The sequence below is a fragment of the Cydia amplana genome, chromosome 9, assembly GCF_948474715.1.
Source record: "Cydia amplana chromosome 9, ilCydAmpl1.1, whole genome shotgun sequence".
Taxonomy (NCBI): domain Eukaryota; kingdom Metazoa; phylum Arthropoda; class Insecta; order Lepidoptera; family Tortricidae; genus Cydia; species Cydia amplana.
Genome location: NC_086077.1, coordinates 583,467 through 727,645, shown reverse-complemented (window position 1 = coordinate 727,645; position 144,179 = coordinate 583,467). Strand labels below are relative to the sequence as shown.

Below are 144,179 nucleotides of genomic sequence, written 5' to 3'. Positions count from 1 at the left end.
GATTTCACTAAGAGATTTATCTATGGTGCTCATCCAGTTCTGAATCTCTGATGTTGGGACCGGATCTAGGTCTTTTGCGCTCGTTGGTTGTGCATTTTCATTTCCGGTATTCGTTGGCACTGGTGTTGATGGCGGGGAACGCTGAATTTTGGAACTTCTGCCAAACGGGCTGTTATTAGCACTCATAATGAATAAAGTTGTTTAAACACTTTGACGTCATAACTACTTGCACTACACAAGCAAAGAACGTCGCATGACACAGTTTTTTAATATCGAGGTCAATGCATATTGCACACGTTTTTAATTTGTATATTATTTAATTAAAATTTCAACACGTCTGTTCGCATCGATAGTCGAATGTGCATTGCGTCTCATTCTCTCATCAAGCAAAATTTGAGACGCAAATACACATTGGAACAAGAAATTGGAAAGGGGAATACCAACCTAAGCTCCGACTTGAATAGAAAATAGTGTGGGAGTGTCATTATAAACGTCATATTTTTATGGAAATTTGACATTAAAGATGCTATTGTGGATGGAGAGTTAGGTACTAAAAACACTTATTCAATACTAATAGCTTCTTGCCGCGACTTCGATATGTATCTAAAAACTACCCCGGTCCTTCCCCGGGTCTCAAACTATATCTCCATACCAAAATCCATCTAAATCGGTTCACTGGTTTAAGCGTGAAAGTGTAAAGAGGTAACAGAAAAAATTAAAGCCTCAAGAATATATAATCACGCGCCATGCTGCGGAATTTCACTGTAACAAATTTTTTCACACTATACTGAACTGTCACCCTAATACGTGAGAATAACAGCGCCCTCTTGACAATGCTCATATATTACTGGTCAGGCTTTACTTTCGCATTTTGTAATATTAGTAGGTAGAGAGTAGAGATATTTGTTAGATAATATATTGCTCATTATTCTGCTTACCATAATTAAATAGACCACTTAGTCAAGTCCACTGGCAAGGCTACTCGCCGCACTAAACGCAGCACACCGCTGTATATAATTACTATCGCTCGGCATAATTAAAACATAGTTAGAGGCGACGGTGGATTGATGCCTTAATAGAAATGTATACCGAGTTATTGATGATGCCACAAACTTGTTTAGTTTCACGCCTTCATGAGGCTTACTTACTACGTCCGTGGCAAACAAGCAGACGTCCCGCGGTATGCCCGATTGCAAGCGGTCGTCTGGATGCCTGCAACTCTGGAGGTCCGCGGGTATTACATGCGCGTTGCCGACTCTTTAAAAAACTTACACACTCCTTTTTTGGACTCACACGCCTTTCGTTTAAATTTGCCTAATTTGCTTGTACAGTCGCTATCAGATAGGTACATCCAAGCGGCTAAGGCGCTCACAAATATCTGAACACGCCTCTATTGTCAGGGCGTTAGAGTGCGTGTTCAGATATTGTGAACACCTTGGCCGCTCCGATATATCTGATGGCGACTGTACGTTTGTATGTAATTATTTTACACTCATTACACAATCCGCCTTATACATACAACAATACTAGACTAAGTAAGTACCTTTTTTTTTTTTTTTTTATTGGGAGGAAAATCCGTTATGGATACCTCCGCACCGCAGGGACAGCGCGGAGGTTATGTCGGACTTTCACCGACTAAAAACCTCCCAGTTGTCCTCCTCGGCGCATTTCGGACGGCTCTGGGATCTCCAATGAACCCGCCAGTGCCGTCCTAGCGTTGTGCCCCTTTATGGGTCCCCTCTTTTTGCAGTCGCAGTCCCTAGCTGCGACCGTTTCCGACCCCAAGGACCCCTTTTAGTCGCCTTTTACGACAGGCAGGGGATGCCGTAGCCGTATTCTTACGCCCGGGCTACAGGGCGCACTAGACTAAGTACCTATCTATGCGTTATCCATTTATTAGCCATATAAATTCGTGTTAATTAAACCCACTTAGAATCCGCACTTAGCTACATTTCCTAAATTGACCTCACCGGAAATGAACCCCGGACCATTAGCACCGGAAGAGCTCCATCAACGTAATACAAATAAACTAGGTATATAAATATAAGAAGGTGTCAAGTCATCCTTGGCACCCTGATTCGTACTTGGGATGCCGAGGGTGCAAATGAGACGTAGTATAGTATAAGTAACGTACAATACAATACAAATACACTTTATTGCACACCTCAATAAAAGAAAACAATACAAAAAAAAAACAGTACGGCTACCATCAGTTTGTCACTGACATAAACGCCGTCGAGAACGTAATTTATTTTCTATACATCTCGCTCGTACTCGCATATTAGTGCAAACGAGATGTATAGAAAGTAAATTACGTTCTCGATAGCGTAAATGTCAGTTTTGACACTGTCAGTGACTCATGGTACGGGCTCAGAAACACAAGCAGAGGTAAACAACAGGCGGTCCTAGGCGCTAGGCGGTAAACTATAGCTGGTCAACCAAATCTTGTCAGTAAAAAAAGGCGGGAAATTCAAATTTTCTATAGGACGATATCCCTTCGCGCCTACATTTTTCAAATATGCCGCCTTTTTCTACTGACAAGATCTGGTTGACCAAGTATAAGTACCTATGTATGTAAGTTTAAATCAATATAATTGTATTGCATAATGTTACTTGACAGAAATGTCGTTTGGCAGGATTACCTTTCGCATAGTGGGGCATAGTATCATTTAGCATACAATCACTTCGCAGAGTTTTATAATCCAGAACCATATTTTGGCATACTGTTGATGATCATAATAGTATTTTAAACGAATATTGATTTCGCAGATAAATGTATTGCATACTATTTTGGTGGCATAAAGCTATCAAGTTTAATTAAAGGTGATGTTATAAATGGTTTTAATCTCTAACATCTGTTTTTATGGCAGTTGATGTTACTTTTCTGGTAGCCGTTCGTTTTTGTAGGAGGTCGCAGCTCTAACCTAACCTATTTTTCTGACAGCCATTCGTTTTTGTAGGAGAAAATTATAAAATTATAAAGAAATATTTTAACTTATTAACCATAGATATAATGTACCCATGTAACATGTTATGTTGAAATAAAGTGGTAATGTTATTGTGACGTAGGCAAGTGACACTCTGGGAAGAGAAGACCATGTTTTATTAGACCATGTATTTCTGACAAACAATATTATGCCAGATGAGGGGAACCCCAGTTCCACAGATAAGATATAAATGACACGCAATTTTCGAACAATTCAAACGTAGTGTTGCTAATCCGCAATTTTTCAAATTTTCCGCCTTTTTCTACTGACGAGATTTGCTTGACCAAGTATAGTTAACAATACAACTTAATATTATAACTATTATAAGTCAAACAGTTAATTACTAAGCCCAGTTCCTTGGGGCTCGCGGCATAGATGAGTTTATAATTACTTGACGCCTTCCAACACTACCGTGTCATTATATGCGCGGGCGCACGGCATCGGCATTGGAATAAACGTGTTTTTGACTACACCATTTCTCGCATAGGTGTAAAATAAAATAAAAAATAAAATAAAATAAAAATCATTTATTTCGGACCACAAAAAATCCATAATATGTTAGTCGAACATGTACATGCAGGAGCTTGTAAATTAGACTATGTTAGTGCTTAAAATTAACTTATTACCCTATCTACCTACTACATTTCATAGGGAGCTAAGGAATGGTGCAGGTTCGACCAGTGCTGCATATAGCTACTATCGAGCCTACCCGCTATCACACTCAGGATACTGTTGCTACTGTCCAGCACTCTGCGACGCGTCGCGGCGGCACGCTTTCTTATTGTAGCAGAGAAACTGTCTACCTGCGCGTCCGCGAACATGCCTGACGCGCTGCAGAAGCGTGGCAGACGCAACAGCACCCTGAAGGCGTTGTTATACTGAACCCGTAGGGCGCTGATCGATCTTTGCGAATAATTAGCCCACAGGCTGCAGCTATAAAGAGAGGTACAGTAGGCTCTAAAGAGTGTAATTTTGACCTGAGCCGTACAGCTTCTGAACCTATGTGCTATCATATTCGCTCTTATCGCCAGCGCCCTACGTTCCCTATCTATATCTGCGTCGTCACGCAAATTTTCATTGACTAAGTGGCCTAAATACTTGACACATGTCACTCGCTTAAGGGGTGTGCCATTTAGATATAGCGGTGGTACAAGAGATGGACTTTTCGTCCCAGACTTAAAAACCATAAGTTCACTTTTAAGAGCATTATATCTGAGGCCATGTTTACATGCATATTTCTCACATAGTTTTAACAATATTTCAAGTCCTCCCGGTGAGGGACTCAACAGCACCATGTCGTCCGCATAGCTAATATTATTCATACATACACCGCCAATATGACAGCCGACATGTATGCTGCTGAGTTCCTCGATGAGAGCATTTATGTACAGGTTGAAGAGTTTCGGAGACGTTCTCCCACCCTGTCTCACTCCGCACTCCAACCTGTATTCCTCTGACATGTCTTTTCCCCATCTGACAACATTAACTTGACACAAGTACCAACTCCTAAGTATATGCACAATATCCATAGGGACCCCCGCCTCTTCTAACTTGGCCCACAAGAGCTCATAGTTAACCAGATCGAACGCCTTGGAGAGATCCAGGAAACATGCATATATAGGAGTCTTCCTGTGTGTATAATATTCGACGGTGTGCTTGAGGCTCAGTATCGCGCTCTCAGTAGATAGTTTGGGTCGAAACCCAAACTGCGCATCACTGATTTGTATATATCTATCAAGCTGAGCATCAAGCACCGCGTCAAACACTTTAGCCACCACAGTTGCTAAAATAGGGCATTTTATAGTACAGGAATGGGAAGGAAGAGTTCAAGAGAAATAGGGTCTGAAAAATAGCGTAGTCTAGAACTCTAGAACATTATAACCATAATTATGTACTTACGTCACCTGCAATAATATGTTTTTGCGGCCTTCGTTGTATGGCCGCTAAAATATCTGACACGATCTTATTTGTAGAGACATAAAAGAGCGTGCCGCATATTTTTGCGGCCTTCGAAGAGTATTATACATTATACTGTACTTAGTGTTATGTACTTTCGTAGAATATCGGACATAGAGTCTGTGCGGAAAGAGAAAAGTCGTTGAATGTATGTGGCCCAATACATTCCACGACTCTTCTCTTTCCGCACAGACTCTATGTATAAATGAAAGCGGTCCTTCGAACCGGATACAGTGTTTTCGTTAAGACTAGAATTACTTGCGGCTGAGCCTCTAGTTTTTCACCTGACAGGTAAAAATAACGGTCTAACAAATGGTTTCCACTACAGACGTGTTAACTGACATCTTAACCAGATATTAGGTATCTTTTTATTTGGGTTATTCTACGTATAATATGGTATACCTCATTAAAATTAAATAATGTGTGTATTTTTCCCTTGGACCTAATACTTAATTGATGATCAAAACGGCAACGCCAATGAAAATTATATAACAACAATATAAAAACGAATAAAATTATCAAACAACATGCAACCCGAATTTAAATAATACGGACATTTGCTAACCACTTCAAAACTAAGATGGCCGCCACTTTATCCAGCCATTGTCATCAGTTACAACTTAAGAAAGTCAAAACAACTCACACACAAAAACCTGAGACAATATTATTCACAACACTAGCTGTCAAATCAATTTCATTCACGCGAGTAGGTCATTAAAGTTGAATTAAAGCTATCTGTGGCTCGTGAGAACGTTCATTCGTTCGTTCAGTCATTCACTCGCTCACGATTTGTTAAATAGGGTTCATAAAAATTTGTCAGTGCCAAGACGGCGGAGAAATTCTCGTTATTTTCACGCATATGTTAAGTTTACCGTTTACCTGATGGTTTTAATGAATATACTCTGATATATTCAGTTTTGTGTGATGATATAGGTGATTAGAATATGTTGATATGACATATCATTTGTATCTATCACTTTTTATACAGATGTACTCGTACACTAATTGAACATGTCGGATCTGACCATTTCATTTTAAGGTTTATAAAAGTGTATTTGTGCAACAGGAGAGCAGTTTGATATTACTAAAAGTCCTTTTTTTTAGTCTCCCCATTGACAAGCTGAAACATAATTAGGACCCTCTCCCGTCTGGTAAACCAATTTGTCAGTAAAAATATAAAGGTGAATGAACGAATGAATGACTTTATAATTAATAACTGTGAAAATTTACTTTTATGGAGTAGTGTCCCCTAGTTGCTTTAAAAAAATTGCTGACTTTTTCTATCGTCGAATTTGTTAACTAGAGTCTGTGCGGAAAGAGAAGAGTCGTGGTATGTATGGGGCCCAATACATTCCACGAGTCTTCTCTTTCCGCACAGACTCTAATAACTATATCCAGTACAACAAACCCATGGTCACACTACCAATCGATGTTCCCATATCAATCCACCGCTGACAGCTCTAATGGCCGCCATCATTCGCTGTCACCGTCGCTGAAAATGAGCTGCCATTCATGCCGCCATTTTGAATGTCTCATTGAGGACCGTTAGTCGCTTGAGTGTCAAATACGGGTGCAAGTGCAAGGTTGCCAAGGTTCGTCGGGACTACTTCCTGAGGGGCTACTGCGAAAACCTAAATTCGCGAATTGCGGGGAAATTTCTCTTTTACTCCAATGAAGGTGTAATTGGAGAGACAAAGACAGATGCCCGCAATTTCTACCCGATGTATTATTGCACATCTCATTACAGAAAACAATACAAATAGGGAAGTTAAACAACAGGCGGTCTTATCGCTAAAAAGCGATCTCTTTTAGACAACCTTTAGGTAGCGGCACTTTAATTTAATAGTTATAATATTGTCGTTGTATTAATCGAATAGGCGCAGTATGGATGGGTTACTTACCCCAGCTGACCAATATTACAGCAACTATGCCCCACAAGTTCAATACGTACCTAATTAAGTATGTTCCAAATTTCCAAATGTTCTTTTCGGTTTTACCAGGAAAAAACCGAGTTAATTTTGGAACATAATTGGAAGAATTTGGACTTTAAATGGGAGGTTTTACTACTCTTTTCTACCATCTACAATCTGTCCAGCAATTTTAATCTATCAATATCATTATTATCGTTGACATTAAAGCTAATCCAACGCTGATTTATCTTCAATAAAGCGCCGAACAGCGCTAATGCATTAGAGTAGGTGAGTAGGTAAGTACTTGACGCGTGTAAACAAACCATTTTACTATCGTGCATATCATGATCAAACGCGGCTTTCACGGCGGGCTATTACATGTATTGTTATTATTAAAAAATACGGATGTATAGTTGGTAAAACCAAATTGTCAGTAAATAAGAACAAAAAAAACTATACTCTTCCTTTAAGATATTAAAAAATTTCTTTTGGGTGCTAGTACTAGTATAAGACAAATATGATTCACTCTGATTTTTGAAAATGAGAGAGTCCTTTGACAAACTATACTTATAACAATAAAAAAACCAGTTAACCCATAGGTACACTTTAAACATTCAGAATATAACCATCTAAATAACAAAAATATATGGTGGAAATATTCGCTGTTAACGGGTAAGTATCGGTAGCTTGTTGGTAAAGCGGCGGGCTGGTATCAGAATCACGAGTTCGTGTCTCGCCCAGTGACAGTGAATTTCTCTACTTTTCCTTTTTTCTTAGCATTGTGGTATTTTACGGATTGCTGATTTTTTGCCCAATTAATTAATGTAGAACCATTTAAGTTAGGTAATTAAAATAGACGGTACCTATTATTATTCTGTCTAAACGATTTCAATTAAGAAACTATTCAAAATTATGACGAAGAATTTTATTTCAGACATTTAACTACAACCATAGATAAGTATTAAAGATAATCCGTGCTGACATGACCATAAATAAAAAGCTTAACCGTGTCTTTTGAAACTAAAACTAGCATATGAATTATAAAATAAGATATTCTTCCGTGAAATACTTAAGTAAATAACGTTTTACAAATCCATAGTATTTATTTCATTTTGTACAATAGAAGCTTTTTAAAATTAAAAAGATAAAACGCACTGATTGATTTTAACGCCCGACGCCATGAATTCGATTTTCGAACGCGGCCACACTCAAATAGCCGCGCCATTACAGGTTACCGAGCTCATTGGGGCTACCGAGCATTAAATGAAACTAATTTTAAAATTTAATGTTCGCCCATTTAAATTTGTTAATTTAGCTTATTATTGAAACACTAACGTGAATTTATAACTGGGAACGAGGTCTTTATCCAATTAACGCTGGTCGCGTATAATTAATTCATCTTGACGTTTAAAAATAAAATTATTAATAAAGGCAAATTAATAATTTATGAATAAAGCATTCGAGACACGTTGCACAATAAATTAAATAAATCGTGTAAGTATTCTTACACACTCGATTTATATCTTGACACTGACTGTGTGCTCGGCAGTGGCGTTCGCCTGGCGGCTACGGGAATGGGACATATTAATTTTAGTTACTGGACAGTTGACAAAATGTACTCGTAGTATGAAACTGTCGGGCCACAAAATTTTTATTTCTGTCACGACCACGACGCAACCTCTCAATTCTTTGTTTTTATATTCCAGAGGCTCTACCGCGAAAACCGAAATTCCGATCTTTCTCTTTTTCTTCATTGGAAAAATGTAAGCATTTGACCACAATCTCACCTAATGGTAAGTGCCAATCAAGGCATAATTAGAGTGACAGTCGATTTTCGCGGTAGACCCCTGTTCTTTAATACCATCTGTACCTACTCCCTAAGTTCACCCAAAATCAATTTACACCGCCCTTTCCGCGAAATAGGGCCCGAGAATCAGTGAAAAACGTTATGTAAGTACCAATACCAATTTATAACTGCACATTCCGATAATCCGCTAAAATTGTTTTATCTTATGTAAATAAGAGCAGGTTAAACAATAACTAAGTGCTAAATAGCTTTACCGCTAATTAATGCGAACAGATAATGCCGCGATAATAAACTAGTTTGCATTTCATGCGTTATCGACCATCGATTTACGTCGAGTGATATTGCGATAATCGTATCAAATACTTTTAATAAAATAACGTCTATGGCTAACGTAGGTACACTAGGTACTTACACTAAAAGTGATATATGTACTCGTACCTATAGCATTAGTGTTCCCTGAAACAAGTTTGGGAAAACAGGAAACAAAAGCTTCTTATTTGTAAAAGCTGGTTTATTTGCTGTACTTTCCCGCGTCTTTTAATTTTCCCCATTTTAATTTAGACAACCAGGCCAATATACCTTATTTACACGATAAATAATGATAGAAATAACACAAGACACTACTTTTATTACGGAATACATAATCAAGCTACGCTAAGTGCTCCAAAAACCTAAAAATCCTACGGAATCCAATATAAAAGCCCAGAAAACTAATCTTAGTTTAAAACGACAGTAAATTATGACACTGGCCGGCGGCTCATTCCGCGGCCACAAGCCTTAGAAAAAAAAACCGTTCGAAATTTAATTTATTCAAAATTGAAACGTCATGGCGCACAATAGCCGCTCGTATGTTAACACGAAAATTAAATGCTGATATCACAATTAATCAAGCCGGTATTAATAATTGGCTATTCAGGCCGTGAGGTGTCAAACTATATTGCTCAATTAACTTGTGAATAGAATAACATAGAAGAGGGCCGGGTTGTTTATAAATAAGGAATGTTTTGTGCGCTTGGGAAGTTTTTTTGGTACATACAATGGTTTTGGAGTTGTGATACAGTGTATCTTCATAGATAATAGAATATTCGTATTTAATTATGACGAAATAGCTGAGATAGATGGGATTTTAGTCTGACTTGACTTGAGGGTTCGATTCGGCATCCAGAATTTTGTATTAAATACTTACGTGTAATCAGCATGTCCACAACGTCAAATTTTTTATTAAAACTAGTACTAGACATCACACTGTGGTATCATTTAGCCATTTAGTGCTACTAGCTACCTACAGATGAAAAAGTTGCGGCAACTTTCAAAAACGTTGAAAAAAGTCGCGAAAATTTTAAGAACATTTCAAAGAAAATTTTATTATTTAGGTACCTCAAAAATATGACAAGTTTCTAGCATTTGACATACAGTCACCTGCAATAATATGTTACTCTTCGAAGGCCGCAAAAATATGTGAACGCTCTTACGGCTCTACAATTAAATAAGATCATATCAGATATTTTTGCGGCCTTCGTTGTGTAACATATTATTGGTGAATTTACCTATCTTAAAGTTGGAATCAGTCCGAATCATGTCACAGTATATTTCCAAACGTATTCCAAATACTTACCTGTAAGTATACTACAAGCATCGTTAGATTACAACAACCTCCACCAAATTATATCTTCACAAGTTCACATATTACAAAACTGTGAAACCGGGAGATATTCTCCATCTTCCAAAAATATCTCAAAACCATAGAAAAAACTACAGACTTGTGAAGTTTTAGAAAATAACAGAAAAAAAACTGGTAACATAAAACCGTTTAACGCCCGAGCGGGGAACTATAAAATAAACGTTTAATAACTGCTAATACATTATTAACCCGTATATATTTTAATCTACACAAATGTCTCACTGGGCCTGGTGGTTTCAAATTGGTTTGTAGTGATGGGAGTGTGTTATCGATAAAAGGAAGAAGTAGTTTGTCAAAGGACCGTCTCATTTCAAAAATAGACAGAGAGATTCATACTATCTTTGTATCACTAGTACTAGCACCCAAAAGAAAAAGATGAGTAAGTATCGTTTTTTTGTTCTTATTTACTGACAAATTTGGTTTGACCAACTATATTACTACTAAGGGCAATAATATGGGACGGCAAAAATGTAATGTATTCAACTCTAGATGTTTTTTTAGAATATGGCTGATTATTCTAAAATGGATTAGTTTTTGTTTTCCTTTTTTATTATAACTTACAAAATAAACCGTTTAATAGGTACTACGTATAAATATCAACGTATCCGATAATAACTTAGTACCTAACATAGTCAATCTACACTTTAGTACAGTGAGATCTAACTAGCTCTTATTGTACACACGAGTACCTATTTTGCATTAAATATATGACCCTCCTAGCATTGTCTATGTCTAATAGCTAGGCTTCTGCCATGGCTCTAAATAAATATTAGGTATGTTATATAATGATTACCAATAGCTACACCTAGTATCATCTTAACCATATAAAGGGGTTTCCCGGTATTTGAGAAAGTCTCAAAAAATATTTCTCCGGGTCACGGGGATAATGTCGTCCTCGAGACGTTGGAGATAATTAATTACGTATAAAGCTTAAATATACGCCCTTAAATATTAAAATATTAGTCCCGTTAAAATAATAACGTGTGATAATCGTGAAACTTTAAAATCAGTGTTATATCGATACGCAATGGTACCGATAAAAACCACATCACTATAATAGGATTTGGACAGCCGTACGAGCGATTATTTACGGTCGATATATTTTCGGGATTATCGACGAAATTATTTCATCTCAGTCCATAAGCCGGCTGGCAGGACGCATTATTAATTTTTTTAAATTCTTCGGCTACTGTGGGACTTGGCCATTAGATATGCAAATCGATTGAATGATGATATCGATGGTGATTATTAGGGATTTACAATGACAGCTTGTGTTAATGACCGTGACGAAAACGTCACCGTCATGTCCGTGTGAAGGTGTACTGGAAGATATCCCTTATAGGGATAAGTTCGCCTTTGTTGTATACTTTCTATTTAATCGTATCTTAACCTGTCTTATTACAATAAAGTGTTTACATACATACAAAATTATTGCATTTAGGAATCACACGAACCTAGCCGCCGCCATACAATCGAAAGTTACGCTCTCATTTTAAAACAACATTCTGAGATAACATGACATGAACATTCAAATAACATGTATGTAGGTATATCTAGTACTTGTTTACGTTGCTAGAAATTCAATTACAAAATGTCTGGGAAAACATATAAAGACTCATAAATGTGCCTTTTCCCAGAGATGAGACCTAGCTAGATCGATTTTTAGGCCCCGAAAACCTCCATATAGAAAATTTCATCGAACTCGTTAGAGCCGTTTCCGAGATCACCGAAATATATAAAACTTCAACTCGCTCTATTTTCTTTGTATTCATTAACCCTTTTAAACTTTATCTAAGCTCTAGCTTTTACTAGAGTTAGACCAAGAAAAGTCTGCAACAATTTTGATAGCACACACCGTGCAAGTATTATTTGGGGCATTATCTATGAAAAGGGACCTTATTGTCGATGGCGCTTACGCCGCACAGCGTCAGGCAGGAGGCACTGTATTTATATCGGAGCATCGTTAATAATGGCGTAAGCGCCATCGACAATAAGGTCCCTTTTCATAGATAACGTCACATTTATACGTCATAATTTCATAGAAGTTTGACGTTTAAAATAAACCTTGAACTGCGTGTGCTACCAAAATCATTGCAGACTTTTCTTTGTCTAAAGGGGTCCACTGATTACCAGTCAGCCGGACGATATCGGCCTGTCAGTTGTACGGAACTGTCACCTTTTGCGTTTAACTGACAGGCCGATATCGTCCGGCGGACTGGTAATCATATCAGTGGGCCCCTTAACTCTAACGATTCTCACAATTTCCTAGCACCCACTAACCCTTTTTCGGCCACTTATATAACCGGAAGTCCCTAGATTTACTGTTTAAAAGATTCCAGTTCAGTTTATGGCTGTTTTGCGTGTCTAATTATCATTAAGTACGTTTTAACGTATTCTTCATTCCTGGGCACGGTTAGGGTGGGGTTTCGTTCGGCCGATTTTAGCTTGCAATTTTTAATCGCATATTGCTAATATTAAAAATGAAAAATGAAAAAAAAAAAAAAAAGTTATAATCAAAGTTGATAAACATTGGTAACCGCACTAGGCACGCCATAACATATTATGTTAGAACTAATTTTGCTTTAGCCGGTTGACATCATTATATCGTTTGGTTTTGTCTACAACTAAGTACTTACATTTAAACATTAATTAAATTAATTAAAAATTAAAACAAAATATATTTTAACATAACCTGGATATTATGTTAACGATCTACGATACAGCGCAGTCTGGTTTTTAGTTCACGATTGAAACCGGATTTTTTAACGAAACCGAAGGTTCGGTTTTTCTCTAGTTTTTCGCCGAAACCCAACATTCGTCCGAACCATGATATTTAAGCCGAAACCTGCCGAAAACGACACTTCGGGCATTACCAAAAATACAGCTTCGACCGAAACTTGATTTTTATGCCGGAACCCGCCGTAAAAAACCGAAAATCCCGTCGGACACTACCTACTTATTTTATGTTTATCCGGTTTAAAGAGACCGCGCCTTAACGTAGTCCAGTTAATAGAAGGTGGCCATTTGATATTTTCAATTAAGCCATTATTGTGTGGTTCTATAACACGGTACTTTTAATTAACTTCTCTCTACGATTTATGTTAATTGGTTCGATTTTTTTTTCTTATAAGCATGTAGGTACCTACAATCTACATGTAGATATTTTGCTAGAGACCCCAGCTTCGCACGGGTTAACAAATTATACACCTACCTTCCTCAAGAAACTCTATTGATAGGTGAAAGCCGCATGAAAATGCGTTCAGTAGTTTTTGAGTTTATCGTGAACATACAAACACACAAACAGACAGACGCGGCGGGCGACTTGTTATAAGGTGTATTACTATTGATGTATAAGTTCCATTTCTAGAAACGGACCTAGCTAACCCTGTCCTGGTATGACTATGATTAATATACATCAAATTGCGATAAAATGTTTTCTATAATATCAATAAGTATCTAAAGAGGAAAATGAGGACTACGTTTGTATGGAGAAGCGATCTTCACTATCCTCTTAAGTAACAGGGATCGGATACCGGTATTTTTTGGTATGGGAACGAAAACGGTATTTTATAGGCTAATTATTTTATTTCTAATTGTGCAATTTAATAATACGAAGTCATTACGTACCTAAGCACACAACTGAGTACATACTACATTTTGAGTATAAAATAATTTGAAAAAAAAAACTGTTTTTTTCGAAGTTTTTGCAAAAAACGGGTTCCGAATTTCCGATAGCCACCCTAATGTTCGGTCTGGAGAAACCTTAATAGTTCCATTATCTTTAATGACGCTTTCCCGATCATACAATGTTTGTGCCGTAAATCATTGTTTAACAGCCAATGAGAGATTTCTACCGATTCCGTGTAGTTTTATAAAATGTATGGCTGCTTGGTGCTGCATGGTGTGAAATGCTGCATTTTGTGGCGATGAAATACCTAAGCTATAAGTATTGTCCGTGTGCGTGAAATTTCCGAAAATTTTGTTGCAACTTACTTATACGGTCACCTGTAAGTACCGTAAAACGGGGTGAGTAGGTTTCGCGGGGAGAGGTGGGTTATGAATGGGGAGAGAAGGTTTGAGAGGGGGGTGAGAAGGGATTTTAAGGCTACTGCTACAAAAATAATGTATTCCAATTTAAAATGGAGCTATAGTAATACGCATAATAAAAAAAATCGATCCAACAATCTTCCAAAATCACCTTTGTATGAAAACCCCTCTCACCCCAAATACGAGGCACTACGGGGTGAGGTGGGTTTTCCTCTTTATCCTCAAAGTTATGAAATGGAACTACCCAAAATAAAATAAAAACTAAAATACAAACGTCCGGAACACTTATTATATACACCATTCAGTTTTCATATGTAAAAATAAAATGTTATCGAGGTTTGAATTTCAGTTTTGACCCTACTCACCCCATTTTACGGTATGTTACTTTTCGAAGTTTTCAAAAATATGTCACACGCTTTTATGGCTCTACAAATACGATCGTGTCAGATATTTTTGCGGCCTTCGTTAATTGTGTAACATATATTATTATTGTAGGTGAATTTATGTATGTACATACATAAGGCAACTCTGGATGAAATTGGCTCAGGACCGGTATAAGTGGCGTACTCGAAGAGAGGCCTACGCTCAGCAGTGGGCGATAAAAGGCTGATTATGATGATGATAAAGCAACTACCTACCTACAAAGCCTTCATTTCTTGGTCATTTAATTTTGTTGACACGGACATGTGAGCACACCTTTACTTGTAATATTTCATGTCCCAATAATTCTCATTGTGTGTCGCGCCCACTTAACGCGTCGTGGCGATATAAATAATGTCTGTGATAAATGATAAACGATAATTGAAAAGGTAATAAGCGACGTTTGGCTTGTTAGTGTTTCTGTCCTTATTAATGAACTAGCATACGGAATATTTAAACGTGTAAATAACAGCTTGGTAAAGGTCACTCTGGAATCAATTTAAAGGACCTTGCCTATTATAAAAACTATACAGTCACTATCAGATATCCGAGCTGCTAAGGCGCTCACAAATATTTCAGATATAACGCCTTTATTGTCAAGGCGCTAGAGTGCGTGTTCAGATATTTTTGAGCACCTCGGCCGCTCTGATATATCTGATCGCGGCTGTACCTCACCTATCAACCTGGTATGTATGTAAAAATATTGTTCCAAAATGTCAATATCCAGAGAGGAAAATGGGGACTTCGTTTGTATGTAGAAGCGGGCGACCCCTTTCCTCTTAAGGGATACCGAGATGGATATAGTCAAATTATATAAAGGAATAAAGATCTGTAAGTACATGGCAGCAAGACTTCAAAGAAGTAAATGTAGAATAGAATAGAATAGAATAGAAAATATTTATTTGGCGTAAAAACATACATTATTTAGGTACAACAGAAAATTTATTAAAGAAAGGTACTCGTACACCAAATAGGATGCCGCTCAGCATAAGCAGTGTCTTTAAGACACTGCGCTGGTTTTCGGGGCACCCAAAATTAAAAGCTAAACCTTAAAACTAATACACAAACAGAACAGATAGAATCAGAACAAGACAGATTAGACATATCACGTGTAAGAAGGAAAGAGAGAGAGAGTCGACAGATATAGGTATCTTGTTGTTCACAAATGTTTACAATTTGTTAAAGATTTTTGAATATGTCCGCTAAGTTATAAATCTTGTTTAGTTGTGAGTAAATACTTTTTTAGGTTGTACTTAAAAGAGGTGACGGATTTGCAGTTTCTGATTGGTGGCGGTAAATTGTTCCAACACTTCGTTGCAGCATATCGGAAGCTGGCACGAAAAGCGGACGTACTGTGTTGCGTAACGTTAAGCTTGAGAGCACCTCGTACATGACCTTTCGGAAACTTGAGTTGAGTTGATGTATTGTGCATCATACATTAATTTAGCTACATTGCCACTATATAACTTTATATTTTTAACTTTTTATTTGAGTTTTTTATAAATTTTTATTAAAAATATATGTAGGTACATAACACATAACATAAACTTTCTCGATATTGTGGGTCACCATGATTCCCAGGGTTGAATTGTATTATTTTCAGATGTAAGTATAAAGCTGTCAATTCGCTCCCATCGGAGGCGGCAGATGGTGCGTAACTTTTAAAAAATATGGTCAAGCGTGAACAGGACGCGTTCTTGGATTCTTTGTATGTACAAATTAACATGTAGTGAAATTAATCTTTCGTATTGCAAGGAACAACTGTGAAGTTATATTTTTAGGTACCACTTGGTATATACCTACCTATACAGATAAGCTCCTTACAGATAAGTATTTTTGTATCTTCTACTTAAAAGAGAAAACAATAGCGTAAGTATTTTATTTAGATTTTTATATGATTCTTATAAGAGCAAAACTTAAACTCAATAATTGGAAATCACCCAGGGACCCCTAACTCGGGCCGGCGGTGCGAGAAAGGCCGCATTAAATTATTATGATTTATATGTTTTAGAGCAACGAGCCCCTCATTACAAAACGCCTTAACGAACTGCCTTGATTTCGTTTCAGGATCGACCGGTAGATGACGTTACTTATGTGGTTAATCTTGAAACTCACTCACTACTACACTACTATTTGCATTGAAAGTATTGAATCACTCACTCTTCACTTAACAACTTAATAATCATTTATTCGGAAACCATGCAAAACCGTAATAGCATAGCGACATCTAGCATGATATTGGGCAACTACAAAAACTATACATAGTGGGTTCTTGACCGTTATAGTCTACGAAAAGGGCAAAAAACCCTTTGTGAAACTAACAGAAATCTTAGAACCCTCGTAAAAAGCAACAAATAAACACACATCAATACATTGTAAAGCAAATTGTTTACCCGACGACAAGTCTAAACACCGCCATGATTGAGCCATCTCACACCTGACATCATTCACGACTCTATTGTGTTATAAATAAGTCCTACAATCAATTATCTGGGAGACAAAGGCTTGCTGTAAAGTGAGCGAGCATAACTCAAAAGTGCACTGAAATTTGTTGCGGTTACACAGTGTGGCAGGTAAATCTTGTTGGCTCCTATTGGGACGGGATTGGTGGGTCAATTTCTGAACACGATTTTTTTTCTGTCCGTGATGAAAATCGCGGGTTAGCATCAGACAATACTTACCAATTTTTTTTTACATAAAGAAGTCACACTTTCACACCGAGTTCCATATGAATTCACTGATTAGTTGGTTTTTAGAGTACACATAAAAATACCTAAAGGCTCAAATTACTACTCCCGTGCCCTGTCCGGAATCTACTTTTGAGCATAATGAAAAATCCTACGAAAAATTCTACATTAGTATCACTAATTTAGTGTCAAATACTTAAACTAGATGATATTTACTATCACTGAGCACATATACTATTAACTTCATTGTGGTAAATAACTCGTGATCGATGTTTAAATTTTGTCCGAGCGCGCGAGTAAAATTTCGTCGGCAAAACTCAAAGGGCTCTGACAGCCGACGTTTGTATTTGAACCGCCTCGTGTCCCGCCTCACCTGTACTGGCAGTATTCGGCTGTCTCTCAAAGCAAGCGGATGTAAGTCAAGCCGCGGCGTGTTCGAGCAAATCGCGTAAGTATTTCGGAATCCGGGTGGGCGAATTTTTTTCTAATTTCGATGCTCCTTATAAATTTTATTTTCCACATAGCTTTTCAATAGCAATTGTCTTATTTAGGAGCCCTTTATGTATCTTTATGTAAGCGATAACATAACAGTTTGGTCAAACACGATTTAAATTTTTGGCGATTTTTTTTATTACGAATTCTAATTTCCGTGCCCTAATTCCCATAACAAATTTACCTAAAACAGCTGATTAAGTGGCACGGGAATTAGAAAGTATTACATATATTGTCAACAAATCTTTTATTGGGGGCACTGTAAGTTAATTGGCAATGTTTACGTCATATTATTATTACTTATATATATTGGCATTGAATATATATTATATGTAATAATAATACGACGTATATCTTTCTATTTTACATTTAAGGAAATCTTAAAGAATGCACAAAAATCTGTGAATAGTTTTTTAGTATAAGTACTATAGTACTTACATACAGGATCGACCCGAATAACCCGGGCAATTTTAATACGTAAGGTAAGGTGGGGTAAGACGACACCGAGGTAAGACTATCACTTGTATGGAATCCTTGTACTGTTAGTCTTGCCCCACCTTACCTTATTCATTGATCATATTATAACATTAAAATATTATATAAACATAAAACTATTTCTGGAATTATTACATATTATACAGAGATGTGACTTATTTGAAATACTTGTATTTAAAATGCAAATACAAAATGCAAAATACCTATTTTGTATTTTGTATTTAAATACCTTTTGAAGAAAACTATTTTGTATTTTATTTGAAATAGTTTTTGAGACCTATTTTCTATTTTCAAAATACAAAATACTTTATAGTAGGTAATGTTGGTAGGAGTTACAATCTCTTCTGATGTTACAATCCTGGCAACTCTCTCATTCTTTTAACATGGAACTGTTGAATCTGTTTAGTAACGTCGCTCATCATTAAAAAAGTGGAATCTTAAGTGTTGCGAGGGTTTCAAGGTACGAGAGGAGAACAAACTTTTCTGCCCTGATGAAACACAAACGAGACGTTTTCATCACACTAACGAGAGGCATTATACTAGCTGTAAAACATTACAAATCTAAATTAATGCTTTTAAAAATTGTTCGTTATAAACCATCATCCATCCATCCTTCCGGTTAATATGAGCAAACAACTAGAAATTTGCACTTTAGATAGAGGACTGATTGACACACTGTTTTCAAAGAATAAAGAGAGTCTTTTCAATTCGGATATTCTGAGTAATACCTACTTTTTAATTCAGACTAGGTATTCACTATTCAGAGTAGACGTGTGCGCCGATTATAAAATGATCGGCGGCGGCGTTTGCCAAAAAATCGGTGGCGGCGGCGTGTTTTCGGCGTGAAATCGGCGTGACCTTGACTTTCAGTTTTCTTAAGAAAAATCATTAATTTGTTGTTTTTCTTGAAAATTTTATCAATCCAGGTTGCTGGTCAATAAACTACGTATTGTTTTGAATAGACGTGAGTAAAATAGGGGTTGTAAATGAATATAGCATAGCTATAATAACTTAAATTTCTCTAGTAACTGGCTTGCATTAAGGGGTTACCTGGTCCCAATGACCTTCGATCCGATCGGTAACTGTCAATTTTCTCATGATTTCATTGGCTTATCGTATTAAAAATGACGTAGGTACTTTAACAAAACAGAACTCCAAATATCCTTGAAGTTTGCTAGACATAGTGGACTGCTATGGCTTTGATTTATTGGTTTTCTTGTCGTACAAGCAGGAAGCACCAGGTTCACTGAGACGTATCTTCTTCCTCGTTTTCACATTGCTGAGGATTACGACCACATGTACTTTGTCCCCATTTCGCGAGGTCAGACTGCCGCAAGCTGACCTCTTCATAGCGTTCTCTACCATCTCACACATGCTCCAACACGAGCACGTTTTCCATTCATTCCTAAATTGTTCTTCACACTTTTCGAGGCTCCACGTTTCGGCACCATACTGGAATATTGAAAAGACGAGAGCTTGTACCAAGCGCACTTTAGTTGCACGTCGAATACCTCTGTTATTCCAGACCTTGTCGAGGTTAGCCTTAGCCATAGCACTCTTAGCCATGCCAGCTTTGCGGCGTATCACGGCTGTGCAACCACCGGCACTGGTTATCAACCCAAGATATAGACTAGCTCGCTTTTTCGTAATCGCCTTACTTTGGTTTTGGAATGGTTGAAAGACCTCTCTAGAACGTTCATCTTCAGTTTTCTTTAGAAGAGTCGCCATTTCGATGTAGTTCTTGTTGTTAATCCCGTCAGGAAGGCGACAATAGTAGCACAGTTTGTTACAAAAAATAGCATCGAGTGACATGATAATGTTGCTTTACCCATTTACAGCTTGAACATTTCCGCTGGGTAAGCATTTGCGCTGTTTGCCAGATTGACAGTGAATCTACAGTGTTGTCACTCTGTCTCTCTCTTTTCGACATTTTTGGCACACGACCTTTTTTTTGGAAAGTCAGGGTCTCGAGAATTTTCGCACACCAATGTTCTCAGATTTTTGCTTGACTCCACTACATGAGCCCTGTTTTCATTGCCTAGTTAATTGTAAGTCTTTTTATGATGGAGCATTCTGCCTTCGTATGTGAGGCAATGTGAATTCCCAATTAACAGGAACAAATCCTACTTCTTAATTATCGCTCACTCATCTTTCTTGAATACTTAAGATTACTCAGTTACTTTACTTGGTTAGTCAAATTGTTTATGCAACTTGGCTATTCTGTTTCATTTAATTAATAATTGATGTATATTTGACAACTGTAACATATATTTTACAGAAAATCGATATTGTAATCCAAATATCAACTCGGAATAGCTAATTAACAACATTCAAGGTCACGCCGATTTCACGCCGATCATTTATCGGCGGCGGCGGCGTGGCAAAAAAGGCCGGCGGCGGCGGCGCGCCGGCGCGGCGCACACGTCTAATTCAGAGTACCTTTTATCGCAAAGTATTTGTATTTTTAAAAAGTATTTTGAAAATACCTATTTCGTATTTTGTATTTTAAATACAAATTCAAAAACTATTTTGTATTTTGCATTTGAAATAGTATATCAAGAAAGTATTTGTATTTTGTATTTAAATACTTTTTATAAAGTATTTTTCACATCTCTGATATTATAATACCTGTACCTAAGGTTACATGAAACAAAATGAATCACATTTGCAATGTTTTGTTTTTGTAAATTTGACAGCTGACAGCGTATGCCGTATAAAGTTTAAATATCTGGGAGACCGAGCTTTGCTTGGAAAACATATAGGTACCTACCTACCTAAAAACTCAAAAATGCGCGTTTTTCCAGAGATAACACCTACCTAGATAGATTTTTCACCCCAGAAAACCCTCATATATGATAAAATTTCATCGAAATCGTTAGAGCCGTTTCCGAGATCCCCGAAATATATATTTCTAACAACTAATCTATTAAACGAGCAATTCTTGTATATACAAGAATTGCTCGTTTAATAGATTAGTTGTTATAAATTAGCTTTTCTAATACAAGAAAAAATAAATTTATCCTATTCTTACTATATTATAAATGCGAAAGTATCTCTGTCTGTCTGTCTGTTATCTCGTCACGCTTAAACCGCTGAACCAATATCATGTTGATGATATTTTGCATGGAGATAGTTTGAGGCCCGGGGAAGGACAAAGGATCTGGGGACACGGCAGTGCCGCCGCCAAGTCGAGCAAAACAAAGTGGCACGGTCAAAATAACATTTAATTTGAACATGTAATCTAAGAATTAATGCACTTTAAAATCCCTTAGTTTTGTCACTGACACAATCACTCACGATCATCATTATTCTAAGGTACTTCTAGCATACCCACAAGTTCCAAATTTGAAACGTAATTAGGTTTAAGCTTTTTAAGCCAATAAAAATCTAATAATACTGCAATATTAGTCACGTTCTAAAGATCTAATAACTGCATAAATAAGTTTGTAATCCTATAGAAATATATGCGATAACAAATTTACCTTTTAGTTCTTACAATTAGTAGGGAAAGTAAAGGTACACTACGATGTACGATGTGAGTATGAATAAAGATGTATATAGTTATGATATGTGTATACATAGTATCAGTATGGTATGGGTATGATTACCTGAAAAGAAGGACAGCCTACAAAAAGAGATGGGATCCTATCAAAAACATTACATGTAAAAAGATGCAAGTCTCGCAACGCAGTTCTTCTACTACAAAAAAAGTTTTGAGATGTAATGTGAAACCAAGTCGGTTATTTTAGACAATGCCGGGGGGGTATTAAAACCGTAATACTATTAGATACCTTATTAGGGTTCCGTAGCCAAATGGCAAAAAACGGAACCCTTATGGATTCGTCATGTCTGTCTGTCTGTGATAGTCTTACCCCGGTGATGGTCTTACCCCACCTTACCTCATATGTGGTTAAACAATTGTTTGTGTTATGAATTTATGAAGGCAGCATATTCGATTTCTTCAGATTAACTTACACAATAACTTCTTCTCTCTGTGCCCCTATTTATTTCTTAGTATCATTTCCTATACGGCCATAAAGCAGATCATACACCTTGTACCTATCTACATGCAGATACATAATGACACTTTTTAATGAATAGTTTTGTATGTAAGGCGGACATGTTTACGCAACTACTCAAAGTATTGTTTTGAAATATATATATTTTACTAAGAAAGAGAGATTAGTTGCCATTAAAATCAAGGAAACTATTAGTCAAATACGTAGTTTTTAGTGTATCATACTTTCGTAGATTTGTCGTCCGAAACTAAAATTAAAGTAGATAAATATGTTCGATGCCGCTTCAGTATGGTTGAAGTATATTATTGTAGATTAAAATATACATAAATAATAGTTTTAACTACCAAAATAAGCTAAGAAAACAATTCCTGTGCCCTGTTCTAATTTTCGTGCTAGTAAAATCTAATTCCCATGGACACACTAATTCCCGTGCCCTGACCAAAATTTTAAATTGAAATAACTTTTATAGTTTTATGAATATTTTTACCCCATAAGAAAATTAATGTTTATTATATTTTTTATCAAATTATCAGCATATTTTTTTTTGTGTAATGTTGGTATTTCAAAATTCCATGGGAATTAGACAAAAATGCTCGTTTGGTGAAATTGACCCTGGTTTGTGGCGACATGCAGGCAATGTGTTGAAATGGGTATTAGTGTTAAGGTGCAGTGAGTTAAGAGGTTAAGAGGGGCTACCGCAAAAACCGAAAGTTTTTCTTTTAGGTACTCCAATGAAGGCGTAATTAGAGTGACAGCGAAAAATGCCCGCAATTTGCGAAATTCGGTTCTTGCGGTAGCCCCTCAGGTCCTTCTCCAAATAAAACCACAGAATCACTATTAGCCACGTCTTGAAATCCAATAGTTTGTTGAAGGATACAATATCTAATGTTTTTTTTTTTAATATCGCGGCTTTTTCATTCAGCCAATCATCTCTTTTTTCCGTCTCTACTTCAATAATCATTGGCTTATTTTGCTCGTTGTTTCGGGTTCAATTTATGAAGCTAGTTGTGTTTGAAAAACTGGATTACATTTTCGATCTCCCAACCCATTGACGTACTCGTACCGCGAAAGTCGTAGTTCGCAAATTGCGGGCATTTTTCTCTGTCACTCTTATTACGACTTCATTGCAGTAAAAGAGAAAGATCCCTGCAATTTGCGAAATTCGGTTTTTGCGGTAGCCCCTCTGCTCTCACAGGCTTGAAAACTACGAACCTTGTTTGTGTTTGAACGACAGTTTATGTGTATGTCAGAAAATGGAATCCAACGTTGTTAATTTCATTCGCGCATCAGCACTACAATTACTGTGATGCGCAGACTCGCAGAGCAGCCTAAAATGCCTATTTACTAGGGTTACCACATGAAAAATTTAATAACCTGACAAAAGGCCGGATATTACCCTAAAAATCCTGACCTTTCTTGATCGGTCATTACCCCACCACCACCTCGAAGTTTCTTTGAAGTTTTTAAAAATACTTTAAGTTTAAGTCTGGACTCGTTTTTGCCAAGAATTTTTTGTCATTTAATTTAGAGCACAACTTTCCTTTTCCTTTAATAAAAATTCTTTATTTCAGACCAAAAGATCGATCCATATTTTGCTAGTAACATTTTAGACTTAACACTATGTTAGTAACCTATATCTACTTAGACCTACCGATGACTAGTTCAAGCCAAGCTCCAAGCTCCTTTGCCAAGCTCCAAACGTTTAGCTTCTACATAGTAGTTTGTTGAGGTTCCTAAAAACCCTGACATTCGCCAAGTCCCCCCGCAATCCTGACAAACAATCAAAAATCCTGACATATCAGGGGAAATCCTGACATATCAGGGGAAATCCTGACGTATGATGTATGACGTACGCTACCTAATTTTCCGATCGTTTAAGTAACTCCTCTTGATGTTCCTTGATCAAAAATTACATCCATTCTTAAACTGATCGAAGTAAATATATAATTCATCGACTCTATTGTTTATCTAATTAACTTAACACCTTTATTTATTAGAGAGTCGATTAAATCGATTCTCCACGCACCGCATAAAGCTATCATCCGATCACAAATCGATTGTGACAACTCCAATGAAGACATCAAATTGAAAATCACCATCGCCGGCCCGTAATAACCTCTTTTATTGCCTTGATATATTGCCCGTACTTCGTGATTACGTAGTGAAAATGACGTTTCAACAAAACATTGTATTAAAAAAATGAATAATGACTTCTTTACCGACAACGTCATTACGAAGCGCGGTCACCGCTCGGCGCGAGATTCTATCTAACGTCATTCTACTTACATTCTTTAAATTAGACTCTATTTCTGTGTTAAAAGGTTTATTTTTCTATAGAGGGAAAAGTTTTAAGGTTATATTGAAAAATGAGGTTTAACATACAGTTTTAAAGTTAGTTTTTGATTGTAAAACGTTTGGTTGTATTGAGAAGTTTCCTGTGATGGCGTGGAGAATCGGATTGACAGATAAGAAGGTTATTATTATCACATTTTACTTAGAGTACATGCATTTACATAAGATAATGCGGTGTAATTTGTACGAACGACAGTGAAAATAAACTATTGTAGGCGCGTTGATGGGAATGGTATGACATTTTTTTTCTTTTCCTGATTGTTTATGCGTAGTTAGATTCAGTGTTATTTTAAAAATAACGCATGTGTCAAAGTATAAACAGTTAAACACATGCCCATATGTATGTATGTAACTCTACAGTAGGTTTACCATAGTCCATAGTACATGCCTTCGTATGTTCTATCCGATCGGTATATACCTACATATCCAAATAAAAATTTCTATTCTAGACGATTTTCAGTATTTTTGATCGATTTACTGTCGAGCGAACTAGAGATGACCCAGTTTTGGAAAAAACCTTAGTTTTCGGAACAAAACAATATACTTATTAGTCAGTTCAGGAAAAGTCATAATTTTTTATCTGATGGCTAGACTTTTGTCAGGATATTTTTTTACATTATATTATGTTAACCCTAGTCATCTCCTATAAGAAATAAGAATACCGTAGGTACTGGACGTAGGACTTGGAATGAAAACTTAGCGTGGCCCGACTCTACCTTCCGTACGATTTGGCTACAATAAGGCGACCATTTCTTCGTACTTATATCGAAAAAACGTCAAATATAGAGCAATAGAGCGGTCTTAAAAAAAGAAAATGCATCTAACTAAAAGAGTTTTTTACCACAATTACTGCCACCTCATTAAACCATAACGGTCTTATATAAAAACGCCTCTTTAAAAAGTCCTATAACCGTTCTATCGTCCAATGTTAAATAACTAACTTTTCGTAAACCGTATTCCAAACACATAAGGTTCACCGATGTTCAGTTGAAGACTGTTTTTATAGTTAAGTCGAATTCACAAATATCTTTACAAGCCAACGTTCCAAAAATATATTTACACGCCTCTAAGACACTGACAGTAAGGTCGTGTAAACATATTTTTGGAACTTTGGCTTGTACAGATGTTCGTGAACTGGCCGCACAATAAAAATGGCGTTAGGCCGTTTTGAAACAAAATGGTGGACTAGCCATTTGTTCCTGTCTCTAGATTGACGGCGTCTGATTGATTACTATAGGCTAGATTGTCCGTAATAAAGATCATACTTTTAGGGTTCTGCTGTTATGAAAATGATTTTTAATTTAAAAAACCGGCCAAGTGCGAGTCGGACTCGCGCACGGAGGGTTCCGCAGCATCAACAAAAAATAGAGCAAAACAAGCAAAAAAACGGTCACCCAGGAAGCGCTGGTGGCCTAGCGGTAAGAGCGTGCGACTTTCAATCCGGAGTTCGCGGGTTCAAACCCCGGCTCGTACCAATGAGTTTTTCGGAACTTATGTACGAAATATCATTTGATATTTACCAGTCGCTTTTCGGTGAAGGAAAACATCGTGAGGAAACCGGACTAATCCCAATACGGGCCTAGTTTACCCTCTGGGTTGTAAGGTCAGATGGCAGTCGCTTTCATAAAAACTAGTGCCCACGCCAATTACTGGGATTAGTTGCCAAGCGGACCCCAGGCTCCCATGAGCCGTGGCAAATGCCGGGACAACGCGAGGAAGAAGATAGAATTAGATTTCTGTGGCAATTGTATCTTGCCACAGTGACGATAATATACCGAAGGTCCCTATATGGACATTTTCTGTTCGAATTTCAAAATGGCGAAGTAATTCTGGCAAATATTTTTTACAGTACATCTGGTGCTCCATTACGACACCCTGTATAATAAGCACATTACGTAACTACGTCGAAAATTTTAAGGGTCATATATCATATATGTACCTACTGTAAAACGTTGTACGAATTGTACGATACGATACACGTGCGAATAGGTATGTATTTTGCACTTGTACCTATCGTAAATAACTATTATGGAAGTAAGCAGCTAATAAATAAATGTGTTTAACCATATTATGCGCGTGCGATAAAGATAGGAATATGCGGGTCAATGTACGATATTGTTCGTGTTCGGCGTCCTTACTTTTCCGTTGTGATATAAAAAAGAAAGCAGATGGACCCAGAGACTTGCCAAGACCTCCTTCATGCGTCATGTCTGTCACGGTTAATTTACAATGACATAGGTACAGTCGACGTCAAAGATATGTTCACATTTTACGCCTTATTACAAAGGATAGTAAGGTGCAAAAGTGTAGGTAAACATATTTTTGACGTCGACTGTACTTGCGCTTTGATTTGATTTGAACCAAAATCTGGTTTTCATGTTTAGAAAAATTATGAAGTGCCGGTTAAATCATGTGAAGAACACTTTTGTGACGAAAATAGTACACTTTTAGTATGTTCAGAAATACCTACTAAAATGTCGCCTCCAGAATCTTGCGAACTAAATTAACATGAGATTGATTTTAACTTGACACTTTGACCTTAGATTTGAACTTGACACTTTATTCTCGCTATGTTCTTTTTATGTATGTCTATTGACCGTGTGTTTACGAATAAAAACATTATATTATATTCTAACTTTAACTTCTCCTCTGCAATTAACTACGTACCTAACTGACTGGTTAGATCATTTTCCCAAAATCATAATTTACCTGTAGCATAATTTCTATTCGCATTTTTTCCTATTCTTACATTAAACCAGACGCATTCATTCCTAACATGATTTTTCCATTCGCATATTTTCCCATTAGACAATTTAGCCACTCACAAATATTTCTTACGGCTTTTATTCTATAATCAAAAAATCGATTATTCCACCCTACTTTCTTTTCAAAAAACATTTAGTTCACAACTTAGCTAGACGGAGCCCCGCTTCGAGTACCTACCCATTTCAAATAGATATCTAACTATAGGTACATTTGTCGTAATAAACACTACATGTTTAATTAAAGTAATTCAATAGTACCTACGACACCTACGTAGCTTGTAACTATCGTAAAAATTATCAGTGCGGCGCGCGGTAACGTGCGTGCGTGAGCGCGTGTGGCAACCAACTGGCTTGCTTTTCTACCGTGAACGGGAACGGAATCGTAGGTATCATGGTCTAATAAAACATGGTCTTCTCTTCCCAGAGTGTCACTTGCCTACGTCACAATAACATTGCCACTTTATTTCAACATAACATGTTACATGGGTACATTATATCTATGGTTAATAAGTTAATTTATTTCTTTATAATTTAATAATTTTCATTTATATGTATTTTATCTTAAATTTTACAATAACACGTCATTTTTAATTATTCGTTAGCAATATCTTCCGATTCACGAAAGAAATTTCAGACGTTCGGGTAATTCTGTTTACACTACTGGCAACACAGGATAGTGCTGTCACATTTGACAATCCGCCATTTTGTCCCTGACCGACCGTCCTTGTCGAACGCGTGTTAATTGTTATTTCCTTCTCGCTCAGTGTCAGCAGTCGCAGTGTTTTCCAAACTTTTCACGTCGTAAGCTTCGTAATTAATGTTTTGTTACGAAAATGGTTGGCTGCTCTATTCGGAACTGTAAGAGTAGGAGTGAAAAGTGCAGTATAGATTTGTTTTATTTTACTATGTTTCTACATGAATAACTTAAAATTAATGCCGTTAAAATAATTTTCACTGTTGGTTAAAATTCTCCCACATTTTAAAGTTTGAGAACCTGTAAACAGCATGATGACGTAGGCAAGTGCCAGTTAGGTCATTCGCGAATCTCGGAAGAGAGTACCAGGCGGAGTATATTATTATACCATGGTAGGTATAAATCCGAGCTCGCGCGGAGAGTTCCATAGGCCTGCTTCGGGCATCTGAAGCTACCTAACGAACCTAACCTACCTAACCTATTGATTTAGTGTGACGTCCATGAAAACATTACACTTTGGGGAAAAAAAGTGTAGGTAGGTTAGGTTCGTTAGGTAGCTTCAGATGCCCGAAGGGCAAACAGCCCAGAAATAGGAGCCCCGCGAAGCATTGCTCCGTCTAGCTAAGTTGTAATCTGAATGTTTTTTTGAAAACAAACAGTGCGGTGGGACCATAGTATCGCCTAAGAAATAAAAAGAATGCGAAAAAATTGGAAAGTATTAATTATGAGAACAATTTAACCTAGGAATTAATGCGTCTGGTGTAAATTAAGAAATATCTGGGCGACCGAGTTTTGCTCGGTAAACATATAAAAACTCGAAAATGAGCGTTTTCCTAGAGATAAGACCTAGTTAGATCGATTTTTTGCCCCCGAAAACCCCCATATACCAAATTTCATCGAAATCGTTAGAGCCGTTTCCGAGATCGCCGAAATATATATATAAATAAACAAGAATTGCTCATTTAAAGGTATAAGATAGGAAAAAATGCGAATAGAAATTATGCTACAGGTAAATTATGATTTTGGGAAAATGATCTAACCAGTCACCTAACTTTCTATTATGTATAAAATGATCACATTATTACTCTAAGCTGACTTTATTTCTCTATAACTAGCTGCAACCTGCAACACAACGGTTGCCACAACCATAGTCACGACACCGTCTTCTGCGATAAGGAATATTTCTGAAATATAGTTCGGAGTAGCCGCGAACAATCGAAAATTTGCTATCGGTCAAATTGGTAATGTCAAACTTGCTGCTATGCTGAAAGAATTTATTTAAAAGTGGGATGATTTTAATTACAAACTTTTATTTAACTTGGTGGAAGGTATAGGCTTGTGCAATCAGCCCAATTCCTCAAGGAATTGTATTAAACCTTTGATGTTGAGTGGGACCTCGAGGAGATCTCTCGGAGATTCTAATGTTTGCCATTTAAAGCGCGCAATCTACAGTAATGTCAGTAATCTACACCGAACCTGCGTATTGCGTACGTGCATTTGCTAGATCTTGACCACTCTGGACGCTTCACAAATACGAAGTGAACGTTTGTGTGAACCATAGTTTTTTTTTAATTATGAATGGACTTACTCATGGCCACAGACTAGCCGAGGCGAAGACGTAGCCTACGATGGAGCGAGCCTGCCCAGAAGGTGCCTGTTCACCCTTGATTTGAAGGTTGCCGGTGTGGTTAGATGGTAGGATCCTACAAATGTGCAATACGCGTGCCTCCGTGAGGGACAAAACATACGCAATGCGACTCTATGATTGGTCGAATTTATTTGTTGCCCACCGTAATCCATACTAAATTTACAGAGGGGAATTTAAAAAAATGTGAGTGTGTGACAAGAACAAACAATAATAGCGCTTTCGCTCCTACTCCTACTGAAAGATACATTATTGAAATTGAAAATATTTACATATTTCAGATTTGCATCTATATTTGTTAGTACTACCTCGTTGGGTCATTTCCCCCCACAGACTAGACATCCTCCAGACTGAGCATAGTAGCGCTACCCCCTCTGCCACAAATATACGGTAGTTTTACTCCATTGTCGAGTCCTTTGTGTGACGTCCGTGTCTTTGAACGGACCAATCACGGCACGGGACTCGCTCACCTCGTCCCCCGCACCCCAATATTTTTGGCAGCATCGGTTTCATGAAATAATTGCTCTAAACTCCGTCTAGAAGATTCCTAGTCTATGTTTCCCCTCATGCCTGATCCAGTTAAACTAGATCCATGGTGTTGCTGGTGTGAACCTAGCTCAAGCCTCAACCCAACATCTACATTAGCCGTCGGCCCGTTTGAGCCGCGAGGTGCTAATAACGAGGCGCCCCGCGGCGCGCCCCGCTGCGCAGGCACACCTGTGAACCTCATTATGCCTGGCGGGTGAAAAAAGGGACAAATGTGTCGCGGCTATAAATTCTGATTCGGTTTGGTGACAGCCGAAATTTGACCTGAGGTCATACAAGCTTTTTTTTTTTAAGGAATGGTGGCAAACGAGCGGACGAATCACCTGATGGTAAGCTGCCGTCGGCCATGAACACCGGCAACTCCAGAGCGGTTGCAGTGCGTTGCTGGCATTTAAGATGGGAGTAGGCGCTCTTTATTAATGGCTGATGCCTTTTAAAATCCCAGATATATCGGAGCAGCCAAGGTGCTCACAAATATCTGAACAACAAGATATTTTTTTAAACCTCGGCAGCTCCGATTTATGTAATATATTTTCCTCTCTGGATATTAACATTACACGTAGAAACTATGTTTACACATTTTCATGTACATTCATATATTGATCACAGCTATGCCCCTTCGTATGAGTTTTTAACCGACTTCAAAAAAAGGAGGAGGTAATCAATTCGACCATATTTTTTTTTATTTAGATTTTTTGATTAGGTACCTACCAAGAGTTAGGAGCGAAAAATTAATTCCATTCAAAATTTTAAATGCTCCTAACCTAACCTTATAGGTAGGTACATAATATGAAATTCGAACAAAATCAATCTAAGGGTTTTGGTTGATTTGATATACCTACATCGAATTGTGTCAAAATATTTTTAATAATGTTAATATCCAGACAGGAAAATGGGGACTACGTTTGTATTGAAGGCGGTTTCGTAGCGGTCGTCCACTTTCGTCCCATAAAATAAAATTGTATGACCTATTCCCGCTAATCGCTTCCGCTCGTGTCTCGGCCGCACCCTAGCTCGCATTCCAAACAAGGCGGGATCATCATCACAAAGGATGTTTTTGTCATTCGAAATTTAATAACATAACGCTTAACTGACAGATAGAGACACGCCAATCTAAACCTTATTAAATAGTGATAGAATTGAAAATCGTTTGGAAATTTCATGCTATTTGCGACTTTATGAACTGCAGAGCAAGAATTGTTTTTTTTTACTTGACGTCAGTGTATAACTGTTTGACGTCTTGAATTATGTTACTATTAATTTAAAATAATTTAAAAATGATTATTCGTTTTTAAGTCTCAACGCCGCCTAGGAGATAGGAAATAAGATCATTCAAAAAGATGAAATTATATCTCTCGATCCGTGGTAGGTATATACTACATTCGTGTTGCAGTTGCAGAGGAGCTACCGCGAAAACCGTTTTTCGCAAATTGCGGGGATCTTTCTCTGTCACTCTAATTATACGCCTTCGTTGGAGTAAAAGAGAAAGCTCCCCGCAATTTGCGAAAAACGGTTTTCGCGGCAGCCCATCAGGTGTCCATGGGCGATGATAATCGCTTACCATCAAGCGATTCGTCTGCTCGTTTGTTTCAACATGATATTCATTCAAATTATTGTTACCCCATTAAGTCCGAAATTTTAAAAAGCGGCCAAGTGCGAGTCGGACTCGCCCATGAAGGGTTCCGTATTTAGGCGATTTATGACGTATTAAAAAAAACTACTTACTAGATCTCGTTCAAACCAATTTTCGGTGGAAGTTTACATGGTAATGTACATCTTATATTTTTTTTAGTTTTATCATCCTCTTATTTTAGAAGTTACAGGGGGGGACACACACATTTTACCACTTTGGAAGTGTCTCTCGCGCAAACTATTCAGTTTAGAAAAAAATGATATTAGAAACATCAATATCATTTTTGAAGACCTATCCATAGATACCCCACACGTATGGGTTTGATGAAAAAAAATTTTTTGAGTTTCAGTTCGAAGTATGGGGAACCCCAATAAATTATTGTTTTTTTTCTATTTTTGTGTGAAAATCTTAATGCGGTTCACAGAATACATCTACTTACCAAGTTTCAACAGTATAGTTCTTATAGTTTCGGAGAAAAGTGGCTGTGACATACGGACGGACAGACAGACGGACAGACGGACAGACGGACAGACGGACAGACAGACAGACATGACGAATCTATAAGGGTTCCGTTTTTTGCCATTTGGCTACGGAACCCTAAAAACCGGCCAAGTGCGAGTCGGACTCGCGCACGGAAGGTTCCGCACCATCAACAAAAAATAGAGCAAAACAAGCAAAAAAACGGTCATCCATCCAAGTAGGTACTGACCCCGCCCGACGTTGCTTAACTTCGGTCAAAAATCACGTTTGTTGTATGGGAGCCCCACTTAAATCTTTATTTTATTCTGTTTTTAGTATTTGTTGTTATAGCGGCAACAGAAATACATCATCTGTGAAAATTTCAACTGTCTAGCTATCACGGTTCGTGAGATACAGCCTGGTGACAGACGGACGGACGGACGGACGGACGGACGGACGGACGGACGGACCGACGGACGGACAGCGAAGTCTTAGTAATAGGGTCCCGTTTTTACCCTTTGGGTACGGAACCCTAAAAAGGTGCGAAACACGAAAGCATTAATAAAATCCGACCCAGCACTCAAACTAACAACCATAATAACAACAATGACAGACAAATAACATCTCAATCTAACCATAATCCAGTTATTACCAACGGTTAAATCTAAACCATTTTAATTACACAGATAACCGTCGCCCGCGCAACCACGCCATTGGTCGAGCGCGCGGTGGGCGTGGCCGAAAACAAAACATGACAGTGCGCATCGTTAATTGTGAAAAGGGGGAGGGGGAAGGGGGGTGCTAATGATGTGCTGATGACTATTGTGCGATTTAATCAACTATCATCAGTGGTCGTTTGTCATGCGGACGGCTAGATTGCGTTCTGATGTGAAATGATTTCAATCTATCGTTTATGTAAATGTTGCCTTAGTTATTACTTTTTATAGGTAGGTACTTAGTTTATGTCCTATAATAAACTAAGTACCTATTTAAGAAACGTTCAGTACAGATTCATAAAATAAACTTTTGACTTAAAAAAATTATGTTAGCATTTACCAACTACTTGGACTCTAGAAATAGAGTTTGTAATAATATCAAGATCTGTATCTATATTCATAATTATACAATAATCCATATAGTCCATATAGTCCACAGAGCAAGAAACACACATCTTCAGAGGTGGGGTCAAAAATCCTCATTAACACCTCACGGAATCAATGTACCCTCTAATTAAATCAACTTTCAACGAAACCTTAATTAGGCCCACTTGCACCATTCCACTAACCCGGGGTTAACGGGTTAAGCCCGGGTTTAGAGTTATCATGGTTACCAGTACAATTTGACACAGGGTTAACGGTTTAACCGCTTAACCCCGGGTTAGTGGAATAGTGCAAGTGAGCCCTAGATTTTGTCTCAAAATACGCATATTACGGTCGTTTCCAGCACAAAACGAGTGAACTCTCACAACCTTACATTACTAAACCCAGGAATGTCTAGCGTTCCCGCAAAAAGACATGAAACCTCCATCCTTATCCCTCCCCCCAAGTGTGAGCGAGACACAAACACGCATAAACGAGCCCATAAATGTCTGAGCACCTCTCTTAATAATGGAGTCATCATATCTGCCATGACAGCTTCACACCTTGAAACCGAATTGGCTTTCCTCTCAATCATATCTCTTTAAAACAACATATATCACTTTTATACTCACTTCTAAATTCAACCCTAAATTGTGACCGATAAGGTTCAGTTTTAAATGAGGTGGAAAGTGTAGATACGACGTTGCAAAGTGTAATTCCCTTTGTAAGTGCGCGAGCGCCGCTCAACGGAGATGTACGAAGATAACGCACGAAGTTAATAAATTTAATTCTACACTGGTTTATGTTTCTGCCCGGGGCCCGGTTGCTTTTGGGTAACTGTTTTCTTTAATTTATGTTTCGTATACAAATTCATACTTTTACGGCAATTCGCCAATTAGTATTGGACGAATGAAATATGGACTTGACAGACTCGGATTGAAATGTGCAAATTTTTGAACGTAATCAACACATTATGTACTCGTATCGTATCTTGATTTCAGATCAGGCGTTGTTAAAAAATTATTGCACCTGAGGTTTCCTTCTCTTTAGTAAAATACTAGCGACCCGCCCCGGCTTCGCACGGGTTAACAAATCATGACATAAAACTTCCTCTTGAATCACTCTACCTATTAAAAAAAACCGCATCAAAATCCGTTGCGTACCTAGTTTATAAGATCTAAGCATACAATACAGACAGACAGCGGGAAGCGATTTTGTTTTATACTATGCAGTGATGAATATGCTCAATTGTACTGTTTTCGTAGTTGCAGCCCAAAGGAGCTTGGGATCTGTTTTGGTTTTGGACTTAAAATTGTCGAGTCTTTTTAACAAAAACAACTGCCACCTGAATTTTGAAAGCAACTGGGAACGTAAATGTATTAATTGGGTTGGCCGAGGTACGTAACTAAGTCCGAACTCACGAAAAGACTTCAGGAACTCAGACCATACCAGGAATTTATCACAGGATTAAAGTAGAAGTAAGTTTCTAAAACGTTAGTAAAGCTCTCGGAAACTTAAGCAAAATATGGAAAGCTACCCACAGGAGATGTTGCGAAATTTCAAAGATCTTTTTATTTTAGAAGATTCGCATTTCGTCTTTCCGGCGCATAAAAGTGTCAATTAAATCTTCACTCATGTTTACCGCCTCGCCTCCGCTTCGTCTCGCATGCCTCCTCCACCGGCTAATCGGAGTATTGTCCGATTCAATAACTGTGAGCGGCTCACAGGGCTGCCCTGGCCTGGGCTCAATCATTACAGCCTATTGTGCGCTGTCAATATTTTATTACTACACTGGAACCGGCGATCTCTTCATTATGACCAGTCTGTTAACTTTTGTTTGGAAGTCTGCTGTAATTTGTTGAAACAAGATACAGTGCGAGTGTTTTATTTAGTTTTTATTCACTAACGACATAGAGAAAAAAATACATAGAGTGCTCACTCCATACATCAGTTTTAGTACCAAAAAGACTATTCGCATCTAGCATCGAGTAGCGGAACTATCAGTACCGCTACTTGACAATAGATGTAGCACCGACCGGAAAGTCTTATGCTGTTGAGATAAGACTTTCCGGTTGGTGCTACATCTACTATCAAGTAGCAGTACTGATAGTTCCGCTACTCGACGCTATATGTAGACACTGAAATTAATAGTCTGAACTGATGTATGGAGTGAGCACTCTTGTCTTACTTATTTCTCTATGCTAACGATGATGGGAGAGTAATGTTTTTCGTGTTTTTTGTATGCATTTGCGTTTTGAAACCCAAACGACGAAAATTGTAATGTCTGGGTGTAGTTATTTAGATTCGTCTATAATTTATGAGTAGGTACTTAAATTGGAATCACCAGAAGTGGTTTGTGAATTTATAAATAGAAGATTTTTTGCCGAATTCTTTCGTCTTAGCTTTTAACTTTCCAACGATTGGTTGTCCCTGGCAAAAAACATAGTCGAGTGGCCACTGCTGTAAACTCTTTCTTTGCTTGCCTAAGCAAAAAAAAACCGGACAAGAGCAAGTCTGACTCGCCCACCGAGGCTTCAGAACTTTTTAGTATTTGTTGTTATAGCGGCACGCGGCAACATAAATACATCAGCTGTGAATCTATTAGCTATCACGGTTCATGTGATACAATACAGTCTGATGACAGACAGACAGACGGACAGACGGACAGAGGAGTTTTAGTAATAGGGTCTAGGGCTATATTAGTAACTGTTTTGCCTCATCAGCTCCGAAAAACTCGTTTCTTTAAAAAAACAGAGGACAGAGATCCATTTTATACTCTAGGTAATATTTATAATTTAAATTAAACTGGGAGCCTTACGTTTGAGTTTCTTGTATGCAGGTTTCCTCAAATTGTTATTATTATTCATTTGTCCTAGAGTGACTGGTAACACTAACAATGTTAAATAATATCTTTTAATATTTCGATTATAATTCCTAAAAAGCAAAAAAGGTACATTCCGGGTTATGAACACACTATCTTCGACTTGAAAGCCGCATGCCTTGCTAATATAGCTAACCAACGCTTATAAAAGAAAGAAAGAAGCTTTCTTTAAAAAACCTGTTAACTACCTTACCTGACTACATCAAGAATTTTAATCAAAGGTCACAACAAATCTATTTTTAATTCCCACCTTTTTCCAAATGTAATCAAGTAATTTACAATAAATTAACAATTCAATTACAGCCTGCAGTTAATTAAGTCGTCCGAGCAACTTAACGTAATTTAATTACATATTGCCAACTTGTAAGATCCAACGTAAGTGTTTTAGTTAAGGAGCAGTGTGTTTAGGGGGCCTAGCCAATATTACAATCGTATGGCGTTTTCTATCAGCGATTGTCATCTTAGGCTCTCTAGGCTAGGCTCTCTGATCCTACTCCCAACGCTCTGGGCCGAATGAATTGTTAAGTATTTTTAATCATTTAAACAAAGTAATTGATGACTTAGATAAAACATTTTTTATAAGTAATATTTAAACTTTATTGCACAGTAAAAATTTACGGCGAACTTAATGCCAGAAGGCATTCTCTACCAAACAGAGAACAAGCAGTAGCTATTTATATTTTTTGGCAACCGTATTATGATCTAAAAAAGCGCAACGATTTTTCAAAAAGTTCTCGCTGAGCCCACTGCACCTTAACTGAGGTCTTTTTCGAAATAAGAAGGCGGCTGTCTGAGTTATTTTTTTCTTTTACGGTCAGTTCGAGTCCAGTTTATGTTTTCGTGGAATATCTCATTTCGATGTTACGATTTTGTTCGCAAAGGATTCAATTTTGCAGTTATTTTAGTTTAAGGTTTAACTTTGATGCGGTCGGTCGTGTAGAGTTCGGCAAACTTTATAAAAGAAGATTACCTCATCTCATACAACGACAAATGTTAATTTAATCTGTCTAAATACTCAATGAAATATTTATTCAAGGTCCGTTCTGCCCGTTGTGTGATTCTTTTTAGGATTCCGTAATCAACTAGGAACCCTTATGTGTAGTTGGGCCATGTCTGACCGTCTGTCTGTCCGCGGCTTTGCTCCGCAATTCGGCATGGATTCATAAATCTTGCATTCATCTATAGATTTTCGTTTTTAATTTTTTTTTCGCTTTATCTCAATGGTGTGGGGTATCGTTGGGATAGGTCTTTCAAAACGAATAAGGGCCTCCCAAATTATTTTTTTGATAAAGTGCGTATTCTCGGAAACAATTGCTCCAAAAAAAAATTTGCCTCTCTAACTTTTGAATCACGAGATTCACGAGACCAAAAATAATGAAAAAAGTCTGAAAACAAAAACTTAATAAATATTGTCCATTAATATTTATTTATTTTATTTTAATTATTTTCAATGAAAACTACATATTTGATATTTATTAAAATCAAATTTTACAGAATTACAGCTAACACCAATGCACTGTAAAATTAAGTAAGTAATAAATATAAAGCGATTAATAAGCTACCTATTGCAATAGGTAGCTTATTAATATGTTTGATTTGTTTGATTCGCAAAAACGAAAAAAATCTTTAAAAAGTTTATGACTTTGGTCGGCAAACAAGTCGCAGTCAGGTGCAAAAGATAAAAAAAATATTAAGGAGTGTCCGGGAACGGACAATTGGAGATTGGAGAGTACTGGTGTGCAGTCGTGTGAAAGGTTCCATTATCTAGGAGGCGATGGCCACAACAACGTAGGTAGTTGTCGGGAACAAACAAGGTAGTCGTTTTCGCCACCAAGTCTAAGCAGTCTGACTCTCCTCCTCCCTAACATTAGCGAACATGATCTGTCCAGCCGTTTTTGAGTTATTGCATGAAGGTAATACCTTATGCTTTATCCTTAGCCTCTTATTTTGCGTTACACTTTAGTCTGTCCAAGCGCATATTATGTCAATCTAACTGAAAGATATCAAAATAACTGGACTTAATACCGTAAACACCTACCTGCAGTTCTTTCTCTCTCCCAAACAGACCTTAAATAAATGATTAAAACAAAATTAGCAAAATGAAATGCCTTAGCACCGGTAAACCTTTAATTAATAAGAAAAGAACTAATTATTACAAAGGCAAAGCATTGTGCTGCCGTAGTTAAGAAGGGCGTAAGTGCCATGTTAATTGTATGTATATACGTCGTTTTTGTGGATAAGACAGGCGCGGGCGCAGGCACGTTCGATGCTAATCGTAAAAAACAGCGCGCCCCGCCTACACTGCACAGTGGTGTGGGTAACCCTGTTGTCTGGGCACAGGTTAAGAGATTTAATAGAATAGATCAATAGAATATAAAAAGAAGAACAGACAACTTATTCGTAAGCACAAATACAGGAGAGAAAATTTTACAAAACCCAAAAACATAAAAAAATATAGTGCCATGAATTGGTCTCATTTCATCTCCGCATGATGTTGGCGACATCCAGCGCTATGTTATAATGAAATCATTAGGTAAAACAATCTCGTAAAAGTATTAAGTGGGATGCCAAACTCCCAGTAACCAGGACAACTCAATAAGAGGACCTTGTACGCCAATAGTTCAGTGTTTTGCTGCGAGCCTTATCCGGCATTTATTATTAAATATTTTAAATCCTTCAGAATACAACTTTCATATACCCACAATTAGAACCACTATTTTTATATTTTAAATCATTTTATTTCTTATTCACTACAGTACCTACCCATAGCGTGCATAGGCTGCGGTATTTGCCTACCGAAAGAGCAGTCTAATTGAATCATTAAACCTGTGCACAGAATTTATTTAAATTGTAATATGATGCGGATGCCATTTTGGTCGCAGAAGTAATAACTTTAAAAGAGCCTAACTAAGGAAATTCGGTTAAAAAAACTGATTTAATTTTCAACCAGTGTGTGGCCCGTGTGGCCCACCATGCGCCATCGGCCAATTACACAAAAGCGTTTCATTTGCCGCTGCGAAGTGTTATTGTGACCCGCGACCAGCCCGCGCCGCTTGGGGCTTTATAATAGGTAATATTATTTAGTCAAATGTTGAATTAGATCAAATGTGAGTTTATGTCCTAAAAACTGCAGGTACTAAATAATAATTTTAGTCCATTTCCACATTTTTGGAGAGTTCTCCGTTCGTCGTACTCAATTCGTTTTACTTTTCCTATTCTGGAGATGAGCGGAGAGGAGACGGGTGGTAATCAACCTGGCGGCCTAGCCAAGGTGACAATCTCTTCGCTATCGAATCGCTTTGTGTCTCTCTATCACTGCTCCATATTAGTGTGAGAGTGACAGTTGCATTTCGTTCGCTACAGAGCGTTATTAGCGATTGGCATGTTGTCTACGGGGCCAGCACTGGTTGTCATCCACAGCGGAGCGGAGAAGAGAGCAATGCTATTGGGTGATTCCCGCTCCGCGGCAGCCTTAACGTTTTCTCCGTTGCATCCTAAAAGAGTACGAGGACCACTTTTGGAATCCTCATCCGAAGTAGCTTCTGAATAAGCCCTTATAAAAGGCGATTTGGAGATTACCCTGCGATCTCTGAACCTGGCGGCCTAGCCAAGGTGACAATCGCTATCGCTTCTCGATCGAATCGCTTGTGTCCAGTGTGTCTCTCTATCACTCTTCCATTATTAGTGTGACAGTGACAGTTGCGTTTCGTTTGCTACGGAGCGTTAGCGATTGGCGTGTTGTCTACGGGGCCTGGTTCCTTAAAGATCACATCACGCTTTTCCAATAGACCCTATCGAAGACTTTTGCAATATAGGTGGTATGTATGTGTCTTGACACTCTTGACCCTCAAATGGGTAAAAAGTGATTTATTCCAACATTTGTGTGACGGAGACAATACTCCACCGAATTTAGGCTGAATGGGCAGAGTCATACGAGCTTGCTTGTTTTTAAGAATTTTAAGATATTTTTTATTTATTATTATAAATGGGCCTACTCAGGGCCACAGACTAGCCGAGGCGAAGACGTGGCCTACGATAGAGGGAGCCTGCCCAGAAGGTGCCTGATGTTCACTCTTGATTTGAAGGTTGCCGGTTTGGTAACGTTGTTGGTTATTAAATAAATATATTTTCTTTCTTTCTTTCATTGCTATTTTGCCTCAACATCATCTCCCCTAATCTCCTCGTTCTAGTCCCTGCAGCAGAAAATGCTGGCTGGAGCTACCCCTGTTTTTTTTTCAAAATTTGGTTGGAAGCGGAGCGCACCACCCGATCCCGCGCCGTCAAAAACCACGCAGGCTATTTAATTGTTAATGAGCATCATTATTTCTCGCCCCCACCCCCAATTTACACAACCTCCTATCTCACCAACGTCATACACAAAACCCAGCCTTAATCCAACACGAATAAATATCACATTCCCGTCAAACGTATGCATCATACGTTATTTCGAAAATATCTTCGAATTCTGAAGTTACGCTTGAAAATAAAGGGACATAAGCGCCTTTAAGCATCATACCTACATGTTACATTAATTCATTACGAAACAAGTTGCCACGCTTTGTAGAAACACGACGTAAGCGCATATAGAGTTGGTAGTAGTTTGTGTTGTTTTTGTTGTGTTATGTTGCGTTTACCGCTCTGGCCAGTGTGATAGCAATCGGAGGTCACGGCTCCGATAGAAATACTTACGCTTTGGTTTATTGGCGGTCATTAATATTATTAAAAGGATAATATTATGCAGCAAACATATACGAAGAATTAATCTAAAGTAAGGATTACTTCCCGGTTGAAATGGGTTTGTAATATTATTTCATTCATTTTATAATGTATAATTAGCACTTGTTAGCGCTAAACCTTATATGCTAACACTCAGATTTCATTTATATTTACTTCTTAATTTAACTTAATCCTCTGTCAATCATTTTAATGGGTGTTCAGAGTAGGTAGGTATCCTTAGGGGTCATTTAGACGGCGCGCGAAACCGCAAGCGATTTTAGTTACATTGAGGACCAGTGAAGCTACAATAATTCAACCGACCTATCAAATAACGCAAAATACGCATGCGAGTTTTCGCACCGTCTAAATGTGCCCTATGTTCTCGACTTTCGTTCGACCATCCAACACTTGTAATAGTATCTAATAATTAAAAAGAAAACAACGGGTTGCACTCCGGGAGTGCCGACAGAAGTGAAAACTCAATGACTAGTCCAAAATGCTCTATGTATAATTGAGGTTAACGCCATCTAGCGTTAGCGTTAATTACTTGAACCCCCTAAGCACCTCACTGTTAGTACTCTAGTTATATTAATACCAGTTAGAGCGAAACTCACTAGATGGCATTTAAATCAATGAAGAAAAACTCAATGACGTTACATGTAACAGTTTTTCGATCAGATCACGTGTCACGTCTTACGGTCGATCGTAACATTTTTTCCCCACCTCAAAAAGTGCACAGCGCCGCTAAAGAAGATTTCACTTCAAAAAGCACCAACAAAGACATGATATTTATTATCGACAAGCGACCCGCCCCGGCTTCGCACGGGTTAACAAATTATACATAACGCTTCCTCTTGAATCACTCTATCTATTAAAAAAACCGCATCAAAAGCCGTTGCGTGGTTTTAAAGATCTAAGCATACATATGGACAGACAGCGGGAAGCGACTTTGTTTTATACTATGTGATAAGTGATTGATAAGAACTGGAATCTTTAACCCACAGCTGTTTTCTTCTAAGTTTAACTCCCTCAGAGTGGAAAAATCTCTCGTAGTCTCTAAGGTTAAAAATAAAGACCCACTCTCAACTGGAAAGCAAAAGAAAGGCCAATCGGCGTTTGAATCAAAATAATAAGGCATTACGGGAAGGTTAATAGTTTGTTAAGCGCCGTAACGCGCATAATGGTCATAGCCATAACAGTTACCGTCAAAAATAATGGGATGGCGGATACTGGTTAAGGGGGGGTAGTGCTGAGAATGGACGTAAAGATAAATTAAAAATCGAGTGCGTTGGCTACGTATAAAGGATGAATCACGTAAGACCGGGCCTGTCCGGAGAGCTTTCGGTGCTTATTTTTCTATGACAATGACACGTGATCACTTGACGCTTTCCATAGAAAACGAGCCAGCTCCGGCCCGGGTACAGCCCGGTCTAACGTGAGTCATCCTTTATGGAGGGTTCCGTATCTTCATACGATATAATAAGCCATACTAGCAAAAGGCCGTATCTTCCTGGCACTTAATATGTAAGTGTATTAAGAAGAGTAGTTTTAAGCTTAGAATAAATTTAAAAGTGGAAAAATTACTGGCTTGGGTGAGACTTGAACTCGCGGCCTCAGGATCGATACTTCAGCGCTCTGCCATCTGAGCCACAAAGACCTCATCCATAGCCAGCAAATCTTTCCACCATATGGGCTTAATAGCATCGATCGCAGACGTTTCTGTTTGTCAAAAATTAAAAAAAGAGTAGTTTTGTAAGAAAAAGCATTAGTCAACCGATCATGTCTCGATGCAACCACGCAACGTTGTTGGCGCCACTGCGCAGCGACGCCATTTCTCGTAGCGCTGACTAGACGCCGACACTCGGAAGACGCTTGTGGGGTGGCCCTTAATATTTTTCCTTCATTTTCTCTTAATTTAAGAAAAATATTAGAGGTTGTCTTTTATTGGAAATTGAATTTAGAATTAGCATTCCTGTAACATTAGTCGCCTTAACTGTAACAACAAGTCTTGGGTGTGAAATATGGAAAGCTTACATTTCTCGCTGATTAATAGTTTGATTATATTATAATATTACCGTCTACAATTCAGAATTGCGCAATATTATTAGGCAATGTAAGGCTATCTTTTACTGACACATCGCAAAAATATCCGACACGTTTGCTTGTACAGTCAAATAGAAATAAGTAAATCTTCTTCTCTCGTGTCGAGGTTCCCAACAGTGGACTGTGGATGTCCAGATAGCAGTTAATGGTTCCGAACACCATATTACCTATCTATAACTTGTCAAAGGACTGTCTCATTTCAAACATAGACAGAGAGAAAGAGAATCATACTATCTTTGTCTTACACTAGTACTAGCACCCAAAAGAAAAGGATGAGTTGAGTATTGTTTTATTTGTTCTTATTTACTGACAATTTGGTTTGACCAAGTATAGTTTAGTTTTATTTGTCATTTGTTTTATTGGTACCTGTCATTACTATTCATCGTAAATTGGAACGCATTAATTAGCGACAGTAGGTAGGGTAGTTTTTTCGAATATGTTTACGTTTATAAAAGCCAGTTGGGTTATTCGTCGACCGCCATTTTGGTAACATCGCCTCGTGATTCATTTCTTTGTTTTTGCTTATTAATATTGTTTAAAGTGTAATATTGATAGCGTATTATGCAGTAAACTAATGTGGAAGTGTGCAGATAATGAAAAATTAATCATGAAACGCGTTTAACCACCATTCTGGCGTCAACGCCGGGTAGCCCACGCGGGTTCTTGTAAAGTCCAGCTATCGCCTTACAAGAACTGAGAACCCAACTACTTACCGAACAACGTCGTGCTCTAGAGCATTTATTTTGGTATTTCTACCTCTAACCGTGGCTGGCTAGAGCCCTAGAGGCCATAGTTTTATACTTTTATACCGTACACTGACTGAATTTTATTATTTACAAATAATTTTAATTCGATCCCACGTGGGATCCACTTTGACGTTGGCGAAATCATCGACAGTATCGATGGAGCCATATTACCCAAAGATTGATTGAAAAGCCAGTTGAAGGTAGATCGGATTTGATAGCTGCTCCTGACCGTATGCGCACGTTCGTTCGTCGTGATTAATCAGAAATACGCTATAAAACTGTCGATTTGTGTGCTCAAGACCCTCGCCTCAGCCACTCCAGCATCAGGTCGCCATTGGAGAGTGTCGGTACCGACCAGCTGGTCGCCGTGCGGAGACGGGGTGAGTTGGCTTTCGATGGATTCGCTTTCTGTGGCATTTCCATTGTGAATTTCTCTCGAAATACAATTTCCCTATTCGAGGGCGATTGTACAGCAGCGGTGCTGACAGCCCTGACCGTGGCGTCTCTCAGGTCAGATTCAGAGCAGAGGGGCTACCGCGAAAACCGAAATTCGCAAATTGCGGGGATCTTTCTCTTTTACTCCAATGAAGGCGTAATTAGAGTAACAGAGAAAAATGTGAGTGTGTGTGGTGTGATTGTGATGTAACAGAGAACTGAGTGGGAGCATGCACGCGGGGTAGTCCAGCAGGTGCACCATGGTTTGCGGTGCTGTGTCCCAAGCACATTGGGTAGAGTAGCCACGGAGCAGAATAGAAATACTTAAAATAAAATAAATTATTAATATTTTTCCATAATCCAGGCATCCACGACTCCACGTTATTATTGAGTTCGTGTTAAGGAAAGCTATTCTGTCAAATCTGGGGGCACGGCCGTGCCCCCGCCAAGACGAGACAAAGGGCAAAAGGCAGTGCATATCTTTTCTCGGCACGTTTCGTCGTATTTTCGAACCCTCATAGGTTCGGCTAGGATTTGTTATTGTTACCCGTCTGTCCCAATTTGTAGATGTAACTTGTGCAATTTACAAAAAGAATTTTCGCCTTGGCGATCATCTAAAGCCGATTTAATTTGCGGAGAAATTGACAACAGACGATGCCTTTTGACTTCTGTAGGGCTATGATGGTCGACTGTATAAATGATATAGTTGTATAAATGATGATAAAACTGACATTTAATCCAGTTTTTATTGATTTGACGTCTTTTCCACTTTTGACAGCGATAGTCGTTAAACGATTAACTGCATAACATGCTCGTTGGATAATATGTCATTTGTCTACTTTTCCAACTTAAACTTAGTTGATAAGTGGATAAGTTAAATGATATAAAAGACACTTGTCTAGATTTATACATTTTTATAACATTCATACCGTTTTGTCCACTTTGACAGCGATAGACGGTAAATGGCTACGTTTGTTGGATAGTTAGACATATAGTCGATTTTTGACGGCTAGCCTTTGATTAATTTATCGTGGTGCTCACTGAGCACGATAAGGTGCTCTCATGGTATAGAAGTGGTGAAAAATACAATTTTTAGGGTTCACTCGTGCGTCTGTCTGTCCGTCTGTCACAGCCTATTTTCACGGAAACGACTAGACCAATTAAGTTGAAATTTAGTACACATATGTAAATTAGTGACCCCTCACCCAAAGACGGACATGGCTTCCTCGCGTTGTCCCGGAATTTTGCCACAGCTCATGGGAGCCTGGGCAGCTAATCCCAGGAACTGGCGTGGGCATTAGTTTTTACGAAAGCGACTGCCATCTGACCTTCCAACCCAGAGGGTAAACTAGGCCCGTATTGGGATTAGTCCGGTTTCCTCACGATGTTTTCCTTCTCCGAAAAGGGACTGGTAAATATCAAATGATATTTCGTACATAAGTTCCGAAAAACTCATTGGTACGAGCCGGGGTTTGAACCCGCGACCTCTGGATTGCAAGTCGCACGCTCTTACCGCTAGGCTACCAGCGATTGTTTTAAGTACAATAAATAGGTTAGAAGTTATTTAAGAAAATAGCCAAAAAATTAGCCCCTCCCTCCCACCTTTATATCCGAAATTACTGGGTCTACAATTTTGGACTCTCACTTGGCCGGTATAGTTTTTTTTTCAAATATAATATATACTATTTGAACTCCATTTGTATTCATATAAGAATATCATTACATTATTTGTAGGGATGGCAAAGATATCATTTCTTCTTGGCAGCTGCTGCCATGGAAGAAAAGCATCAACAAAGAAAAATTCAACGACGTGCCATAAGGGATACATGGAACCCTTTTGATATGCCCAACGAGGAGTTTCGGCACATATATAGAGTGCTCAAAGACTTGGCACTCTATTTGTGTGCCGACCTAGACGCCGACCTCAAACTCAACATGGCGACGGATTGCCGGCACATCTTAAAGTACTTAATTAAAGATATAATGTAGCACTGAGGACGTCACTTTCTGAGAACGCCACTTTTTGAGGACGTCACATTTGGAGTTCGTCACTTTTTTAGCATAGGTACGATTTAACAGTATAAAATACCAGCACGAAAGATGTATGTAATGCCAGCAACCAGATTACCTGTTCGACATACGGTCGCTTTTATATCCTACATACCAACACCAATCTCTGTTTGCCTTACGCCTGACTGGTAGAGAATTCCATTTGGCAAAACGTCCTATGTTTCGTGCAATAAAGTGAAAATAGAGAGATTAATAATAATAAAAAAACAATCTAATTATGTTTAAATCAGAGTATTTAATTCAGAATACTTAAAAACTACAAGCACCACAACATTTAGCCACAGATTGGAGTTAGGCCGGAAACAGCTTCGATTCCATACACATAAGGGCGCGTGTACACGGTGCCGCCTCCGCGCCGCCGCCGCACCTTCGCGCTATGTACACGAGACGCGTAAAACCCGCGGCGGCGGCGCGGCGGCGGCGCGGCGGCGGACTATACTTGTCTCGTGTACATAGCGCGAAGGTGCAGCGGCGGCGCAGCGGCGGCGCGGCAGCGGGCTTTACGCGTCTCGTGTAAATAGCGCGAAGGTGCGGCGGCGGCGCGGCAGCGGCGCGGAGGCGGCACCGTGTACACGCGCCCTAAATGTTTCGCACAGTAGCAACCATGATTTTATCATACGCCGCTGTGTTTAGCTCGTGAAGGTATCACGGCAAGCTCGCTGACACCAGTTGAAGGTCATTCCAACATATTTACATTTAAACGGACTGTCGCTCCTTTTGTGACAACATATTCTTCAGCATATCGCGTCTTCTGTCATGTCTCCATAAACTCTAACGTCTTTTTTATCTGCGTATAAAATCAGCTCTTGCAGTTTTTTTCAGACAATATTTCCTCTCGTGTCACCTGTGGAGAATAGGCGTCCAAGGATTTTTTCTTCATAGCGTTGCCGAATTTCAGAATATATGTTCAGCCATCAATCACTTCTGCGTATGGAGTGATCCATACTCTCATAGTTCACATGTTCTGCATATATTTAATGCAATTTATTTGTTTGTTTTCTTCCTATAGGTATAGGTTACGCAATGAATTTTTAAATTAATATTACATTGTACTTTTAGCCTGACTGACAATGAAAATATCGCTGATTTTTTTTTCTATAGATGGTCAACCAAACCTTGTCAGTAGAAAAAGGCGCGAAATTCAAATTTTCTATGGGACGATATCCCTTCGCGCCTACATTTTTCAAATTTGCCGCCTTTTTCCTCTGACAAGATCTGGTTGACCAAGTATATTTAAAATGCGAAACTACAAATAGGTTATATCCTTTGTCAAAGCACTGTCTCATTTCAAACATAGACAGAGAGAGTCATACTATCTTTGTCTTACACTAGTACTAGCACCCAAAAGAAAAGGATGAGTATAGTTTGTATTGTTCTTATTTAATGACAAATTGGTTTGACCAACTATACTTACAAGAATGCACTTCGTTTTTCGGGTAAAATCGGACGTAATCGCGTAATAGAAAATGACAGCGCCGTACTAATTTAGTTGCAATCCAACACTCAAACTATACAGGATGGTCTATACCACAACGTTCAAATTTTTTTTTAGTTTCCTCATATCGTGGGCTATTAGGCGATTCTCAGAGATGACGTTCGGTGCCTGACTTCGGTGCCGAATTTTATTTTTTACTTCTTTGATACACAACTTTATTTCCTAAAATCTAGCCTTAATATAAAAAAATATTGGTAGTAGCCCACGTAGTGATAAAATAAAAAAAAATGTTGGACATCGAGGTTTGTACCACCCTGTATAGAGTAGGTAGTTAATAGAGTTAGACCGAGAAAAGTCTGCAGGGATTTTGATAGCCCACGCAGTGCAAGCGTCATTTTAAACGTCAAACTTCTATGAATTTATGACGGGTAAATATAGCTGGTCAACCAAATCTTGTCAGTAAAAAAAGGCGCGAAATTCAAATTTTCTATGGAACGATATCCCTTCGCGCCTACATTTTTCAAATTTGCCGCCTTTTTCTACTGTTGTTCTCTCTCTATCTGGTTGACCAAGTATAACACTTGCACTGCGTGGGCTATCAATATCGCTGCAGACTTTACGAGTAGCAAGGACCTAGGACCGCCTTAGATTGCGATGGACAGTCTTTGCATCAGGAAAAATCCGGAGCGGGGGTCAAGGCCCCTTTCAAACAGGCGAGGTTCCAGCTCCCGGAGCATCCCGAAGTCTCGACACCGAGGGAGACGAATAAATACCCGCTCAGCGCCGAGTATTTATCTTTTTAGGGTTTCAGGAAAAACGGGACCCTATTACTAAGACTCCGCTGTCCATCGGTCTGTCTGTCTATTTAGATGATATATTTCTGTTGCCAACAACAAATAATAAGTACTAACAACAAAATAAAATAAATATTTAAGTGGAGCTCCCATACAACAAACGTGATTTTGTTGCCGTTTTTTGCGTACCGTAACCCTTTAGTTCCGAAGGGTTCCGTACCGTAATGGTACGGAACCCTTCGTGCGCGAGTCCGACTCGCACTTGGCCGGTTTTTAAGAGACGCCGCATGCTCAGCAGCCGCTCCTTCCGACCGCATTGTACGACTAAGATGCGGGGCGGCAAAAGTACTGACGCACGTGGCGTCCCACAGTAAGCACTAACCTCTTTCACACGGCACCAGGGTCTAGCCGTCAGGCCTTATGCCGTCCGATCGGCTAAAGCCTGGCGGCTCAAGCATACATGGGATATTAGGTAACTCTGACAATAAGGCTCTCCTAACGATGTCATTAAGAACATGGTGCCGTGGGAACCTCCCAGCGCAACGGCAGCAGCTCAAGACATGGTGGCCGTTGCTCCCCACAGTGGAACCGTGGTGGGGTTGGCATACCCATGGCAACCTATTAGGCGGAGAGCAACGGCCACACGCATCGAGCAGTTGTCTTAGTAAGGTGGCTAAGTTTGGGGAGGGCCTACAATTTAGTTGATTTTGACAGATGGTTTGACGTATAAAATTCACCGTATTTGAGGTTAATAAGGTCTACTGTCCTTAAAATTTTGTATGAATTTACAAGCAAATATGAGCCTTCGTTAATTAAGTATTGCAGCCGGTTCTACCTTAATTCGATAATGTAGCTTATTTCAAAGACTATAAACTCTAAGTACTTAGAAATAAAGCTTCAAAAGCTTTAACCGTGGATAACTTTTAACTATCAACGTCACATGTGGATAAGTGGTGATAGGATGTCATTCATTAAAATACGCTTTAAGTAAACTTGTTTAGAATTGATTTTTCAAAAGCTCAAACCACGGATGATTTTTATCAGTCAATGGCAAAAGCAGATAAGTGGTGGAATGTGATTAAGTAATCTATTCTTTAAAATAGGCCTTAAGTCATCGAGATTAAAATTGATTTTTCAAAAGCTCAAATCATGTCACGCTATCATTAGTCACTTGTACTTTATCCTCGCGTCTTTTTACCAAATTTAATCACTTATCAGGTATTTCACATATCACGCAATAAATGATTAATGATTTGGTGACAAAGCATCATAGCCCTCCTGATTTATAGAGATTAGAAAGTATTAGTAATTTAACTCATAATACAGCCTAGGGCTCATTTAGATGGCGCGCGAACTCGTATACGATTTTATTTACATTGCGGACCATTGAGATTACATCCATTCAGCCGACCGTTCAAATGACGCAATGTAATGAGACTCGCATGCGAGTTCTCGCACCGTCTAAATGAGCCCTTAATGTGGAAGTCGAGATATAGTGTATGACTCGGGTTCTTAACCCCACTGCCCCAATAGTGGCGTGAAAGCGATCACGTTATCATTTAATAAGGAACGGCTATTTAATTTGCCGACGGTGAGGTGTGTGTTTGAGAAATTACCCCTCCGATACTGCACATTGTTGTAGGATGTTATAAATTGCTTGATCGGGCGGAGGGGCTAAATACCCCATTGATTTTTGATTAATAATGACGTGAAAAATTGTATGTTATTTACCTGTCATTTTCATTCAAACGTAGGGGAAGTTAATATTCATAATGTAATTATTTTTTCGGTAAAACAATATTTTTTACAGTCTGACCAGGTTAAGTTTTCATGCCAAGCGATACGTCAAGTATGGCGCTTATATAGGGATATGTATGCAATAATACAGCTAAGTTTATGCAAAGTTTGTCGTTGGTATGGTCGTTGGTCAAGCCTAATCTCACTAAATCTCAATATTCTCAATACCTATATTATCATTGTCTTATTTATATTTTTTTTCTGCGAACAAGCCATGCTTCTGATTTGCTGACGAGTTGACGACTTCCATAAGTTTTAACTATTTTTCAATGTTGACTGGCTTTAAATACCCAATATCGTAACTAATTGTACTGTCTAAGACAAAAACCGGTGTCAAGTAGCGGTACTGATAGTTCCACTTCTTGACGTTAGATCGATTACGAAATAACTCGCGTTTTTGTAAGAAAGAGAGTTACCACTCTTTCTTTACTTATATTTTTCTATGGTGGTGTGAACAGCACCGCGGCCGCTATCTGGCATCGCGGCGTCTGCGCATCAGCGTACGCCCCTCCATCAATACTGAACCCCACACTTTTACTAACATAACGATGTAAGAACCTTAACATCCACACAGTGGAATGACAGTAGGTTATGTCATTATGTTAGCAAACTCCAACATTCATTTTGACATTTATGTTTGTTAGAAAGGGACAAAACTTTACACGTTTACTAAGTTGTATGGGCTAGTCCTCACGCATATTTGTCGCCCGGCCCGCGACTCTACCACAGTGTAAAAACTAAAAAAGCGGCCAAGTGCGAGTCGGACTCGCCCATGAAGGGTTCCGTATTTAGGCGATTTATGACGTATAAAAAAAAACTACTTACTAGATCTCGTTCAAACCAATTTTCGGTGGAAGTTTACATGGTAATGTACATCATATATTTTTTTTAGTTTTATCATTCTCTTATTTTAGAAGTTACAGGGGGGGACACACACATTTTACCACTTTGGAAGTGTCTCTCGCGCAAACTATTCAGTTTAGAAAAAAATGATATTAAAAACTTCAATATCATTTTTGAAGACCTATCCATAGATACCCCACACGTATGGGTTTGATGAAAAAAAAAATTTGAGTTTCAGTTCGAAGTATGGGGAACCCCAAAAATTTATTGTTTTTTTTCTATTTTTGTGTGAAAATCTTAATGCGGTTCACAGAATACATCTACTTACCAAGTTTCAACAGTATAGTTCTTATAGTTTCGGAGAAAAGTGGCTGTGACATACGGACGGACAGACAGACGGACAGACAGACAGACAGACAGACAAACAGACAGACAGACAGACAGACAGACAGACAGACAGACAGACAGACAGACAGACAGACAGACAGACATGACGAATCTATAAGGGTTCCGTTTTTTGCCATTTGGCTACGGAACCCTAAAAACCGGCCAAATGCGAGTCGGACTCGCGCACGGAGGGTTCCGCACCATCAACAAAAAATAGAGCAAAACAAGCAAAAAAACGGTCACCCATCCAAGTACTGACCCCGCCCGACGTTGCTTAACTTCGGTCAAAAATCACGTTTGTTGTATGGGAGCCCCACTTAAATCTTTATTTTATTCTGTTTTTAGTATTTGTTGTTATAGCGGCAACAGAAATACATCATCTGTGAAAATTTCAACTGTCTAGCTATCACGGTTCGTGAGATACAGCCTGATGACAGACGGACGGACGGACGGACGGACAGCGGAGTCTTAGTAATGGGGTCCCGTTTTTACCCTTTGGGTACGGAACCCTAAAAAGTAAGCAGTCTACCGACGCCTTTGACATGTACCGAGCTACTAACAATGGCGATGTATGCAGCTCGGGTGCGTGCGGTACACCCCTCGTCCCTCGCACCCCACTCGATTGCCCTGTGTCTAGACGGCTTCGACTGTATTGTTTCATCTGTGACTCTCTTGTTGTTTGAAGATGGACTACTTTATACAATCTAACTCTGACACTCAAGTCACTTAAGACTTACTTGTTTTGAGGTTAAGCAGAAGATGTTTAACACTAGGGTTGTACTTATTTTAATACATTACTTTTCAAAGTAAGGAGTACAGTACATACGTATCAAGTTAAACTGCAATGATGAAGGAAGTAGACAGAAGGGTGCAACAATATAAGATAGATTCACAGTGAAGGCATTCCACAAAAAGTATCTTTTACGTTACTTTTTAGGGTTCCGTACCCAGAGGGTAAAAACGGGACCCTATTACTAAGACTCCGCTGTCCGTCTATCTGTCTGTCACCAGGCTGTATCTCATGGACCGTGACAGTGGAAATTTTCACAGATGATGTGTTTCTGTTGCCGCTATAACAACAAATACTAAAAACATAATAAAACAAATATTTAAGTGGGGCTGGCATACAACAAACGTGATTTTTTGCCGTTTTTTGCTTAATGGTACGGAATCCTTCGTGCGCGAGTCCGACTCGCACTTGGCCGGTTTTTTGTTACACACACTTTTATTGCTGACTGTTCTTCTTTTCATTTTCAGCCACTACCATAGGAACACTTTCAGGCATTCGAATTTTTTTAATTAAGACGTAAATCTGTTACCTAGCCTTACATTTTACGAAATTGATAAAAAATCCTTTGTCCTTTTGTGATTATAGAAAAGAGAAATATTAAGTACCTATACGAGAGAAGCATAATGTTTACATATAGGTATTAAGAAACACATTAATCGTAATCATGCTTCATTAAGGGGATGGCGAAAAAAACATAACACATTTATCCGTTGTATTGTATCATCTCCCGATCCCGTTACACATCAACATCAGCCCCTAAACATTTTAATCAACCAAAACACCTTTAAAACAACTCAAACGCATTAAGATCTTAATTAAATTATAACAAAAACCAATTTGTACGTCTGAGAACATTTTAATTGGCGCACTGAAAACAAATGCCGAGACATAAAAAAAAAGGATCCTCATACCTGCGTCAGGCAAATTGAAAAGGACGCGCTTCGAGAGAGGGTAATAATAAATTCCCAAATAATAATAATTCATAAATAATAATCGTGGAGGAACGAAAATAAGAATATACACGTCGAAATAATAAAGGATACGCGCGCGCACACGGGGCGGTTTTTGGTAACCAGGTTGAGGTCCTCGCATCTCGGAGGTTTAGAAACAAGTTCCTTATAGGTATTAAATACCTTTTCATTAAGTTTTACCTGTTTTCATTTCAATTTCTGTAGGTATCGTAATTTTATTTGTGTTAGTATCTTGCGAGTCTAAATACATTATTACATTTTAGTTTAATTTGATACCTCAAAAAACCAAAGTAACGCTTGTCGCATTTGTAATATTGAATCTGTCGAGCCCCGAGGGCTAAAGAAAATCGCTCAAATACAGCTACAATATGTAGGTACTAGGTACAATTCTTTTTTTAAAGACTACGGGGCTTCTGCACTAAAAAAAGCTAGTTTTTGTATTAAAGGCCAAGTCAACGAAGAATTCCTAGCTTTCAAAACGAATCCCGGCGTTGTTGCGACGATTTAAAGTTACGAGACGCAAAATAACTTCAGTGCGTAAACATTCTAAAAATACAACCTATCCTTTCTCAGTCGGGTAACAAAGGCTCAATCGACTATTATTATGTATGTAGATCAGCCGGAGCGGCCCGTGTGCGCGGCGCCGCACATAAAATTGTTTTTTCCAACGAGGGCTATAATTATCCGATGCGTTTTTGTTTGGCCCACATTTCCCGATCCTCTAATTTTTACGTTTTTTGCCGCTCCTTTTGTAGTCGTTAATATGATTACACGTTGAGATGATGGCTTCATACGTGTTTTAGGTTATAACTTAATTTGCTCGGGTCTTATTTGTTTTTTTATTGTCCGACTTCCTGAGAGTCTGTCGTGTGTTTTTTGTGGCCGGTCGTTAGTAGTTAGTGATTGAATGTGATGGTGGGCAAATTGTTGGTTGCGTTTCGTTTCTATACGAGGTTTTATAGCGTCACGTAGATGATTCTATGTGTTTTGATGTTTAAATTGGAATGTAATCTGTTAGGTAACTGTTTTTGTGGAACTCGCGTGGCGGCTGTGATTGTTTCCAAGCTTGCGGACATTCTTTACTTTAAAGAATAGATCATATTTTACTGGTCACTATCAAGTATGACTATTGACTAGGAATCGTTTCTTCATAATGGACGTCTATCTCACGTGTGTTGTTGTAGTGACGTTTTAATTTTAATGCCGAGGAAAGAAAAATGCTTTTCAGAGTGTTTCACCAAAGATTCTTGAGTTTGTTAAAAAAAAAACAAATCTATTGGAATCACATCTTTTACTTCCCATATCTTCTCTTTGATCCTTTCTGATTGTGATTAAAATAATATATTTCCTTTTTTTAGGGTTCCGTACCCAAAGGGTAAAAACAGGACCCTCTTACTAAGACTCCGCTGTCCGTCCGTCCGTTCGTCCGTCCGTCCGTCCGTTCGTCCGTCCGTCCGTCCGTCCGTCTGTCACCAGGCTGTATCTCACGAACCGTGATAGCTAGACAGTTGAAATTTTCACAGATGATGTATTTCTGTTGCCGCTATAACAATAAATACTAAAAACAGAATAAAATAAAGATTTAAGTGGGGCTCCCATACAACAAACGTGATTTTTGACCGGAGTTAAGCAACGTCGGGCGGGGTCAGTACTTGGATGGGTGACCGTTTTTTTGCTTGTTTTGCTCTATTTTTTGTTGATGGTGCGGAACCCTCCGTGCGCGAGTCCGACTCGCACTTGGCCGGTTTTCGTTAAATAAATCTTCTATTTTCAGATAAAATAATGCCTAAGCCGATGTCATCATGTCCTCAATGTCTTAAAACAAATCAATTATACAGTATACATTATAAGTATCCTATGGTACTGCTAAAATAACTTCGGCAGTCGGGTAAAAAATATTTAGTAATTCGTATGCCAATTTTTAGACTCAGGTAGTTTTTTTTTCAACTATACAGTGCTAGTCATACATTTTCTATGCAAGAATTAAATGAGCGTTCCATACCTAAGTGGTAAAAAATACAGACTACAATTACTAACTAAATGTAATAAAAACAGACTATAAGTACTAACTAACTAACTGTAATAAACGAATCCGTTGAACACAAAGTAGTCCAACCGTGAGTGTAAGTGTGAACTGCACTCTTCCTCGCGCGGCGCTGTAATTGAGACGGGTGACGAGTAAATTAGCGCGCGGATAAAGTTGCTGCACGAACTTGGCGGCGGCGCTACCGAGTGCCATTTGGTGCCTTTTGTATGGAGGAACATAATTTGACAAGTTTTTTTAGGTAAAAAAGTTTGATTTACAGAAATTACACTGAATATCAATGAAAATCCTTTACAAATACAAAGTGACTCGTGTGTTGACCGAAAATATAATTCAAAAAACCGGCCAAGTGCGAGTCGGACTCGCGTTCAAAGGGTTCCGTCCATTAAGTTCGACTCACGCTTGACTGTACATTTCTAAAGGCCCATTGTGTACTGGGGCCTTAATAGGTTTTCCTGTCATCTATAGGTAAAGAACTATTTTGTGTATTATTTCAAAATTGTAGACCCAGTAGTTTCGGAGGTAAAGGGAGGGGGGGATTGGCGGACAGACAGACAGACAGACGCACGAGTGATCCTATAAGGGTTCCATTTTTTCCTTTTGAGGTACGGAACCCTAAAAACGCCCAATTAATTATCCATGCTGATTACTTACTACTTATAGAAATTGACAGAGATGTACAAAATGGTTTTAAAAAAGCATTTAAATACAAAATGCAAAATACTTTTCAGATTTACTATTTCAAATGCAAAATACCAAATAGTTTTGCATTTTGTATTTCAAATGCTAAATGCAAAATAGGTATTTTCAAAATACTTTTTCAAAATAAAATACCTTTTGACCAAATCTCAGATATTTTTATTTATTTTAGGTATTTATCATGAGAATAGCCATAGAATAGATAATGTTCGTCATTTTCGTTTCACATTGACACTAGTCAGACATAATAGCCGGTTTAGACTCTCGTGGCTCGTAAGCTCGTCGAGCTAATATAATTTAAACACTAACGGCACGGCATAAGGTTTATAACCGAATGACAAGCCGAATGCGAGTGTGTCGAGGCGAGCCACGAGACGCGCCGCGAGCCGAGCCGCGAGTCTAAACGGCTATAAGGCGCGCACTCTGACCAAAGAAAAAAAAAAAGGGCGCGCATGGCTAGCAGACGCCTCTATCGGTCAAATTCGGCAATACAAGCGTCATTCGTTCATTTCATTGTGTTTGACTGGTAATGTTGGCTAAACTTAATCCATAGAATTAATATGACTAGAACAACTGTCAATCTTCAAAAGTGCGACCAAAAATGAAATGCAAGTGTGTGCGTAAATTGTCTATGTGAGATCAAAAATAGTGATGTCATGTTACAACATATTAATAATCTGTCGATGTTTGATTGCTTTATCGACTACTTTTTCAAATGTGTTATTTTAAACGTTAAAATTCTACGACATTATGACGTATAAATAACACTTGCACTGCGTGTGCTATCAAAATCGTTGCAGACTTATCTTAATGTAACTCTTACTGTGTTGGAAAGTGAAGTTTAAATTTATCGCTAAACATGAGCACCTTCAAAAAGGTATAACAATCGTTATTATTTGAAGTCGGTTATAAAATCTAATATCTTAATTATGTCTTGTGAAGAAATAATTACATAGCTATTAATATACCGACAAGTTATCGATGTCTGTCATATGAACATTTTGTCAAGCCCTAGCGTAAAGTAACAGGTTATGTTTTTACACAAAATATTTTAAATTATAGACTAATATGATAAAATATTAGCACACAAAGGAAGAAAAACTTATAATGAAGTTTATAAACCGGCTTCCTACATTTTTTACGCTGTTAATTTGACAAAATATCGTTATGAAAATTTCGCTCGGAATATCATAAATCCTCTGAAATGAGTATTTGCTTGGATTATTTGGCACTGTAACACTGAAATCCGACACACTACAATACACCATCTTCGCTGAATTACTTTATTTAATACTTTTTGTCCTAATCCGTGTATATTTTTCAATTTGAAAATTACCGTGATACGCTCTTGGCCGTCCGCGGCCGTCGTCAAAGTCAAAAGTGGTTACGTTTTCTCATTGGTAGTCTGACTTTTTCGCACTCATGGGATGTTCATATACGTGATGGCTTCCCTTTCGCACACTTCAGCTGTTTGTCAAGCGCGAGCAGGAATTGTATGTCTGTGACTTAATCACAAAGTATTTTGCATTTTGAAATGAATATTAAAAATGCAAAATACATCTCGAAAAGTATTTCAAATAAAATACAAAATGTTTTTTACTAAAAGGCATTTAAATGCAAAATACAAAATAGGTATTTTGCATTTTGTATTTGCATTTTAAATAGAAGTATTTCAAATAAATCGCATCTCTGGAAATTGATGGCAATAGTAATTTGATTAATACATTACAATTTGACCTTGAACTTAATTCATAGCCAAACTATATTTATCTCGTGTGTTCCCAGCTATCGATGAAGGCCAATTGATATACAAAGTAATTAAATAATCTCAAATTACATCCTAGAATCCATCTAAGGTGCCGGCCGCCATTACATACCTACCAATTTGCTCTGTACGTGTTATCTCGATGGCTGCAGGAATCTAAATCAATTTTATTGGTCCACGGTTAGCACTGCATACTTGTTAAGTAATTATTGACCGACCAGATAAAAATGACCTTTCACCGTCCCACAAGGGGTATAATAAAAGAATAGATGGCCGCGAAAATCGAAATTTCGTTGTCTGTTGCTCTGTCTTGCATATTCGAGGGATAGAGAGGCAAATAGACGAACAAACGAGAGAAATGATTCGAAAATGTCAGACAGAGTTACAGAGTTTGGCTTGGGGTCTTCTTATATTGGTTGCGTCGACCGGTTTGTATGATAATTTTTAAATCGTTCGATGAAAAATTGATTTCGGTTGATACGGTTTTGATTATATGGTAAGGTATCGTTAGATACAATTATTTGGCTACAGAATTTAGAAAAGTGACTGCATTTTGGGTTAGAGCCGATGGAATTTTAACCGTAGGCCAATTGTCTTAAACCTTAATAAGAAATTGTAGGCATTTTGAGTTCGATCAGTTTTGTTTTAAATGTTGAGTTTAGGATTGTGGCCTTGTTAGGTTTTAGTAAAAATAGACTTTTGTATTATTGAAATTTCGAAGGACTTAAGCTTTTTAGTTTTAGTTATTGTTTCAATGTTTTTGACTTGTGGTAATTTATAGGGCATTTATCTGTGGGCTCTGATAAAATAATTTGGAGTGAGTTTAAAATGAATTATTTTATTTAACAAGTTGAAGTTGGAATAAATTCAAATTCGTTTCCTTAAATTGTCCGTTTTGTCAAGTGTTGTAGGTTTATCCTACTATTCACTATTTAAAATGTATAGGTGAACCAGAGCGCCTACCGCGAACCACGTTAGACGTGTTGCCTCTCTGTCGCACTTGTAAATTCGTACGTAAGTGTGACAGGGAGGTAACACGTCGAACGTGGTTCGCGGTAGGCCCTCAGGATCTATTGAGGGTGCGCCATGTTGCGGAATTTCACTGGAACTAATTTTTTCATACTACACTGAATTGTCACCCAATACATGATATATATAACAGCGCCCTCTTGACAATTATTATATATTACTGGTCAGGCTATATATACCTAATATTTATAAAATTAATATTACTGTTTTTAGTTTTCTTATTCTTACCAGTTGTTTTTTTATAAATCGTTATCGTGAATGATTGTCGTCAACAATTTGACCAAACCATAGGTAAAAATATCATAGTTATATCTACCGTAAAATGTTTCTTAGGTTTAATGAAACAAACTGTAAGACATTAATATTAACTGCTTTTTACCCTAAATCAGTTAACTAGATACCTAAATGGTCAATTCAATTAATATCAATATTTTGTCTAAATTACTGCTTAGAATATTTAATAGCAAGTTTCAAACAATATTGCAACTTATGAATTGCCATTACTTAACTACCTATCCGTATCATGATATAGTAGCCAGTTGGATACCTCAATTGGCCCAATAACTGTTAAACATAATAAACAACAATAAATATTATGCGTGGCTTTATAAAGTAATGGCCGATAATAGCCAGTCAGTAAATCATGTCGATTCACGGTTTATTGGGGCTATTGCTTATGCTTCCGCGGTTTATTTATTGTTTTATTATCTGTGGTTGTATTTTTACAATGTGGGTATTAACACCGAAAGAGGTAAAAAAAATCACTACACCTTATAAAACAACGTCCCCCGCCGCGTCTGTCTGTTTGTTCGCGACGCGATAAACTCAAAAACTGCTGAACGGATTTTCATACGGTGTTCACCTATCGATAGAGTGATTCTTGAGAAAGGTTTGTATATAATTTGTTAACCCGTGCGAATCCAGGGTGGGTCGCCAGTATTGTTATAAAATGAAGATGTAAAACGGTAATTTCAAGATAGATAAAGTAAGGACGCTGAGCGCGAAAAATTACGTACATTGACCTGTTCCTATCTCTATCCAGTCTATCGTTCTTAGATATATTGATTAGTTCTTGCAGTACCTATATAAGAAGAATAAGAATAAGAATAATTTATTTATAATAAAATAGGTACACAATCACTAAGGTGTGGCGGTAAGCCCCAAACTAGGCTGAGCCTGTATCTTGGCCCTTGGGGCTTACAAAAGAGTAGGTAACATACGGTAACTAAACCTTATTAAAATGATGTGTGAGAGAGGGTGATAAAGTGTATGCTTTTAGTTTAGGGTGTGTATATGTGTATATGACAAAAGTATTTTTTTTTTAATTAGGTATCATAGAGATATATTAGGTATACTTATCAATGAAAATTCGAAAGCCTCTAATTATTTAGTATGATTTTCATTATAATATCGGTTAATTGTGGAAATTTCCGGGCACGAAAACGGAGTGAGGCAATAATTGAAAAATCGTGCGGCGGCCGAGGTGCCGTAATAACTTCATTACTACCCGGAAGCCACCTTAGCCTGCTGTAGGGTGCCCTAGGGTTAGCCAAGACTTTTTTGGCACTACTATACAGGGTCATTTTTGGAACGTTAGCCATATTGTGCGAGGTGATTAGGTAGGTTATACTGAACAACTTTTTCTATGGGACCAACCCCGAAATCCCAAAAAAAATTTGGCCTTCCCATAGAAAACGTCGAAATCCACTCGACCAAAATGTATGAAACAGCCAAAAAAAATTATGTGATTTCGGAGTTGGTCCCATAGAAAAAGTTGTTCAGTATGGCCTACCTAATCACCTCGCACAATATGGCTAACGGTCCAAAAATAACTCTGTATAACTTACTTACAATTTACTATAACATTGGCTCAGCATAAAATCTGAGTGGTGGAGAGCCATGGAGCGCGCCGTGCTCGGCATCAATTTAAGCTTCAAGACTTGAGTGAAGAATGTCGAGATCCGATGCCGCACCAGTGATGATGATGATGAATTAATTCAGCCTATACACGACCCATTTCGGCTTTAGTCCCTACGCAGGCCCAATGCGGGTCACGCCTCACATTTATATACCTACCTTTGAATTTATACAGGTTTCCTTGCGAAGTTTTCCTTCACCGAAAAGCTAGTAGTATATGGTAATTTATAAGTGAGTATCAATATGATATTCCGCACATACATTCCGAAAAACATTAGTTAGATCCAGGATTTGAAGTAGGTATTTGAACCCATGACCTCCGGATTGAAAATCAGCCATTATATCTACAATATCTACTCGCCCACCTCCGCTTTTATTACTAGTAGGATTTCGCAAGTTGTATATTAGCGCCCAAATAGTATGTAGTAGTATTAGAAATGTTTAAGTTTCTTACAGACCAGCGCTTCCCAGAGTTGCTCAAAGCCTGGTCACCCCCATTTCCGCGTACTAGAAAAGAGTAGGAAATGTAAAAAATTACTCCTTGTTAAGTTCGCGATGGTGCGATAGGGGTTCACTACATCCACTCCGCTCCAAAAAGTCACATAAACGTATGTATAGATCCGTAGAAAAAGGATCTAAAAAGCTATTGGCGGTTTAGCTATTATAAATCACCATTCAATACATTTGCGACGCTTAATCGACGTTAGTGCCTATTCTCCTAAGGTTCCTTTTTGCAAAGAACGTCACAAATTATTCAATACACTTGTGTTATTTTTACACAGGTTTTCAGGCCTCCGTACTGCCAATTTCTGAACGTTTCTCGTGAAAACGGTAAGAATATTAAATGTAAAATTTCTTAATATCGTGGTTTTATCAGATCTGGTAGTACGCTGAAATTGTTTAGCGATAACGGTCTGTGTTATGGTTTAATGTCGTGTTATTAGTTGGCCATTTTCCCGATAATTTTGGGTAGGAAGTATCGTGAAAATGGTAGGTTTCAATCGATGAAATGCTTTCCTTTTTACTGTAAAAAATACTATAGGTAATAGGAGTAACGTAGCATCTAACGTAATTTAAACTAACATGGTAATGATATACAACTGAAAATAAATTAAAAGTAGACATGTTTTCGTGATTTTTTTCTATCGAGACAACTTTAAACTTGTAAATTAGGTAGTTGGAGTCTGCCCTTGCAAATATAGTCGTTTCCATATTTTTTTTTCAATCGTGTAATAATTTATTATACAATTACAATATAGCCCCCTTTTAAACGATAAATTGTTTGTCTAGAATCCGTCCAGTCCTAGTAGCACGGTCGCATTTTTATCGTTTATCACCATGCCTGTCACGTTCTAACAAGTATGTAAGTGCGAAAGTGACGGACATAATGATAGTCGATAAAACTGGAACCGTGCTGAGCCCGCAGCTCATCCAACGCTTACTTAGCCAGTTTTTTTGCCACTCTCTTTCATTTTACAGTAATTCCAGTAATTCCAAGATGTGACCCAAGCTGGCGTTACACACTAAATAAAAGCTTGTAAAACCCGGTTCCGGGGTTCGGGTAGCCATTCGGGGTAATGTACTACGTGGCCCGAACAGTGATACAAATCGGGCCGACACGCGTTCTGGCGTAATCACTTAATTATTGGGCGACACCTTGGCGCAGTAGGGGTGCCACTAAGATTTTAGAAAACTGAAAATTTAAATAACAAGTATATTATTATAAACATAGTATCAAAATCATATAAGTAAGAAAGTGTAGGTCGAATAGGTACATATAGTTGGTCAAACCACTTGGTCAGTAAATAAGAACCAAAAAAACTATACTCATCCTAACTTTTGGGTGCTAGTACTATTGTAAGATAAAGATAGTATGATTATCTCTGTGTATGTTTGAAATGAGACAGTCCTTTGACAAACTATATTTATTTATTACGTAATCCAGCAACCGTTCCAATTGTAGGATTCTGCTACCAAAAGGTTGTAGGAGGGCTTGTAGGACGAACGAGCTTTGTAATAGTAATAAGATCAAATTTAATTTTCTTAATATTTTATGTATATTCTTAGTTTGTTAATTATATCAATCCTGTATCATTAATAAGTATGTGAAACTGGGAACTGTAATATAATATATAATAGCAACAATTATCCAAATCAGCCAATTTAGTTAAAAAAACGTGTTTAATACCGTTTTCTCCTAAATTACAAAACCAGTTTTCCTTATTTCTCAATCGCCAACCCTGCTACCACCCTGCTGACCGAGCCTATTTTTATTATATCAATTTGTGGCCATTGAAGGCTTGTATTTACGCTAATACGCTTATAATTGCGTCTCCATGTGGACCCACCCTTATCAGATCCAGCTTAACCTCGCTTAGGAAATATATTTTTAATGTCTTTCTTAATGGCAGCTTATATGAAGCCATTTTCATATCCTAATGGATTTCTATGATTATTGGAGTTTAATGAAGTTTTTAGATGACGAGATAAGTTATGATTAATTATGGGTGTGACGGTTTGTGCCGTCGTTTTTATTTATTGTAATCTACATATTTTTGCCCTGAATTCAACGGCGCTTACGACGTTTTGGACGCGTCGTACAGGTTGCGATTGCGATAATTTCATTGTTTGGTATGAGTACTCTATGGTAATAAATAATAATATCCTAAATCTCAATGCCTTAATATCAAAAACGTAGCTATAATCCTCAAATGTTATTAGGGCCAAAATACACTTGTAAGTTTTATTTACGTAAGCAGGGAGCTTTACTACAGAATGAGAGATGAATATCGTTATCTCATTCTAACAAATAGCTTTGTAAGTAAAACTTACAAGTGTATCTCAGGCCTTAGGTTAATTGGTTAGAGTAGCGTGATCGGACCGGTATTCTGAATGGTCGTAGGTTCACGTCTTGCCTAGTCCGAAGCGGTGGATTATTATCTATTTGTTCAAGTTTGACAACGAGTTTTTTTTTCAGACAAAATGTTGTGTAGTAATAATTACACATTAGGTACGTATCTACGTAATCTCTTTGTAACGCAAATAATTAAAACTTTCCTACACCTAAGTATCATACCCACACCCACAACTAACCAAAAATAACGACCATCAAAAAGATGGCCGCGATAACCGGCAAATGAAAACCCAACCGAATTGAAAAGGTGACGGTAGAGGTGGGTAAATTTTCAGATTCTGTCAATTTACCCCATTTCACACACAAGCGCACTTCACGCACACTACCTCACTTTACTGGGACAGGTCATTGACCCATCAAGTTTTTTTTAAGATAGCGTTTTGAGTTTAGTGGCCTCCTTTTAGGAAAAGCGTTCCATTGAAAGAAGAAAGAGAAACAATACATTTAATCTTGCTTTCCTTGTCTGTTCATGTCACACGTGACGTATTTAAATTCTAATAATTCATTTGGTTGTTGACAATTTTCTACATTATGGCTTTGTCGAGATACGCGTTTTCTAAAGTTAAACCGAATAAAACCAGATGTCATTAAGTCAGATGTAAAATTTTATTTACTACTCTATACGACTTTTCATAAGGCTCAAAATCAATTAAATGAGAATTTAAATAAATAAAGTTCCGGCAGGGTGCAAAATTTAATTAAGGCGGACAAAATAAAATTTGAAAATATATGGAAACAGTGTTGGCTAATGTACCCCTAATATCTTTACCGATTTACTTTTATGTGGTATATTTGCCTTTTGTTTCACTATTAAATTAATACAATTAAAATAAAAAATATTATACCGGTATTCCACCGGTATTATTTCAGTGCTGAAGCGATTATCTTCGATCGTAGCCTTGATAATGTAGGTGTTGATAGTTACTTACGGCGGTAGGAGCGGCAATGAACCCCGTGCAGAGTAGAACGTGAGGTGCGTTGGGATAAGTGCATATATCTACTTATAATTCTTTGGCTGGTTGGTAACCCTCTATATTTTATTTTTTGTTTTACTGTTATTAGGTTAAGGGAGTTTTAGGGAGTGAAAAAAAAATGATTTTCGTTTTATGCGCTCGCGTGATTGCCGATGGATTATAATTAGACAAAAGAACTTGTTTTCCACGCATCGAATGTAGATCCCTATGACACTTCCTCCAAGTCTTGTCCAATAATGTTTATACCGTATTTTAATTACCTACCTTAAATGTTACATTTCTAAATATTTTTTTTGTGCTATACATACTTCAAAAAAATCGCTGGAGGCCTAGCGGTAAGAGCGTGCGAATTGCAATTCCGGCTCGTACCAATGAGTTTTTCGGAACTTATGTACGAAATATCATTTGATATTTACCAGTCGCTTTTCGGTGAAGGAAAACATCGTGAGAAAACCGGACTAATCCCAATAAGAGCCTAGTTTACCCCCTATGGGTTGGAAGGTCAGATGGCAGTCGCTTTCATAAAAATTAGTGCCCACGCCAATTTATGGGATTAATTGCCAAGCGGACCCCAGGCTCCCATGAGCCGTGTCAAAATGCCGAGACAACGCGAGGAAGATGATGATGATGTGACACATACTTCCAAAAAAATCTACAAATATTTTACGTGACAACTGCTTATAAGTAAATATTATGTAGGTACACTTATAAAGTATAAAGTAGAAAATATCTTATAGGTACATAATATAAAAACCGATCATGTACGAGTAGGATTCACTATGGGTTCCACAGTTACACATTTTTATTGCATATTTTTTGTTTAAGACCAACTCACCTATTATAGGACATAGGTCTTCCATTAATCTTTTGGCGTTGAACTATTTTTTGTATATGTATTTATGTAATACAATTCTGAGTTAGGTTATGGTACATTTTTGCTCACCTACTTATAATTATGTATTATATCTGATATGTCACATGATACCAAAAATCGCCGCAAAGTTAAAAGTTCATTTATTTACGTTACTCATCTTCGGATGACCGACTTACTACTTCCTTACTTGACATACGAGTATGTGTACTAAATTTCAATTGAACTAGTCCAGTAGTTACGGTGAAAATTGGCTTTAACAAAATGGCAGACACACGAGTGATCTTATAAGGGAGATTATTTTCCTTGAGTGAATGGTATGCATTTACCCCAATGCACCTCACGTTCCACGCGGCGCGGCGTAATCTGGCCCCTATTTCACCACGGTGACAGGTACGACAAAAACATCACTGTTATTGACGCCATAGGCATCCATGGACTACAGTTACCGCTAACACTGATTTAAACTTTCACGATTTTTACACATTATTAAATTGTACAACGGAACCGCAAAACGTTCAAGCGGATAAACAAGACCAAGTGCGGGTAGTTCGAAAAACTCGCGCGGTTAGAAGATGCTGATGTCAACTTAAGCCAGTCTTCTCCGAGACCACGGGGACAACGCCGTCCTCGAAACGTCGGAGGTAAATCTTAAAACTTAGATACGCGATTAAGTCCCGTTGTACAATTTAATAATACAGTTACCGCTTACAATCGGGCGGGCCGTATTCGTGTTTGCCACCGTCATTGTACCTATTTATAAAAAACATTATTATATCGGATAAAACAGACATTTCTCTCGCGAAAAAATCTTGTGACAATTGTCACAAGATTTTTCAAAGAATTTTCGGTAAGTCTTGACAGGAAATGAGTTCTGTGTCGCAATTTCGATACAGTTGCCGTGTTTCTTGTGACAATTGTCATTAGCTTCGCAAAATAAGAATTTTTTAGTGGAAATATAATGGAGTTTATTTATTTATTAAAATGTTGGTGGCAAACAAGCACATCGCCCGTCCGATGGTAAGCGGTTACCGTAGCCTATGGAGGCCTGTGACGTCAGCAACAGTGATGTCGACAACTGTCGCACCTGTCACCGTGGTCGTGGTGAAATAGGGGCCAGTAAGTACCTAATAATCGCAGTGGTCTTAAGTGTCACAGACCCTACTGGCGCTTAAGTCCTTTATGACAATTTCTGCCTATTTTAAATTGTTCAAAAAAAAAAGAAACCGAATAATTATATCGGACTACCGAATTTTCACGAGAATCAGTTGAGAAATGTGATATGCAAAGGAGAAGAATTCGGACATACGAAAGCATTTTTGCCCAAGTTGAAACGGAGACCTTCGCCAACGCTCGGTCAATGATGGTTTAGGTACAGCTAGCTGCAGAGAAAAGGTACCACCCCTGCATACAATTATCTATCTGGTCGTACCTTTTCTCTGCAGCTGACTGTACACCTATAAAAATGGTTGTCCCTGCTGCTGTAATTTTATACCGGTACCGTACTTTGTATTTCAACCGGTATAGTTTTACCTTCAAAACGAACCGGTATTGATAAATAATAACGGTACCATACCGCTTATACCGTAAAGAAAGCATGATGCAGTCTCTGCTTTGCACAATTATTGTGTGGACAAAATTCTTATAATCACCGAAACGTACATACCTACGCACATAATGTCATTGAAATAAAACATTGTTATTTTATAGTAAATTTATATAATACTCGATATATAACACATAACAATAACCAGACCGCAGCGGTATTAGCCTGTAAGCTTCATCTCTTGTCTCCAAATCCGCAAAAACTAGTTAGTACTAAATGCTGGTCTTGCTGTTATTTTATTCTTGAAGATTATGGCTTGTTTCTTGATTATTGAGAACAGCACGTAATCGCACACATATAGACAGAACGAACGGTAACAAAGTAGGTGTAGACACTAAGACTTTCAGGTATTAAACGAATTACGCTTCGTATTAATAGGTAAGTAATATTTAAATGAATATATAATATTCTCTAACGTAAATACAAGATTACAATTGACATCAAATGTCATTGACGTACAGAAGTCATATACTTTTTTTTAATGACGCAAAATTGATACCAGCATAATGAAAATCAATCCCAATCAGTAAAACGAGTCTTTAAACTTTTTTCATTTTAAGCGGGTTTTGAAGGAACAAGTTACTTAAATTCAATTGTAATCGTATTGTTTTAGGATAGTTTACTGCTGTTTTCGATCGTTACGACCTGTAAATAACAACAAATCAAATTTTAAATAAATTTATTTACCCTATTTTTTGAAATACAATTTATCTACTGGTATACATTTTCGTATGCGTATATGATGAAATGTCTAAATAATGTCAAAAACGAGCTACGACGACGTACCATCGACGTACACGTCTGCTTCGATCCAAGGCCAGCGGCCATCTGACTCGAAGAAGAATTTTGAGTGATGTCGTCAATGTATGGAAATTGTACGAAAGTTTACATTTGGGATTGAATTTCTGTGTTGTATTTGTGAGTAAAAATATAAGTAGATAATAATTTGCTAGTTTAGTTATCTAGCTTTCAAAATCACACAACAACTCAATTACTGTTAAAGGCAAAACTGTAATGCGTGTTGCTCAAACGGAACTCCATATTTTGATTTTTGGATACTTTTAGTGTCGATTTGTAGAGAATTACAGCAAATAAAAAATATTATGCCGTGAAGAGCCGGTACACGACTTCTTCGTGAACAAATTTACGTATAATTTAATGCAGTTATTAAACATTTCTTGAACAAATTGATTGCATAAAGTGAGCTCTAAATCGAAAACGTCATATACCGTCCCCTTAATGCCTTCATTTCCATATGTCGTAATTAGTTTGTAATTCATGCCTTCCAAGTTGTATATTACAGTCTTGTTTATTTTACGGTTTTGTGAACAACATCATGATCATGAATATATGGAAATTGAAACTAGTTGAAATAAATAGGTTCTCGGACAAGTTTTCGTGCATATTATATATTTCGTAGCTAATCTTGAATTGCTGTAGGTAAGTAAATAAATACGGTTAAAAATAAATAAATTACTTACTTACTTACTAAATGTAGATAACATTAGGTAGGTATTAGAAAAGTTTCTATTGGTAATAGGGAGCTAAATGCAAATAGTATTTTTTAGGGTTTATTTTTATTTTATTTTATTTTATTTATTAGGCACACAAAACAGATAACATTTGTTACATGAAATAATTATTTTCAGTACAGGTTTTGGTTGGTAATGCCATCCAAAGCATGTATGCACATCATGAAAACATATTGGAGCGAAAACTACAACTATGCTAAGGCTACAGCTAACTAACTTAATTACACAGTAAAGCAATTTTTGACACAAAACATAATAATTCACATCAAGAAAAGAGTGCAAATAAAGCAAAGAACTTTAGTATAAACACACATTAAAGGCAATAGAAAATTAAAAAGTGATTAACGAAACTTAACCTAAAGGTGTTCAATGGCAAAGAACTTCCATAACCTGCTTCCGAAAGATTGCAAAATTCCGTACCTAAAGGGTAAAAACGGGACCCTATTTATTACTAAGACTCCGCTGTCCGTCCGTCCGTCTGTCACCAGGCTGTATCTCACGAACCGTGATAGCTAGACAGTTGAAATTTTCACAGATGATGTATTTCTGTTGCCGCTATAACAACAAATACTAAAAACAGAATAAAATAAAGATTTAAGTGGGGCTCCCATACAACAAACGTGATTTTTGACCGAAGTTAAGCAACGTCGGGCAGGGTCAGTACAGTAGATGGGTGACCGTTTTTTGCTTGTTTTGGCTCTATTTTTTGTTGATGGTGCGGAACCGTCCGTGCGCGAGTCCGACTCGCACTTGGCCGGTTTTTTATATTAAATTTTTACAAATTTAAATAGAAATCACTGAATCTTGGAAGGGTAAACTTGATCCCAAACCTTATAAGAGTTATAAGGGTAAACATATAGGTATATGATGATTAATAGACGGGACAAAAACTGGACATGTAATAATACGGGATGCGATACTTAAATACGGCGACAGTTGGCTTAATAAAAAAAAAACACTAAAAAAATGTCTGACCATCAAAATTTTAAACAGAAGATTTTTCAGAGTACTTGAGAGAAAAGGTAAAAACGCGCGCGACGGCTATATCTTCCGTCGCGTCGCCAGTTTCGCGCGACGCGTTATATCATTTGTTTCCTTATTTCTTTCCTAAACATATAGCTTCAGTTAAGGAATAATAAAAATACTGTATCTATGTATAATTTTACAATGTTAGTAATTAGTATGTATTCACATCATACATGTAACTACCACTATGAATTATTAAATCACAGAATAATCCAGATCTTCAAAAGTATTCTTCAACTCAACTAATAATCGTAACATACAATTAAAAATGTTAATTCGAAAATTGGACGCGCGCCATCTTCGTCATTAGCTAATTTAAACGTCAGCCTGATGTTAATTTAGTTTTTAAGTATTATAGCTACTTTAATAGCCATATTAGTTGTATAACTATAATATGGTACTTAAAGGCACCTGGTGTATCATCGTCCACTGTCAGGGGAGAGTCGGTTACATCTTACCAGTCTTTACTTAAACGTCGATATTTTGTTTATTCGAATGCACTTAAAAATGTGTTTAAATATAATATGCTTATAAAATCTCAGTAACCTGGCTACATTAAGTGAAAATACTGTAAGAATAATGAAAGAAATACAAACGTGTAGTTTTGATCTGCTGAATGTTAAACCGTGTAATAATACCATGGATTATAATATTGTCTGCTCTCCCACGTGGAAATAAAATAGGTCGTTTAATGGGAAATATAGACGTGGTACGATTTAATTTAACTTCGCAAGTCCCGCGTACTTGTACAAGTACAAATTAAATTCTAGCTTTAAACTCTTAGGCCCACTTGCACCATTCCACTAACCCGGGGTTAACCGGTTAAACCGTTAACCAAGTGTCAAATTGTACTGGTGAGGTGACCATGGTAACTCCAGGTTTAACCGATTAACCCCGGGTTAGTGTAATGGTACAAGTGGGCCTTATAGAAATAAAAGAAAGTTCCAAATACAAAAGCGTCAAATTGGCTTGGGTCTTTCGAGATTAACCGGCGGTACAATATAGCCGACTCTCCCCTAACTGAAAAATCGTAAAGCTTATAGGAAAGACATAAGATCCACCAGCCGTGAGTTAAAAGTGCTGCTATTGGAAGGCCAACTGACAAGAACTACAGTATTGATAGTTGACTGACCAATCATAAGCCGTAATGCAAAGGTATAAGAACTATTATTGATCAGTATTTTTTTGGTGTATCCGGTCTATCGAAGCCTATTTAATAACGGTTCAGTCATAATTAACAGGATATGATATTATTATTTTTATAGTTATTAGAATACAAAAAAAGGTGTCTATTTGACATGAGCTAAGATATAGTTATTAGATTCCCCTTACGTTCGATCGACATATGTACTATTCACAATAAAATAAAAAAACCAGACATGCGAGTCGGACTCGCCCACCGAGGGTTCCGTACTTTTTAGTAGGTATTTGTTGTTATAGCGGCAACAGAAATACATCATCTGTGAACATTTCAACTGTCTAGCTATCACGGTTCATGAGATAGAGTCGGGTGGCAGACAGACAGACGGACGGACAGAGGAGTCTTGGAAAGCCGCGATGGCGGAAGAGTATAAATCCTTCATCGATAATAAATGCTGGACTCTGACAGACCGCGATACGAAGCAACGGCCGGTAAAATGCAAGTGGATCTTTAAAAGAAAGCTTGGCCTCGACGGGGAAATATTGAGGTACAAAGCGCGCCTTGTTGCAAAAGGTTATACCCAGAAATATGGTATTGATTACGAAGAAACGTTCTCCCCTGTAGTACGATATTCTACTATACGTACGTTACTAGCTTTAGCAGCGGAACACAACATGAATATCGAGCATCTGGATGTAAAAACGGCGTTTTTGAATGGAGATTTAAAAGAAACCGTTTTTATGGAACAGCCAGAGGGCTACAAGATTAAAGGCCAAGAAGATAAAGTTTACAAGTTGAATAAGGCCATATACGGACTGAAGCAAGCTTCGAAGTCTTGGTATGAGAAAATTAATGGCGTTTTGACAAGTAAAATGAAATTTAAACGTTTATCTTCCGAACCTTGTGTCTATGTCAAGTCGAGCGGGAAATCTATGATTATAATTGAGCTCTATGTTGACGACATAATGCTGTTTTCTTCAGCTGATTGCCAAGATACGGCAGGAATCAAAGAAGAATTAAAGAAAGCCTTCGAAATCAAAGATTTAGGGCCAGCACACCACATTCTTGGAATGAGGCTTTGCAGACAGAACAACGAAATAACTCTAGACCAGTCAAGTTACATTAAGAAGGTGCTAGAACGATTTCACATGTGAGATTGCAAACCTGCGCGAACACCTATGGAAACAGGTCTGAAGCTCGTGAAATCTACAAAGAAGGATTGTACGCACGACTACAGAGGTCTGATAGGATGTTTGATGTACATAGCGGTATGTACGCGACCAGACATTTCGCACGCTGTTAGTTCGCTCAGCCAGTTCAACGACGCGTACGACGAGACTCACTGGAAGGCGGCGAAACGCGTTCTTCGCTATCTGAAAGGTACGCTTAATTATTGTTTAACTTTTCAGAAGTCAGGGTTAGATATCGTCGCGTATGCTGATGCGCGATCTGATCGTTGAGCTCAGCAGCATGCATGCCGGATGCCACATTAACGGTACCTGTGTTAATAATCTTAGTTATGCTGATGATATGGTGCTGCTGAGCCCTTCGGTCGGAGCGTTGCGTGAGCTAGTCCGTACGTGTGAAAACTATGCTCAAGCGCATGGCTTACAGTACAACTGTAAGAAGAGTGAGGTAATGGTTTTTAAAACGGAAAGAAATTTTCAGCCTTCCAATATTCCTCCGGTTGTACTGAATGGTTCTGAGCTGAGCATAGTTAAGCAGTTTAAATATCTAGGGCACATCATCACTGAGACTTTGTCTGATGACCCTGACATTGAGAGAGAGCGCAGGGCGTTGGCTGTGAGAAGCAACATGCTGGCCCGTAGGTTTGCCCGTAGCACTCAGGAAGTTAAAATAACTCTTTTTAAAGCCTTTTGTCAGATCTTCTACACGGGTAGCCTATGGGCTAGATACACGCGGCGAGCATACGACGCCCTGCGTGTCCTCTATAACAATGCTTTTAGAATGCTGATGGGACTGCCCCGCAGATGCAGCGCCTCAGGTATGTTCGTAGGCGCGCGCGTTGATGGTTTTCACGCCATAATGCGCAAAAAGTACGCGTCGATGCAGAGGCGATTGAGAGATAGTCACAACAGCATTCTAAAAGTCATTGCTGATAGAATGTGTAGCTGTCAAATACAGAAACAGTGGGTAGACAGTCTCAAGGGGTGTGTATCATATGACAAATAGTTTTTAAGATATTATACCTACTGTGATTTTAATCTTTGTTTTATGTTTAAAAAAAATGAATTAGTGTTGATGTGCTTAATTTATTAATTTTAACTGTTTTAATTTTATTTTATTTTATTTATTTTAATTTTTAAATGTGTGATTATTATTGTTTTTGTAATTTTATTTAAATTTATCATGTACTTATGGATCATAGTTATCTGAAATAAATGTATTTTGATTTTTTTTTTGATTTTGATGCCGATTTTGCGTCGAATGAGGTCGATCGTCGATCTTATACCGGTTACGTCTTTAAGATTGGAAATTCTACCATCTCTTGGGAGAGTAGAAAACAAAAGACAGTCGCTCTTTCAAGCACAGAGGCCGAATATATGTGTCTGTCAGATGCTTGTAAAGAGGCTCTTTTTCTACGCAAGTTTCTGTTCGAAATTTACGGGGTACAGTATAGGATTACGTTGTTTAATGATAATCAGTCTGCACTGAAGTTGTGCACTAATTCTATGTACCACGCCAGGACGAAACACATTGACGTAAGACATCATTTCATCAGGGAAATTGTTGAGGAAGGTACAGTCGTCTTAAAATACCTATCTACTGATGAAATGGTGGCCGACGTTTTAACGAAACCGTTGGCAAAGGAAAAACATGATAAGTTTGTAGGTCATTTATTTGTATCGCTTGAAATAACATGATGGTTCTAAGCAGTAGGTATACTTGCAGAAGTATAGTTTGTTTTAGATCCGCTTCACATAGTTTTGAATATTTACTGTTTATGTGTGACGGATACTTTGATAAATTTATACTTTTGCTATGTTTTTGCCGTTGTTATGTTATATTATTTTTAGACAGCGGATGTGTCTTTGTTTAAGTAGATTATTTATATCGTGTTTACTTAATGTGTGTAATGTGATTTACATGAGTTTATATTGGTTCAAGGGCCAGTGTTGGAACTTACTTTAATTACAACAGTGATGTTGGCGTGTGTCTGATATAGTTTGTACCTACATAGAGTTCTTATATGTACCAACGTAAACTCTGGCTATATAGAAGTGGTCTTCTAACACAGATGTCACTTTTACTATATGTCATTCTCTTATGAACGTTTGCTGGTGCATCATGCACAATACATTTTGGAAACATTAAACATTAACATTGAGTAGTCTACGGTAAAATCCAACAAGTAATAGGGTCCCGGTCGGGTAAAACCCTTTGGGTACGGAACCCTAAAAATGAATCATTCAAAACTTGTATTGTACCTACAATACTTACATAGTAAGGTACATAAGTGCAAGCATATCAGCAATACATAAGTATCACGCCAGCGAGAAACCTATTACATAATTTTACGACATAAGTGGTAGTTCTTTGAGAACGAGTGCTAGCCAATGATGGCGATAACTTAGCGAGATAGATGCGATGTGGCAGCATTATCACCTGGTTTGTAAGGTACCTATTTTAAAATAATGTTTAGAGGAATTGACGTGAGTTTATCCGTTATTGGTCGTTTATCGCTGCAGATAAAGCTGTGGAAATTATTTAGAACTTTTTTAACCAATAAATGTTCCTTCAAAGTTATCTTCATAGATTCTTTTTAACTGAAATATTTTGCACATGGTTCGATCGATATCCGACGCCACGGCCATAAGTAAGTTCCGTTCTACAGTGGCGTAGCGAAAACCACATCTGCGAGGCCCTGTTCAATCTGTTTTCCCAAGGTACCTAATGAAAAGGTTCGTTTTGCGAGGCCCCCTTAAGTGCGAGGCCGTGGGCGAAGGCTCCATTCCCCCACGCCTAGCTACCCCATTCTAAAGGGGCCCACTGATTAGCAGTCCGCCGGACGGTATCGGCCTATCAGTTGTTCGGAGCTGTCAACTTTTTGTTCTAACTGACAGGCCGATACCGTCCGGGTCCCTTAAGTTTCGCTCGGCCATATTTGGTTTTCTTCTATAGTTCGTTTTTTAGCATTAGAAAGAAGGTAAGCGATCTTGACATGTCTTTTTATTAAAAATCACCATTGAAAAATAAGTCACAGCAAATATGTTAGACTTATAAATCATATACGATCTTTTACATTCTTTTACTTTCCACTAATTTTTTAAACAAACTAATTTTTTAAAGCGTTTTTCAATATTTTTTAATAAAAACACACGTTAAGATTGTTTACCTTCTTTCTAATGTTAAAAAAACGAACTATAATTTCCCGACTCCCTCTTAACAATACTCATAGTACCCTTTGCAAACAATAACAGCAAATACTTATAAATACTCGTAAAATCAACACAAAGCCAATTTATTTTTAAAGCGCGGCCGCGGCGAATCGCCAAGAGTCGCGTTAACCATTTTAAATGTGCGCAAATTATACGCCATACGCTTATGCGGAGTTATTCTGGATAATGTTGCCAGTAGAGGAAATCTGAAGAGTCTGGGGGAATAAATAATAGTCCATTTTATGATAGATATTTACGAAATAATTGACTGTAGGTACACATTGATAGTGCCGTAGTTGGAAGTTGAAACATACTTACCTATAACATATAAAATTACTTAACTTGTTCTCTGAATAGTAGATTATAAAATCCAAATCAATTAAATTAGGTACTATAGACTTTCGGCAGTTCAAATCAAAGTATGTAAAATTAATATATATTAAGATACTTTTGGTCGATTTATGTTTAATTAAACAGCGTGAAACAGCATATGAATGTTAATAGTTGGGACATATATATACTAACTATTAATACCCTAAGCGCCACTTGCACCATCCCACTAACTCAGGGTTAACCGGATAAACCGTTAACCCAGTGTCAAATTGTACTGGTAACCATGGTAACTCCAGGTTTAACCGGATAGCCCCGGGTTAGTGGGACGGTGCAAGTGGCCCTTAGAATCATAAATGTGGGCTTATCAAAATACCGCTGCAGATTACAAACTAGAAGGTGGCAACACTATGCTCATTTCTTCACTCTCTCCATCCCTTGTCCACATAAGGTCAACGCATGAAACGGCAAATCGTGTCTCCAATACTTTTGGCATTCTCTTGTTTCACAACCTAACCCACACAAACTCTTACGCTGTTCTTTCTTCTATAAAAACGACCTTAGAAGCTCGTGTTATGGTTTAATTTTGAACAGTTGCGGATGAGATACGAGTTTGTTGAAGTTGTTTGTTTGTAAAACGGCCCGCTTTGATATGTGATAGGCGTGTAATATGGCTATAATTGTTACACGCGTCTAAATTAACGAAATGAAGCGGAGTTGAAATTTCCGTTTCGGATGTCATTTTGTTTTTAATTTCTTGACTTACATATGTCAAATAATCGTGTCGCCAGTTTTAGTACAAGAATGAGCCAAAAGAAAATAATTCTGTGGGTACTGACCTACTGACTGACCTATTACATAAAAATATATTTGAGGACAGGTGGCTCAATTCGAACAATGCTTATAAGATGTCACATGGATACAATCACGATATTTCAGGGTCAAAACAAAAATGACATTTCTGTAACGAAAAACGTCACTTTTGACACTGACTGATTATTTGAAACCTTAACAACTATAACCACTAACAATTAGCATTATGTATTAGGTGTAATGATAATTGTATATAGGTATGTAATACTAACATTACTCTGGTATATATTGTACTGAAAGCAAATAAAAAGGCCCTATAACGTCGCCATTTTCTCTTACTAATTGGTCGTCTTATCGACTCGCATAAAAGTACCAGAGTCGATCATAAACCGACCGGTGTGTTCACCACAGAGTTGGTACATTGACAGAGTAACCCGCCGCCAAAAGCCGCTCCCATACAAGGCATACAACCGAAGTTATGCTCTCGTTTTATTAAAACAACATGCTTTTTTTAAATCATTTATTTAACCTGGGGGTTTTAGCAATGCGCTAAGCCGACATGCTTAATGAATGAATTGAACATGAATTTGGCATCCACAAATAGGTACAGTTGACTACAAAGAGATGTATCCACTTTTTCACCTTACTGCCTTGTAATAAAGTGAAAAAGTGGATACATCTCTTTGTAGTCGACCCTACATCTACGTAACATATACCTACGAGCATGTACTTATTTATGTCTGGTACCTACTAGTTTTCTTTGCTAAAAATTGTACATAAAGTAGGTATACAAAGAAAACAGAGCGAGTAAGTAGAATGTTTGTTTAAATACCTAACTTTTGAAATACACAAGTTGAAAGATAAACAGAGGTAGGATAAACTGAAATAGGTACTTAGATGTCAAAAGTGTCCAAATTTTTCAGCGACCGAGGCCGGATTCGACCCAGCGTTTTCAGCTTTTGCTACTAATGTCAAAACCTCTGATTTGTTTGGTCAATTTTTCTTTAGTATTTGACGTCAATTTCACGCATCTAGATCGCGCGGCCGCGGTAGGCCTAAGAATGGCTGGACGTCGTGATAGCGGATATGGAAGAGAACAATCTCACACCTGAGGATGCCGAAGGCCGGGAGAAGTGGACAAGACTGAGTAGGAAAGCGGACCCTGGCGCTAGGCCGGGAAAACGCTAGGTTGAAGAAGATTTGGATTTTGGTTTGTTCCTCTGTTACTTCTGTTTGTGTTTTAACTCCGTGGTGTGGACGATTTTCTGCGGTGTTATATCAATAATTGACAAAGAATTGAAACTAATTCGTTTCCTGCGAGTCAATTAACTGCGGTAATTATTTGGTTTTATGCGTGTGTGGTGTGTGATTGTGTTTTGTTATGAGGTTGGTTACGGTTGGTTGGTAACGTGTGGTATTGTTTCTTGTAAAATGGTTCATAAGTGATAGGGTTACCCTATGAAAAAATGTATAACCGACCAAGAGCATGTCGGGCCATGCTCAGTATAGGGTTCCGTAGTTAGCCTTCCATCACAATAGGGTAAGCTGGAGTTAGTAGTACCTATAGGAGATTATTAACAAAGGGATGAAATGATGCTTGGTGCTTTTCCCCCGAGTTAAACGAGGAAACCAAATAGACCACATAATCAGCAGGTATAGGTAGTAGGGTTTGGAGCTTGGTTGATCTGTGTAAGATGTCCCCTAATATATTTATTTATTTATCTAGGGTAATAGGTATTATACTATAGTAAGTCAAGCCTCTTGGCCTAGTCGGTAGCCTGCAAAGCAGGAAATATAAATTTAGCGCCTTTTTCTACTGACAAAGTTATTTGACCGGCAATATTTATTTATTTTGGTTGTATAATCTGTTGAGATAATAAAGTATACTTACACATGGGATTTCTTTACATACAGCATTTAGCTAAGCCCCCCATTAACTGACAAATGCGTCACTTTGCTAAGTTAAAGCGTTGTCACAACAAAATAATTTGAGCGTTTAAAACGACAAAGCGGCGAAGTTGCGTAATGTCGCCATTAATGTAATGAAACTCTGTAATGAAACCGTGACGTGACATTAAGTTAAGTGAGGAAGGATTTGGAAGGGATGTGTGGCAGCTTAGTCACACGAACCCGACATAATTCCGCTCCCATACAATTGCCGCTCCCATACTATATTTCCGAGCTCATATAACCCGGCAACCTTCAAATCACGGGTGAACAGGCACCTTCTGGGCAGGCTCGCTCCATCGTAGGCTACGTCTTCGCCTCGGGTAGTCTGTGACCGTGACTAAGCCCATTTATAATTTAAAAAAAATCGAAGGTACGCTCTCATTTTAAAACATGTCATGAACATTTACGTTACTTACTTATATCTATAATGCATTAATTAAGGCTCTGCCTAATCTAAAACATTATAGCTATATCTGGCGGTCTAGCACAACTTGCGTTCTCGCGCGCGAGTCCATACTTGAAGTCGCGCCAGATGTATGGAGTCGCGCGCGAGAACGCAACTCATGCTAGACCGCCTGGTACCTACTATAGGAAAACATCGTGAGGAAACTGGACTAATCCCGAAAAGGCCTAGTTTCCCCTCTGGGTTGGAATGTCAGATGACAGTCGCTTTTGTAAAAACTAGTGTCTACGCCAATTCTTGGGATTAGTTGTCAAGCGGACCCCAGGCTCCTATGAGCCGTGGCAAAATGCCGGGATAGCGCGAGGAAGAAGAGATCCCCATACAGACATAGATATGTCTGGTAGTTTTCGTTTCTAAAAACTGTCGTACAAAGAAAATTATTTAGCTCTTCGATTTATAACTTGGATCTTTTTGAATCGAGAGTGAATAGACATCTTTTAGGTAAGCATGTCGTTCCATCCTAAACGGCATCGACGGGCCCGAAACATGGACGGAACATTCAAGTGAGTGGAATTCAGTGGAACCGTTGTGGTCCAAACAGTTAACCACTTCTGTCAGTTATTTTATTTCATATTTATGCATAGCTAACATTAAAGGTATGTCAGGGTCGTAGCAAATGGAAATCCGTGGTCTCTGCCCACCCCTGCGGGAAATAGACGTGATTATATGTATGTATGTATCTAACATTATTACTTGTATTAATTTTAAATTAAAACACCACACAGATTTCACACATGTATTTCGTAATAATTATAATATGATCGTATCGGTACTATTAATAACAGTTATATTAATTTAACCTGTAAGTATAAAAATGATATGACCGGGTCGAAAATTAACGTGTTTTTAATCTTCTAGAAAAATAAGGTAAGTATTTTTACTATTTACAGTCAAAGTCACGTGATTATTTCCATACATTATATAGGTTTCAATTGGCGTCTTAAGGATGACTCACGTTAGACCGGGCCGTGTCCAGGCCGGAGCGTCCAGAGCTTCGTTTTCTATGGAAAGCATCACGTGATCACCTGTCATCTGTCATAGAAAAGTAAGCGCCGGATGCTCCGGCCCGGACACGGCCCGGTCTAACTTGAGTCATCCTTTACTGTATCAACAATAAATAATTGCCATCTTGGTTAGGCCTACTGCATTTTTTTCGAAAACCTGAGCTTGATCCCTTCTTCGGGTACCATTATTGGTCGCTTTTTCTTTCATATATGAAAAAAAAAACAGTTTTAATTTAGGTAGGTACAGGATAATTCATATATCAAAGGATTGAATGGCTAAATTAGATCCTTCATTAAAAGAAATAGTAAGATATATGATATATGTTAAGTATTGTGCTAATTCTAGAAGATTAATAACACGCTTACAATGCAGTTTAAAAGATAGACTCAGTCTGGTGCGTTTGCGCAGTATTTCAGTGGAGCTTATTTCAATAGTCGAAAAATATTTTGTATTATACAATGTCACTTACAGCTTATAAACTAAACTGATTAGGTAGTTATACCTCGGTAACCTAGGTAATACAGTTACCTACTATCTTTCATAAATTAAAATTTTGTACCTACCTATAAGTAATTATAAATTTAAACGTAATGTCAAATTATTTGGATCACGGGATTTAATCGCGTACAATTATATTAATTTATATTTAGTCACTTGACACATGGACACTTAAATAAAATAGGTAAATAAAAATATAGGTACACGATTACCTGCATGTTTTGTAAGAATAAACCCGGTTTATACGAGTATCTACTGCGCAAATGCACCAGTGTGTTCGAGCCTTTACTCAGATCGTTTGATTCCAAATAAAATATAAAAGTGTCAAGAAAACAACTACGTCAACAACCTTTTTAAATAGAAATTATTGCCCCGATTAAAGTATTAACATTGAAGAGAAATAAATAGGTTTCTATATACACTACTAACTATATAATACAATTAGCCTAGTTTTTACACTGGATATGTTATCTTTAAGGTGACGTTCCAATGTAAACTGCAACTGCATTACAGCTGCGTCGTTGCTGCCACTTTATCTGTCAATATCCTTGATAAAATGAGTGACGGAATGAACGTCATGCTCGCGGCAGTTGCGGCGGCGAACGTCACTCGTTTTATCAAGTAAATTGACAGATACAGCGACGTAACAACGCAGCAGTCATGCAGCTGCAGTTGGCATCTGAACGTCACCATTATTTGATACAGTCTAAGTCACATTTAAGTACCATTTGGGCGTTTTCAGAAACTTTTATTAAGAACATGAGGCCATTTAAAACTTACATTTTTATATCAAAATGATATCTAAATTCTGGTGTGTAATAGGTACGTTGAAAACCATACATGTTTTTGCATTAGAAAAAGACTACGCGATCTTGACATGTCTTTTAGGTAATTGAAAAACGCTTTTAAAATCAGCACCTAGCTATTACTTATGAAAGCAAAGGAATGTAAATAATCTTATATGATTTATGTGACTTATGTTTCAAAAGTGTTTTTCAATAAAAAGACACGTCAAGATTTTACCTTTTTACCTTTTTCCTAATGCTAAAAAAACGAACGTAATAACTCAATCACGATCGAAAATGAAAGCGATTCGGAGCAGGACATAAAAAAAGATATGGTGTTTTAACTAAAGTCTCTATAAACGCCTGCTTAAAACCTTACAGCAATGTATACTCTACGAAATGGTAATTAAATGCATCTCTGCCTGCTCTATCAAGTCTTTACTGAAGCAGAGTAGAACTAATGATAATCATTTATATATTAAAGCAAACTTTTCATCAATTTACTGAGTCCAGGTATGAACAACCTATCTACTGTATCAAACACGCGCTTTTCCAAAACCGCTAGCTATTTCACAAATGAAGAAGGTGATAGAAGACAGTGTTCATTTGACATTTACAACGCATATTGTGAATTTACGACAAACGGAGCTCAATAAAACTTCATTACAATATCAATAATCAAATTGCATACTAATTCACACTTTAGCCAAGATTCTGAGTATAATCAAGCAAATTGTTATGTGTTTGGGGCTATTGTCTATTAAGTATTAAGTGAACTTTAAGAAATAGCAACCAGTAGTAATAATTCTTATTAAACTGTTAAGTACAATCAGCTGCAGAGATAGGTGGGACAATGGGGGTCAACTATTTCTGCAGCTAACTGTACCTGCCCAATATTCAATTCCGATTTTTATAGAATTGGATTGGCTTGATCATACCGCGCCTTACTTTGTTTAATTGTAGAGTACAATACTGGGTTCCATCGAAGCTACACGTCATATTGTCATATTTGTTCTATCACCTGCTTACTTTATGAGATAGGGGCCTAAACATTAAGACGTAGGTTTCTATATCTAAATGCACAATAAAGTGTGACATAAACCTTTTCCAAATACAATCAAAAGTTCAAGTGTGTTCGATATAACAGTCATTACTTTGTTACATTATTTATAAGATACATTATAATTAGAACTTACTCGTCATGAAATGGATATTTTGTATATGCACATTATTGGGCAACGTCAAAAACGCTATTCACACAAGTAAACAGGCTCTTCACACCTGGGCAATAAGAGCCTCTATAGTCACTATTCAAAGTCACTTTCACGTATTAAGCAGGGACTCTATACTGAACGGGTTGTGCTTTCTACCCCCGTTCTTCGCCAGGTCTTGTTCTGACGTGCTCCCGCCGCTGAGGTCTAAAGATACCGCGCGCCCTGAGTCAAAGTCGAATTTTTCGAAGTTGGAGGGTCCGAACTGCTTGAAGAAGGCCTGCTGAGGGTCCGGGAGAGGGCTGAAGTTTCTCCCTGAATGTGCGTCGGAAGTGGAGCTATCTGAGTTGTTGATAGCGTCTCCGTGTGCTGGGGCTCGAAGTCTACTAGACAAAGAGAAGTCTTCAGGGCCGGAGTCGTGACAGGAGTCACCTCCTACCACGTCGATCATGCTGTCCTCTCCGTCCACATCTCCATCTGAGTCGGAGTAAAGGCCACTGTTCCTGTGCTGAGCTAGGTACTCAGCCTTGAGGGCCTCGAGGTCGACTGCTATGCCCTTGGCGCGCAGCTTCCGAGCTTGGCGGTCGAGCGCTTTGGCCAGCTTCTTTCTTCTTCTCGCCCTGGTGATAAAATCAAGAGGGCCTAATTAGTATAGAACCTATCATACAGCTATAGGTGACACCGAATCAAAGCATCAAAGGAAAGGAACAGTGGAAAAATTATCGCAACACATCTTTATTCCTACGGTTACAAAGACGTGGTACAATACATTTGACTACATTCATTTTGTAAGTTAAGAAAATAGATCTAAAGAAAAATATACAACACATGTTATGTCATTTATCATTTTTCTACATTGTCTGGTAAAACAATTTAGAGTCTTTGTGGAAAGAGAATAGTCGTGAAATGTATTTGTTACCTGCTATTCCACGACTCTTCTCTAATCGCACAGAATCTATCAGTGAAAGCGGGACATTGACTCTTCGCGCCTATTACATTTTTTACTGACCAATTGGTGTTTGAACTCCAGAGTTACCACCAGTGCTATCATGGGTCCTTGTGAGTGTGACCGTAAAGTACCGTAAGTGCATGGCTCACCTAGGGCTCACCTCTTATTGTGGGTACACGATGTGGACTCCAAGAATCTATCATGGGTCCTAACGACCTTAAAGTACCGTAAGTGGCTCACCTCTCGCGGGCCCTGAGCTCGTGCGGCGGTATGGGTTCTCCGGAACAAGACTGCGGGTGCGCGTTGTGGGCCGGCCGTCCGGGGCCCTTTTTTGTGTGCTCCTTCTTCCGCCATTTCGCTCGTCGGTTTTGGAACCATACCTGAGGACAATAGACACATTTTTTTAGATTACACATTATAAAATAATTAGGTACCTACCTTTGATATAAACTGAAATAGACGTCATATGCGAACTAGTCACGATCTTATATCTTCCTCGCGTTATATCCCGGCCTGTTGCCACGGCTCATGGGAGCTCAGGGTCCGCTAGACGTTTTTACTAAAGCGACTACCATCTGACCTTCCAACCCAGAGGGTAAACTAGGCCTTGTTGGGATTAGTGCGGTTTCCTCACGATGTTTTCCTTCACCGAAAAGCACCTGGCAAATCAAATGATATTTCGTACCTAAGTTCCGAATAATTCATTGGTACGAGCCAGGGTTTGAACCCGCAACCTCCGGATTAAAAGTCGCACGCTCTTACCGCTAGGCCACCAGCGCTCTCGAGGTTCTACTAACTATAGCTACTACTGCTACTAGCTAGTAGGTTATAATTTATTCCTACTGGTTCACCGAGCACAACACTCCAGACAACTTTTTCTACGACGCTAAACGCCGTACTACGCCTTCTGATTAGCCCTAATTATGACTAGATAGATTTACGAGTTATTGTAATGAAGCATTGTTCTTGAAACGTTGTCACACGCTCTGTTTTACTAGACAAAGTGGGTAAAGTAGGAGAAATTGATAATCTCGGCGTCTGCGGGATTGAATACCGGAAAAATTCAATCTACTAGGTACCCCTAGTACTTACCTAGTGAGCACATAGGTACTACTAGTTATATCAGTGTATTGAAACGGGAACAAAAAAATAGTAATAATTAACTACATATTTTACTTGATATATTTTATAAATTTTATTTTAGTTTTCAGTACTTATTTCTATTTCTATTTCGTTTTATATGGGTGACTACTACTGTACCTACGTGTTGCTTTATTTACTTATTATTATTATTTTTGACTTTTTATAACTATACATAACTACGTGCATACGTAGAAAATAAAAGAAACACAATCGATACCACGCAACAAACAACAAGATATATTTACCAAAACCACATTTTCTGAGATAAATCAAATCCGAGTAAAACATGCCAATACTCCCCTAGGAGGCTGTACTAATGGTCTCCCCTCAAGGGGAGGGGCTCATTAGGGGGGGGGGGGGGGCGACGCCATTATGTGGCTGTTTCGATTCTATTCCGTTTCTAATCAATGGTGCGATCAGTCGATGAATTAAAAGTGTATAGTGTGGTAACTCTGATAAGTTAGTTTTTGACACGATTTTGAGAAAATTTAGTCAATAACTAGATAGAGAGCCCTATTCTGTACAGTATAAGCACATTTTCACCGTACAATCTAAAATATCTTCCTCTTAGTTAAGAAAACGTATGGAATTTTCGTAATTCAACGGCAAATTACATTATTTTTTGTCTAGTCAGCAGCAGAAGTTGCTAAGCGGGCCAGGTGTACAAAATGATCTGGACGCGTTCTTATTCTCTTAATAATAAAGATTAAGAGAATAAGAACGTGTCAATAAGGTAATTTTGAACACCTCGCCCGCTTAGCAACTTCTGCTTCTGACTGTCCCAACTGGGATTTCGTGTTCCGTCCAGAATAATTTGATCTTCAATATTTCCAAATTTTATTAGAAATGCAAAAAAAAACCGGCTCATTTACATTTTATCACCTTGATTTCCACAAAACCCATACGGGGTTACAGTTAAAGCTAAACCCTAAAACCCGATCACCCCGAAATAACGTCACCCTTTTGTTTACAATAAAATAACACAGAAAAGAACAATAACCAATTTTTCTACTCCAGCACTTAAATGTGTCAATTAAATGACTGACAGTGATATCTAAAGCAATGTCATTTGAATGATTTGTCTATAGGCTCATAAGATGACTGCTAGCAGTCATCTTATGAGTATAATACAACTGCTTTATTTTTTTTAAAGATACAAGTTCCGATCATCTTGATTGAAAGAGGTATGTTTTCATTTACAATAATAACTCTTTTTTTTTAAATAATAACTCAATTTTTTTTAAATAATAACTCTTTTTTTTTAATAATAACTCTTTTTTTTAATAATTTTTTTGCTGCAGCTGTCATAGAAAAAGTAATGTATGCAACACACTGACTTAATATAAAAGAAATAGACACACAAAGCAGAACAAAAACGTCAAGAAATGTGGATCTCAATGACGTTTCGCACCATTTGCATTGATGATAAAAACGCTTACGTAAATTTTGAGTCAAGATAAATGTTTCGTACAGAAAAGAGCTTAATGTCGTAAGCATTAAGTGTCAAATTTGCAAACATAAGTACCAACACTGTTAAAAAATTTAGTCCGATGGCACTAAACGTAACGTATTTACGTCAAACAACGTCAAACGAGAATAATGAACGAATGGAGTCACTTTGGTACACTTTAATATGTATTACTGTACAGGAAAATATTAAAATTGAAGTAATAAATAAAACAAATTTAATTTAATCGGGAGCTCAATAAAAATTAATTCTTGGTTCAAATTCAAACAAATTAAATTTTTAATTCGTAAGTATACGTCTTTAAATACTAATTTCCTTGAAATAAATTCTACTTATTAAATAACTGTGTATTTAAGATCTACATTTACTCATAGCACGGGTGCACGGGGACATTTAGATACTGATTGGATTTTTTTTATAAAGTCTACCTATACTTTATAAAAAAAAATCCTGTGGTTGTCACTGTGTTCCGACAGGTTTAGCATTTACAGTTAGTCGATATAAGCCCTTATTGGTGGTGTATATGTCGGAAACAGGGAAATGGGCCAAACACACATGTGCCGTTTTGCCTTGTTTAAAACTGCATCACCCCTATCTCTTGCTATAATTAAATAGCAGTCCACTTTGCACGTCGCATAGGTTTTCTTGGAAATCTTCAATTTAAACATAATATTATTTCTTATGAATTCCATATAAAAATATAAAAAAATATTGACCTCACATCGACTCAATAGAATTTTGTTCCTTGACATCCCTTCTTTGGTACTAACAAATTAATTTATTCAAAACCATAAAATTACCACCAGATTACATAAATTATGTAATGCTATCCAAAGAACTAACCGAAAGAAATACATTCCATCCTTTTTCCTTGTTTTATCATTGTTATTTTTACATATTTTAACGGCACATTTCGTAATTGTTGACAACTTCACATTTGAGCGTTTCAAACAAGACTAAACGAAAAAGTAATGCATGATCTGTTTTGACATCACTTTTGTGGGGCCATTTTTGGCGGCTGATTGGGTATCCAGTTCTTTATACTATATCAATGATGCAACAGCTCATAATTGGTTCTTAAAATTCTCGGGTCTTTTTTTACAAAACTCGACTACGTCTCGTTTTGTAACTTCGACCCTTGAATTTTAAGAACCCTTATTATATCACTGTTGCATAAACTACTATTGTCTACCAGCCCCAAAATCAGATACACATCAATTACATTACAAAATACGCCTAACCACTAATTTCTGTCCATACCAAAAAGTCCTAAGTCACTTTCAAAACACATAGATAACACGACGTTTTCATTAAAACCTCAAATAATCCGACTAAAGACAAAAAGTATTACATGTTCACGCATTACGCAGATACAGGACTTTTTAATTTGACAGGATTATAGGAAAACGCGTTTTTCCTAGGGTAACTGTAAATACGGCGAATACATGGGGGAAAAGTGTTATTTACACGGAGGGGAGCCCCGGCAATGGGACGATACGATTTCCACAAATGGTTTCCGTATGAATCCCGTTTTTTGGGCAGTTTAAGGCAATTCGCGGGGGATAGTTGGGTTTAAACAAGTTGGGGTTGGGAGGTTAAGCGAAAGTGCCGACGTGAATTGTTGTGGTGACAGCTCTCTAAAAATAGTCCGATGGTGTGTGTTTCAAAATGTATTGTATTTTCAGAATTTGAGAGGATATATTCAAATAACTTAACCTGTATTGTAATAAGATTATCTTATCTTATCTGTAAGGGAGTAAATCGAAAAAAATGTTGCTTGAGGAGGTAATGTTAGCTATTATTAAATGTAGTTAATTAATTACTAAACGTACCTATCAACCAATATCAATCATAATATTCATCATCAATATCAATACATATAAAACAAAGTCCCCTGCCGCATCTGTCTGTCTGTATGTTCGCGATAAACTCAAAAACTACTGTACGGATTTTCATGCGGTTTTCACTTAGAAAGGTTTTGGTGTATAATTTGTAAAGGTTCTGTGTAAATTTGTTGCACTACCCGTGCGAAGCCGGGGCGGGTCGCTAGTAGCTAGTGCTTACCTAAGGCACCTACTTACTTAGATATGAATGTATCTACTCAAATCTTTATTTTACAAATCTGTAATTGCACATCATGTCTGAGCCCTAATGTATATGAAATCCCCCTGAATAACCAGCAAACGACATAAAACCTTAAATTATTGTGTTCAACGCTCGCTTCACACGTAAAACCACTGACTTAATATAAAAGAAATAGACACACAAAGCAGAACAAAAACGTCAAGAAATGTGGATCTCAATGACGTTTCGCACCATTTGCATTGATGATAAAAACGCTTACGTAAATTTTGAGTCAAGATAAATGTTTCGTACAGAAAAGAGCTTAATGTCGTAAGCATTAAGTGTCAAATTTGCAAACATAAGTACCAACACTGTTAAAAAATTTAGTCCGATGGCACTAAACGTAACGTATTTACGTCAAACAACGTCAAACGAGAATAATGAACGAATGGAGTCACTTTGGTACACTTTAATATGTATTACTGTACAGGAAAATATTAAAATTGAAGTAATAAATAAAACAAATTTAATTTAATCGGGAGCTCAATTAAAATTAATTCTTGGTTCAAATTCAAACAAATTAAATTTTTAATTCGTAAGTATACGTCTTTAAATACTAATTTCCTTGAAATAAATTCTACTTATTAAATAACTGTGTATTTAAGATCTACATTTACTCATAGCACGGGTGCACGGGGACATTTAGATACTGATTGGATTTTTTTTATAAAGTCTACCTATACTTTATAAAAAAAAATCCTGTGGTTGTCACTGTGTTCCGACAGGTTTAGCATTTACAGTTAGTCGATATAAGCCCTTATTGGTGGTGTATATGTCGGAAACAGGGAAATGGGCCAAACACACATGTGCCGTTTTGCCTTGTTTAAAACTGCATCACCCCTATCTCTTGCTATAATTAAATAGCAGTCCACTTTGCACGTCGCATAGGTTTTCTTGGAAATCTTCAATTTAAACATAATATTATTTCTTATGAATTCCATATAAAAATATAAAAAAATATTGACCTCACATCGACTCAATAGAATTTTGTTCCTTGACATCCCTTCTTTGGTACTAACAAATTAATTTATTCAAAACCATAAAATTACCACCAGATTACATAAATTATGTAATGCTATCCAAAGAACTAACCGAAAGAAATACATTCCATCCTTTTTCCTTGTTTTATCATTGTTATTTTTACATATTTTAACGGCACATTTCGTAATTGTTGACAACTTCACATTTGAGCGTTTCAAACAAGACTAAACGAAAAAGTAATGCATGATCTGTTTTGACATCACTTTTGTGGGGCCATTTTTGGCGGCTGATTGGGTATCCAGTTCTTTATACTATATCAATGCGTAAAACACATTTTTATTCGATACACCGCTGTATTTCAGAGCAATAACGCTATCTCTTTCCTTTCAGCTTTTCAAATTGATATTCGAAGTGTGAGATAGAGACAGATATAAATTTCACATGCTCACGCAAAACGGTTAACAAGGATCATAGATATGTATACAAGTTGCGCCGTATTACAACGGGGTAAGATCGAAAATTGTATACATGTATTTGGAGCGTGCGTTCCGTTAGCCGCGAATTTTGGTTAGGGCTGTCTCTGAGGGGGTGTTGTTTTGATTGGCGTAATTGAACTGTCAATTGAATGGTTCGTGGGTTGAATGGTGGATTGCTTTATAGCTATTGTATTTTATAACAATTTTATTAGTTTGATTAAGCTAACAATTCTAAATAGAGACTTGACTTTCTTTAAAGGGTGAGTAAATATTTTTGATAATCTCATGTTTGGTTTTAATTTCGTAATTTTTATGTTATTTATGCTCAGAATTACAAGCTTTTCGATCCTAATAATAGTAGAAAAAACGTGTCCAAATTTGTGCAATGCAAGGAGCGAAAAATGTAATGGAAATTTTGGGACACTTTTATTCTCCTACTAGACACGATAGAACTCATGGTCCTGAGTAGAAATAACATTAACATTCTCAAATTCATACGTGTTGAATACAGAATTACCTAATAAACTAAAGCTTCTTGCCCGTAATCAAAGTGTTGAATACTAATACCTACTGGTACTGATTAAATTAAAAGAAAATATTGTAAAGTTTTAAGTTTATAACGTGTAAAATGTTTGTTTTACCAATAAAGTCTGTATTTCTGTTTTATGATGTCTAAAAAAACCTGTAAGATTATGGCTATGCCGATTACAATGTGTTTTTATTGTATTCGTAAACCGAAACCGAACGTAAGCACCCCTTAAATTCACCATAATGTTAAAAACTTTTGTTTGGAATTAACGAAAATGTACACGTCCGATATTTCTATATATAGTATACTTTGCGTACCTATTAGGTATAAATTATTATAATAACAATACAACTATTTTCACGTTAGTTCAAGAGTACGAGGGGCGTTCAATAAAAAGTGAGAATGAGTATGTTATATACAACTTTTATTAAATGTTATTTTATTTTTCGACATAGTCACCTTTTAGCATAATACACTTAGTATATCTTTTTTCTAAACTTAATATTCCATTTCTAAAAAAGGTTTTATCTTGAGTACTTAAAAAATCTTGTACTGCAGCGACTACCGCGTCGTCGTCTTCAAATTTCTTGCCTCTTAGGTATTTCTTCAATCTCGGAAATAGGTAGAAATCACTAGGGGCGAGGTCTGGTGAATACGGAAGATGCTTAAGGATATCGAACCCAGCATCACGTATTGCAGCCATTGCAACGGCGGACGTGTGTGCCGGTGCATTGTCCTGATGGAACAACACAATTTTCGAGAGTTTACCTCGCCGTTTTTCACGGATCTCATTGCGCAATGTTGCTATTTGTTTGGCATATAAAGAGCCCGTAATAGTGGCTCCATGCTCGAGATACTCAATCACTACGACCCCTTTACCATCCCAAAAAACAGAGCCCATGACCTTATCGGCAGATGGGCCCACCTTGAATTTCTTCGGAGTTGGAGATGATGGCCTTTTCCATGTCATAGACTGCAGTTTCATTTCAGGGTCGTAATGATGGAGCCATGTTTCGTCCATTGTTATAAATCGCGCCAATAAAAGTTCCCGGTCTTGCTGTATCAGGTCCAAAGCTTCTTGACAAATCTCGACTCTAGTTTGTTTTTGCGTGTCAGTAAGCATTCTGGGTACCCAACGCGCTGATACCTTTTTTATACCCAAGCGTTCATGTAAAATATTATGCACGCTCCCCGTTGAAATCTTTACATTTTCAGCAATAAAACGAACCGTGACACGACGATCCGCCAAAACTAAGTTTTCGACTTTTTTCACAATTTCTTCAGTTACTGCTGTAGTAGGGCGTCCGGAGCGGGGGTCATCCATGGTCGATGTTCTTCCACGTCTAAATTCGGCGCACCAACGTGTAACTGTCGAATACGGAGGAGCATTAGACCTTAAAGTGTCCCGTAAATCTAAATTGACTTGGTCCGTAGAAAATTTTTTCAAACACAAGTATTTAATAACGGCGCGCAGTTCAATTTTCTTCATTTTCGCTAACGTACTCAACAGAATCGCAAAGAAATCGCCGTATTTTTTTTTTTTAAAACAAAAAACAGTTAGTTTTTTTTTCATGGCAATCAGCTAGGTAGATTAGCTTTACCGGCCAGTATTTACTTTCCTAATATTTAAAGAGTTTGCATCTCATTCTCATTATATATTGAACGCCCCTCGTAACTATCGCGGTAACCAAAGACAATATTAAAATAGCTTCATTTGAAGATTTTGCAGTGAGTTAAAATTCACCGATTTGCAAACTCGGTAAAACACCTTGTGCTACAACTTGTAGCCTTATTATTAATGACAATAAAGATTCCATTACAGATTGTGCACTATTTAATTATAGTATCTACAGAACGCTGCATGCCGCAAAGCTGCATTAAATCACTTTAATAAGGGCATTACATTTTCAAGTGAGAAGATTACTCAAGTGCGATAATTTGCCGCCGTTGGCAACCCTACGAACAGGCTCCATGTCTATCTTTTACTGTAAGCCTAGGGCGATTCATACCAACGAGAAAACAGGACAGGAAATATATATAAAGCTACACGAGTGAAAGGGACGGAGAGGAATCCTTAAATTTTATATTCTATCCGCATTTTGTCGCCTAAGCGTTCCATTTAGTGTTCCATATTTAAACGCGCTTTTTTCTTTTTTCTTTTCAACCAAGCGAAGGATGTAACTTTTTTCCGAGGTTTCCAGCCAGTAACGGATGTGTGCGGAATACTGATGTGTACTGTTAGGGAATGAAATTGGCATATAAATGTAAATTTTATGCTATGAATTTTAAAATGGAGTCGATACTTCCGTGGTTCCAAGTTTGGCGGGGGGATGAAATTAGATTAGAACAAGGCGGTTTGGGTAAAACATGGATTTTTAAAGGATTGAGTGGTGTCTTTATGAAATTTGGCGGCAATTATTTTGCACATTATCCCAGACAGGTACCTAAATTTGTTTAAGTGTGAAGTAAATAAGTATAGATTTTAAAGTACACCTAAATACCGAAATGTGTATGTGTTAAATGTAATAGAAAGGCAATTAACCAAACTTAGTTATAACTCTATTATTTTTATTTATTTATAAGTAGGCAATTTAAGTCTTGAAGCTAAAGTGATCGAACATGATCAACGATCAGAAAAATGAAAACATCAAACGAAACTATAAAAATAGATATCAGAAAAAGAGCAGCAAAATAACCTCTGGACCTCGAGCGAATGCAGGAAAATAGAGAAACGAAAGAGGAAAAAATCCACTTTACAGACGCAAACAACTCACTTTAACTTTATTGAGCTGTAATCGAATTGTGACGTCCCTGCTCGCCGGCGGGGAGGGAGCCGCGCGATCTGTAGCCGTCCTTATCTGACCCGCGCATTTAAATCTATGCTATTCAATCGTGCCGTCTCGCTCGTGTCCCAGGGGTGCCGCCGAGATTGCAATCTTTTGATTTATACCAACTATTAGGAGAGCGGCGGGATAGTCTGTCTCTCGAACGAGATCTGCCGATAAGTGTGTTGCGCTCACTAGTGTAGAGGCAGAGTATGTGGCCTCAAGTATAGAAGATACGCCATTTTGGTTTTCACTGTTCTGTTGCATACTGTTCGCGTTAGTACTTATTATACGAATGGTTGTACTGATGCTGTATAAGAGCATGTTTACGGACAAATGAACTAAATAATAAGAGGTATTTCTTTTCATTTGTCAGCTTCGGTATTGGTGGGTGTAACGCTCCATTTGACTTCTTGTTTTATTAGTAGCTGACTGTGCTTAATGTTACTTGTATATGACTTAGCGCGGGGACTATTTATAGCCAAAACCTTGTACAATAAGAGGTTTGCACCTACAAATATGCGAAATGCGAAAAATCAGGAAAAATTCACAGAAAACAAAAAAAAAATATTTTGAATATCCCGAAATGTTTCTATGTAGACATTTCGCAATTTTAAAAACCTTTCGATGGCAGATCAGTACTTGTGCCTAAAGTGGTAATGAAATTTAGTGGTGTTTAAAGCGGTAATTGAAATGTTTTTTTTTTACCCAAAAGTTAAGAACCATTGTTGATATAAATGCGAAAAAATGTATATATATAGGCAAACTACGTCGAGACCGAATATCGAAGTTAGTCACAATGTCACAACCAGAAATTAGGCTACAGTAGGTATATCCTTAACTTTTAGGTAGAGGAAGAACATTTTTAGTGTTTTTGCCTATGTATGATATTTGAACCTACATGTTAAAACGCTTGGTATAATAAAAAGACTTAAACCCCAATTTTTCAGTTTTACAAAATTGGTCCCAGGTAACCCCCAGGTAACCACTTCTGACCGAAGATCCCCGACGGCCGGTTAAGGTCGGCAAGGGAGCACCCTTCAATAAACTGGAAGAAAAAGGGCTTAAAGGAATATAAGTTCTGTGCATGATTCATGCCTTTTTGAGATTGTGTTTAGCCGTTTACTAGGATCATACTTGATCTCTTTCTGTTCGTTTTTTTGATATACTTTCGGAGTAAAATCGGAAATATTTGTTTTCAACAAAAGTATGATGTGCATCTATATAAATTGTTATATTTTAACAGAGTACCTAAATTAAATAAAGCCTACTTTTGACATTCTTAAGAATAAGTAAAACAAATCGTTAGTAGACATATTGGCCTGATCGTAAATTTCGGTCTAACTTTACTCCAATTTTCGTTAAGACGATTGGAAGGCCCAATGCCCTTGAGCGTCAGGGCGGAGCTAAGCGCTCTGTACCCGCACCACCCGCTTACCCCGCTCGCTGCGATCGTACGTGAATTTTGTATCGCTGCACCGCCACGAGGTTCAAAGAATAAGATACAGCCCAGAGGCGTGCAGTTGGCGCTATACTCGTATACCTTTTGTTTGCAGATATTTTGTTGTTTGAGTATGAGTAGATAATGCATTTAGTGGAGGTCGTAAATTACATTTCACGGTTAATACGACTCGCGTCCTGTTTAAAACGCCCTATAAAATTATATTATTATTATATATTACTTACCCATCCCGTTACGCACCATGCTGCACGTTTGTGTAATTGACATAACCGTCGTATTGAATTGGTAGAGTGTCATTCGATGGAACTTGCTAACTATGTAAGTAATCAAACTTGATGAATGAATTTACTAATGACTTTTGTTGACATAGTTCCACAGAATGATACTTTATGCAATACGCCGTCAGCCAACATTTTTTAATGTGTTTATTACCTACCTTAGGTTTTTTGTTTTGTCTAATATATACACATATCATAAAGAAACACATCTTCATTCATACTCACATCGTACATCGTAGTGTACCTTTACTTTACTACCTACTATTTGTAGGAACTGCAACAGTAACTTTGTAATAGCAAATATTTATATGGGATTACAAACTTACTTATGCAGTTCTTAGATCTTTAAAACGTGACTGATATTGCAATAATTTTAGGGTTTCTATGGCTTGATAAGCTGAAAACTACTTATGTTTAAAATTTGAAGCTTGTGGATATACTAGAAGTACCTTAGAATTATGATGATCGTAGGTGAGTGAGTGAGTGAGTGTGTCAGTGTCGAAAATAAGGAACTTTGACGCACAATCATTCTTAAACTACTAGTTCAAATTGAATGTTTTTGAGAATATATCTTAAGCATGTTTAGCCCTATATATTACTGAAAATTCAGGGTTTTAGCTTCAGCCAGTACAAAATTACAGGACGTCGAAAATGGCCTGAATCGCTTCGAGAAAAGGATGGTACGGCCGTGCCTCTTTTTTTGCTCGACTTGGCGGGGGCATTGCCGTGCCCTCAGATTTACTTAATAAACTAACATCATTTTAATGGGTAACAATCCTAAAAATGTAATGGTTTCTGAATCAAACTATATAGTATATACCTACAACATAAATTGCCAATGTTGATCAATTTTTTTTAGAAATTGAACTTTATTAAAAACGTTAAATTTTAATGGCAATATGTCGGTGCATGTTCGAAAACATTTTTTATATATTTCAAATGAAGCTTTCTCAAACATAAGTGGAAATATTGTCATTACGTTCGTAATAATAGGCTGCGAAACACCGTGTTGTGCGCGCTAAAGCGCGTCACAACCAAGTCAACATTCTGCAGTTATTTAATCTTTGGCCACAATAACTCCAATTTTATTGCACCTCGGCTGAGAACAAGCATGCAGAATATAAGGAAGGCACGGAGCGACGAGCGACACAGCCTCCTCGTCTCAAAGCTAGCACACGACTGCCGGCCACGCCTTTTTCGAGCTACATACGCACAAAATGTTGAAAAATATTCGATTTCTTAAAAAAAAAAAAAATATTAACATTATTCTACGTTGCATTTGTAGTATCTGTTAAAACAAGTATTCTAGTTTAAAAATAACTTTAATCGAATAAACCGTTCACTAGAAATAGGCAAAGTTAGTCGCAAAACGGCCTGTCGTAATGTTCCTTTTTTGGAAAAACTATAAGTCATAGGGAACAAGTCAAACGTTAGAAATGTTGTACATAAAACGTAAAATCATATATATTTTTTTCATATTTTTTTGTTGAACCGTTAAGAAGATATAAACTCTAGAATGTTAGAGTTTTCGGCCAAAAACGGCGTCTAGCGCCTTAAGTAGGTACATAGTTTAAAATAAAGTAGAGGCAAAATATTAGTTGGTTGATTTAAACCTCAATACGCGTAATACTGTCTAAACTAGATATAGATAGGACTATAGTTTTATATTAAGTACCTATGCTTATCTAAATAACACGTTCATACTTGTCTTATACAGCTCACACTATCTTGCAAAATCATTAAATTAACATGATTGACATCTCTTCAAAGAACAATAATCCTAACCAATGATTATTTAAATCTCCTGCGTGCATGACATGACTAATCGCAGTGATATGTCTAAACAAATAATGACTATAATTATAGTGATTACTAATTAAAAGTCACGGTCTAAGTTAGACTTTTAGCACTGTCTAGACGCATTTGTCAGTTTAATCTGTCAAGTTACTGACATTTTTCGACGCCTTGAAATGTAGGTGACCTAAAATTTTTAAAGGATGAATCATTGTTGTGTTGTCATGGACCCGTTTCTCAAAAGCTTGTAATTTGTAATACAAGCGGATGTCACTTTTTGACAGCTTTTGTTAGAAAGGGACTTCCACTTGTATTACAAGTTACAAGGTTTTGAGAAATTGTATCACTGTAAGGTTATATCCAACCTAAGTCTAACCTAAGGGAATTGCTTTATTTATCACGAATCTTTGTTCCTGAGTTAGGGATGTTATCTCAATATGTAGTTACGTCTACAATTAGAAACAAAAAAAATATGTAAGGTCAAGTGAGGTAAATGCAACTATGGGGTTATTGCGTCTCTCCGTTCTTTCTCGAATACGATTGGTCGAAACGCCCTCTACTATGCAACGTTTCATTTCCAAGTAGCTCAGGCATGAAACGTTGCATAGTAGAGGGCGTTTCGACCAATCGTATTCGAGAAAGAACGGAGAGACGCAATAACCCCATAGTTGCATTTACCTCACTTGACCTTAGGTATGTGATTTTCCGTTGAGTTAGTACGAAAGTTTCATACGTTTTTGTAACTTACAGGAAGATTTTTAGGGCATTAGTGAAATTGCGTTTATATTATACAGAACAGGGAACATAAAATAATTTTATTTGTTTCCTAAGTTCAATAGTAAATAATAATACAGTCCTTAAAAAATAACTTAAAAATACTGTCCACATTCACCAAATGTTATCAAAATCTGACGAAAAAAAACGACAACAAAATAAAAGTAAAGTAAAGAAACCGTTACGTATAAACTTTTCGGAAGTGACTTAATAACCAAAACGCGAGCGATAAAATAAAATTGCTTACGCCAAATGAAGCGAGGCGAATGTTAACACACGCCACGACGCCACCCTCCGACGCTCCGGTACAAGTTTTTTAACAAGTACGGTGAATAGTTGAATACGTTGAACAGAGGGTTCCAAGTTCGAACACTTCGAACACGCACTGACACCTTGACGATAAAGATGTAGGTACTTATTTGTTATACTTGTTTGTAACTAACTTGTTCGATTCGGGAGTTTTTGAAGAGGCAGTAAAAAATTAAAAAAATAAATTAAAAGATTTATTTCAGACACCAAAAAAATTAAAAATAAATGTAAAAAATCAACACTTTTAACTGTCCATCGGTGGAAGTGGCCTTTTATAATGAGGTTTACGAACTGTCAGTTACAGTTAATATGAATCTAATTTATTATTAAATGACTATGTAGGTACTCATTTCGTCATAACACGATTTCGCCCATGCGGGCACAAAGTTAATCTTTAATACCTATTTCAACCAATTAGTATTTGTATTGAATCAATTATATCATTGGTATTACAATTTCATTTCCGAATATAGCCCTGATCAGTATTACATTGGTATTATATTTTCATATCCGAACACAGTCCTGATCAGTATTACATTGGTATTATATTTTCATTTCCGAACACAGCCCTGATCAGTATTACATTGGTATTATATTTTCATTTCCTAACACAGTCCTGATCAGTATTACATTGGTATTATATTTTCATTTCCGAATATAGCCCTGATCAGTATTACATTGGTATTGTATTTTCATTTCCAAACCCAGCCTCAGATTTGCCGAACCAAATCCCGCCAGTCAGCATGACGACAGGAAACGTCACTGGCAGGAAATTACAAGGGCGTTATGTTATGATGTTACTATTAGCGCCAATCAACACCGTGTTTAAAAACATAATTGGATAACCGGGTGAAAGATACTCACCTGTATTTTTTATAGGCTTTGAATTAGGTAAGACAAGAGTTTTTTCTACGTCATGGGAGCTGGGTGCCTAGCCAAAATGCTAATCGTATGCGCAACGACAACGAAACGCTGTAATGAAACTCTTTATCGCACCGCTACTGTTTTGATATATGTACCTACATTAAATAAATTTTACACGGTTTAGTTAGACTCACACACAGAGCATGCGGCGCGCTGCGTCGTAGTACGCGATACACGGCCGTCGTGAACGCTGCTCGCACTGTTAGTGCTTGAGAAAGGAAAAGGATTTTTTTAAAGTAAAATAATATGTTTAAAATGCTCTATATGAGTACATACACAAAAGATGAATAAAGGAGGAATAATAATAAAATCACCGCGTCTCGTTGACTGGACTAGCGGATATTTGCGATCCGTTCCACGCTTCGCGATGCGTCTTTGTGTATTAGCGGTTATGTCTTAATTACCCGACTGCACTCGTAAAAGAGGTTATTGCAATTGTCCGGCTCTGCAAATCTGCATACGTAGTTAATATACCTACGACGAGTAGTTCTTAAAAAACGGAGACCTCTGTGGTGTGGTACCTACAATTAATGTGCCTTAAAGCCTACCAGAAATATTTTATCCCACCAAAAACATTTTCATGTTAAATGTTGCCAAGACAAAACCATAAGGCTCGCACTGACAAAAAGTTATTAGATCTCTTGTAGAGCCAAGCTTCTAACTCTACTACTACTAGCCCTAACTTCACAAACTCTACACCTTAGCATAGAGAAAAAAATACATAGAGTGCTCACTCCATACATCAGTTTTAGTACCAAAAAGACTATTAACATCTAGCATCGAGTAGCGGAATTATCAGTACTGCTACTTGACAATAGATGTCGCCACCGACCGGAAAGTCTTATGCTGTTGAGATAAAACTTTCCGGTCGGTGCTACATCTATTGTCAAGTAGCAGTACTGATAGTTCCGCTACTCGACGCTAGATGTAGACACTGATATTAATAGTCTGAACTGATGTATGGAGTGAGCACTCTATGTATTTTTCTCTATGACCTTAGTCAGAATATGTCGCTTGACCGTTTCGCTACTGTCACATGGACGTAAGGTGAAAAATGTATTCACTATTCATTATTTTTTATAATACAATAGTTCTTGGAGTAACGAAACGGCCAAGCCACATATTTTGACTAAGGTGTAGAGTTTGTGAAGTTAGGGCTTGTAGAGTTAGAAGCTTGGCTCTACAAGAGATCTGATAACTTTTTGTCAGTGCGAGCCTTATGGTTTCGTCTTGGCAACATTTTACATGAAAATGTTTTTGGTGGGATTTCACTTCTTTTTGTAAGTTGCTTCCATCCCCTAATTTAAAGGGTTGCGCGTGTGATTTAAGGTACTATTAAAAATCCTGAAATACGTACCTCGGGGCATCTTTTATACATCTGCTTTTTACTGATTCCCCATACAAACTTCAACCCTCTTTTTCTCCTAACGCCCTTTTCCACCCCCTTTTCACCCTTACGGGGTGATTTTGGGGTTGAAAACTATTCTGTGCCATTCCCCATTACAAAAACTATCTACATACCAAATTTCAACTAAATCGGTTCAGCGGTTATTGATTTCCTATACAAAATTCCACCCCCCTTTTCCCCCCCCTTAGGGGCAAAAAATTTCAAGTTTTTGAATTATTTTGTTGTTTGTGTACTAATACTATCTTACATACCAAATTTCAGCTTCCTAGGACTTCAGGAAGTACCCTAGAGGTTTTGATGATCAACAGTGAGTGAGTCAGTGACGAAATTGGGGTTTTTTAGATATTAATAAAATCTTAAGTATAAGAGCTATGCAATTGAATTTTTTTATGTTTAATAAGTCCACTATTGACATCATATCCCGAGAATTTTGTTTATCTGGTATAATCCAAACCCAAGTTATGAGGGTTCAAAAAAACGACGAAGCGCTTCGAGAAAAGGTAGGTAGTGCCCTTGCGCTTCGCTTTGCTCGTCTTGGCGGGGGCACTACCGTGCCCCCAGATCAGGCAGGCGATACTACAATTTTTTTACATAAATGAAATATTGATATATTAATGTATAAGCGACCCACCCCGGCTTCCCACGGGTTAATAGATTATACATAAAGCTTCCTCTTGAATCACTCTATCTATTAAGCATGTAAGGCAGCGGTCGGCAACCTTTTAGCAGCCAAGGGCCACATAGTAGTTAACGAATTTGACGCGGGCCGCACTTCGGTAATATTTGTGACTTTAGCAAACATTGTCGTTTGTCAATATTACATACAAAATAGCCAGGGAGGCTCGCGGGCCGCAAGCGAGAGGTTCGCGGGCCGCATGCGGCCCGCGGGCTGCCTGTTGCTGACCGCTGATGTAAGGTATAGAAAGTAACTTACGCAGACGTTAGCGAATATGTACGTTTGACACTGATAAGACAGTCGTGGTAAGCTATTCGTCGTCGCCTCGTTGACTGGACTAACATAGCGCCTGCGATCCGTTCTACGCTCAGTTAAGACTACGCTTGGTGTATTAGTTACCGACTGGTTATGTCTTAATTACACGACTGCACTCGTAGAGAAGGCTATTGTTGTGCGAGGGTTATGGCCGTTTAGTTTCGCGACTGACTCACGAGTAATTAAATATATTATTATCTAAGCTTTCTAGTATGTTTCGCATAATTGTTATTGTGCTGAAACTATTACCATTTCTGAAAAAATATAAAAGAAACCTAACCTAACCTACCCTGTTCTACACAACCTATGCAAAATATTTGTTTCAGCTGGAGAAACATTATGCGATAAGAGTTTTATGCGTAATATTACATTAGGATTAGGACAATTATTATGCGACGAGATACGACCCTGCCTCATACCTAAAGCTACATGAATACATCAGAAATCAGAATAGTACTCGAGAAACGTTCCAGATGTTCCAGGTGTACTTACGGCAACTCGTCTCTTGTTAAGGTCTAGCCTCATCTCATAGCTAAAGCTCTCATAAACACGTCAGGGTAGTGGGAGGCAAGGAAGGCTCGTTCCAGGTCTCCCAGCTGTTGGTATACTTACAGCTACTCTATTCTTAAAATCCAGCCTCACAGATAAGGCTTCTTCAATGAACGCGTCAGGTAATGCGAAGACAAGAAACCTGTTCCAGGTCTTCCAGAAGAAAGAGTACTTACGGCTACTCTGCTCTCCTTAAGGTCCAGCCTCATAGCTAAGGCTTCTCTCATGAACACGTCCGGGTAGTGGGAGGCAAGGAAGGCTCGTTCCAGGTCTTCCAGCTGTTAGTATACTTACGCCTACTCTATTCTTAAGATCTAGCCTCATAGCTAAAGCTTATTTCATGAACGCGTTAGGGTTATGCGAAGACAAGAAACCTGTTCCAGGTCTTCCAGAAGTTTAAAGAGTACTTACGGCTACTCTGCTCTCCTTAAGGTCCAGCCTCATAGCTAAGGCTTCTCTCATGAACACGTCCGGGTAGTGGGAGGCAAGGAAGGCTCGCTCCAGCTCTTCCAGCTGCCAGGAGTTGAAGTTGGTGCGCGAGCGCCGCCGCTTGCCGCTGTCGCCGTCGTCGTCCACGCCACCTGGCGGGGAATAGGTTGAGTTTAACAGGTTATCGTAAGGACAGATTTTTGATGAAAAAGAATAAGTTTCTTAGGATTTTGTTAACTGCCTAGCAATAGGCCTATGCTACAACAAACATGCCGCGCGGTTGACTAAAACAAATGAGTCTAAACCGTAATATTACTAATATTATTCAACCTATCTAAATCGTAAAAATCTTTAGTTTAATTAATTCCGTAAGTACCTACATGTTTAGACCAATATCATTATGAATAATGGAATAATTTTAAAACTAAAGCTTGACCGGGCATATATGCTGATCACGCGCCATGTTGCGGAATTTTACTGGAACTATTTTTTTTTTCATACTATGAACCGTAGGTACCGAACTGTCACCCTATACATGAGAATAACAGCGCCCTCTTGACAATGATCATATATTTCTGTTAGTAGATATTACATACACAATAAGTATACGTACCTAAATACATTAGGTATCTAACGTGTCGGGCTAGCGACCTAATGCCCGTTCTATTCAATAACATCAAGTCGTAAATAGTAGTTTATGCAACAGTGATATAATAAGGGTTCTTAAAATTCAAGGGTCGAAGTTACAAAACGAGACGTAGTCGAGTTTTGTAAAAAAAGACCCGAGAATTTTAAGAACCAATTATGAGCTGTTGCATACATTACTTTTTCTATGACAGCTGCAGCAAAAAAAAAAAAAAAGAGTTATTATTAAAAAAAAGAGATTATTAAAAAAAAGAGTTATTATTTAAAAAAAATTGAGTTATTATTTAAAAAAAAAAGAGTTATTATTGTAAATGAAAACATACCTCTTTCAATCAAGATGATCGGAACTTGTATCTTTAAAAAAAATAAAGCAGTTGTATTATACTCATAAGATGACTGCTAGCAGTCATCTTATGAGCCTATAGACAAAGCATTCAAATGACATTGCTTTAGATATCACTGTCAGTCATTTAATTGACACATTTAAGTGCTGGAGTAGAAAAATCATTTTATGACACGTCGCAACTGATATTAAATTAGCTCATTCTTATTTATAATTGTAAAATAACAACGCAGTTTAATGGCTTGATAGTGTGTTTGATTCCTCGTGTAATCGTTTATTATAGAAGCTACATTGAATGAACATTCAAATTAATTAAATACATTTTCCAAAATGGCGGCGATTTTTCCCAAGACGATCAAACTTTTGTAATTGTATAATCCACCGAGATGATTATGTTTTTCCTTATAAATTGTTGTGTAAGTAAACACTAAAACACATTTGAATTTTCACTCCGATTTTCTCATTCCAAATCGTAAGTTCACTTTAAATAAATATGATTGAATATTATATATATTAGCCACTAATGGAGTTAGTAACTTGTCTATTGAAAAATATCTCTTTATAATAGTTTTCCATATTTTATTAGCAATCTCAACAACTAATTTCATCACTTCGAACTTAGACATAAATGTTGTAGCTCAAACTTCTTAGCAGATGAAATCAAAGCAATTAAGATATACGTCGATAACCATAAAATATCTCAAGCTTATTATATTTCTAATATTTCGGCGACTCTATTCAATAGATATCAATATAAATTGTCTATGAAAAAGCAATCGCGCAGAGACAAATAAAGATGTTATCTGTGCCCATAAATAATAATAATTCGCCGTTGTTCGCTATCATTCGCTTGTATCTAATAGAAATATGAATCAGACTTTTATTGAAATACGTGATATAAACGGTATCGTGTTTGTGAGTTAATTTGTGATGTTAGATACAGTAGTTGAATTGCAAAATGAACGTAATTCTAATTAACTTAGGCGGGACGATTTTTATTAAGTTTTAATTTTTTTTGTCAGATTTTGACATTAGTAAGTTTGAAGAGCTCCCAATTCAGAACAAAAATGTACCTACTTACGTAATTTTCCGTTTCGTTTCCGTAACTCAGAAAAAAACGATCGTAATTTTCCGTTGAGTTACGAAATATCGTACGTTTTCGTAACTTAGAGGAAGATCTGTAAAGGACATACGAGTACGGTGAAATTGCACTTATATTGTACATAATATTAGGAAACTCTATCTTTGCATCAAATTTGATTGAAAACTAAAAATATCAACAACAAAATGAACATCGGCCCAGGAGCCCGTTTCTAAAAAGCTTGTAATCCAAGTAAATCTTGTAATACAAGCGGATGTCACTTTTTGACAGCTTTTGTTAGAAAGGGACTTCCACTTGTATTACCTACAAGTTACAAGCTTTTGAGAAACCGCCCCAGATATAGAGTTAGACCAAGATAAGTCTACACCGATTTTGATAGCTAGCCTAGACTGTGCAAGGGTTATTTCAAACGTTAAACTTCTATGAAATATGACGTATAAATAACACTTGCACAGTCGGTGCTATCAAGATCGTTGCAGAGTTATCTTGGTCTAACTCTAAACAGTTTCGTGTTTGTGAGCCAATTTGTGTAGTTACAGTAATAATTGTATTGCAAAATGCACCTAATTGACTTAGTCACGCTTTGGCTGTGCCGTAATCCAATTTGGCAATTTTTTAACGCCTTTTATGAACTTAAGTAAGTACCTACGATTTTTATGAAGTAATATAGACGTTTTATTTGGGTATGTATTTTAATTTATGAGAATACACGAAAATCGAATTAACGAAAAACTACAAACGCAAGAACGAAAAACTAAATCAGACAACGAAAATATGAATCGGGCACGAAACTTTTCAATCAATTCGAAAGGTAAGTCAATGTTTTCAATTGGGAAAAGATGCATCTGATCACGTTTTATTTTACATTAGACATTTGTGCCTTATTATGTAACAAAGTAATTCGTCAGGAAAGCTTAATACATATTTAATACGAATATTACTACATTGTTGTAATTAAATTGTCTTGACAAAGATTTCTGATTGTTTTATTAAGTTTACTATCATAGAGATAGCTTAAATAGTCTCGTAGATAATATTAAGGTACCTATGCTCCATTTCGTACTTAGGTACTTACATATAGGTATATGTATACTAAAGTGTTAAATATCAAATCAATTTAAAAAAAAAACATCTATCAAACCCGCAGACTAAAACAAAGAGTTATAATTAACTGTTCGAATTTATTAACCACATTACACCCCCAAATAGATACTTTCGCCCCCTTCTAAAACGCCAGACTAAATTAAACCACGCCGAAACTGCCTATCTTCACAAAACTATTATATTTAGAACTCTACTTACATTACAATTACAAGTAGTCAGGGGTCAGGCTTAAACTGGTTTATTCTTAGTGAAGTATTGCTTTAGAATTGCGGTCTGCCCAAGGCAGTCGTTTGTTTTAATACAATATCTCCCGTCTCGCTCGCTCTTGAAGGTGAGTGTGTAGTGTTGTCTCGCTCGCGCCCAATTTGGTTGTTAAGGCGACAGCGCGTAACGCATTGGGGTGTTTTTACTGTTTTTAGGAGGAAAATTCATTTGGAAGCGTTTAGGTTTCAGGAATATGACATTGATAGATATGGTTATATTAAAGATAAAGCTTCGTTTTTGTAAGGTTATCTATACAAATTGTAGTTCATTGTAATAGTATTTTACCTACACACACAGAACACAGGCACCCATCCCCATGTATTTATTTAATAACCTTATAGTCGTTTTTTTTTCAATGAGAATAGATAAGTTTAATCAAAAATATATATATGTAATAATAAAGTTTCAGCATAGATAACAATCACACAAACGATTACACAAATAATTACATATCTTATCTTATTATTATCGGGGGCCCTTACGGATACACTTCGACCCATAGGGATCTTTTGTGCAATTACCCCCTGGAGAAGATCCGTCAGCTACTCAAGAGCTTTTCCCACCATATCCATGTGTCGGATGATGGAGCTCATGGGTAGCGTTTTAAAGTCCTTTGGTTCCAGATATCCTGCTCCAAAGTCCTTCATTCTTTGTCTGGCTAGGGCGTGACATTCACACATTAAGTGTTTCACTGTCTCTTCCTCTTCGCCACACATACGACAATCGGTGTTGTCAGAATGTCCCATCTTGGTCAGAATTCCCTTGACCCCGTAATGACCAGTGAACACCCCCGTTATGATTTGGAGTTGTCTTTTGCTAAGTTTCCAAAGCTTTTTGCTCCAGCCGGAGTCTACTCCTTGCATGAAGAGCTTTGCATGCTTTAGACCCGTCAGACTGTTCCATTCTTCCTGATGTTTGGTCTTGGCATGGTCTTTAATAATTACATAACTTTGTTAGGTATAAGACCGTAACCTCTTACTTTTGTATACCTAGTATTTTTAATCTGAATAATTTTTATCAAAAAAGTTTTTGGTTTGTGTCTTTAAAAATATGAAATTCTATCAAAAAGTCATTTGAAATCCTTCTCAAATTATTACCAATGTCCATACACACATTCGTGTTATTTCAGTACATTGTATTATTTTAATTACCAACGTTAGGTTAAACCAGTTATTACCAAAACAGGAGCGCTTTCTCTTAATCACTTCTAATTTATTTAGTCGAGCCAAACTCCGTAATTTATAGCCATCCCCGTCCCACCCCCGCTCCGCGCGTATACCCATCTCTCTCTGGAGACCATTTTTAATTAAAATCATCGGGAGAGCGGGAGAATTAGAAATTATATTCTATTTTCAAAAAGTTGGTCGACGGTTGGTAGATTATCTGTTTTTTATGAGCCCCTGGTCGCGCTTTCGGGTTATGGCGTGGAGATTTTCGTAATTGACTTAGGGTGGTATTCCACCTGTCCAATTTCTTTGTCCATTGCGTCTCACTCACTCATTAAGCAAAATGTGAGACGCAAATACACATTGGACCAAGATATTGGACAGATGGAATAGGTACCATCCTTAACCACGGTGGCTAGCGTTACTTTAAAAGGTAATTTTGCTTTGATAAAGGGCATTTCTATTTTATTTGTACCCCAACTTGCATTTTAGATACAATGAAGTTTACTATTTTAACCGTATTGTTTTACTATACTTTATTTGTTTAACATTTTTTATTTCATGTAGGTAGGTAATTTGAAAAAATGGTATGAACGATAAAATAAACAAATTAACGAAAAACTAAATCGAGCGTACGAAAATGTTTGGTGCCGAGAAGCGTGAAACCTGTTCATTATGTAGTCACTGACATTTTACAATTCTATTTGTAGTAGGTATCTACTGAGGCTTTACTATGCCATTAGATAAACATTACAATTAATACACTAAAGTAAATTATGAATTAAGCTGACGACGTTATAGTTTTAACTTTAACCCCGAATATAGTTAAGGTGACTTTACATCCCAAGAGTATAATAAAACATGGAAGAGTAGGGGCGGGCTCTTTACAAATATTTCAAGTTCATAAGATAGATACACTCCAAAACAACCTATAGAAAGAGTCCCGTTTATTTTTCTATTGGTAGTAGTTACCAGATTTTCACTATCAGTCGACAACCTTGCCTCATACTTTTACTTGAAATATAGGATAGTTTTCTCCAACTGTCCTGCAGGTTAAAGGATATTTTGTCCTTTTGTACAATAAAAAAAATACCCATAAGAAATTTATGACAAACAATTTTGCACGTTTTGACTTTACGGCCATTACGACATGCAGCGTGCAAACTTCATAGCATCCTATCCAAATTACAAGAATGTATGTATCAAAAGTGACGTTTCTGGTTGAAAAATGACAATTTTGACTCGGATAGAATAGTAATATCCATAACAAATCGATATCAAATTTATAACCAGTTTTTGCTATTAGAATAATCCAAGCCTCCGTGTACTAGCAGGTACACGTACGTACTCGTACCTGCTGTAGTTATTATTTGTAACTAAACCGCAATTTCCTGAAACCGTATTAATCACGTTTTCGCCGAAAGTGTCAATAAAACGGCTCGTCTCACGAAAAAACCGACGAATATTACCAAGAATCAATCGAGCCCAGGCCCGGACTTGACCGCACTCCGATTTAATTTGGGAAATTGTATCACAACACCGATTTAAAATGCCATATAAACCTACCGATTTAGAGTAGCTTACACCCTTTTGAAACTGTAGTTAGTTAATGTGGGACAAGCCTGATAATTAGGTATAATGTTCACACTACCAATGATCGGGTTTTCGGAAACGAATTAAAATAGTTGCAGTTGATTTCTGAAAATTCACACGTGTTTTATAGTTTCATTTGACCGTTTCGTGTGTACAGTTAATTATTGAGCGTTGTTATTAAACTTTTTTTGGATGGATGGTGGTTTTAGTCGTAAATATCTGGGACACCGAGCTTTGCTCGGAAAACATATAAAATCTCGAAAATGCGCGTTTTCCCAGGGATAAAACCTAGCTAGATCGATTTTTCGCCCTCGAAAACCCCCATATAGCTAATTTCATCGAAATCGTTAGAGCCGTTCCCGAGATCCCCGAAATATATATACATATAAATAAATAAACATATAAATATGCAAGAATTGCTCGTTTAAAGGTGTTAGATAAAGCATAATTTATATAATTGCTTTAGATTGTAATTTAACGTTGTCGCGTGACTTAAATGGACTTCAAACACTATTTTTCTATATACTGGGAAACTGAGTATATACCTATTCAATTATTAAAAAGTATGTTTGCTGGCCCGCCTTAAATTAAATTCTGGCTACATGTTTTTAGGAAAGGAAAAAAAAATGCGTGGCTGTGATGGTAGTTATTAAATCCAAAGATTCACACTCATAAAAGTAGCCATCAAACAGCGAAGCAAACCAGCAAGATAGATCTACGAGTAATATTATTATATTTATTATACATATTACACAAGACAGCAAAGGTTCTATATTCCTCACATGTGAAAGTCAACACCGACATTGGAAAATTCACCATGTGCAAAATTGGAGGGAATAAAAGCCAGGAAAGGAAAAAAAGGTTCTATATTTTAAATCCTTTTAGTTCCCTGGCGACGCATATTGCACACAGCTAATAGATTAATAAATCGCAAATAATTGTGTGCCGAGTCCGAACCTGTTCGGCGCAGGCGCACCGCTAATGACTTAATTCAAGTATCACAGCGCACACTGCGCAGCAGTACACTTCTCATTTATACGCATTCATGTTTACAGGTGTTTTTATTTATTTAAACTTTCTTTTTTTTTATATTTACTCATGTATTTTTAACACGTCACTTTTATAGACCAACTTAACCTCCTGAGTCCCTGCCCTTGGGCCTTTATAAAGGGTTTAATTCAAGCCTTTACTTCAAAAATGTTACGTAGGAAATCATTTTCTACAGTTTCTTGTCGGACTATATTTTATGTCCATGATGTATGTATACTATTGGCACTTTTGTAAACCTGGCACCGTCATGCCAACATTGCCGACCGCCGGCTGCAATTTGCCCGCGATCCCGAGAAATTAATTCCGAAAATCACCGGCAATCAGCAACTTATAATTTGGGGCGAAATTTTCCTTTTTGGGACACGCGTTGGCGCAGGGACGCATTTAGTCGCGAGGAATAATTGACCTTTTGTCGCTATGAGTATCGCTATTAGCCGCAATTTTCTTGTTAATAGACTAGTTTACTATAAATTAACGCAATTGTTTTACAGCAACCATGAAATTTTACAAAATACATACGGATAGAGGATTCTCGTCTCGATCGTCTCACGATACGTCTATATTAGTGCTTAGTAGGTAGTAAATATCTATTAAATAATCTCGATACGTGCTCGATACCTTGTTAATTTATAGTAAAATATCTTATTTAGAAAATTTAGTTTTATTCTCAATCTGTATAGGTACCGAACCACCGAATGAGAAAAGTAATCCTATATGCAATTGTTTTATTAATTACTTAATTAACAACAAAAGTAAACTCTACCTATATTTCACCTTTACATGTCATTGCAACATCAAGTAATGATAATGAATAAACCAAAAATAACTACTTTACGATTATTAATACCGCTGTCCCAACCCGAACGCAGCAGCGCCAATAATTTAACGTTTTAAGAATTCAATTGGCATAATCCGGCAATCTAATTAATTTTTCACATAAATCCATAATAAGGGTCATTATGGGTCGCCTGAACTTTTATGAAGACATCGTATAAATGGCTTCATTACGGTTCTGCGAAGCGACGACGGAGTCCATAATTGAATTTATGTACATAAGCTTGGAAACCTGTATTTGGTATGGCTGTAGTAGACTGAGACAGTAGGCTAGCATGCTCTTTTATATAAAAGTACCATTTTCAACGGCGAACTGAAAGGTAGTCTAAAAAAGACGGGATGATATATTTTTTTAATAAATAAGTATCTGAAGTATTTTTTTAATTTAGTTTATACATAGTTTTATTAAGTAATATTAATTGACTTTTTAAGTAGTAGTTGCATTTAACGCTAATAATTTATTAGGGTTCCGTAGCCAAATGGCAAAAAACGGAACCCTTATAGATTCGTCATGTCTGTCTGTCTGTCTGTCTGTCTGTCTGTCCGTCTGTCCGTCCGTATGTCACAGTCACTTTTCTCCGAAACTATAAGAACTATACTGTTGAAACTTGGTAAGTAGATGTATTGTGAACCGCATTAAGATTTTCACACAAAAATAAAAAAAAACAATAAATTTTTGGGGTTCCCCATACTTAGAACTGAAATTCAAAAATTTTTTTTTCATCAAACCCATACGTGTGGGGTAAAAATGATATTGAGGTTTCTAATATCATTTTTTTCTAAACTGAATAGTTTGCGCTAGAGACACTTCCGAAGTGGTAAAATGTGTGTCCCCCCCCCCCCCTGTAACTTCTAAAATAACAGAATGATAAAACTAAAAAAAATATATGATGTACATTACCATGTAAACTTCCACCGAAAATTGGTTTGAACGAGATCTAGTAAGTAGTTTTTTTTAATACATCATAAATCGCCTAAATACGGAACCCTTCATGGGCGAGTCCGACTCGCACTTGGCCGCTTTTTTTAAATAAGTTATTCCTGTTTCATATAATCATATTATGTGTTAAATAAAATCACTTTTACCCCATTTTCCTATATATTTATGGTAATATGTTTAATGTTAATTTAAAATACATATTTATAGTTTAAATTAGAGTTGATTTATCAAGATTGAGAACAAATCGGTAACGAAAACCTAAATCGGAAAAACGATAAAATAAATCGTATAAACGAAAAAATGAAGCATAGCATGGTTCTAGAGATATTATGTTGTTTATTTGCGTGTAAGAAAACTAAAATTGGACTACTAATTTGTGTAAAATTTATTTAGGTACCTAAGGAAAATCATTAACTTACCTAAGGAAAATCGGAGGCTCCCAAGTCCCAACACAAGCTATTTTGCTCCCTCCCTTTTTAGCTTATATTTATCGTGTAACTTACAAAAACAAAGTTTTTTTTTGTATTTATAATTATATTAAATGTCGTCGTATCTTCGCGTACTGTATGTCGTACACAGTGGCATTTCTCAAGACGACTCATTACCCCGCCCGACTAATCGCCAGCCAACCATTACGCCATATTTAGAATTATTACCAATATACATACCATTTTTTAAAGCATTAGCGCCTATTACACTTGCGTTATGTTGCCGATTATAATTTTATGACACGAAGCTTTGGAGAAATTATAGGTTTAGGTGATACTTTTGCCATAATTTGTAGGCTAGGTTATGTTTATCATTCAAAGCTGCCTTAGCATTTAATTAATATTAATGTTAATTTGTTTAATAGGATGGCAGCTTGTATCAAATTAGCGCGGCTTCGGTTTAATAAGTTGTGTTTTCTGCAGACGCTGAATGCCAAAAGATTGTGGAAAAGATCGGACTTTAGTGATAAGACCCCTATTGTCTGTTTCACTATAATATAATATACATATTTTTAGTGTGCAATGAATAATATTTTATTGTATTATATATTTAGAAACAAAAATATTGATAAAACGAATATAATATAGCTCATGTACACATGTGTAGCACTGTGCGGTTTAAGAGGATTTCCTATGGAATGAGCTATGCCATGCCGAGGTTTTCTCAAGGGGTTACAATATGTAGTTCTTCAAAAAAAGAGTGTACTTACAGGTTTCTAAAGGGTTGGCAACGCGCATGCTACACCCCTGGAGTTGGAAGCTTCCATAGGCTAGGTTATACGTGGTATAAATAAAAAGCTCATTGTAATGAAGGGGTAATTGAGTAAGTAATTTATATAGTTTTTTGTTTTTTGTCTACGTTACCCTGCTTTTGTAGTAACTTAATTGTTTTTTTAAAGAGATATTTATCTATAATTGTTTCACAAACTGCAAGAAGAAATTTTACGAGAAACAATTACTGTATATTGAACGATGTAACCTAACGTCGATTACAACTTTAATTGCCACTTACCTATTTATCCGTCTAAACCTAAGCACCGGCCACCATAATTCTAAATCCTAAACTAGCAATAAATAATGAAGATGTTAACGAGCTGAGTTGGCACGGATCCAAGATGAGCATTGATTGCATTATGGTCGGATTAGCCCCGGGGGAGGGATAAATCCGGCGGTGACGGCCGAACATGCGGCCGGACTATTAGGTAGGTATACGGATATGTTAGATACCAAATATGTATTGGGTATTGGAGAGGACCAAATAAATTCATACATTAAAGAGATTTTGAACGATTTAACCCGTGTTTTTTTTCGACATGCAGGAATATTAAAGGAATTGTTTTTCATAAGTGTCGGAAGCAATTATGAGCTATGTCGATGTTTTTAGGTAGTAGGTACCTATTACCCCTTCAGGGCTATAACCGCGAAAATCGAAGTTCTTCAATTGAAGGCATTTTTTTCTGTCACTATAATTACGTTTTAATGAGAGTAAAAGAGAAAGATCCCCGCATTTTGCGAATTTCGGTTTTCGTGGTAGGCGTGGTAGGCCCCCTTGTTTAGCATTTTTATGTAATGTAAATGAGTATTAAATATGCTGATTTAGAAGAACTATATTGGACCGACAAAGATAATGGATATTTTAAAGGAATTTCTTGTGATATCGGACATGAAAGATAATTATATTGATATCTATTACATATTTACTTTAGCCGGTACGAGTTAGTAACTATATCTAGGTGTGTAAACAAATAAATACTTAGTACCTACTTTTACTTTAGACAATTTAATAGATAAAATTACATAACCTAACCTACGAAATATATTAATTGTCCAACCAATATACAACCAAATATTTAATTACTTAGCTTACCTACTGACCCTAAGTTATCGGACGTCCGATTTAGTTTTTCGCTCATTCGTTTTTATTTTCAGCTAGCTAATTTTACACACAATGTGCATATTTCAGTCGACTCTGCTCACAATATGTCATATTTTACATAGGTAGCTATATTTTTTATAAATAAAGCATAACTTTTCCCCCAATAAAATGTCCACCTATTTTCAAGTCGATAACAAAAAAAAACTTTTTTAAAACCAAATCCCAACTTGTTCAAAAGTCAAGTGCCAAAACTTAAACAAAACGTGGCGGGGTCGCTTGTTATTCATAGGGGTTGCATTTCCTATAAAAACGCCTTATGCGCCGCGATTCATCCAACCACATACGCTACTTTCTATCTAATAACTTGTTTTTAAAAGGGCTTAAGCGCCGTAGAAACTGTTGTTACATACGTCGTTTAGTTCTGGTGATAGTGGGTCTCTTGGGGGCCATAACTCTCCGGTATCTGCAGATGTGGAATTATCAGCTGGTTCGTTGTTGTCGGAATCATGTTTTGATTGAGTTTCTAATGTGTTTTTGTTGTTTAGGAGGTGTTGGGATTCGGTGAAAATTGGAGAAAAACCCTGCGCTAGAATTTTTTGCGCTCAATGTATTGCAAATATTGTTATGTTTAAAGAGTGATTTAAATCATATCACTCAAATAAATCGTCTGCAATCACTCTGCAATAGACGCAAAGGCCTGTGATGAAAGAGTGATAAGGATAATCTACACGGAACTAAAGAACTCTTTTTAAAAGTTTGTCATTAAACTTGTTATCGTTTGAGTACAATCTGTGTTTTAATTATTTGCTCGTCTTACAGGAGACACCGGGTAATCTAATACCTTTAAACGAGCAATTCTTGTATATTTATTTATTTATATTATTAGTTAACTGAATCAGTCAGGCCTTTAACTCACATACGAAATATGAAAGGCGATGGGAATACCGTGGCCACAGACCATTAATCCGGACATTAGGATAGGCCGGATTCTGTAAAAAAACCCACTCCAACCCATGCCTTGAGTAATTACAAACATTTACATAATTATCTATTTAACACGTGAGTTTATTACATTCAAGTAAACAAAGCGTAAAGTTAACCATTGGGCGAACATAAACTTTTTGCACAACTGGTAGAGGATACCTCGCGGCCCTCGCGCATTACTCAGGACACAAATTTTACATGTACAAAAATTGTACAAAAATTAGCAACCTGGAGAAAGGTGACTAATAGGTGTATTCGAATTTTAGTTATTTGATCAGTTTCCTATGTGACAGTAAAAGTGACGTTTTTGGTTGAAGAAATACTTTTGGCACGGACATCTGTCATCAGCATCATATCGGAAACTGATCGAATAGCTAACACCCGAATTGGCCTCATAACATATTGTAGTTTCTTAAATTTCCATGTCAAAAAAGCCTACTCTACCGATCTTCTCAATTAAAAAGTCATTTCGAAACTGGTCATTACCTTCCAAGGCGAGTCAATCAATATATCCGTACAATATGAAATTTTTATGGCCCACCATCTTTTTCGGCATAAAACAGCAGTTAAAAGCGTATTTTAAGGAGTGCTTATTATATTTAAGTTCAATGATCATGTTGTTACTGTTGCTGCTTTATATGGCTCTGTGCTAAAGATGGATCGGTTTACTGATTTATATACACTATTTTAGTTATTTATAATAAATAAAAACAATACAGGGTTACTAGTAAGTAGAATAATGGTTAAACGGTGTTCCAAAAGGTCGCATCTTTTTTTATTTACTTATTTATTGAGAAACAAACAGTCATTCATTATCAGTAGATTAAGCAGCAGTAAATAAATAGACCTATTAGTTTCCTTAAGGCTTGGCCAGACACAGAGCGCGACTTGGCGCGACGCAGCGCCGCGTGATGCCGACGCAGCGCCGCGTGATGCCGACGCGATGACTGTTCAAACAGGGCGCGCGCGGACCGCGCTCTCAACACGCCCTCATCGCGCGCGCGAACGCGGCGCGGCCGCGCGGGAACGCGGCGCGGCCGCGCGCCACCGCTCGCTGCCTAACGTCCGATCCGACTGATGTGACCCAGCGCAACGCGGCGGCCCGCCGCGTCCCGCCGCGTCCGCGCGGCGCAGCGCTGCGCGGACGCAAGGGGCCGCGCGGCGCGGGGCGCGACAGAAGCGGGGCGTGATACCGGCGGGACGCAGTCTGTTTGACGTCGGTAACCTGTTAGCATGTGCCGCGGTCGCGCGGCGCGGACGCGTCGCTGCGTCGCGCTCTGTGTCTGGCCAAGCCTTTAATCTTCGAGTGTTGTCTTGCCGGGATCGGTAAATTTTTCCATTTTTAACTGAGTTCAAAATAAAAGGAGGTTCTCAGTTAGACCCGTATGTTTGTATGTATGTATGTTTGTCCGCGATTATCTCGCGTTTGGCTGAACCGATTTTGATGCGGTTTACAGAAAAGTGTTTGTTACATTCTGGGGAAGGTTTTAGAATACATAGAGCTGAGCTGATGCTGAACCCTGGCCGTACCTAGTGGAACTCAGGTTTGGTGCAACATTAGTTCCATCAATGTATTGTTCAAAAGTTTATCAAACTACCCAAAACGCATCCAATATAAACAAAGCAAATTATCATTAGCAAGTTGTGAGGGCCGATACACGAGGGCCACATTACTGCAGATTTATGGCGCTTATCAGAGGGGAAATAATTACGAGCCTCGTATTAATCAGGCTCGTTTAACTTTCGATTGGGACAAAGCAGACTTGTTGGAGGCTGAGATTGAAACTGGGATAGGATGGTGTCAGCACTGGGTTCGGTTTTTGCGTTACTCCGACACAGATAAGGTAAAGGTAAGGTACTATATTTATAGTAGATTGTTAACCAAGGGATGAAAATATGATACCTTCCACCCGTGTTAAAGACTCTACTTTTCATTTCAATACGAAGAAAGTAAAATGCATGTGTTTTTTAAAAACATGACTAAGTATACATTTTTATAGTATGTCATGAGGGTACTTTCAATAGAATAATAATAACCAGATTTAGTATACTAATTAACAATTGAATCCAATTTACATTTCAAACTTGACCGTCGATAAAACTGCCATTTTGAAATATAATTTTACACAAACACCTGTTCAGTCATTGAAGCCTACCTCAATTACATTTTCCCAAAAAACCTGCATAAATATGAAATCCGGAACACCAAAAACCAACAAGAAAAATCTGCAGTGAAAGCATTCTCGAAAGTTGACCGCGGTACGCACTTTTTGCCCGACCAAGAAAAGGGTAATGCTTCTTATGCTTCCCACTTGCAGCCACTTACAATTCCATCAAATATTAACCAAGGGCGTGAGGCAACCGGCCTTTTTTGCCCTTTTGACCAGGCTGGTTGCTCGGTTGGCACCCCACGGGGCGTCGGTTAATTTTCTGCTACATTAAGGAAGGGTGGCGAAGGGGTTGCTCGGAATACGATAGCTTAAACAAGATATTATAAAATGTAAACGGTTTTATTTATTTTATGAGCCTTTTGTTTTGGAAATTATATTTGTTATAGGTTAGGGAAGGTGTGTGTCTTGTATTGAGCATCTGACATTTTTGATCGATTTCTTAAAAAGAAATCGGAGCGCAACATAGTAACAATTTTAAAACAAACCTTGGAAATGATATGCAGAAATAGATACATACTTTAATACTAACCAAACTATTTGTTCCGATAAATTTAATTGTTATTAAATCATGTAACCCAGCATGTTAATAATATTGTACAAAAACATGGAAAATAACTTATTTATCAGCTTATCCCTTTAAATTAAGACAAAATTCTTAGCATTTCTCAATACAAGGGTGTTCTAATAATAATATGTGGCATAATTTTCTATTTTGCCCTCTTTTTAAGTAAATTAAGCACCTAAATATCCATGAGGTCATATCAATGTAATAAAATAAACCATCATAAACTAAATCAGACAATCTATACCAGCTATTAAAACTAATCCTACACCATAGAGATAATAGAAGTCACGCCTCGCACAATCCCGCGATATGGCCAGTAATCCGCGGGGGCTCTCCACCGCGGCATATTGGCTTATTCGGCCGGCCCCACCGTGACTAACCTTGTTTGTGGATTTGGAATGAAATTAACGCATTTGGTACCGTGGTAACCAATGTGGTACGAATAAATCTGGTCATTATTCAATTTAATTTTTGTATAGTATTTGTGTTTGAGAGGGCGTACCTGGGAAGACTGACTGGTGGCCGCCCGGTAGGTCGGCCCAGATACCGCTGGGGAGACAGTGTGGAAGCGGATCTGCGTCAGCTTCAAGCCGATAATTGGCAGGAAATGGCGCAGGATCGGGAAAAGTGGTGTGCTCTCGTTTCGGAGGCCAAGATCCTATTTGGGTCGCTGAGCCGTAATAGAGTTTGTATAGTATAAAGGTATATTAAAAAATCCTTTTTTTGTTTTGACAGATGTTAATAGATAAAACGTTTATTTTGATGCTGCAAAAAAACACAATTTAGAAATGCCTACATACAATTTTTTGTAGGTATATTTATATACCACCAATAACCCTAAAATAGTAGTTTATGCAACAGTGATATAATAAGGGTTCTTAAAATTCAAGGGTCGAAGTTACAAAACGAGACGTAGTCGAGTTTTGTAAAAAAAAGACCCGAGAATTTTAAGAACCAATTATGAGCTGTTGCATACATTACTTTTTCTATGACAGCTGCAGCAAAAAAAAAAAAAAAAGTCGAGTTTTGTAAAAAAAGACCCGAGAATTTTAAGAACCAATTATGAGCTGTTGCATACATTACTTTTTCTATGACAGCTGCAGCAAAAAAAAAAGAGAGTTATTATTAAAAACAAGAGTTATTATTAAAAAAAAAGAGTTATTATTAAAAAAAAGAGTTATTATTAAAAAAAAAGAGTTATTATTTAAAAAAAAAATGAGTTATTATTTAAAAAAAAAAAGAGTTATTATTGTAAATGAAAACATACCTCTTTCAATCAAGATGATCGGAACTTGTATCTTTAAAAAAAATAAAGCAGTTGTATTATACTCATAAGATGACTGCTAGCAGTCATCTTATGAGCCTATAGACAAAGCATTCAAATGACATTGCTTTAGATATCACTGTCAGTCATTTAATTGACACATTTAAGTGCTGGAGTAGAAAAAAATGTAAGTTGGTGAATCAACGTTTTACTTTTAACGCGTCGTTGCCATGGTTACGGTTGGTTGTCTAGGGGAAAAATAACTCTTAAAAGCCTCATTTTAAGATATAACTAAATGTAGCAAACATGCTTGAACAACGAATAACAACATAAAAATTATGATCCACCCAGGTACAAATACAATGTAGGTATGTAATTTTATATTCTTTTCTATACTACATTACATTACCCATACCCATAGGTATGTAGTTAGTAATGTATAAAGTTTGATTTCATTTAACTAGTTTATTTATTTCTTAATACAATGTCCAAAGATAATTTACAATCATATACCAAACTTGTTCGAGAGATCGGCTAACTTTATATTTCGTCAACCTTACCTAATGTTAACATAATTAAATTTATATTTCCGTTACCCCTTCTATCTATTATTTCTACTAACATGTACTTAAACTTACTTCAGGATCCTAACATGTTAACAGCATTGAGACTTGACACATCACACCACAAGCACAGCTCACCACAGCGTTTATGCTCGGTCATTCATACAACTATTAGACCGAGCCCTTAACACCCGGCCAACAATGTCCAATTTGCCGGAGGCGGGCCGGCAATCATTCAGCATTGTGTTGGTAAACTATGCTGTTGGCAAACTGTCTTCACTAGTCTTTTGGGTACAAAACTAGCATACCTTGACACTAAAATTGTAGGTACACAGTACTGCTATAAATCATTCTTATTCTTATAATAAAAACGCATACGAACTCCCATATGTTTCCACTGTGTATACATAAATGTGCATTGTAAAAGAATAAATTTACCTAGGGTGTCTTAGTGGGTGTAAAAACGTAAATGTATCAAAACACAGACCACCTAATTCTACCGTATGCGTGGCAGAGGGGGTAGCGCGACTATGATACTTATGTCTTAAGAAACTTAAGTGTGTACTCGTAATATCAGCTGTGGCTTTAGTCTCTGAAGGGCTACCGCGAAAACCGTTTTTCGCAAATTTCGGGATCTTTCTCTGTCACGAGTCAAGAGAAAGATCCCCGCAATTTGCGAAAAACGGTTTTTCGGTAGCCCCTCTGAAGTTTTTATATCCAGTTTCCGCTCAACCCGTGGCCTCACGTCCATTCCTACGCTTTCTTGCCTATGATATCTATTATACATTATTTTTATCAACTCCTTAACTACTAACCAATCGTTTCCACATTTCAACAAAGTAGTTGATTGGGCTAGTCCAATCCCCTATTCGTTTCATTGCTGCAATACACACTTTACAAAGTTAAACATGGAAACTCATCCAGAGGTATGCATTTTATTTTGTTACAAAAGTGTTAAATTATACACTTTTAATCCTTATGGCCTCTACAATCGCCACCGATAGTCGCATGTTATTTGCTATACATTACGGCATTTTATCGATCGATTGAATTCATTGGTCCTACTTAGCCGGCTATTATCTATAATCGCATTCCATCCATAACAATCTTTATTGTAGCCTTACACACACACACACCCACACACGCACACACACCATTTTTTTCTTCCTTTGAATTGCTTAATTTCTCTAACTATTATAGCCTGACCAGTAATATATGATAATTGTCAACAGGGCGCTGTTATTCTCATGTATAGGGTGACAATTCAGTGTAGTATGAAAAAATTAGTTCCAGTGAAATTCCGCAACATGGCGCACCCTCAATAGATCCTGGTTCACCTATACATTCATTACCTATTAGATTAGTATTTATTTACTTAACCGTCAACTTACGAATTACGAATGCGCGGCGCACCACGTGTGACAGGCACAGCCTAGTGTGGGGCCACAGGACATTATTAATTGTTAATAAGGTTTTTTCTTTTAAATAAATATTATTCTTATTCTTATTTATTACAACCTTTTTAGAGCCATTAAAAATAGTTTTATAATCCATATTTAGTACTCGCTAAACACCTTGTAATTTAACGCACCGAACACATTACTCACCCAAACACATCCGCCGTACCGACAATTAATTATATCCGCGCAAAAAACGACAAAAAATCTCGCAATAATTTATTCATACAAAATACTGGGGCATGAAATTAGCTGTTTGTTTTTTTCTTGTTCTAAAAAACGTGGGTGACATTTTTTGTTGTAATCCCACGCGGGGATTAATCAATTGGTTACGATAGAAAACAATTCTTAATTAACATTCTAAAAAGGTTTTGTTCTGTTGGAAGTTATGCTGATTATAATGATTATAGTGTAGCCGTGAAAAAATGTTTATAAACTGTCACTGCAACAAATCATCTATCAAGATCATAGAGAAAAAAATACATAGAGTGCTCACTCCATACATCAGTTCAGACTATTAATTTCAGTGTCTACATCTAGCATAGAGTAGCGGAACTATCAGTACTGCTACTTGACAATAGATGTAGCACCGACCGGAAAGTCTTATCTCAACAGCATAAGACTTTCCGGTCGGTGGCTACATCTATTGTCAAGTAGCAGTACTGATAGTTCCGCTACTTGATGCTAGATGCTAATAGTCTTTTTGGTACTAAAACTGATGTATGGAGTGAGCACTCTATGTATTTTTTCTCTATGATCAAGATCAAGAATTCAAGATGCTGTGGCCAATGATGATGATATTTTTATTATGATTATAATGGCACAGTTCGACTTGTACATGACAGATCGTGACATTGCGGTCATAGGGTTTTGTTGCACGTAATATCACTAGAGATTGTAGCTATTCGAAAAGCATTAAGATAGTTGAAGTACCTATTCGCGTGACAATTTGTGTAAAATTACGGCTAATGCCATAAGATTAGTTATTGCCTGTGAATAAGAAACTCAGTTTGTCTGAGAACCGAGTTTTAACAACCAGAAAGTAAAGCATATTTTTATTCAAAATCTAGTTTCCCGTGCGTCACACCACACACACTCATAATATGTAACACTAAAACGTGACGACCAGGAAAATACCATTAGGAAGATTAGTTTAATATCCCAGGGTGTAAAGTTATAACGCCTCTTAGTAGGTACTTTTAAAATGTAAATGTATTATTTTATATTAAATATATTTGCTACATAATTTAAAAAGCGCTCACAGTGGCACAGACGTAGATATGACCGATTTAGGCGGCCAAAAGTCGATTTTGCAAAAATCAACATATTGATAAAAAAATACCACGTGGAGGTAGTCTATAGACCCAGGCATATTATATGACCCTCCCCACTCCTTATCATCAAACCTGAACCGCATAACAGGCAGTCGAACTCTGACTATCGCTCAGCGCGCAAGTTTCTGTTCTCGACGCTCCAAAATATTGCAAGTTTTCCCAAGTGTTTAATTGGTTTTTCTGACGTTTTCATAAAGTTTTTTTGATGGATTCCAGTTATTCAGGTAAGAATTTATATATCTCAATAATTTTATATTACAGTTTTGACATTTATCATATATTTTGAGCTCGTTAAATATGACCCTTCACAAAATGTTGTTTTTTCATAGATTTTGATTTTCAATGGTATTTTTGTTATACTTCAGGGTGCGTCCCTGTCTTGTATTGTATATGCCTGAACAGATTACTTAGTCGTCTTTATGGTGTCTCAGAAATTAGCCGCCAAGTGGTCACATTCCGGACAATCAAAACAAACATAAACATAACTTTCATTGCTCGTAACGATAATGGCACGCAAATCTGTTGAACCTCCCCGACGTCACCTTACATGCCCATCAAACTATCACACCAACCAATAACCAGCACCGTACTTGGTTCATTCTAACATACGTAATAGCTTTACGTTAAGAGGGGGCAAGAAATCAGAAGGAAATACAAGATACGGCTGGCCACCCGAAAATTACGACGGAAGATATAACCGTCGCGCCTGTTTTTACGTTTTACAACTGAACGATCATGTACAACTGAATATAAATGAAAATTAGATACATTTTGTATTTAAATTATTGGATTTTATAAGATAATCTTGTCTTGTGTGGGTAATAAGTACAGTATTCTTTTATGTAATGCAAATAAGTATTTTGTATATCACATTTGTTTTATACATAAACTAATTTTTAACAAGCAGATAAGTCTGCAAGCGACATTATGCACTAAAAAAAGGAAAAATTTCAAAACAAGAAAGTATGAAATTTTTTGTAGGTACTCGTAATTACTAGCCCCCGGACTTTTGTCGCAATGACGTCACAATAGGGTAGTCTGGGGAGTTAATGGAGCGGTGTTAATTAATACGCCTTTGTTAATTAAATTAAAAAATCAGGCATCCACGGTATAAATTACCTATAAGTTAATTGTCAATTGATTGTTGATACATCGATATCGACGTTGTTCTTTCGTTAACTGACTCTCCGTAACAGATCAAGAGTTTTTTTAAATGACTCGCGGTTAGGCTTCTATCAGAACATATCCACTTCAAAAAGGAAAGCTTCTATCCACCTCGATGGGATGTTATTGGTGCATATTTGAAAAGTATGTTATCAAAGCAGGATTTATAAAGGTTGCTTGGATTTATTTGTATTGACTTATATGTAATTTATATCGTGAATGCCTGATTATTAAATTTTAATGAACACAGCCGTATTAATTAACACCGTTCCATTTACTCCCCAAACTACCCTATTGTGACGTCATTGCGACAAAAGTCCGCGATCTGGTAATTACATTTTGTTGTTGGTTGCTCCAAGGTGTATACGTAGTTGTCTATGCGTCCGATTTCGTCCTAAACGACATATTGCCACCCGCTTCCCGTGTCTAATCTCTCCAAAGGGGTGTTACAAAGTAAACATTAAAAAAGCGCGTCTAATTTGACTAATGCGTGTTTTGGGGCACGCGACCTGCGATTAGTCGCGCGACTAGTCGTAGTTTGACACGTCTGACAGCTGAGGAGAAAATTGCCTTGAAATGACAGTTGTTACGAAAGTCTGGTGAAGTGGGGGACACTATGATTGTGGAATTCAAACACAACACCGTGAAATTGTTGTATAGTGCTCTAGAGAGCAAATGTTAAGTTACTGCTAGAAGTAGGTACTTAATTTTTTTGGTTTATAATCCAGATGATTGAATTTCTCTTCAGTTTTTTTTTAATATTTTTGGACTATGACTCAAGTTTAAGAGAGGGAAAACATTCGGCAATAAGAAAATTTGGTATGGAGATAGTGTGAGGTCCGGGGAAGGACATAGGTTAATTTTTATCGATCATTATCATCGTTCCACAGAGACGAAGTAGCGCGCTAAGAAGCTAGTCTTTAATACTTATGTCACTGACTGTACTTATATACCGACTAGGCTCCCAACATTTCCGCCATACTGTTTTTATTTACCAACCTAAATAAAAAAAATCTCAACAAAAACTATTAAAATTTCTTCACCTGTCATAATGTAAAACTTACCTCACTTAACGCCCACACTAATTCAGGTTTGATTCACGAGGGGAGGGTCGGGCAACACGGACTAATAATCAGGAATCACAACTAGTCAAAAGAGCATCAATAAAGAGGGGTCGCGTAATGGAACACGCATAAATTAGCCCGTTTTCCCCTACGCTACGATATTGCGATCTTGAAAGTCATCAACTAATGTGAAAAAGGCGGCAAATTTAAAAATTGTAGGCGCGAAGGGATATCGTCCCATAGAAAATTTTAATTTCGCGCCTTCTTCTACTGACAAGATCTGCTTGACCAGCTATAATGTACTTACAAAAGAAAAGAACAGGAAAATACAGTCTCGACCTTACACTTTTTAAACCATAAGAAAGAGGATAATTTTTGCAATTTCAGTGTCAAAAATGTAATCCACCCAAAAAAAATGTACCTACGAAAAGTTACTAAATTTACAAATATTATAATCTATACATATAATAAAGCTGAAGAGGGTCGAAAGTCTGTACATGGAAGATATTCGAAAAAAAGTTGGTTGGGGATACTTAGAATCGATAACAGAACACGTTCCAACAGTTTTTAGAATTTTTGTCTGTTTGTCTGTTTGTCTGTTTATCTGTTTATTTGACCGCGCATCACGTGAAAACGGCTGAACGGATTTTGATGCAAACTTTACTAATCTGTCAAGAAACTCCCTGGCCCTATTTTAGGCTAGAAAAATTCAACCCCTAAAAGGGGGGGGGTGGCCACTACACTCAATTAAGTTATGTTTGCACCTGAATCTTATGGCGCTAACTTAATAAAGTTGTGTAAACTTTTTTTTTGTGTAGGTATGTACTTTGTAAAAAAACAACATTTTTCTTAGTCAATGTCAAACGTCTTTGCAAATACATATTAAATCACATTTATAGACGGGTCTATCGCGGGTTTATTGACAATAATTAACATTATGGGAAGTGGGTGGTTTAAAATATGATGTCTACCCCAAACTTTTTCATACACTTTTCGTCGGGTAGTTGCACAAATCTCTGTTTTGACATTTTGTTGGGACATCAGTTAGCCGCAACCATGACCAGTGAAACCTGTGTCGAAACGTCGGTAAATAAAGGTAATAAAATAAATTTCGAGATAGGCCCGTCTATAAATGTGAGTTAATATGTGTTCGAAACGCGAAAGTTTTTATATTTTAAATAGGTATTAAGTCTTTGTAAATGTCAAACAATTTGGGACTTGCATTTTAAACGCGTTACCATACCTTTCCGAAAAAAACGAATTTTTCGCGAAATTCTCGCAACGTATTGAGGTTACAAGGTAGCACGGTCTCAGGAATCTGAGGAAGAATCGGAGACGTTCACGCAGTGCGAAGAGTGGTTGACCGCTCAGCGGATTCGCACGACAGACGCGCTCGACGGTAAGTACTGTGGTGCATCAGCGGATACTGGAGAGCCCAGCACACACATTAACCTACATTAATACTATTGTTCTGTGTTTAAGCACTGACAGCCTGGACGCTTCGGCCTTCCGCCCTACGCGGAGCTCGGTCTTCGGCCTTCGCACTTAGACACTTATACTATTGTTCTGTGATTAAGCACTGACATCCAGGACGCTTCGGGCCTTCGGCCCTACGAGGAGCTCGGCCTTCGGCTTTCGCATTAGATATCCACACCAAAATTCAACCATTGCGGCGGTGTCCCTGACATACCTCTCTCAATTTTTTCTATCAAAAAAATTCGCGCTCGCTACGCTCGCGTTTTTAACTTTTAAAGTTAAGCCTACTTTGATAAAGGTGGCATTCTGGGCACCCTACCGAGCGACTACTACTACGACGGACACTTCGGGCCTTCGGCCCTAAGCGGAGCTCGGCCTTCGGCTTTCGCAATTAGACACTGATACCATTGTTCTGTGATTAAGCACTGACATCCTGGACGCTTCGGGCCTTCGGCCCTACATGGAGCTCGGCCTTCGGCTTTCGCATTAGATATCCACACCAAAATTTCACGTAAACCACTGCGGCTATGTCCATGACATAGCCTTTCTAATTTTTTTTTCTATAAAAAAAAAATTCGCGCTCGCTACGCTCGCGTTTTTAATACGATTTTAAGGGTTAAGCCCACTTTGATAAAGGTGGCATCTGGGCACCCTACCGAGCGACTACTACTACGACTTAAGCATTGACATTCTGGACGCTTCGGGCCTTCGACCCTACATGAAGCTCGGCCTTCAGCTTTCGCATTAGATATCCACACCAAAATTTCACGTAAACCACTGCGGCTATGTTCCTGATCCTGACATAGCCTCTCTATTTTTTTTTCTATCAAAAAAAATTCGCGCTCGCTACGCTCGCGTTTTTAATACGATTTTAAAGGTTAAGTCTAATTTGATAAAGGTGGCATTCTGGCCACCCTACCGAGCGACTACTACTACGACTTAAGCACTGACATCCTGGACGCTTCGGGCCTTTGGCCCTACGCGGAGCTCGGCCTTCGGCCTTCGCATTTAGACACTGATACTATTGTTCTGTGCTTAAGCACTGACAGCCTGGACGCTTCGGGCCTTCGGCCCTACATGGAGCTCGGCCCTACATGGAGCTCGGCCTTCGGCTTTCGCATTAGATATCCACACCAACGTTTCACGTAAACCATTGCGGCTGTGTCCCTGACAACATTTCTCTCATCTCTCATTTTTTTTTTTATCAAAAAAAAATTCGCGCTCGCTACGCTCGCGTTTTTTAACTTTTAAAGTTAAGCCTGCTTTGATAAAGGTGGCATTCTGGGCACCCTACCAAGCGACTACAACTTAGGCCAATTTATAATTAAACATTTTTTTACACTCTTAAAAGTAATCCCCGGTACATACATATATGTAGATATTTAGTTGTGCATAGATAAACAACTGTAAATAAAGTGTAAATACTCGGCCTCAAGTTTTTGATATCTATAATATTCTCCTTTCCTCTAATCTTACTTCTAACTAATATAATATTAGACCTAAATTCGAAAGTTTGTTAAGAAGTATGGATTTCTATGTGTATAATTCTTAATTTTTCATGCTCAGAATGATTTGACTGGAGGACAGAATTGGATGATATTTGCCATGGACATGATTTGGATAGGTACAGTCAAGAACGTGAAAATACAAAAGTAGTACTGTATTGTCCGTTATACATCTACTATAACTCTGTGTCGTTTAAATCACGTCTAATATTGGAATAAGGGCGAAAAAAAACTATTGGTTTTGGAGTGTAGTTTTGTTTAGTGGTAAGTACCTACCTATTAATTGTAAAATATTTTATCTGGACTTCAGTCCCCTAATCGTATCCATCTGTCAACTTTACTTCAAGTTCCGCCTCCAGGGGAAAGATAAATTAGGGATGAATTAGCTTACTGACACAGACCGAATTCCACGCGGGCGGAGCCGCGGGCACAGCTAGTTTATAATACGTATAATGTAACAAAGTATAGAGAAATAATGCCTTAACTTCACTTAAATCTTATGAAACACAAGAAACAAGCTCATTTTGCAAAATAAGCGCCAAAAAGCCAAATAAACCACTAATAGAGGCTGTACAGAAAGCAACACTCCATTTACTTAAAGCATTTAGTAGGTACCTACAGGAAAATATTGTCCCAACCATACTTAAACCTTTTAAATTACAAAAAAAAACGAGCTCATTACGCAAAACAAGTGACAAAAGGCCAAAACGCTAGTAATGGGGGCTGTTGTGAATGTTGTAAATGTTGTAATGTAGGCAAGGTGCGCAAAAGTTGGATGTTGTTACAAACACCGGGCGACGCGACGGCGAGTCGAACATTAAAACCGACCAGTATAAGGACTCGTGTAGGTATTTTGATCGATTGGAAAAATTCGGGAGAATATCTGAGCGGGTGAAGATTGAATTTTTTTCTTAATCAATTGTGACACTTATGGCAAATAAAATAATCCACTTTTCCAGCTAAACATGTACAATGAAGTACCTACATATTGTGTATAATTATGTTATGTAGTTATAATTTCTGAATAATACGTTCAACTTAACATTTAATAACAATGAAAACATTTAACTATGTATGCATATTTCTAAAATAGGTTAGAGTATGTTGTTAGAAAACATTTAATATTTAATTAAACAAAACAAAACAGACAATCGGAGGTATGTCAAACTTTTTTAATGGAGAAGAAGATTCACTAAAATACATTATTAAAATATTTGTTCGCCATCAGAAAAACTTGTTAAGCCTCCGATTTCACAATACAATGGTTTGCCTGACGTCCAACTTTCCTACATTGTGAACACTTCACCCAATTTCAAGGGCCATTTCGCCCCACACCCCCCGCTCATTTTAAAACAAAACCAAGACCCCGGCACAGCTGTCACGTAAAGTAAGTAGCCAATGATGTATTGTTTATTATCTTTAATGCGATCATTTTTTATAAAGTGCATTAAGGCTTGCGGTTTGGTTGAGTGTACTTACTTTCAGTTAAATGGGACTTACGTGAAGTAACGTGTCATAATTGGTTCAGTTAACAAGACTTTTTCGGTGTTAATATTACACGTATTATAATAAAAAAAAGTATAATAAGTTTTTGTCAAAAATTTCATTTTATACAAAGCTTTTATCGCTGCACTGTACCTAATTTTCTTTCAACGGGCAACTAATACTCATCCAAAGAATAAAATAACAAACCCAAAAAAAAATACCTCCTCTGTCCATCATCGGATCAGCCCTATGGTATTATAATATTGCATCGTCACCCGACTTACATGTATAGTTAATCGAATAATGGGAAGTGGATCTAATGTAGCTTACAAGATTTGACCCAAAAAAAAACATATATTACAAACAAACAAACATTGCAAGTTAAGTAAAAGCTTGTAAAAAGGTTTATCAATGATAACGTTTTGACTTCTTCTGACAAATCCCTCAACTATGTAAGTGTGTATAAGGAGTCTAATCACAAGCAGTTATTAAAAGAAGTCGAATCGGCCCCTTGAACCGGCGCCATATTGTCTGCGACCACAGCGCCCGTTCCGGTCGATCGGCTGAATTAATTTCTTTGTCTCTAATCGTTCTTTGTGACCACTCACTATTACTTTCACATCCCCCTATCTCCTCTACCTTCCCTTTAAATCTTCAATTTTATTACCAACAAAATAAGGTTGTTATTTCGAAATAAATGCTTAGGTGAATACGTCTTTTGAAAACGGGAAGCGGGAAAATTAAAAGAGCATTGGGCGGGTCGTCGCCCGATTACGATTAAAGGAAGCTAACCGTTTATTTCAAATTTGGAACAGTTAGGTAAATTTAAAACGTTTTTTATGTTTTCAAGAAGTTACTTGAGCGTTGGGCGCCATTTCGACGTTTCACTGTAATTATCGTTTTTATGGCGACGCGATGGTGTAACTTCAAATGCGTTTTTGTAATCTTGGTAAGTTTTATTGTAGGTACAATAATTAGGTTTGTTAGTTTTTTTATCATGAAGATCTAGGTTACAGGATATGAAATTACCTTACTTATCTATATTATGATAATTTGATAAATTCACAATCCTTGAACGACGGCAAATTAATCTACGAACAATATTTGTATAAATCCTATGTAACAGGCGTGCAAAATTTTAACTTTATCGAACTGGATAAAACGATGTTTAGCCGCATCCCACTATTCCCCATCGTTCGCGAGTTCCTCAATATCGACGGTGAACATTTCAAATGTCGTAAGGGACATACGACAACATGTCCCTTATGACGTTTGAAATTTCTACCGTCGATATATTTCCTTGCCTCAAGACGATTATAGATACCAAAAAAATGATGTTGTTTCAATTTATCTCTGTTTCAACTCACCTCGGCCTCGGTCTCTCATACTTATGTATGTATATTTTTTCTCCTGGTTATGTTTTAATCCATAATTACATTTATATTAAAATTGTTGTTTATTATGTACAATAATAGGTACCTAATTAACAGGGTCTACATCTGAATCCCTAAATCTTTTCTCCTATCTTTACATTCCCTTATATTGTTTGTAATAATGATCAGTTGTCCTAACACTAAAAACCCTAATTTTGGTTTTCCTAATTATTGATTACTTATCCTAATGTTATTATTGTTATTAAGCATATTTTCTTTTTTGCGAGGGTCGCAGTTCTAACCCTAACCTAACCCACTTTTGTGGCAGCAAGTTCTAAAACCTAACCATTTTTCAGAACCTTACATTATGGAAAATAATCGTTATGACAATTGATCGTTAGGGCATGTGCCCATTAGGACAAACCAGTTAGGGCAAGTGACTTTAGGACAAACGTTGTTAGGGATACAGAATGACACCCTAATTAACAATATTGTTTATATGTAATCTCAATTAACATTCATTCTTCAGATGGCGACCAAATGAATTAGCATCCAGTTACACATCTAATTATGAATTACTGATAATAATAATGTTTCCTCAATAATAACCGCCGTATCGCTAAATTCACATTATTCACAAATCACTCGTATCGCTGCAAGTGGCGAATAAAACAATTAATTTATTGACAAAGATAATTATTTCAACAGGACCGACTGACATCTAATTACTAAAATGTTGTTGCATGTATTATTGTTTACATTGACAATTATGTAGTATTCCATTCAAAAGTAAATTTATAATTTATTGTAAAAGAAGGTGCTCGTACAGTTAAAGAGCCTTTTTGTCACCGTGAGGTACAAAAATGACATTTCCGTTACACAATGGAAATTTCAATATTTTTATTTTTATAACATATGTACTAACTTTAGGGTTTGTGTGTGTGACACTCACAAAATATATTCAATTATAAAAACACCGACATGCACTTTATTACATGAATAAATCATATAGATATTGCTGGTTTCCATAAACACCAAAATTAAAAAAACAAGACAAATAGGATTTTTTTTAAATAAATTACTATTGTGAATCAAATATGCAATCAATTTATAGGCCTAACAGTATTTTGTAATAAAGTATATTAAATAAATTTACTAAAAAGAACATAGGATTTGGTTTACACACTATTAATAATTATAAATGATTTTAGATATGTATTTATTTATATGTATAACGATTGCCGCAAGGCTCTTGCTTGCGTCCTCAAGTTTTAACAAATATTTACCCGCAATATTTGGATCAGTTAAATGTAGCATTATCGATTTCATAGGAATGTAAATAAGTACTAAATCTTTTATTGCTTTTGGAATAACTGACATGTATACATTTACACCTCTACCACGTTTTCATATCCCCTAATCCAGAAAACGACTGACTAAATAACTAACCAATTGTCATAATAAAAACATCCATACCTCAATCCAATTGCCACACGCTTCCAACCAATAATAAAAGAAATACGGTTTTGATACTTATGATATCGATATAGAGGTTTATACTTCTTTGACTTACAGGAAAAGCTGTATATTACAACTTCATACAATCTAATTTATCGTAGACGAGTCTATTCCACAAAGTCATGCGTCATCCACAAAATATACTAATTTCGTGGGTAACACCTCAGCTCGCCGACAAAGGTTCGATAAAAAGGTCGATAAAATCTCCGGCGTAGGATCGCCGCACGCGCAGCGGGCGGTGCGATAACTTACACCGAGGATTACCCTCGTTAGGCTCTTCGCACCTTTCCAGTATTTTTTATTATAAAACTTATACATTATTCGAACGAGATCGGATTTTTCGGGAATACGGATTGTGGACAGTTTAAATTCGAATACGGATTGTGTTAAATACGTTATTTATGTCTAGGATAAGTGAGTTTTGTGTCGGTTGATTGTGGTTTGCTAAAGATAAAATGTGGCTGTAAGTTTAATAGATGTATCTAAAAATCAATCCATTCCATAATACTAAAAAAGAATGCGTTTGGTTGAAATTGAAATATTTGTGTTAACGTGTAGACATTTCTAAAATATGTAATAACTGTAATAAATAAATAGGTTTATACTTATGAAAGGATTATACCCCAATTGTGAAACAGATAATAATATATGTCAGTAAAATAACACAGTAGGAGGTAGAGGCTTAATATTATGAAACAAAAATAGAATGATTTTTTTATATTAGTTATAAAAAAATGTGAGTATACATACTTTATATACTTATACAAATCCCAAGTAAACAATCATCTTACTTACTTTGTATAATTTGGTCGGGGTAGTTAGGTTTCAACACCAACAGTAATTTCATGAAAATTCTATTTTTTTATTTAGATAATTCCATGTCCCTTAATTATAGAATCATTCCTACACCTACCTACCTATAATTTTATTTTTCATTTCATCCTATATGAATTAAAGTCACTCACTTCATATTCCAATGATTCAGTACAAGCAAATGAAGTAAAATGCAATAAAAACATTATTTACCCCTTTACCATTTGTAATTAAGTTATTAATAACTAAAGTATTTCTCATTAATAATTGCAAAAAGTTGTGTCTGCGCTTGTAATGAATTTAATTATATAAACTGGTTTTGAGACTTAACCAGTAGCATTTGTGTAATAATGGAATTGCTGGGTTAAATAATAAATATTGTTCTAAAAAACTAAGCAATTATTATACCTTCGGTGTGCCATCTTCAACCAAAAGGGTACTTATTGTAAGTTTTCAATAAGGCGCTATTTCCATATAGCTTTAACATGAAATCACCCTTATCAACAACCGACAATGTGGCACCTTTTGGTTGTAAACGTCACATATTATTTAAATACAATACAATTACAGTTTTACGATGTACCAATAAAGTATAAATGCTGTTTTTTTATAGTTTTAATCATGACTAATTACATAACCATAATATACTTGGTCAACCAGATCTTGACAGTAGAAAAAGGCGGCAAATTTGAAAAATGTAGGCGCGAAGGGATATCGTCCCATAGAAAATTTGAATTTCGCGCCTTTTTTTACTGACAAGATTTGGTTGACCAGCTATATTTCAATTATGATTGATAACTACTTAGAATACTTAGATGCTTTGTACCTACTACCACTACTATAAATACTTAGGTATATGTATTTTCTAGAAACCTAAGCAATTATTATATGTATTAATTACACAGTTTTATGAGGTACTTACCTGTAATATGTAAATACTGACTAACAATTATTAGGCCCTAACTAATACGTAATACTATATTGTTTTATGACTTATAAAAATATTGATAATAATGTTATTTATGAGTTCTAGACGTTTACTGCTATTATTCTGAAAATATGAATATGTATTTAGATACATACCTATACGCAATTTTATTATGTCTAGTAAAAATTCTACTGTTAAATATACAATACTATCCTATTTACCTAATCACATGCCTACCTGAATTACATGTCTGTGCAACGAGCATTAAAAATATAATAGGTAGGTAATTAATCAAAACTAATTATACTTACGTAGATGCGCTTTTAGATTTTTTATAAATATGTATAATATTATATCAAAATCATATATCTCTAAAATGCAACGCCTGCTGTTTCCGTCGGCATGCGCTGCGATGAAAATTATTCGTATTATTATTAAGGTTCAAATCCTGGTATTTCATTTATGTTTATTACAAATATGTATTCCTGAATTATGGATGTTTTCTATGAACATATATAAATATTTATATATAACTATATGTATATGTATTGTGTATATTTATCGTTATCCACACTCCCACCACAACTCAAGCCTTATTGAGCTTACTCGTAGGTACTGTGGGACTAGGTCGATCAGTATAAAATTGTATGTACTATAATATTTATTTATTTATTCAAATGTTTTAAATAATAAGAGTACATAATACTTACTTTACTTTTAGTTTAAAGTTTAATATTAAACTACGACCTCATTTGTCACTTAATTATTATAATTTTAACCCCAGTTCTTGTTACAAAGTGATTACATTCGTGTAATTATATTGCACGAGCAATGATTTGTAAAAGTGTCTTGATGACATTTACTAAAACGCACATGGTTGCAACTTGCAACATCACACCACAGTGTATAAAGTAACAGTGGACCGGTCGAAGTAATGTATTGTTTTATAGACTGTGATCACACTTTATGCAGATAAATTCTCGTACTTATGTGCTAATAATTGACTAATTTAAATACCATATACCTAATGGGACATACTTTTCGCATATGCACTATAATTATTGCAGATGTACTATAATTATTTCAAGAATGTGGATCATATAGAGTTAAAATATGACTGTTAATTATATGCCTTGTGACACAATTGAGAAAAAAATTACAAAGAAATTATATTCAGTAAATGTTAGGGATGACGCACGCTAGACCGGGCCGTGCCCGGGCCGAGGCGATCGACATGTCATTTTCTATGACGGCTGATCGGTGATCACGTGGTGCTTTCCATAGGAAACGAAGCGCCGGAAACTCCGGACGGCCCCCGCCCGGTCTAGCGTGGGTCATCCTTAATGTGTTAAGTATTTAAATAAAATAACTAAAACAACTTTCCTTAATTACGATTACGCTTTACTTATTACCGAAATATTGGCAGATCTTTTCAGGTAAGTATAAATAATACATAATATGGTATGTTAGCTTATTAAAAAATCAGTGATCATAAAATTGTATTAAAAAATTATAAGTATGTATAACCTAAATACATTAAAATAGTTTTCTTTTAGCTTTTAACTTGAAATGCACTGGCGGTCCCTCGGGTGTCTTACATTCAAGTGAGGGTGTGATTGTATTGCGATTTGGGACTCGCGAGCTAGTCAAAGTTTTTAATATAATATAATGTATAAAAGAAAGAAGACAAAAGAATATTTGTGACATACATATGTAAACTAGTTCACAATAAAAACTCAAATGTAGGTACGTATAAGTATATTATTTTAGCTTACAACTGGATATATTTTTAAACAAAACAATTACCTAAACAATTAGCGCTCGCTTGTGGTTTTCATTACTTTAGCATACTTACTCAAAATGTTGACAGTGAATTGACATTTTTTCAGTGTTCCTTGTTCATAATTTCGTAAGATTTGTCATAAGATTTTTGTGCATGAAAAGCTAACATTTAAACAAACAACAAGATACCTACATTGTAAGTACATATAATATAGGCACTTCAAAATGTATTCTCAATAGTTTTACTTACTTAATTCGGAACCAACTTAACACAAATACCATCTATTAGCCACCATCCACCAAACCATCAAACCATCTGCCAAATCCTACACCGGAACATGCGACTCAACCGAAAATCTCCCTGTCGCCGAAATTATTTTTAGCTTGTAAGATTTTTATTATTGTATGTATGTTAGTTTGTAAGGTATGTATCTATGGGCCTTAGTTGCCTGACATTAAATGATATTTGATTTGATTAGCTTTAATTCCTTTAAAATAGGTATATTAATTTTAAACTGTGTAACATGTGTACCTATGTTATTTCATTATTAGCCACACGCCCCAAATTAGGTAGGTACTCAATAAAAATATATCTCGACTACACTTAAAATTAAAAAGTAAATAGGTAGAGTACCTTTAATATACAGTATTTTATACTACTCAATTGTATAACGATAATTAAGTACCTACTGCTGACAGTCAGTTGTGTAAGGGAAATGTTACATTAAATTTCATGTATTGCAACGAAAAGAAAACGGCTCTTTAACAAGAACATAAGTAGTAGGTACCTACTTGAACGATCGTTATTATGGGTATCATGTTCGCTCCGCCGGGACCTATTTGTGAGGGACGGCCTTCTTCTACCAAATATTACACTCATAACCATTATTAGATATAGTCAGTAGGTAACATACTCATTGTAAAATAAAACAATTAAAACGGATTATATCGCGTATATTCCGAATAATCCGTTTCCGATATAATCAGTTTTAATAGTTTTATTTCATGAGTAACTATCGCGGTAACCGAAGACAATATTATACTCATTGTACTGAAAAAAAAATGATTTAGTCATATTTAATTATTTATGTATATAATAATAAACGGGGAAGAAAGTTAGGTCAACGCCTACGAGAGAAAAGCGGCGACCCCAGGTCCGGCGCATTTTTAATCCAGCGTATCTCGCTAGCGGTACAAAGAGGTAACGCCAGCAGCGTACTAGGTACATTCAGCCGGGTACCTATGGCCTAAATGCATACAATACCATTAATTTTTATATTTACCTAAGTATATTAAGTTTGTAAATTTCTGTACCTAACGGGGAATTACGAAAATAAGAATAACTTTGCCCTAAAAAATTAAGACCGCCTATTTTCGCAAGTGTACTAGAGTTGTATTATTTTATTCTGACTAACAAGGTGGGCAATGTAAAGTATGTATTTGTATTTTATTACAACGGTATCATTATTAAATAAAATTAAACATCTAAAATATTAACTTTACATTAAAGTGATCAATTATATGCCTGAATGTAAATACAGGTAGGTACCTACTTAACAAAATAAATTAGGTACCTACGAATAATTTATTTTAGAAATAATAGTTGTACATTTTCATACACCAATCTAGATATAAAATTAAAAACTACAACTAACTACAATAACAATAACTAAAATTATAAATAAAAGACTGTCTCCAGCCCTAGTAGCACGGTCGCAGTTTTATCATTTATCACCATGCCTGTCACGTTCTAACAAGTATGTTAGTGCGAAAGTGACGGGCTTAGTGATAGTGGATAAAAATGGAACCGTGCTGAGCCCGCAGCTCAGTGCCTTGCGGCAGGGTAACAAAATATGAGCATAATATGTATAATATTACCTATAAATAACTTAACATGGAGAATTAATTCAGACAGGTGCCATTTTAAAGTAATCTAATTAACCTTTACACCGAAAATAATATCAGCATTAAAGAGTATTTTAATAATAATAATTTCTAAAATCTTGAATGATACCTATGTACCTACTTAATAATTTACCTCTGATTTTAAATTCCGTTTTATATGCAAGAAATTCAAATCCTACGTACAATAAACCTACAAATCACCCATTGTTTTTTTCTTTATCAATAAATATTTTTATCATGAACTAGAACGAATATAAACTAATTATATTTATAAAGGCACCCATTCAATCAATTAGATACATGTGACCATTAAACATCAAGGTCACTCGGCGTAATATTGATAAATAATGACATGTTATATGTTATCGTGAATTTGTTTAAACTAATAGCTATCAATTGGTTTGTTTTTTGTTCTGTTTATCGTAATCGGCGTAGGATCAGTCACGCTCAAAGTTTTTTTACCAATATTTCGCTCCGATTGGTAATCGGTCGGTCAATGAAGTTCGTTTAGCTTTGCGTTTCTTTTGCAACGTCTTTCACTATTAGGCGAAACATTTTTATTGCTTACCTACTCAGGAAAACTTTTCATAAAATTATATTAAAATAGATTTCCACCTTTAAGTATAGGTATCTAAATGTATTTCAATACCCGCCTTACTAATCGTTCCCTAATAAGTAATAGCCCCCTTTATGCAACACCAGTACGGATATGATGGTCGTTCTTGTCTACGTGACAGCGTGATAAAACGGTGTCCGTCACTTTCTTTCTCACGGTGTTAAACAGTGACAGTTATTTTATCACGTGGATAAAGATGGATAAAGCTAACCATAATAGGCTGGCAGAAGGGCTAATAATATGGCCGGCTCCTTATCATTTGTCACTATGCCTGTCACGTTCTAACAAGTATGTAAGTGCGAAAGTGACGCATGACATGACAGGTGATAAAAACGCGGCCATGGTAGCGGTACAGATTATCCATGTTACAGTTAAGTGTAAAAATAATATAGGTATGGATGCAATGTGCACACATCATACTCAAAAATATGTCCCATAGCTCTTATGTCAGCGAATTAAGAACTATGGGACATATTTTTGAGTAAGTTATATGCATCCATATCTTTATACTTGAGTAATTAAGTTATAACTGTAGTCCTCTTTATTATTTTTAACCAAATTCTATTGGACCTACGGAACCTTATAAATGTGATATGAATATAACCGAAAACTTTTCTGGGTGTATTTTTTAAAGCTTTTATGTAGGTAACGTTATGGACGAGTAGGTAATGTAATAATGTATTTGTTTACCACTAGGTATAGTAGGTATCCAATTGGATATAATTCTACCACTAGGTATAGGTATCCAATTGGATTTGTTACACTGGCTATCCGATTTGATGGCAGTGCTTTGTTTATCATGTAATAAATATGCATTGATATTTGTAAATATCCAGTTGTGCTCTATTTTGGGTCTGTGTGTGAGCGTATTATTTTGAGATAATTTTTGCAAATTATTTCGGATTAATACCTAATATTTTCACTCATATAAATGAATTGAGGGAGTGTAGTTAAATATTATGATTTTAGTGAATTTTAAAGTGCGAGTCTTTTTTCCAGTGTACAGGATTTTTTGTCAAATAAATCAATGGTTTATATTTGGTTGGTTTGATATAGGTAGTATTATCACATTCACTTCACTCCTTAGAACAAGCCAAGTGTGTTCATTTTGTATTGGAAATTGGCACTTGGCGCTGAGAGCTTGTTCAAACGTTTATAGATACAATGTTTTCATCACAATCGACCAATATATTCCGACATACCTACAATATTCGTCATATTTCTTTTTTTATTGGTACCTATATGGTGCCTTATTTCTGACCTAATTTTCCTTCGCATACTTAAATCCACCAACCTTTACTACTCCCGCCATCCTCATTGCTGTCCTCGCTCGGCGGCCCGTGCGGCGCGCGCGCCGGCAGCGGGTGCGGCAGCCTCGGCCGCGTCAGGAACGGCGGCGGCACGCCGAAAAACGGCAGGAACGGCGGCCACGCCGGCCGCGGCCCGAGCCCCGCCGCCGCCGCCGCGTACAGCTGCAGCGGCGCCGGCAACCCGCCCTCTAACACCATCGTTCACACACGGAACACAACACTACAACACATGGTCCTTCGGCGCCGGCTCGCACCTCACTGCCATGGCGAGCGCTGGGCGGCGCTAACCCCACCACGCTCCCGCCTTCATATTATAGATTTATTCGAATAGGATAGACTTCGCTGCTAAACGATAATAAACCATACGCTCGGGAGTTACAGATCGATATTGAATAGCGGGCTATAAATTAAGCTGGGCATCATTGAATTTGTGACGACGTATCTATACGTAGTGATGGCTCAAACCCAACTTTATTTTAGTTGGTTTAAGGTGTATTTTTGGTTGGATGCGGTATGTAAGTAGGATTTATAGGGCTGTCGCTTCGCGAGGGATGTCATAATCTTTTTTAGCCGCATGGCGCGCTCCAGACATATAGAACCATAAATACTTATAGAAAATAAGAATCTTGCGAGCGGAATGTTCACCGCAAACTGTGAATATGTACTGGGTGATAAAAGGTTACATGTGTTTTGAGGTAAAACGCGTTTACGGTTTTTTGTTGTTGTTTGAATGTTTAGAAACGGTGACAGTAATAGGTGTTTTGAAATTGTTCACAATAATAATGCCCTGTGCTTCAAGAATGACGCGGTATTTGTATTTTAATGTAGTATTATTGCAGAAAATTTACGATACCTATATAGTTTTCTTTTCCTGGAAATAATATTACCTACGTTATGACAGTTAGAAACTACTTCTAGGTAGGTATGTTATCATCCTATTAATAGGTAATGACATTGACTTATGAGGCGCAGCTAACGGTCCGATTGTGGTCGTCTTCTCATGACATGACAGCTGACGGCGCCCACAATAGCCTTACGTAAAACTAGATTACCCCCCTCCCCCTCCCTAATGACTCACGAACAATCAATCATACAAAATTAACACGTACAAGATTATATTCCTGACATTGATGAATCATAAGCGACTGAAAGGCAATCAATTTCACAACCAATACCTTATTCCATTAAACAAAAAAGTAATAACCTAATTGACATAAATAATAATAAATATGTCAAGACGGTGGAACGAGACGTGACAGCTCTATCAGGGATCGCGCGCCGACTGCGAGCTAACCACGCCCCCTCGCGCCGGCCCGGTGCGCACGCGCGCCATTGGCTGCGGCGGGTGGGGGGTTAGGCGGGGCCTTTTTGGGGAGGGGAGGGGGGCTTAGTGTGGCATGAATTTAATTAGTACGAGCTCCTCGCATTAGGAGCGATGGGCGAAGCAATAAAAGATATAAAGGAATGAGTATAAATTAAAAGTTAAATAGGGTTTGCCGTCCCGCTCTCGCGGTAATTGTTTGACGATCTTATTAGTATCAGTTAATGTCGGTTTTTCTCGGATTTAATTAGCGGGCGTAATGAGTTGGGCGCTAAGCTTTCAGCGAGCTTTGTTTCTGTAGTTAAAGTTAACTGAAGTAACTTTACTCTATGGTTTTAGTACCTTTAATAACCAGCACTCTTAGCTAGCTTATTTAGCTGTAATGGATACCTATTTTAACACAAACAAGCGTCATTTTTTACTGCACTGCAGTTTAGGTACCTACCTACTCCTTAAATTTTAATTAGGTATTATTTCAGATTTATTATTGTACTAGATTCTGCCCGTGACTGGAATGATGATGATTTATTTAAACTAAGTATCCTATGTCCTTGCTCGGGCCTCAAACTATCTGTGTTTATTAAAGACACAGAAAATAGGCATCAATTAAAAGAACATAGGTACCTAAGGAATAAAGTGTCACGAAATGGCCTCATCTCAGCAAGTTGCTGGCTGCAGGTGTAAGGTAGTGTACACTGCAGGTACAACTTAAATAAAATAGCCCACTGGACAGTAATTTATTATAATTTATTTAGGTATATGTAGTGGTCAATTGTACCGAGATTTAAAGATTATTTATTTACAGAGCATATTCCACATTATCATACAGAGCTAGCTCCTACATTAGGGCTTGCCTGTATCGTAGGTAACCAAATCAGAAGAAAATTACACACAAATCGCGAAAATATACAATAGCCTAAAAGGTTACGTAAACAATAAAACGAAATAAAATTTAAAATGGAAACTAAAAATAAAAATAGAATTAATTAAACACTTGTTTAACTAAATAAATTTACCAACGATCAATCTCTGGGACGTTGAATATAAAACTAGATTGAGTAAGTACCTAAGTAAACAGTTGAATAATAAATAGCTTCACTTCTAAATCTAAATCAAAATCAAAATAAAACGTTTATTCTGTAAATCGGCTTAAGCTAGCTCTTTTACAAGCTCTTGGTAGCGATAAACTCTTTTCCATACTCGTAATAGTTCACCCACTATATAGTACCACTACCTATTAGTGGGTGAACAATTATGGAAAAGAGCTTATCCCACTAAGGTATCTACATGAAATAAAGAATAAAGAATAAATAATAAAAATATGGGTGCATACTGCATCTTAACTTCTGAAAAATAATGTCCCGTAAGTAGTTATTAATTCGCTGACAGACCTATGAGACATATTTTTGATTAGGATGTTATGTGCATCCATATTTTTACAGTTGACTGTACAATATCTCTTCTAATAAATTATGCTACCATTGTCCCCTTGCTGACCGGAAAGAATAACAACAATTAGAAATATTTCAACAACCCAGAATAAAATCAAAATTCAAATTCAAAATTTAAGAAGGTCTCAAGGGTTCTTTCACAGTCAATCAGATTCCATATATTAATATAAATAAACCAAAGCACCAGCTTTCCATTTGAAATGTATTCGTGGTAAACCGTAAAAAGGCGTCGAATATTTCTTATACGCCATAACAGAATAAAAGAGCATCGGCGCATTAAGGCCGGGCACGCGCGCGCCGTCCGTCCTCATTACCCGCGTACGTACCGTGAATGGCAAGCCTTTGCTTCATGCAAGAGTGTTGGAAGACTTGGAAGACCCTCCTTTGCTTTAAGAATCGACTCAGTTTTTCAGACAGTCGAAACTCGAATTATTTTCAACTTGTTAGATACCCGAGTCTTTTGTTGTTGAGTACTGTTCAGTGAACCCTAAATTTTTGTATAAAATGCATTTATATCAATTTATCATTTAGGTATGAAAAATTCATGGGTTAGGTACACAAATAATACAATGACGCCTATTTTCTTTACTGTTATTTAAATAAAATCTATAAAACTGTTAACGGAGTCTTTTTTCGGAGGCACGAGCCCTTAAAAGTTTAGTTTTAGTTTTTAAGCGCTGTGTCTCGTAAAAAGGAGTCGAGTTTTTCAAATGTAACTCAAAAGACTCGAGTTGTTACCAACACTAGCCCGTGTTATATATATCTACACACTCGTTCCAAGACACATAACACGTCTTGAAACGAGTGTAGGTAACATACTATTATAGTTGGTGACTTCTTGAAACAATACACAATAAAATATTATATTTGGAGATATTATTAGATTTATTGTAAAAACTATATATTTACTTAAACCTTACCTGTCATAGTAACACATTATTCACCGTTCACATTATTGTTATTGCGACATCATATGATTATCATAATTAAATATAATTCCTGTCTTGATCTCTTGTAGCTCGCATTTCCAAAATTATTTATCAATTCGGTAGTTTCGTTGTCAAATTTGAGACCATGGGTGTGAAATCTCGTCTGAAACGTCAAAAAAAAGCGGCCAAGTGCGAGTCGGACTCGCCCATGAAGGGTTCCGTATTTAGGCGATTTAAGACGTATAAAAAAAAACTACTTACTAGATCTCGTTCAAACCAATTTTCGGTGGAAGTTTACATGGTAATGTACATCATATATTTTTTTTAGTTTTATCATTCTCTTATTTTAGAAGTTACAGGGGGGGGGACACACATTTTACCACTTTGGAAGTGTCTCTCGCGCAAACTATTCAGTTTAGAAAAAAATGATATTAGAAACCTCAATATCATTTTTGAAGACCTATCCATAGATACCCCACACGTATGGGTTTGATGAAAAAAAAAATTTTGAGTTTCAGTTCGAAGTATGGGGAACCCCAAAATTTATTGTTTTTTTTTCTATTTTTGTGTGAAAATCTTAATGCGGTTCACAGAATACATCTACTTACCAAGTTTCAACAGTATAGTTCTTATAGTTTCGGAGAAAAGTGGCTGTGACATACGGACGGACAGACAGACGGACAGACGGACAGACAGACAGACAGACATGACGAATCTATAAGGGTTCCGTTTTTTGCCATTTGGCTACGGAACCCTAATAAACAACTCTCGGTCATAGTTGGTCGGTCCGGCCGGACAGGCGGTCGGACATAGTTAACCACATTGCTTTATAATTGACTTGTAAACCTATATTATAATATAGGTATACAATCACAATAAAAAAAATAGTTAAAATTAGAAATGTACAATCAAAATCATAATAGACACAGGTTGCGATTTAATAACACGGGCGCAAAGTAGTTACTTTGGGTGTGTGTGGGGAAGTCCTTCTTTATATAATTAATCCGATAAGACCAAATAATTACATACTTTATTTCAACAAACTAAAAATGTTTTCTTACAAATAGATACCTAGATTTCCATATACAGGGTGCTTCCTGTAACAGGAGCAATAAATTAAACTGTAGGCTGTACTCCTCAAACTGACCAACATTTGTTCAACAACTTTTAAAAACTATGAATCCTTTAGACTTCCTCATTTTCATACAAAATAAATATTGCCTTCATACATGTACGCTGACATCAGTGTGTTTGACGTTGCTTGTCACGCTTTAAACACAACAAAATTTGCAATACATTGCGTCTTAGAATATACTTTAAAGTGTAATAAAAATCAAAACCTGAGTTATTTTCAAAAGTTGCTGAACAAATGTTGGTCAGTTTGAGGAGTACAGCCTACAGTTTAATTTATTGCTCCTGTTACAACAAATGTTGGTCAGTTTGAGGAGTACAGCCTACAGTTTAATTTATTGCTCCTGTTACAGGAAGCACTCTGTATGTGATTTGGATACGTAAGAAAATAAAACTGAATATTAGAAATGTTCGATCATGGTTCGATCACAGTCACAATAAACACACTGTCAGGGTGCGATTTAATAACACGGGTGCAAACATAACTACTTTGGGCCCGGGTGTGGGTGGGGAAGTCTTTATTTATATAATTTGGCTCCGCTAAGCGCAAATAATTACCTTCGGCAACTGTTTAGTGGCCGTCCTTCGTTTATGGTCGCCGTATTCTGGGATAGAAGAAAAAACCGGTTTAATTTGA

At 37.1% G+C, this 144,179-nt stretch overlaps 1 protein-coding gene across 1 annotated transcript; it reads right to left on the bottom strand.

Annotated features, from left to right (window-relative positions):
- Positions 1-82,478: 82,478 nt before the first annotated feature.
- Positions 82,479-139,486, bottom strand: LOC134650942 (homeobox protein unc-4-like). Its single transcript, XM_063505898.1, has 4 exons — positions 138,695-139,486; positions 102,011-102,180; positions 83,805-83,944; positions 82,479-83,235 (listed from the first exon to the last, which is right to left on the bottom strand). The coding sequence occupies exons 1-4, from the start codon at positions 138,906-138,908 to the stop codon at positions 82,728-82,730; spliced, it is 1,032 nt and encodes a 343-aa protein (XP_063361968.1). The 5' UTR covers positions 138,909-139,486; the 3' UTR covers positions 82,479-82,727.
- Positions 139,487-144,179: the final 4,693 nt, after the last annotated feature.

Bases quoted from the DNA above. Each gene is read 5' to 3' on its own strand.
- LOC134650942 (XM_063505898.1), bottom strand. From the start codon at position 138,908: ATGGTGTTAGAGGGCGGGTTGCCGGCGCCGCTGCAGCTGTACGCGGCG. The intron at 102,181-138,694 runs GTTGGTGGATTT...ATTCCCCGCCAG, and splicing joins GGATGGCGGGAGTAGTAAAG to GTGGCGTGGACGACGACGGC. The intron at 83,236-83,804 runs GTGAGCCACTTA...TTTTATCACCAG, and splicing joins GAGCTCAGGGCCCGCGAGAG to GGCGAGAAGAAGAAAGAAGC.